General features: G+C 42.7%; 2 protein-coding genes across 3 annotated transcripts; both read left to right on the forward strand.

The window, feature by feature from the left end:
* The first annotated feature begins 21821 nt into the window (after positions 1 to 21821).
* Positions 21822 to 30761, forward strand: LOC147906115 (polarity axis stabilization protein). The gene is made up of 3 exons (XM_087376566.1): positions 21822 to 24299; positions 24418 to 24610; positions 30376 to 30761. Exons 1-3 carry the CDS (start codon positions 22327 to 22329, stop codon positions 30670 to 30672), a joined length of 2463 nt encoding a protein of 820 aa, XP_087232692.1. The 5' UTR covers positions 21822 to 22326; the 3' UTR covers positions 30673 to 30761.
* A 28945-nt stretch (positions 30762 to 59706) lies between these two features.
* On the forward strand, positions 59707 to 105586 carry LOC147906116 (CDPK-related kinase 7-like). Of its 2 annotated transcripts, XM_087376572.1 has the most exons (11): positions 59715 to 60527; positions 60689 to 60819; positions 72811 to 72852; positions 72994 to 73102; positions 73326 to 73404; positions 73610 to 73906; positions 74021 to 74127; positions 86558 to 86665; positions 86878 to 86940; positions 104513 to 104680; positions 104899 to 105586. In XM_087376572.1, exons 1-11 carry the CDS (start codon positions 59967 to 59969, stop codon positions 105037 to 105039), a joined length of 1806 nt encoding a protein of 601 aa, XP_087232698.1. In that variant the 5' UTR covers positions 59715 to 59966; the 3' UTR covers positions 105040 to 105586. The 2 variants fall into 2 exon arrangements, 1 of the variants encoding a protein (XP_087232698.1); XR_015541278.1 differs by lacking the exon at positions 104899 to 105586 and having other exon boundaries at positions 59707 to 60527; positions 86864 to 86940; positions 104513 to 104537.
* The last annotated feature ends 14247 nt before the right edge of the window (positions 105587 to 119833 follow it).

The raw sequence follows: 119833 nt of genomic DNA on the forward strand, positions 1-119833 counted from the left end.
TGCTGTGGCACTTCACATGGTGGTTTGCACGTAGTTGCACTCACTCCAAAGGAGATTCGAGAGGAGATTGCTGCGGTGAGGAGACACATCCGTGGATTTCAAGATGAACTCCATCGGATGCGATCTGACCCCCAGTATCTTGCTTACGAGCGAGCGAGTGTGGAAATTCTAGTGAAGAACCTCATCTTGTGGTCGTGGCAGTGCATTTTGTGATTGCTGGCTTCCCAGTGGGCATCCATGCGCACACACTCAAAAGGACCTCCTGATCCCTTGACGCTGACGATGCGACTGTAGCGGCACAACAATGATCCTGAGCATGGGGCCGACAGTTCGCAAGAAGCTCGGGGAGGGGTCAATCGGCGTCCAAGTCCACCTACACAGTCAGTTTCATCGCCAAAGCTGCGGGTACAGGTCTCGATTGATGCACACCGGGTGCTAAGTGTATGTTCGTCTCCAAGTGCAGCTTCGGCAGCTTCTCGTAATCTCTTCGGTCAAGGAAGGCTAACTGGAGGAGCACCAAATGTTGGCGGCACGGTGATGGCTACGGCGGATAATGTCAAGTATGCCAAGTTTTCGAGGAAAAAGTTGAAGGACCCCGATGCGTATGTTCAGATGTTCGAAAAGGTGTATGGAATCAAGAATCGAGAGTTGTGGTACCGCTTCAACAAGAGCCGGTTTTTGAGTCAACTTTATCAGGTAAGGCAGCACGCTGGTTGGCAAACTACGCAGTGAACCATTTCACCACATATGATGCGGCCCAAGATGCATTCTTGAGGCAGTTTCATCAAGAAAAATGATTCCGCAAACTCTAGAGAGATTGCGTAGCTTGGAGCAAGGCAATCAGGATGTGGAAGGTTATGCATCCAAATAAAATTTACTCTTGCAATGTGTACCTACAGCCCAAAGCCCTGCTCAGGAGGTACTCAATGACTACTTCATTTCAAGACTATCATGGGATCCGCGGACAACGTTGGCCATAATGGATCGGACACAAACAACGCTCGTTGGCGATCATGGCGATAGCAGTACGAGCAGGGGAATCACTGCATGGGAGGACATCCAAAAATCGCAAATCCAAGAAGAAAATGTCCAAATCTAAGAAGTCGGATGACAGTGAGGATAATTCGGATGCGACCAGTTCGGACAGTCGGCCTAAAGGTACCAGTTCGGAGGATTCCGACTCAAAAGCAAAGATGAAGACCCAGAGAGCCTCTAAAGGAGGTAAGGGCATGCTAGTGGCTTCTGGAGAAGGATCCATACCTAAAGGCTTGAAGGGGATATGGTGGACTCACTGCCGCAATCCTGGTCACTCCGCAATCAAGTGTGCTCTCAACGCGAATTGGTGCACAATTTGCTTGACTAATACACATAACACGATGGCATGCCATTATAATGGGCACAGCCAGAGTGCGGTTGGTCATCAGTAGGCAAGATGCGACTGTGTCTTTTGTGCGAGAAGAGCCACAATAGCAAGCATTCCAGCCATAGCAACAGACGTTCCAACGAGGTGGAGGTGGTCGTGGTCATGGATGCAAACGTGGAGGCGAAGGGCATGGTCAGAATCATCCAAAGACCTATCTGTTTTGTTTGGGCGAAGGCCATTGGTGGAATGAATGCCTGGAGGCTCAAGAATGGGATCGGCAACGCGCGGAGCGACAAAAGATGGCCAGGAAAATGTCTAGCACTTCGGTGGTACACATTGTTGATGATGATCTGCTTGGTGTGCCCAAAGATTAGCATGATCACCCATGCTGGTACCAAGCTGTGAGGACCCACTCCCCAGAACGACGACAAGATGTTGAATTGGTCAGCTCTAGAACACGTGCATCGCCAATTTGCGAGTTGGTGATGAAGGAGCCCCCATTGATGTCCTTGCTAGAGTCCGCAGCACTGCCCAGTGAAGTGCGAAAGGTGCAGTTTGCAGAACCAATTGTTCAATCCGAGGCGATGACTCAAGCCAAATTCAAATTACTCTTACCAGGAAATGGTCCAACAGCGGTCGAAGCAACTCCATTGTTGGTTGCTAACCAAGCCAAGAGGTAGGCCAATTCTCTGCAAAGGGAGCCGGGGTTGGAGTGCATTTTGGAGGCTCCTATCCAAATTTCATTGGGCTGATTGCTTAATCTGGTTTCAGGATTTCATCAACAATTGTTGCATTCCTTGCACACGGGGTCTAAACCAGAAGAGGTGGAGCTATGTCAAGCTGATTCATGCCTAGTTCTAGCAGTCCCTTTGACCAACATGAGAATTCTGGTAATTTTCGCAAAGGCACAAGTTCAGACTTTTGCTCAGGTGCTAGTAGATGGAGGTTCGGGGGTCAATATTGTCACTTTGAAGACTTGCCAAGAAATGGACTGGATGTCTTCGGAGCCAATGCCATTCTTAGTCCACATGGCTGATCAACACCGGGTTCGACCACTTGGAATCTTGTGGGCCATCATTCTGGAGGTGGCGGGCATATCATTCATAGTGTCCTTTGTGGTGCTCAATATGGAAGCCGCAACACCAGAGTATAGTGTCCTTTTGGGAAGGCCTTGGTTGCAGCAAGCAAAAGTCAAGCAAAATTGGGAGCAGAACGTCATTTCAATGCAAAGAGGGAAGAAGAAAGTGCGGGTCACCATGGGAGTGGCAGCACCATTGGCGGATGCAAACCAACCTATGTTGGTCAAGACAGTGAACATGGCGGATGGATTGGAGGATGATGAGGTGGAAGCCTTTCTCAAGGCAAATCCAGAGTTGGCTACATGCATCACAACTGTCTAGCAGACGCGGCTAGCCCTACTGTTCCGAAGGAGTCCGAGCCCCACAGCAAGTAGCAGTAGAACTGGATATATGGGATCTCCTACAGTAGGAGCGGGAATTCGAAGGACGAATGAGCAGAGTCATGCATGTTTAGGAGGATGCTCTTGATATGGTTTTTCTCAAAGCGGATGGCGCATCTAAACCTCAATCAAAGTCAACATTTTGTTGACAAATTTCACAGCAAATTGATTGCCCGATTGCGGGAATTTTCTAATGTGTTTGCCTGGGACTATGCGGATATGAAGGGTCTGGATCCAAAGTTTTACCAACACCGGCTGAGCACCGGCTTAACCTCAAACCAGATGTCACTCCGATGAAGATACAGAGGTATCGTATGAATCCGCACGTGGCTAAGCAAGTGCGTGAAGAACTGGAGCGCTTGTTGCATGTGGGATTCATCGCATCGATTGAAAACGATTGAAAATCCAAAGTGGATTTTCCCCGATTGTCATTGTGCCAAAGAAAAACAAGAAATTGCATATTTGTGTCGACTACTGCAAGCTGAATGTGGCCACAGTTCTTGATCCATTTCCCTTGCCCTATATGGATTCAATGCTCAATCAAGTGGCACGGCATGAGGTGTACTCTTTCTTGGATGGATATAGTGGGTACAACGAAATCCGAATGGCTCCAAAAGACCAACCTAAAATAGCATTTATCATGTCTCTATGTCTGCACAGTTATGTGGTTCAGATTGCAGAATGCCCCCTTGACCCAATGCAGGAGATCTTCGGGTCCTATTTGACAGATTTCATGAGGATTTTCCTAGATGACCTTAGTGTGTTCGGCACATTCGATGAGCACCTGGAGCACTTGCGAAAATGCTTCCAATGCTACAAGGAAGTCTCCTTCAGTTTCCGATGAAATGTCCCTTCGCAATCCGTAGTGGGGCCGACTCCTAGGGCATGTGATCTCAGTAGAAGGCATTGCGGTGGATCCAGATAAAGTCACAATAAGCAAGCCCTGGCACCAACAACGCCTAAGGAATGCTTGCGGTTCTTAGGCCAAATTTGATGGCATGGCAGACATCTAAGCATACCAGCAGCTGAAGATTCAGCTTTCTAGAGCGCAGATTTCATGGGTTGAGGTTGAGGCGGCCGAGCCATCGCATGACACACGGCAGAAGGATTTGCAGCATGATGACAGTAGTCTTTTGCGAGGTCTCAGCCTAGCTGCCATACAACTCACTGTCACCAGGGCGGGATATTGGTAATCTAAATTACACCTCTTGATTCATTGTTTGCATGTACCAGTTGTTGCTTGCTACTTGCTCGTCATCACACTTGCAGTTCTCTTGAGTGCATTCGCCTTCCAGCTCTCATCAGCATTCACTGTTATCTCATTTCTTCTCCTTTGCCTCGCCATGGGGATGGCTCATGCTCAATTTCTCCCTCTTCTTCCGTTGGTGTACATAGATTCTTAGTCAATTGATGCTCGTCTTTAGCGGTTATGGATTCGTAGTTTCAGCAGTATTGATTGGCAGAGGGTGGCTGTTCATCCGTCTACATCGGTGCTTTGCCAGTAGTTGGCGGTAGGAACTATTGTGGAGTTTTTGGATGAGCATCAGGAGCTGACTATGCAATTGATTCATCAATGTCTCTTTTTGCCTATGGATGGAGCGAGAATCGTGCACACCGGCGGCAATGGAGGCTGAATTTGGAGCTCCTACGAGGGGTGAATACAAGCTGAGTGGATGTTCGGATGCTTAGATGAGGGACTTGTATCGTTGGATTCTTGAGTCGTTCTTCTTACAAGCCAAGACATATACCATCACTCCTCAGACTCGAGGGATGATAAAAGGGAGACTTATCATTGGGCCAGCAAATAGGAAGTGATGAAAATGTAATGATTCTGCTTATATATTGAAGATGAAAGGGTGGTGCCATGGGCGTGAATCCTAAAGGAGCAGATTCATGCAGAAGCTTTGTGGGTGGCAACTCATGTGGACAAGAAGGAGGCACTCAATTCCAAGATTGGGCAAGTTCTAGAGATTTTGTTTCCCATTCATTTGGAGTCACCTCGACGGTCGATTGCCTTGGTGCTTACTCTTGCACCTGAGGGGCTTGCACAGAATGAGGTGGAGGGATCTCCTGGTGGATGGCTATGAAACAACGATGGAAGAAGCCTCGCCTTAGCCAGGGGGTGGTGTCTCCCCTTGCACCTTCAACTCCAGTACATACTGGTGTTGTGGGAGGTGTTTCCACTACTGGGAGCAGGATCGACGACTAAGGATGTTCATACGAAAGTGGTAGTTAGAAACAACTGCGGATGTTGGTTTGAGTGGAGTGGCAACACATTTGTTGACAAAGTTACCTGAGAGTAGTGATGCAGGAATGAGCAAGAGGGGTGGTATTGTTGCACCTTAGTTCGGAAGAAGAGTAGAACTAGAGCAATGGCTACGGAAGGGCCTCACAGAATAAAGTGTCCTTGTGCAGCAAAGCGCATACGTCACTATAGTGGTTGCTTTTGGACAGGCAACATCGAAGATGTCCGAAATGCAGAGATGCTTTTGGACAGGGAGGAGAAATAAAAAAAGGACATTCAGACAGACATTGTGATTATAGAGAGTGGATGCTTTTCTGATTGTTTTTTCGGAATGAGATGCTTGGTCATTCTTGTGTACTGAGTGAAGAGAGAGATTTAACTTACTGCACCTGGTTCTCTACCGAGGTTTTGCCTAAAATGATTGTTGCACATACACTTTGCACTCTTTCTTTGGTATCTGACTTCCACTCAGGGGATATTTATGCATGTGTGGTTTGCACAATCCATCGTGAGTGCCATGTGTTAGGGCCTAAGTGGGGATGCCAAGAGGTGGGTGCACATGGGGATACCAAGAGACATGTGTGTGGGCAGGGGCATAGACCTCTCTCTCTATATGTATGCATACAAGGCAACACGGTTATCAAGGCAGTTACCATTCATCTTCTTTCTTGTCTCGTCTCGCTGTTTTGAGAGTCTCTTATGAATTGAAAACCCCATTGGGTCCTTTGGCCGCAACAAGAAGCAACTCATCAAGCATTCATTTTGCCAATAGCTCACATATTCTAGGGTTCTTGATGGAGAACAGAGAGTGGGCAACCAAGAAAAATTAGATTCAAGATGAAATGTTACAGTTTGGGTAAAATGGAGCAGTAAGGCGGTGCCCATCAAGTGGATGTTAGAGCTTCAAAAATGGAGCAAGGTGGTGTTCAAGGGGAGGTTAGGAATTAGAAATGGGAAAAGGTGGTGCTGAAGGGGAAGACAAGGTTGGGGTAAGGTGGATCTTAGAATGAGAACATGCCTATAAGAGGACAAGCCCCAATGGCTGCACCACCATCCTAGTGGTTGCTCTATTGTTGAGGTGTCTATGTGTAGTATCTTTTGTGAAATTTGAAGGACTCCAAAAAACTATAAAGTGAAGTGTATCATATTGATAGATGGCAATGTTAAGTGTAACCAATATATACAATGCAATTCAGATGAGTAGTAGCACCCTCTTTCTACTCCAACATGCAACATCCAAGGACAACAGGAGCAAAAGCACAATGGATGTGGTCTTGTAATGATAATATCGCTCATAAATTCCACCTAGATTGTAATATCATGCATGTTCTTGAACTTCCATCTATGTGGATGGTGGACATGAAAAAAACATCACATTTGAGGATATAGGCAATGTCATCAACATTGTTGCAAACAATTGATCAAGCCCATGTGAACTCTAGGGGACACCAAATGCACCTCAAGGATCAGCACCAATGCCAACCATTTTCTATGAAGCATATGGAGGATTGGCATCAACACCAATCAATTTTCAACCTCACTACACGTTTATTAGAGAATCAAAATTGAGCCATGGCATATCCAAAGGATGCTATGAAAAGAATTGCTAGTGCAGAATCTATGCAGGGTGTTGTCATGGGGAAAATGAGAGTGCATCCTCTTAAGACAGCATAGTATTTTCCATTTGGGAAGAGCGGCACTTGAAACGACTTGGATGGCTTACAATGTACAAGTCAAGACTAAAGCCATGTGCATATGTCTAGATTTTTAATAAGAGATTTGGGTGGAAGACCTTACCTTGCATGCAAACATCTATATTTCTTTTTCATTCGTGTAATGGGATTGCATCAAAATCAGCATATCCTTATTTATGAACCAACCCTTACCATTCCTATCTAGATTATCATTCCCTTGCCCATGCTAGCCTAGACCTAGAAAGAGGTCCCTATCCCACATTCTAGTATCACTATTCTTGATTATGTCTCTCAATCGGACCTAGTTCTCTACCCCAAATCTAGATCATACAATTTTATACTTTATCTTGGATATCCCAATCCTAAGGCATTGTTGCTTCCCAAACCAAATTCTATAATATTGTTCCAGTGCCTAGTTACCCTAACTTCACCTGGGTCACTCTCGGATCCATACTTTTCCATTCTCATGGTCTCAGCCCAGTGTCCCTTCCTAAACTTGGGTCCACTGGGATATTGTTCCATTGTCCAAACCTCTGACCTACCTTGACTTTAACAAATCATCTTGGGTCTACACGTTCAATTATCTAAGTCCCAAGCCATTTTCCTTCCTTTCATTCTAGAACCAAATGATATTCCTAATTTTTTGTATAGGTCTCATACCCTTGCCCCATATCTAGATCCTTTCCCCAAGCCTAAATCAATACAACCTTAGTCCCAAATCATTGTCCCTACAGAGAATTGTATCACTCTAGAACTATATCATTACCCTTGTCAGCTAGCCTAGATTGCAACATGAGATCTCAACACTTGTTCCAAACCTGAAGCATTGACCCAAGTGACCTTCTTGAATCCCGATTGGCTAAGAATCTGATCACAGTACCAAACCCAAAAATCCTCCTTTACTGCACAAGCTCATTAGCATTTTCTTGAACAAATACACCAATTCCAAGTAAGTTGCCATGCATCAATGAAGTTAGAGTTGTATAGCATTCATCCTTTCCTGGACAAATCCTATTTTGATCATAATTGAGCTCTACCCTACTTTTGATTGTTGACAAGTCATGAAAAGCTCTAGTAACTCCTCTACCCTATTGCCATAATAAAAGGGCTTTTTATGGGTGACACCCTCTTAGAAAAGATCATTAAGTTACATAAAGTTCAAAAAAATCTTGATTTAAATGCTCACAATAGAACTTTGCCCCTCTTGAGAGATTGCCAAGGTTAGAAAGGTGTTTGGAATGGTTGATACCCATGATAATTAGACCAGTTCAATCTTTTCTTGGTTTTATGGCATTTTTTTCAAAAACATTTTCACGATAATGCAAAGATGTCTCTCCCATTGACCAAACTTCGTAAGGGGGTGACAAAGAAGTCTCTCCCATTGACCAAACTTTGTAAGGGGGTGACAAAGAAGAGCAAGAAGCCTATAAAGTTGGATGATGACTCTATATGCGTATCATAATATACTCATTAATGAAAGGGGATTTGGGGGACTTTCAGGCTATTTGTGGGTAGGAGGGGGTTTTTTAAGTACTTATCTAATATATTTATGGTAATGTACATGTACATGGGGAAATTAAAAATTACAACATGTATATATATAGAAGAGGGGGGGAAATTATACCCAAAAAAAAGGAAATTTCAAATACAAGGGTATTCTAAATGTGTGCTTGCATGGGTTACATCGTTTTTTATTGAATGGCCCACCCCAAGTCTATAAGTTGGAATAATTATCTAAATGATAGTCTTGAGACTTTGATACAATAGCTGATTGCTTCATCATGCTAGCTATTATAAATCCTAACAAGCCATTCATGATTCTAGCTAGTGATTTTGCAATAGGTGCAGCTTTATTCCAAGATAGTAGTTTTTTTTTTTTAAAGGAAAAAAGTTAAATGATACTCTAAACTAAAGCGCTACTACCAAAAAAAAAAAAAAAGGTATGCTATGATACGCACCAAATTATGGAGACATGACCTATATGGATTGGATTTGGAGGGTTTAGTTGATCATTAGCCCCTTGAGTATTTTTGTAATCACCTTGACTTGAGAGGAGGAAAAGCTAGGTGGGCAGGACCTATGCAAGAATTTCAAGATCAGATAATGTAAGGGTAGTTTGAATAAAGTAGATAATGCATTCAACAAGATTAGTGAAGTTAAAACATTAATGAAGACAATGTTCTCTGACAGGCGTATGTAAGACCAATAGATATTATGGTTAGATTTGGTAGAGTGTCTTTTGAAGTTATCTCTATAGCAAATAAGGATTCTCAAGATGTTGAAATTTTAATTTTGAGACTAAGATTAGAAATCACTATACAACCCAAAATGGATTGTTATTTCACAAGAGTAATGTATGCATAACTGATAGGGATGAAAAAAAGAAAAATATTTGATATGAATGTCATGTGACAATCCTAGTGGGGGTCATCCTAGTATACATAGGACCAATGACTTTGTAAAATGGAATTCTTATTGGATGAAAATGAGACTGTATGTCCAAGCCAATGTGGAAAAGTATCAAGAAGGGTAGATTAATAAAGTAGAATTCTTTAAGATTGGTGGCATGTTGCATCCTCTATAGATTCCTGATGCTAAACTGCATCTATGGATCTTGTGACAAGGTTACCTCAGTCAAGCAGAGGACATGACATGTAAATTAGTGATTCCTTACTATTTCACCTCAAATACAATCATTCTATTTGCATTAATCATACTATCTCACCTTAGATATAATCATTCTATTTGCATTAATTGTTCTATATGCATTAATCGTACTTTTACACCTTAGATATAATAATTCTATTTGCATTAATAACTTGATTTGACATTATCTCCTCAAGAAATTTCAATCAAATACATATTCTAACGTAGCCCAATGATCTTCTAACCTTAGAGACCAATCTGGTTAATTCCTCTACAGTAAGTGGTTAATGCCACTAAATTTATCACTTGTGAATCACAACGATCTTGTGAAGCATAATAATGTCATATCCCTCGATAAACAAGCAACCCACAAATAAAATTGCATCAAATGATAGCTATGTGTCCCAAGGAAATGAATGACGAGAGACAATTAAAGGACAAACATATGTCCCAAGGAAGTGCATGACCAAATCCACTCATATTTCCAAAAAGCATGTATGTGTCAAAGGAATTGTCAAAACATCAAACGGTTAAGGCCAAATATAGGTCATATGCAAGTGCTAATAATGGCAATCACATGTCAAGGAGCTAGCTCAAAGGAAGGTACATATTATTATACAAGTGGCTAATGGACTAAAACAATATGATCCATCCATGGGACCAATAAAACATGACTGTTTTATGTGAGGCCTAGATTTGCAATGCATTATAAAATCAAGTGGAGAGCAAATTAATTTTGTGTGGGCTGTGACTACACTTTATGTAACTCGTACTCTCAATAAAAAGCATAATTCACATACTTTAGTTTTGAGGGAGTTGATGGCCATAACTAGCCATAAGGGATGTAGATCAAAAAGCATTTTGTGTTTGAGTAAAATGGACTCCAATATATTCTAATCTGGTTCTAAAGAATCTTAAAGAATGCTTCACTAGGTTCCAATAAGTATGGATGTACGTTATGCAACAAAAGCACCAAAGAACAATAAAGTAAATTTTCTTACATATATAGCAAAATATAGAAGTACACATCATGATATTCCTTTTGTTCATAAAAAATAAAGTAGTCCAAATTCCTAGGAATGCAAAGTCAAAATACAACAAAACGTGAAGTGCAAAAGATTGTTTTTAAAAATCTCAAAAAGAGAACCTTTTGATGTGTAAACAAAGAGAGGATGATTTTAAAGAGGCCTAGTGCCATTTTCCTCAAATCTATTTGAGTATATTCCATCCATACTATCAGAATGCTTGAGAATGTTTTCACAACCCTATTTTGAACTCAAAGATACATAAAACAAAATGATAGTTTGAATGATACAAAGCAACACAAAAGACCCCTATAAATGTAAAGAAGAAAAGCACAAAATATCCAAGCATTTGCATGCAAATTGGGCTTGGAAAGTGTAAACACGAACCTTAATAACAAATGCCTATAATGTTGAAATTTGTAACTTCAAATAGCTATCCAAAATGGTATGTGACCAACTGTTTGATACCATAATTTTATGTAGGAACAAAAAAGTGTGCAATGACGATCACATGTGTACACGGATATCCCATGATTTTTTAAATCATGGATGCCTATACACACCAAACATACTCACAACTAATTCTTCTAACAACACAAGTCCCCCCCCCCCTCTCTCTTTCTCTCTCTTCACTCATTAATCAAGCTTTTTTATATTTTTTAAGGCTTGCAACATATTGTATTATCTAATTTATCATGAAGATTTTGTTTAAAGACCTTTCTACTACAAATGATTAATATTGATGACCATGACAAAGGAATTACAAACAAACAAATATCACATGCTGCATTTTTCATGGCAAAAAAAAAAGCCAACATAAATTTAGGTTTCAAGTGGAAGGACTTAAGGTGACATAGTTCTTTTGCACTAAGAATGACATGCTTGATTTCATATATAATAAGTGATAAGCATCTTGTGAGCATTCCATACGTAAATTACATATACAAGATATAATAAAACAATACTTGCATTACCACTACGAACGTGTTCATGTGGGAGATTTCAATTCATTCAATTAGATACACAATGATCAATGCATTTCCAAATGAAAGATGGGATCTCACGATATTTAAGGATTAAAAAGCATGCTAGAGAGAATCTTGGCAATATGGGACTAAAATGGGCTTATTAGTATACATTGTTGTTCTTGGTGGGGTAAAGAGGGGTTAACGAGGAAGGGAGGTTGTGATCATGGAAAGGATGAGGACATATTCATGGGGCATCAATGAGTTGGCTATGTGGATGCTAGTCTTGTTAGGGGAACGGTTAAAGTAATGGAAATAAGGTGATAGTTATGAAGGGATAACTTATTCAAAAGCAAACACTTTTTTGACTCTTGTAAGAATTGGTTGCATGTCCTCATGCCACCATCTTAATGAGTGTCAACAAGGTGACTCAAACCCACTTCATTTGTGACAACAACAAGAGACACAATAGCAAAGAGTGGCAAAGGGAGCCCCTTGGTGTCAAACCCATGTGTGCCTACATGGTCAATTGCCCTTCTTGATCAATACGTTTGTGTGTAAAGCTGCCTTTGCGATGATCAATCCACTAGGAATTTGGAGAGGCAAAGGCCTACACTAGCTTTCCAGGTGCCAAAGGTCCCCCAATTGAAAAGATGTGTTGGTTGGTAAAGGCGGCGGGGGGGGGGAGCATGAATAATGAGGACATCTCTCTATTTATCAAGGGAAGAGCCCCCCTTCCTCTTATTTATGAAGGTTAGAATTTAAAACCCTTTTACAATAAATTTGTCACAGCATCTCATGTAGCTTACTAGAAAGAGCATATGAGTAGGTAAAAGGTCTATTGAGTTCAAATCCCCCCCTTTGCATGAAATTCCTTTGACCTTAGCGGAATTGGGCTATCTCGAACTTTTCACCTAAGAAAATAATTAAATTTCTCCATTAAAAAACAAGTGAGTACAAGTACTCGTGACCACTGCCTTAAGTTTAGCCAGATGCAAATGATTGTCAAGATGAATGGATGAAGCAACAACTTGCAAATGCAAAGAGATTTGCAAAGTCTATGTGTGTGTGTGTGTGTGTGTGTGTGTGTGAGAGAGAGAGAGAGAGAGAGAGAGAGAGAGAACCAAAATAGAAGGGGGCCACTTGGCAACAAAGTGTGTGGGATACTTTTTAACAAAAATGTAACTAGAGCGCTTCTTCGAAGGCAGTGCTAATAAAGGCCTTTTCAACTAGGTTTCACCTTAGGTCAAGTTATATGTATGTTCATATTACCTTTAGAAGAGCTAGAGGAGAAGTATATCCTAAGAAGAGGAATTAGTGAGAGCCATTAAGGTTGTGGGTATGTTTTAAAATTATAACTCCACCCTTAAAAAGACATTGTGGGTTTGTTTTAAATTACAACGCCATCCTTAAATGACATTATGTTACACACCATACCTTCCTCCCTTGTTGCTAAACTCAGAGCATGCATAACTGAGATGCTCCCAAGCCACGAATCGGTTGGTTGAGGAAGAGGAGTTGTCTCAACAATCTCACCATTACGAAAGCCCTAATAACATCGAGGGAAAAGGGGTCTTATGAGAAAACTAATTCTCAATGATACATATCATAATGTTTTGGCAAAAATGTAGATTTTATATCATTTTCAACCTGCAAATGCTTCAGAAAGTCCCTTTACCCACAAAACCACTGAACTCGTTTCCAGAGCCAACACAAGCAAGAGCCATACCTAGCAAGAGGTTGTCTCAAAACACGTTGACTTGTTACTTGGCCAGCACTAGGACGATTTTCAGAAATCTCAAATCCTAGGCAGCCAAGTGGCTTCAAAGGAACCGTGAGATGTAGGAAGCCTTTAATAGATGTGCTTTTCTTAATTTGTTGGAGCCATTAATAGTTATTTATACAGTCGCCACTATACTCATAAAAGAGGCTTGGGTACCTTCGTTTTTCATAGCTCCCTCTTATCCATCGCGTTACGTACCTCCCCGCCCCTCTTGTTCTGAGGATACATGAGGTTCGCCATGCCTACCTTGCTCGATGTTATCTTCTCCACCGTTGGCCACAGGCATGAAGTCCCCCTTTTTTGTTCTCTACCATCAAATCCTTCATTGCGGCTCCTTTGCATTCCTTTCTTTCTACTCCTCAATTCTCTGTTGTTAGTCTCCGATTCTGCATAATTCCTGATAGTCACGTTTGGTCTTGTAGCTTGGTCTTTCCTCTGGTTGCGGTACACTTCTATGTTTCAACGGTAATAGGTGTGGCTCATCTCCCGAATTGATCCACGACTGAAGCGCTCCTTTGCTTTAACTTTCTTTACCTTCTCCTTGCCTTAAGTTTGCAGGTCGTAGCAGTTCTACGTGACTGTGCTTTTGAAGGGAACGTGTTTCCTTGCTCGATGTTATCTTCTGCACCGTTGGCCACAGGCATGAAGTCCCCCTTTTTTGTTCTCTACCATCAAATCCTTCATTGCGGCTCCTTTGCATTCCTTTCTTTCTACTCCTCAATTCTCTGTTGTTAGTCTCCGATTCTGCATAATTCCTGATAGTCACGTTTGGTCTTGTAGCTTGGTCTTTCCTCTGGTTGCGGTACACTTCTATGTTTCAACGGTAATAGGTGTGGCTCATCTCCCGAATTGATCCACGACTGAAGCGCTCCTTTGCTTTAACTTTCTTTACCTTCTCCTTGCCTTAAGTTTGCAGGTCGTAGCAGTTCTACGTGACTGTGCTTTTGAAGGGAACGTGTTTCCTGCTTGCTTTCTTTCTAAAGTGATTGAGAAAGATGTCTTATGGCCTCGAACGTTTCCGCCACCTTGAAGCTTGCCATCCGCATAGCATTTTCTCCTCTTACGACTCATTTATCCTCTAGTCCTGTACTTGCTTGATCTTCTTGCGCCTATGCTTCATTCCGAGACCGCTTTATTCACTTCTATACTGCAAGCTCTTCTACTGATAGGTAGGTGTGTCGCGGTTCCTTTCTTTTTGCCAAAGCTTGCGGCTAAATATGAATTAAAACGAACGCTCCATAAAGCCATTTGTTAAGATATAATTCCTTCTGGTCGGGTGCGAAACAAAACTCTAAACAAGTCGTCTAAGTTGCCAAGAAATAGTTCATTTACATGAGTAAGAAACTGACGTATTTCCACCGGTCGCTTTCGTTTCGTGTATTAGTTATCTTGTATGTCTCGTATAGTTTCCTTCGAATTAGCATGAAAAGGTGCATACTAATAAAGTAGCTACATGTGATCAATAGACTATCCAAGAACCAATTATGCATGCATAGCATCACTGACAGAGAGAGGATTTGCAAGAACGTCGAGTTGTGTAAATTGTTGTCCTAAGCTCCATAGGTCGTCGCAAAGACACATGTCGCAGCTTTTTCTTGCATGTCCTTTATTTTGTTATGTACTGAAACTTGTCCTTGAAATTTTTAACTCTATCCAATCGCTCCCGTCCATTGGAATTGTTCGATCGCTTTCGTCTTGCGGATGAGCTGCAAAAGAACCACAAACAAATCTTTTTTTTTCCCTCGGATTCCTATTGCGAGATGTACTTCATCTGAATGAATTAATATTGACTAATCATGACTGTTTTTCAGATTCCAACATTCCAGCAAAGAAATAGGTGACTTCTCCTCGAGTTGTTGACGTCAGAAAGGATACTCCACGTAAGTAGCATGTACGGTCATTTCAATTCTTAAACATATCTGCACCATTTGTTGCTATGGTCCGCATTAATGCGCTACACCTCCAACACTGGAGGTGACTATTCGAAACGGGGGGATGGCACGTTCCCCTATGATATAAAATTTTTGGAGAGACATGTGCCGGCTCTCCACCATACATTGCGTATGGTTTTTTTTTTTTTTACTCCTCATCTTGAGCACGCACACTTCTTCGCACATTCTGTTTCCGCAAGGGAACATTACATTTGCTTGGTTCGACCAACATACTAATCATGTCTGCAACACTTCTGTTTTCGAGATGTTTGCAGCCTCCAAACGAGTCTCTTCTCCTAAAGGTACGCACAACAAAAAGTATTTGCTTCATTCGATTTATTTTATCAATTCTTTCACCTTCTAAACATAGAGGTTCAGTCCATTTTGTTTTTCCTGTTGCATTTAGACAAAACCACGTGAGTGAAATTGTAGCATGCTTGATTCGATTTATTTTATCAATTCTTTCACCTTCTAAAGATAGATGTTCAGTCCATTTTGTTTTTCCTGTTGCGTTTAGACAAAACCACGTGAGTGAAATTGTAGCAAAGTTTCGAATGGTTTTTATTATTAATCCATATAGGTGTTTAAACCCGAACATAAGACATCGATTCATGTCACGATGTAGAAATGACCACCGGAAACTCCTTCGAACATGACCATTCGTCAACGCTCAGAGCAGCCAGAGATCGAGCTATTCAACTTGATATAACATCAAGAAAGATGTCCTTGAGGCCAGCTACGTCATCGTGGTTGACCATCGCAGATAGATACAAGCAATGGGTTAGTAATTGCGCGGCTATTTTCTCAAGCCTTCAAATCTGCGGTGTCTGTGGCATAACCACGCTAGTGTCTGCAAACCAAAGGATCGTTTCTTCGCAAGGCATAGGGATCTCAAGCCACACCGCCGCACTCGGAAACATGATACTTTTGGATGCCTGCGAGAATATGGGCATGCAAGTGACTTACTGGAAATGCCAAAGCTGCACACGAGATGCCCAGCGGAGCAGATACATTGTGCGGTTGATGCCACAATACTCTCGGCAGTTGCTTAAAACAAACCACCTCCACACGCAACTGCTAAGCATCATAGATGTATCCATTTCAGTTACCACGACTGCAAATGCGATTGCTCGTGGCACACTCGATCGAAGGTCACTTCTAGACAATCCCCTGATATCTTGGCGAAACGTCCCACTAAGCTCGGCTAAAGAAATCGTGACGAACGAGCTGTCAAGTGTGCTCGCATACAACATCGAGAACAATCCAATATTGCGCAAGTACAATTCTTTAGCAGAGCGTGCGGACATCAAGATGGGTATGTGCATCTTGAGTCCTCAAACCATTGCAGGTATCTTGGAACTACACGATGAGACAGCTCCCTTCGAGTTAATGTCAATAGCGGAATCTCAGCCTGAGCTCCTGCTTTTGCAAAACATGGTGGACCCCGCGAACCGTCGCGCCTTTGATGCAAGGGACAAGCATGAGTTTGCCTCCATACAGCTACGGGGTACAGAAATGCTTTCAGAGAGGGTCGCTTTATTCCACGTCGACGGAATAGCAGCAGCTGGCAGTGCGTGCGTTGACATAACCATGGAGTCAGCAGTGTTCCCATTCCTGTTCCCTTTCGGACGGGGCTACTATGATGGCTGCATACAGTTCAGCAACTATGTGAAAATGAGAATATGCACCTTATTCTCTATCTACACGCTCTACAAGCCGTACCTGTTGATCATGTTCCAGTTAAAACAGGCAGTGATGATTGCCAATTCAAGCAACTCTACATGCTTGCAACGAGACATCGACCAATATAGGAAAGCCAACCCTGCCACGACCGATGAAGACGCAATGAGACACGTGCTTCGCTACAGCATGCCATCAACAATGCCGGGGTCCCCATCGTGGCATCGACGGCAACTGAAGGACCTCATAACGATGGTCGATGCTTGGGGCCTCCCAGATTTCTTTCTGACATTCACTGCAGACGAGGTCACCGATACACGGTGGCAAGAAATTAATGTGATCGAGAGCATCGCAACGCATTATAATGTGCAATTCACTTGGAAGGACTGTCCTGTTGAATGCGTGGCACTTTTCCACGCACGCTTCCACATGTTCATGCGCAAGCATTTGCTTTCATCCGACGGTCTGCTTGGCCGAATACAACACCATGTCGTACGTTATGAGATACAAAACAGGGGCTCCCTACACGCCCATGTCATATTGTGGGTCCACCATGATGATCGTCAGCGAATTGCAAATGAGATTGCAGCTTACGTCCCCAGGGACGAGACCCTGGATCCTCGAAACACAAGGCTGCGAGAACTAGTTCTCAGAAAGCAATCGCACGTATGCAGGAAAGCGTGCTATGTCGGACCGTCACACCACAGTTGCAAGCACGGCTTCCCTTTCGCAACACAGCCAGAATATGAACCCATCCTCGACCCTCTGACGCAACGTTGGTTGTATTACCGGCCGGGACATGCGCACCGAAACGTCGTCCCCTACCACCCTTCCGTGTTACTGTTGTGGGGTGCGCACATGAACATACAGCGGGTGACAAACTCTTCAATCTCTCACTACCTCCTCAAGTACGCGATGAAATCTGAACCAATGGGCAAACTTAACATCCGTTCAGAAGACGCCTCACGTTTGGGATTGCAACATCTCGACGAAGTAAAGCTGAAACTCATCGCCGCGAGCCTCCTATCAAAACCAACCTCTCCAACAGAGGCCGCGCTAAACTGCATGCAGATACCAATAATCACAAGGAGCGAGACCGTTCACTATGTCGACTCCTCGCCACCATCTCTAAGACAGCGCATCGTCTCGCGAAACAACAGCGTCACCCTGCACCCAGTCGACATATACTGCGGGAGACCGAGCGTCATCGAGGAGAGCACGTTCTACGATTACCATAGGCAGTATGTGATACGAAAGCCCAAGGAAACGCAACGTGGAACGGTCGGTCTTGACCTCTTCGGCAACAGGATCGCAAAATGTGAGCGAGTAGTCAGATTCACTGACTACCACCCTGGACATCAACCAGAGGGGTACTTTTACAACGTGCTCTTGCGAAAACTCACCTTCAGGAATGAAACGGAGCTCATATCACCTGCCAACACAGCTGGATCCTACTTTGTCGAATGCCAAATGCGCGGCCTCATATTGAGCAACGAGGACCTCGAGATGTATGTGACCGAATACACGCAAAGAAACTTGCTAGCGACTGACCACACGGACCAGTTGATCAACATGATATTGCAAAAGGTTGCGATCATCCGAGACTGCCCGATGGAAGCGCCTAACATCGACCAGCAAACCGTCGAAGGGCCAACACGCGCGAGGATGTTGGAAAAAATGGCCGAGTTTCGCACCGTCGCCAATGCCGCATTGACAGTAGAACAACAAAGAGTCTTCGAAAGCTTGGCTTCAACAAGCTCGGGGCTACACGTTGTCTGTGGAACACCAGGTAGCGGCAAAAGCTTCTTGATACGATACTATGTTTCGCATCTGGTAGCGCAAAACAAAACGGCAATACTCTGTGCATCAACAGGGGCGGCTGCGACGCGGCTAAGCGGGATTGCAACCACTGTACACTACCAATTCAAGATCCCTGTGCGCAGCAGTCAATACCCACTGAACATCCATGAGACGGATGAACGACACCTCGCAATCAAGGAAGCCAACGCGATCATCATTGACGAGATGTCCATGCTAACAAGGATGACTTTCGATCTCGTGGTAAGACAAATCGTCAATGTCACGAATGGCACATTGCATGAGCCATTCAAACACAAAATGCTGATAATTTTTGGAGACCTGGCACAATTACCCCCAGTCTGCAAACACCGCGAGGATCTCTGCGAGCCGTGCCACATCACGTCCTCCGCGCACTGGCCTGCAGCGAAAATGTACCACATGCAATTCTCGGTGCGACATGCACGAGACATGCCGTTCCTAGCATTCTTGCATACCATAAGACTCAGGACGCCCACAACTGACGAGATTTCCGACTGTTTGGGACAGTGCATTGTCGACAAGGAAGGTGCATGCCACTTCATCGATGCCGAAACAACCATCATTTGCACACACAGAGTTGATGTCGCTACCTTCAACGATGAGCTTGTGGAGAAATTCAACACTCCCGAGACGATTGTGCATGTTCAAATACACAGTAACGCCGCAAGCGAACCAGCTCTCAAAGAATGGTTGGAGGACAAAAGCTTCAACGAGATAGGAAAAATTTGCGTAGGGGCGAAGGCAATGATAACGGAAAACATCGACCTCGCAATAGGTGCCGCAAATGGAGCAATGTGCAAAATCAAGAGCATCAATGCAACTAGCAGGGGAGAAATCAACGGTATCACTGTCGTCGTGGACACAACAGCGGCCGTGCTCACATTACGACGCTCGAAGCATCAGCGAAAGGCAATAAATGGAAAATGGTTCCACAAGTCCACATTTCCACTGACCCTAGCATACGCTATCACGGGACACAAATCCCAAGGCGCAACCATATCCAACAAAGCGCTGCTCATATTCCGAGGAGTGTTTGCCCCTGGCCTGGCATACGTGATGTTGTCCAGAGTGACTGAGAGAACGAGGCTGCGCATACTACATTGCCCACATCCAGACATATTTAGACCAATTCCACGAGAGTTCTCACAGCCGACAACACAACCACGCACATAAAGGTATTCACTACCAGAGATTGAAAAAGGCAAAGGCAAGTCATGAATATGTTGCGTCAAACATGCGTGCAAGGAAAATGGTTTTAATATCTTGTCTGTTGTCGAGAACAGGTGCAGAGAATCATAAAGCTCGGGACATTGCAGCATAAGACATGGACGCAGACAAGGTAAATTCCACCAGCGTGAAAGAATCTTTTTTTCTTGAAGATTTAAAAAGACGGCTCATTTGAAAAGACGGTGTAATAAGTCGTGCCTGCAAGCAGCTATTTGCGCTATACAAAAGCAACGCGAAGGCAACAAAACCTCCACCAGCAAAGAGGAGGTTCTTCCTAACCACAAAGCAATTCCGGCTAGCAAACAATGCAGGAGAACGTCCGGGAGCTTACATCAACGGCTTCAACACGTATGCAGAACTACGCGACTTCATTGACAATTGCAATAGGCGTTTGCCAGCTAAAAGAGAGCCTGGAGGCTTGAGATTCGCAAATGGTGCGTAAAGCTTCCGGATATTTAAAAAAAACCCAACAATTGAGAAAAAGAATTAACGAGTTGCAAGAACAACAAAACTCATCATCGATTGCACTCCTTTTGCAGGACTGCTAAAAGAGATCCTTGTCGAGCTTGACATTGAGTTCGATGAGACCGATAGGATGATGGAAAGTTTGGAGGGGCAGAAGCTACTAGACACGAAGACGAAAGGGATCACAGCGTATGCGTGCGAGCTGCTGCATTACGGGTACAACGTATCCTTGGAGTTGCTGAGGGACACGACGCGCGATCAAGCAACGGCTATACTCGAACAATTCATGGAACAATTTGGAGGGACGCATGACGCGACGCACCCGGTGACGACAATGGAGAAGCTAACGTATATTTTCGACAGGGACTTGTACGAGGAGCGTTTCGGGATTGGAAACGATCCTTTCACGGCAACAGAGAAAAACCAGGGCAAGTAAATAAATGCATTCTATTATGGACATCAAATGAAAAAAAAAAAACCGAAAACCTCGATGAGTAACGTAATTGTCAATGTTTTCGCAGGTACGACATTGAAAGACGCGAGCCTCGAGATGAAGGAGGAGCCTCCACTGAAGCGCCCGCGCAAGGGAATCGCGCGAGCCTCGTCGTCTACTGCATCACGTGCAAGCCCAACAACAGAAAGTACATAGGGAGCACGACGGACCTGCCGCAGAGGATCAAACAGCACAATAAAAAACCACCGGCGAAAATGAAAGAGGACTTGCAACGTTACAAGCCCTTTGAAGAAAATTTCGAAATCAAAGTTTTGGAAACAACAGACACCGTAGACAAAGCACGAACTTTAGAGCAGTACTACATAAGGAGCCACAACACAGTAGGTCCATTAGGTTACAACACGCTCGAGGGCCATCCGGCCAGAGCGCGGAAGTACTATTTCCTAAAGCGTAGGAACATAATTTGACCCAAAAAATATACATTTGTGCCTTCGAAAAAAGGGATCCAATGAAGTTGCAAATGGTCTTGCAACTTTTGTCGTACATGCAATGCAGCTTTGGGTTTGGATTTTTCCTGTCACACTTGCATGCTTCTGGCTCAATTTCGTTTAGATTTATTATTTACACATTTCTGAAATACATCTCCTCGTCGTTCGCTCGAAGTGGAATGACAATAGATTTGCTTACAATGCAAAGAATAGGAATTTGTCTTTCTCCGAAGAACATCTCCAAAAAAGGTTACATGCAATTGAACAAGATAGCAAAAAACAAGATAGCCCAGCTGGACAAGCACTCTAGTTCTTAATCCCAAGCTAATTAAGGTGGAGGAGGACATGACAATCTACAAAAACTATCAAAATCTCATAAGCCTTAGTAAGAAGTCGTAACGGGCGATAAAACTGTTGCTTAAGATGTGATTAAGAACGTGTCTTTGTGCGAGAGAACAAAGTAAGTGTGATTAAGAACAAAGTATTGATTAAGAACAAAGAGTTGTTTAAGAAGTGATTAAGACTCTCTCTGCGAGAGAGTGGCTTTTTGGCTTTGTGCCGGCTCTGCAAAAAGCTCTGGTTTTTTCTCCACCTACTGTTACTGTGTTCATCGCCATCGCCATCGCCATTGCTTGCCATTTCCTTCTCCATAGCCATATACTTCCTCCTTCCTCTCCTTCTCCTCCCATTTTCTTGCATCAATCGCACGCTTCCCCATTTGTTTCCTCCCTCTTTTCGTTTCAACCCACCCCCTCAGCCCCGCCCAATTTTGTGCCTCTCTTGCACCCTTTCACCCTTTCCTGTCGAAGGATCTCTTTGTCATGGGCCGGCGCCAGAAGCGAACTGTACAAATTCTCCCTTGCACTATTGCTGGAGGGGATGAGGAGGGTGTTTCTTAGCAGACAATGCGGTCTAATGGAGCGGCGGAGACCTTTGCGTCAGGCATCGAGCAAGCTGCGGCTGTTTGAAGCTGAAGGTAGAGTGCCCTACGATGGAATGAAGGTAGAGTAGATCAAATCTCGAGTGTTTACCCAGTCACATGAGCTCAGGGTGGGCGATATCATGATACGCAGTGTTTCGCTTTCCGCACCGAGGCCAGAACCGAGCGCCAGGCCAGATGCTGTGGCCTTGCGGCGTTGGGTGCTGGCCCTATGTGCCATCAGATTTGATTTGGAACAGGGTCAGGTGGTGGAAGAGTGTTATCCGGCTGGAGCTATCAGTGCAGAGGAGGAAGTCGATGTCGCCTTCAGTTCATTTCCGGACTCTATGTCACAAGCCCACAATCGGACCAGTGTCTACGATTGTATGTTTTTCTTTCGTATTCGGAGGCGTGGAACAATTTCAGCTAATTCTCAAACGGTGAGTGTGCGGCGGACAACTTCTGCTTCCATCCCAGAACGTGTTAGTGACCTCACAGAGAGGAACTCAGGAGAAGGAACTGGAAGTACACCTCCATCGGCAGAAGCAGGAGTGGCTGTTCCCTCAGAAGATAGGAGTGCGGTTTCTCCTCCGATCCCTGATCGGTTTCTAGGGGAGGTTAACATCCGCCCTCGAAGGATATCCAGGGAATCTTCGGCTTCTTTTGACACAGGTTTGGATGGGTTTTTTGATGAACAAGGTGGACGAAGGTGGTCTTTACCAGGGTTTTTCTCAAACATGGTCTCTCCAACCACTATAAGGCCAAGAAGCTCCGAAGCTTCGGCCCAGTCTGACACTGTTCGTCGCAAAAACTCTGATCCAATCTTGCAGGGGGTCACGAATGGAACTGGTAATGCTGGAAATGGTGGTCCAGGAAGTGGGGGGCCTAGATATCTATATGGTTTTGTCTTCAACAGACAGAGGAAAGATGAGCGACTCAAGAGAGGAGGGGAACAAAAATCAGTCGTGATTCTGTCCGAACGTCCTTACTCCAACGTCTTTAGATCCCTCTTGCAGATATTGGGTCCTCTTTATTTTGACATTGGTGTGCAAGGTTTGGAGCAGGTAGCTGCATATGTTTCTAGATGGCCCAGCCCACTTCATGGTGCATTGATGGAACTGCCTGTTGGAAATGTTGCTCTTAGAGCACATCTACCACCAGCTCACACTCTCCCCCCTGGTTGTGGAACTCCCATGGATGACTTCACCTCTGCCATGGCTCCCACTACTCCTTTGAACCCCTCCATTCCACAGGGGGTCTTTCATGAGGCTGATGTATTTGGTATATTTCGGGGTGTATTGATGCAGCTGTGGGAGCTGTGGGAGCTTGTTTTGATTGGTGAGCCGTTACTAGTGATTGCACCAACTCCTTCCCAGTGCTGCGAAGCCGTGGCAGCCTTAGTAGGTTTAGTGGCTCCTCTACCCTGTAGTGTTGATTTTCGTCCCTATTTCACCATTCACGACCCTGATTTTTGTCTTCTAAATGCTTTAAAGGAAGGGGAGCAAGTCCCCCACATGATCTTAGGGGTCACAAATCTTTATTTTCTGAAGGCTTTTCGAAGCCTACCTCACGTTATTTCAGTGGGTCCTTCAATGGCCACCTCTAGCAGGCTCAGGGTTGTTACTAGGTCAAGTACACCGAATAACGGAGGCAATAACCAAGGGCGGCTGCAGTTGCAGTTACAGTTCTCTCCACTTAAAAAATTTTCCCCAACAAATCTGCTAAAGAATGCACGGGTAAAGCGAGATGGACCTCTTTGTCTCATGACTGAGCATAGGGAAGCTCTTTGGACAACTTACATTCCTACAACAAAGCCAGATACGGCAGTTCTGAATCGCCTTGTGGATGCTGGCATGTCTCCGCGAATTGAGGAATCAATGTCACTAGTGAACAATGAAATCTTGCATCGTCACTTTTTGGAGTTGACTACAAATTTCCTTGCTCCCTTTGGCCCTTACTTGAGGGCCACCATTCCGCAAGAAGGGACATCACCATTTGTAGATCCCCCACCTCTGACTCCATTTGATGCGCATGCATTTATTGAGGGCCTTGCTGCCAGGGGTCCAGGAAAGTTTCTAGCAAAGCGCTTACGTGCAAACTGGCTTGACCTTTACAGGTATATTCAATGCAGATTGTGAGTTCTTTATGCACTTTTTTGTTGTTTTGTTCAGCTTGTCACTTGCCATTATCTCCACTGCTTTTATACGCCGAAACAATGAATTCTTGTGATGCAGGAGGTTCCTGAAAGGACCCAACTTCATGCCATGGTTCCAAAGAAGGCGTGCTGTGGCTGAACATGAGCATCATCGCATATGGAAACAAGCCAGGGTTAAGGCTGATATACGGGCATTTATCTCAAAAATGTCAGAGGTTGAGGTGATTGATTCATTCAATGCTGTGGAGCGCCATTTGCTTGCTGAAATACAGGTGTGTAAATATGAAATAACATATGGAGGTTTCTTGCTTGCTTAAAACTTACACATCACCACACAGAATTTAATTTAGAATTGCTGAAGTCGTTTTAGAACTAGGATGCTGTTTGTATTTAAGGCCAAAGTTATTGAGGTTCAACACTTGAGAGTTGCTGATATCACTAGGTAGGGGGCTAAAATGCATTTGATGCAACCTTTGATCCCCTTAAAGTATTTACAAGTAGTTGGAGCTTGAATGACGAGAATGTGGAGTACTTTTTGATTAGCCTTCTCCTTTAGTGCTAGGCTTTGTCAAGACTGAGTCTGCCCTTCACCTCCGGAGTGCCAACTGGAACCCAATACGAAGAATGGATGCTCAAGTACGTGTGGGTGTGTGGGTGTGTGTGTGAGAGCATACGTGCTTCGTGGTCTTCTCCCACTGTTGGGCGATGGTGACGTTAATGGGGATGTCATTGTAGCTAGCCCCGTTATGCATGATGGTGTTTATGGTTTTCAACCTTATGAGTGACTATCAGAGATTGAAACTGCACCATGTTTTGTGTTTATCGAGGATGAGTTTGGGCATGTTCCTAGATTTATCTAGATATATGTCTTCGGAACCAAGCTCTTGATGAGTCTTCTCAGGTTTGAGCCGTGAGCCTTCTAGCTACCAAATTGCTCTCCTTTGCTAATGGCAAATCCCTCTAGTATACCTTTGCATCCATGGAATTACCTCCTTGACTACTATCTATATCAGAGGCACCACAATAGCAAACATCGCTGTGAAATTCAGCAGGCAAGAGCTGATCTGGAAAGGATTGCACTATGTGTTTTGTTTTTAGAGGATGAGTTTGGGCATGTTCCTAGATTCATCTAGATATGCGAATGAGACCAGGAGGTAAGAAGGGGATTTCACGCACTCAACTCCACAAGAACATATATGCCGCCTTGAAGGGTAACAGTAACACCAAGCGGGCCCAGGAGGTATTATGGCCTTTACAGGATCATTTGGAGAGTTGGGGAAATGGCATATTACCATCCATTTCAAAAATCCATGATGTGTTTCATGTCTTACTATTGTAAACACATGTGCGTCTGAATGTGCAAGTTTTCTCTAAGCTGCCACCTATGGATGAGGAGGGCCACATGTTAGAAAATAACCCAACAGAGGGTACACGCAGCGGAAGACTTATAGTAATGCTCAGGAGCTCACACAGTGTGGTGTGGGTGTGGAATCACAAACTTCTTTACTTATGTGCATTCAATAGATGTGCAGACTCATCAATAGACAATGAACCAGCCAGATAGAGAAACCACCAAAATATATATTTCCGTCCACAACTATGGACACAATACAAAAGAGACAGATCCAGAGTCCCACCAATGATGTGGTCCTCTGATCTTACCACAAGGTCCTTCTCCTATCTGCTGGCTATCTCTAGACTCGAGCCCGCGTGCTCCACCTCGAGCTTCTGTAGACTTTCCGTCCAGATCCCTTCCACCTTGCTGTCTTTGCACCAGCCTAGGTGGGCAGCACTCTGAGCTAGGTCTGCAGCTCTACAGCTCTCTTGTCTCCTTCTGGATAGAGACCCACAAGTGGCTGATCTGCTGCTCCTTCTGCTCCCTGAACTGCTGCTCCAAGTGATGATTAGTGAGGCCTCAAGGACCTCCTTTTATAGGGCCCCAAGGGCTGGCAAAAATACCGACCAGCCTGCAGCAAACTGGCCAACCAGTCTGTGGCTGGTCCAGCCCTATAAGGGCTCACAACCCAGGGCTTTTGGCCCCACACTTCTAGGGCCTTTGGCCCTCCAATCTAGGCAAGGGCCCAGCCCTATATAAAGCATGCCACTGGCCCCTAGCAGCCCTATTTGCTGCTCCACATCTGCGCCTGCACATCCTGCCATAACTGCGCCTCTGCCAGGCCCTTTTCCAGTTCCGTACAGAGCCGTACACCCTGTAGATGTCAGCGTCCTGTGATTGCTTTTTATTCCGGGTTCCTTGTGCTGGCTACTGCTTCGCCTTTTGCTGCTGCAGATCCATCCTAGCTCCAGGTACCCTCCATCTCTTTGATTCTTGCCCACAGCTCTAGATGTGCTGCCCACATGACAGCCAAGATGCTGTCCATGTGGCAGCCCCATCTTATCACTCAATCCCTTCTGGCTCTTGTCCACATGGCATCCAATGAGATGCCCATGTGACAAACACTCAAACCCTAGGTTCACCCCCCCCATGCTCTCCTCATATGGGGGCTAGATGGGGAGGTGACCTTTCTAACACCCCCTCTCACCGACACATCTCGGCCCAATGCCAACACGTCGATGACGATGCTCCAGTAACTCCCTGGTCGTAGTTCTCTTGAACCTTTCGGTGTCAAAATCTTTTCCTGGCTTTTCATCCAGTGGCTCATGCTCCACCAGGTCTAGTTCCACCTCCACACACCATCCTGATACACAAGTCCATCTTTGGTAGCACCTCCTAGCACCACCTCCTTCAGTCACGTTCCCGCCTTCGAACTCGAGCAATCCAGCCGTCACGATCTTCCAGTCTTCCCCCTCATAATGAGTGAACAACCTGGAGTCTTCCAGGCACCATGCTCTGAGGGTCTGTTTCAATAGCCGTCACGATCTTCCAGTTGTCCCCCTCATAATGAGTGAACAACATGGAGTCTTCCAGGCACCATGCTCTGAGGGTCTGTTTCAACCCGTCCTTCCTGTGGCAAGGTCTGCAACCAATGAATATTTCCAGATAACCTGGACCATGAACTCTCGTTGAGTTCTCAAGCAGGTACTCTTCTGGCTTCAGTACTCTTTGTCCATCACCTTCTAGCAATCTGCGTCCGAGATTTGAAGAAGCACCAATACTTCCCCTTCTGCCTTCGAAGAAGGCCAATTCCTTCCAATCTCGTATCACCTGAGACAAATGAAGAGCAGAGTCTCTCCACAGCATGCTATAAAGGCTCAAATGCAAAATATCAAATACATACCAGACTGTTGTACTGCTTGAATGTTTGCCTTGAAAGCAAACTCCCAAGCGCCTGTGTAATCCTGTATTGTCCCCTTCTAAACTCCAGCATCCATCTGACCATGAGACCCCAGGGCCTTCCATGGAATCCACCCTCGTGTCAGTGTCGACAGCCACACACCTGGAAGGTACCAAGCGCTCCATGCTGTCCTTCACCTTCACAAAGGCATCTGACTCCTCGTCGACCCACATCTCTATGTCAGACATCCTCACCATGATTTCTGGATCAACATATCTGACCTCGGTAACATTCTCTATCTGGCTGGTTCATTGTCTATTGATGAGTCTGCACATCTATTGAATGCACATAAGTAAAGAAGTTTGTGATTCCACACCCACACCACACTGTGTGAGCTCCTGGGCATTACTATAAGTCTTCCGCTGCGTGTACCCTCTGTTGGGTTATTTTCTAACATGGTATCAGAGCGGTACACCCTGTAGATGTCAGCGCCATGTGATCGCTTTTTATTCCGGGTTCCTTGTGCTGGCTACTGCTTCGCCTTTTGCTGCTGCAGATCCATCCTAGCTCCAGGTACCCTCCATCTCTTTGATTCTTGCCCACAACAGCTCTAGATGTGCTGCCCACATGACAGCCAAGATGCTGTCCATGTGGCAGCCCCATCTTATCACTCAATCCCTTCTAGCTCTTGTCCACATGGCATCCAATCAGATGCCCATGTGACAGACACTCAAACCCTAGGGTCAACCCCCCCATGCTCTCCTCATATGGGGGCTTACAGATGGGGAGGTGACCTTTCTAACACCACATCCTTCATATTCCATGCAGACCATGTGTGTCAAATATCGGGTCTTACATAATAAAGTCTACATAGAGTATCTCATCAAATGGAAGGGCATACTTGAATATGAGAATCATGGCATCTTGAGAGCATTGTGCAGGAGCACCCCCACCTCTTGGCAGATTGATGAGCAGCATTTGCTGCCTTAGTGGAACATCCACCGTCTATGAATTTCCAAGGCAAAATTCTTTGGTAAGGAATGGCTGTATTGAAGGGGGAAAATAAGCTAAGTTGGGGGGTTCATTTAGGCTACAAAGGAGGACGTGGGGGAGCACTACAGGATGTGGGGGAGCACTATAAAAGCCTCACAAATCTATTGCTTCCTCCTTTCAGCCTCCATGTCCATCTCTCTCTCTCTCTCTCTCTCTCTCTCTCTTTCTCCTAGCTGTCTCTCTCCTTTCCTGCCTTCGCTCCTACTACTCTATCGTCTCACTTCACCTCTGTGATCTATTCTTCCTTACTGATATGCCCCATTAGCTACCATAGACTTGAAGCCTAGCAAGCCCTCAATAAGCTTTGTATTGTCTCTCTAAGGTGGGACAGGGGGAAGTAGCAAGTTAAGGAATTGGTCGAGGAGAATTTCAGTTCTCACAGCACTTTCATTTGCCTCATCAGTGCTTCGGGTTAAAAAGGATGATGGTTTTGACCAAGGTTGACCAAAGCTGAAGTTCATCATTGGAGAATTTCGACACGAGTTTCCGAAGAGATGCAGCCCTACAGGTGGTTGTGAAGTTCTACATTTTTCCCCTTGGGGTGCTTTGAGGCTGGAGAAGCGGGGCAAAAGAATTGTTGTTGCACAGGGCATACATTTTCCCATCTGATGAAAAGGGGGGTGGTTGTGGGTGCTTCTGGTTAAAAAGGATGATGGTTTTGACCAAGGTTGACCGAAGCTGAAATTCGTCATTGGAGAATTTCGACATGAGTTTGTGAAGAGACGCAGCCCTACAGGTGGTTGTGAAGTTCTACAGTTTTCCCTTTGGGTGCTTTGAGGCTGGAGAAGCAGGGCAAAAGAATTGTTGTTGCACAGCATACCACCTGATGAAAAGGGGGGTGGTTGTGGGTGCTGTTGCATATCTGAAGGAAATATTGTTCACACATTTTATTATTATTAAATTGAACATCCTTCTTGTTTGAGGTACTTGCATTTGGAATGCTATGCATAATGAAGTTGATGGGCTACAGCTCTATTTGTTGGGTACTACGGCATATCTGAAGGAAATATTGTTTTATGAAATTTTATTTTTAAAATTTATTGTTTGATTTGTAATGCTGTGCATCATGAAGTTTATTGGCTACAAATCTGGGGACTCCTGCAATGCTGAGATTGCTTAGGAAGACTTCAGATCCTTAGATACAATCTAGGCATAGTCAAAGCGAGAACAGGGCCCTTTTTAATAGGATGAGAAGAAAGGCAGAATTGGGAGGGTTTTTCTCTCCATATGATAAGTTTAGAACCAGAAATTTGTATCGTGTCCTTTCCACTGGCATGTTTCTTTGAGGGCCAAGGTACTTCCTGATGATTATGTTGCCTGGAGCATATGTTTACTTTGGCTTGCAGTTCGATTCTGATCATACCCATAAAGATAGCAGAATGGTGTTTACCAATGTGGTGCCAACACCTATTTCTACCTGGTTTTATATTCTACTAGTTCAGGAGCTGAAGCTATTAAGAACCTTTATTTTCCTTCTTTGACTTGAGCATAGGACATTACAGAAATGTCCCCTCTGTTTTTGCTCTTTGATTTTTGGGAAGAGTGGAAGGCACAAGGGGATAACGAGATTATGTGGAGGAGCTTACTTTTGATATAAAAGTGATACCAATGCTGAGACTAGCTTCAGCTGTTCATATCACGGGCTGCTCACAAGAGGGTTGTTATTTGCAGTTGAGGGGACTGACACGTATTTGTTTATCTTCCCATGGTTTAGAAAACTGATTATCTGCTTCTGTGTTTTGGTTCAGTCCTTGCAACGAGCAGGCATGGGAAGCACAGATTCACCCATCTGCCAGAAGCTGCGTGGTGACCTAAGGACTATTTACAATGTGCTACCAATGGACATGCAGCAGCTGTTACTCTTCAATCCTCAGAAAGCAGCTTTGCTTCAAGGGAGCAGAGAGTTTACTAAGCTTCCAGGAAGGCTTTCTGTGCTTCTGTCGAAGGGCACAGAGTCTCCAGGTTCTAGTGCAAACACAGACCAGGGAAAGCTTAGCCAAGTGCAAGAGCCTCCTCATGATTCGCTTGATATCAAAAGGACCTGATTTTTCTCGTGTGGTGGTGAAGGAATGTGACTGTAATTCTGGCCCCATGCTTGATGGCTTTCAATGTATACGAGTTTCATTTTTCTGTCTTTTGGCTTATCTGAAAAGCTTTTCTTATGTCCCCCAAATTATAAGTTTTTTGCACATTAATGTTTGTAAGCGCCCAGCAAATCTGTTCATTTATTACTCTTCCTTAAATATGTGGAATGTGTATTTGAGCTCAGTGGCAGATGTGTTGTGCATGATTTACTAGGCAGTAGATTGGCTGCTAAGTAACTCTTGTTCTTATCATCTGTTCATATCATCACCATCCTCCAAATCTTTCTGCATGCGGATTTTGATGGTTACTTCGCATGATAATAATAACAATAGGGAAGTAAGAGTGAAGAACTGAGTGATAGCAGCAAGGTACTTTAGTGGAGAATTAACGCAAAGAATTCTCTACCAACTTTCTCTTTGACCAGCCCTAATAATATAGCTTGCTTTTGTACTACTTTTTGATTTTGGAGACCCTATGATGGTTTCATTTCTGTGCGAAAAATATTTGATGGTTTCGTAAGCCATGTTTTTAGTGTCCATGGATTGGGGGGTATATATTTTCAGACGTGTCATGCTGAGTGACTATGGCCACTACTTTTTGGGATCTTGCAGAAAAAGAAACTTCTTATTTCCCTCATGGTTACTTCTTTGCTCGTTGCTGTGCCACCACCTTCCTTCAAAGCATATCCACGTGTTTGGGTTTCACTTTTCTTTTAAATTTTAATGAAAATGTTCCTCAAAAGAGACCACAGTTGCAAAAATGTTTCCTTGCAAAACCTTGAGTTTATTATTTAATTGTCTAAGCCTAGGCCATAGATGACCTTTTAAAGGCATTTCCCCACAATGATTCAAACGTGTCATTGTTGATGAAAAGGTTTGTGAATTTGGGTCACAATTACTAATGTTTTCTTGCAAACCTTCGGTTTATTATCTCATTGTCTAAAGCCCAAGCCATGGGTGAATAGGGTGAATACCTTTCAAAGGCATTTCCCACCACAATGATCAAAGGTGTCATTGGTCCAATAGCACATTCTTTGATAGTGTGTTGATGAAAAGTTTCTTGAATTTGGGTCACAATTATGGGGCATACTACTTGCCTTAAAGCTTTTACTAGAAAAGCTAAAATATGAACAAAGAAGAATAATCTATGTATCTTAGATTCTCTATTCAAAATGAAGTTTCCTTATTTGTCTTGAGGATACTAAAGTTGAAAGTCCTTGGCTTCTAAGCATGGCAATTTCAGGATGTCTTCAAACAAAATTTTCAAAAGGATTTAAATAAAGGGGATCCAAAAAAAGACTTCATAGGAGATAGGCTAAACCCTCCTAAAAGGAAGTTGCCAGGCAAGCTAGAGGAGACTTCACCAAGATGAGATGATCACTCAACTCTTTTGTTGTTTGATGGTGGTGCACTCTTTTCTTATTTGGTGCTTCTTCCCACAACCTTCTAAGTCATGAATTAGCAAAAGAGCTTTGAATTGTGCCAAAAGATAAATAGTAGGCTCAAGAACCAATTGGAGCTTTCCAAAAAGTTTATGCTCTCATAGGTATATGGAGGGTGCATGTGATGTTCCAATTTGTAAATTGACTACCAGAAATAAGTGCTTAGCATCTAGCACAATGGTGAGATATTAGCATTGCAACAAGAGTTTTAGGAAATTTTATGCTAATGGTAAGCCACATGTAAGTTGTCACAAAGTTGTAAGAAAGGAATATGTGCATCTTTTGTTTGTCTTCATGACAAAGATTCTTGTGCGGGAACATCTTTTGAGCAACACCATAATGCAGATCTAGTCCTAAAAGTTTTCTCACTAGATACACCTCCTATAGAGTCAATCAATCTCAATGAAGAAACCTAAAAGCAAGTTTAAGAACTTTGTGAAAAGAAGGGATTCGTAAAACCTAACAGTTCCCCATTCTACTCTTCTATGCTATTGTCCTAAAGGAGAATGATTTTTAGGATGTATGTAGAATATAGAGCCTTTTTTTTGTGAAAATTGCGGGTTTATATTAATATATCAGAAAGTTTTGTAATAGAATGGATCCCTTCATTTTTTGTTTGTTTTGGATGTATGGACCATATCCCTTCTAGATGTTTTGAAACACTATTTGTATCTCCCCATTTGTGCCTTAGTGGCACAGAGATATACCTCTCAAGTATAGAGCTTTAAATAAGCATCTTAGTTAAAATCCCTCGACTAGATGATATACTTGGGGGTCAACATTTTTAATGCATAGATGTTAAAAGTACTACCATCAAGTTCAAGTAGTACATGAAGACATTCACAAAACATCTTAAGGACTACATTCAAATAAATGGGGTTTGAACGATAACAAATTTAGAGACTCTCTTGCAGAGTAGGAAGGAGCAACAACATACATCAAAGAGTCGGGAGAAAAATTAGATGGAGATGGAACCACATAGGGCATCCTATGTATCCGCAATAAAGAAAAACAATGTGGCATAGGCTAGTTTAGGGGAGAGAGAGAGAGAGAGAGAGACTCATTAAACTAAGGGAAAAACCAAAAAGATAGAGACAAGGTGGAAGGAGGAGGGAAACAGGACAACACATAGGAGGGGATGGGACAAGAGAGAGAAGGAAAGAAAGAAAAAGCCTATGAGACTAAAAAACTAGAATCAATGCGAGAGTAAAGCCTCTATGAGGGGACTAGAGGTGTCTATCACATCTCCAAATAGCTGCCAACAAATCAACTCCATGCATCAGGATTAGTCCCTAACATACGATGTGTGTCATGTATCATGTGTCAGCCATAATTAGCTAAGTTTGCCTCTAGAACATATATGAGATTTGTTGTTGGCATCCTCGGTTCCACTTTGTAGGATGCATTTGTGGGCAATGTGAGGTGACGTGATGCCGAGATATGGCAATGATTGATTATTACCTTGAATGGGGCGGGTACTCATGGGACCTTAGTCTAATATCCTTCTAATTTGGTGTGTCTAGAAGTCAGGGACATGGTCACAATCTCTCCTAGCTATCCGAGGCAATTTCCCATGGTGGGCACTAGGTCTCATGAGTTTGGACTTGAGTCAGTAGAGTGCGCGCATGTTTGGTCTAAGAAATAATGATTGCCCATATCCATGTATCCATGGCTAAAAGACAATGATCTCTCCCCTGGATTGCATCATATTAGAGCATCTCAATAAGACATCCTTGTCTGTCTCCATCTCTCGTATATCACAATGGTGTGGATCCTCAAAATCTATGGTGTCGTGTGGGTGCAACAATCTCAAGTCCAACTTGATCTAGAGTTGATAAGATGTAGTGCTTGGATGACGCCATCCTCACTGATGTCGATTAATCCCTATCATTCAAAGGAGAAGAAAGTCCATGGGATTGGAAGAATCCTCGCCACCTCCAGTGGAAGAAGTATTATACAGCTTTTAGGCACCAATCAGTTGATAAAGGGAAGGATTGGGTGGGTAAACGGAACTCGAGAGAGCGATTTTTTGGTTACAAATCTTTCTTAATAGTTCCATCTTTTGACTTAGGATTTGATTCTTGTGACTCCAGCTACAACTTATATAAGGGAATCCATGGAGGGTCATTTAATTCCCACAAATCATCAGATTACGATCATGATATTTGACAAGTACTCGGGCCACCTCCTAGAGTAGCAAAAACTGTTCCCATGGTATAATCATATGATACCCCAATCGAACCTATAGAATTTGTTACGAAAATTAAAATTAAACATGATCACAAATTCATGAATGACCAAAACCATAGAAACCAAGAACAAGGAAACAAGTGGGGGAGAGAAGAGAAAGAGAGTGCATGGGGTTCAATCTACCTCCCCTAGATGGTGGCTCTTGCTTCCCATATAGAGTATTTATAAATGTAATTCCAAAAAGCAAAGAGCCAATAATAGTACATCCAAAAGAATCCCTTGTCCACAATTAGAGGAATTGCTCAACATAGCTCCATGAGCTTAAAATATCACAAGGCTTATGTGCCCTCATCTACAATTAATAAAATAAACTAGCCCATGGTTTGATATTCATCACTTTACAATATGGCCCATGGCCTTTGGCAACCATTCAATACTTCTAAGTTCGATCAATCCAAATCACCTTCAGCATCTCTGTTCCTCATTATCCAACTCATCATCTGTACTCAAGCCGTCAATTGTGTTAGTTGTTACAATCAATTAATGAATCATCACAACAGCTTATCCCAAAACAATTGTACGCTTGATGTACAGACATCAAAATATACACCTTGTGACCAATTGCAATAACACCAATAATATTGACGACATTAGTATTAACATGGAATCACCCACAATACTAAGCATCTAGCCTGGCAAAACATAGGTAATTAGGCATCCCCACCTAAACCCCACATAGCATCCACTAGGACCCCCGCCACGTCCGGTGTGCTCCTATGGAATACTTTGCCATAGTCACACGACTAAAATAAAATAATTTCCAAAGCAAGAAATATAAAAAATACAAATCCGTAACATCCTCTTGCTTGGATTGCAACTGACCTCAGTTGTGTATTTTACTTTTCGAGTCAACGAGTAGAGATGTGAAGAGTACTCTCTTGGATATTCATCAAGTATCATCATGGTCAAAAATTTTCTTCAAGAGACCTTAAGCTCTCGTTAACCAAGAGATAATGAATTTAGCCAATTCAAAACTTATGAAAGTATATTTTTATTCTTATCCTATACCAAGAGAAAGTACTATACCACATCCATTCATTGCTTATGTTATTTTGGTACAAGTCCAAGCATTATATTTGTCATATTTCTCAATATCTATATCGGCCCATACCAGTATGATATTGAGAAATAATAACAAATACAAAACATAATTCTCTTTCCTTATGATGCGAGTAGCAATAAGTGACATATACTGGTGTATGTACGTCATTGCCTATCAAAGTTTTGGATTTAACTTAGTAGTTAGTAATAATCCAATATGTATTTTCTTTAGCTGCTAGAAAATACATAGAAGATACTATCTGAATACCAATTATTTTTCATTATCTATAAAAGCAATTTCGTAAAGAAATTACCAGAACAAAAGGCTTGCCAGTGAACAATCATGCCTTCCCTCTTGCTTAGCAAAAATGTCTAGGCTTTTTCTTCTCTTTAATTTTCTCCAATTCAATTCATTTTAGCAGAACACTTTATCGAAACATACCATATGCATCACATAATAATAATTTTGTTATCTACAATTAAGCTAGGATTGGCATCTACTCAAGCAGGCTATGAGGATACAAGCCCTCTAAGTAATTGTATTTCTTATTTCCAACATACCACATGATATACGTCTTCTCGTCCTTATCAATGCATATAATCATGCTTTTTTAATCATAAAAAACTCTTAGCTCACATAGATTATCTTAGATCCTATATAGGCTATCATATTTTATTCTCCTTTTCATGATATTTTAATATGATCTATCACTCTTCTTCATATTCAATTATTCCCTTTCGTCGCCATAGCATTCTTTCTTGTCTCTATATGAGTACTTCTATGAGAGTAAGAAAAATGAAAATATGGGAATAGATACGTATCTCCTTTGTCCTTCCAAATCTTAACTTGCTTGGTTGAGCCCCAATCAAATTTCTTTTGCTTCCTATTCAATCGTCGGTCTAATAACTTTGTGGTACAAAAGAGATTCCTCACAGAGCCTCTCTTTCATAGTGACCTCATCATATGCAACTTAAGAAAAGCAATTAAGTAAAAAGAAAGAAGAAGGATAAAAGATGTATCTAGAGATGCCTTGGTCGTCTCGTCACAACGCTTGTATGCTTGATTGTGTCTACTAAGCTAACAAGAGAAATTGCCAATTGTTGTCGAAGCAATAACATCCATATAGTGCATGTATTTGTCCTTGTTTCATCTGCAGCTCTCGATTCTTGATTTATTCCTATTTCTTTCTTCTAAATTAAATAGCCGTGGTCTTTCACTTAAGAGAGCGACATCCCTGTTGCGATTTTCATATGACTTCCATTCTTAAAATCACATGATCCTACTATTCCTTCAAATGTCATTCATTCTATAAGAATATGAATCTTTTCTATCATCATGCCCTAAGATTAAGTCATCTTTGGTCGTGGTTGTTCATCTTTCTATCCAAATAATGCTTCTACCAATTCATTGTGACAGTAGGCAATGAAAAAAAACAACCATAAATTTCTTACCTCAAGTCGAAATATAGTGATCTAGCCACTAAAAAGAACTGACGCATACCCTTTGAACAAGCCAATGTGGGATGTTTTTGTCAGTTGCAATTGTAGCGTTCATTTTCAAAGCATCTTTGATAACTTTTGTATACAAACTCAAAACCTAGCAATCAAGTAGTCGAAAGGATCAAAAAGAACATTTTGAGAACTACTGTGTCATCAGATTGTGTCATCAGATTCGGGGAAATCGTCTTGTTTTCCTCCCAAAGTCAAGCTAGAGTGTAGCCAGGTTCTGATAGCACTGTTACAAAAATTAAAGTTAAACATGATCAAAATTCATGATTTACCAAAACCATAGAAACCAAGAACAAGGAAACAAGTGGGGCAGAGAAGAGAGAGAAGAGTGACACTGCATGGGGTCCAATTTGCCCCCCTTAGATGGTGGCTCTTGCTTCCCATCTAGAGTATTTATAATTGTTATTCCAAAAAGCAAAGAGCCAATAATAGTACATCCAAAAGCATCCCTTGTCCACAATTAGAGGAATTGCCCAACATAGCTCCACGAGCTTAAAATATCACAAGGCTTATGCGCCCTCATCCAAAACTAATAAAATAAACTAGCCCACGGCTTAAAATTCATTACTTTACAACATGGCCCCTGGCCTTTGGCAACCATTCGATACTTCAATCAATCCAAATCACCTTCACCATCTCCGTTCCTCATTATCCAACTCATCATCTGTACTCAAGCCACCAATTGTGTTAGTTTTGTTACAATCAATTGATGAATGATCACACCAACTAATCCCAACACAATTATACGCTTGATATATAGACATCAAGATACACACCTTGCAACGAATTGCAATAGCAGTAGTAATACTAGAGACATTAGTATTAACATGGAATCACCCACAATACTAAACATCTAGCCTGGCAAAACATAGGTAGTTAGGCATCCCCAACTAAACCTCACAAAGCATCCACTAATACCCGCACCATGTCCGATGCGCTTTTATGGAATACTTTGCCATAGTCACACTTGACTAAAATAAAATAATTTCCATAGCAAGAAATATAAAAAATACAATTCCGTAACATAGTATCGAATAATCAGCTTAGGGTTTTCTCTCCCGACTGTCGGTATTCCCTCTGGAGCAATGTGGCTAATGAAGTGTGGGGATATGATCGTTTAGTTACCACAATAAGTCTATCTCCGTCGTTTCATCAATGTGGATCACCTCTAGAATTGCCAATAGAGCCTTTCCAAGCCTTCGTAATTCATAACTTAATTGGGCAACACTTCCCCCAAGTTAACATACTAAGTACTAATAAGCTCAATTGACCTGTCAACTCTATGTTCAGCCTTGAGGAATCATAATGGGTGGAAGAAATGCTCTCTATAGAAGTCCATCTTGGTTGCATGTGGCTATGGGGGGGAAACTTGGATGTACTTCTACCATAGGTCATCTTAGATGACTTGATGAATCTCCAACTGTTAAACAACACGAGGAGGGAACACTAATGAGTGTTCATACAACGGTAAATGGTTGAAAGACATGCATTGAATTTGAAACCATATGGAGATTCACGCATATAAGCACTACTCATCTCCCTCATATGTATAGATGAAGTTACATAAATGATGAGAGTGACCTCCATGGTACTCTTTACTGACTTGCATCTATCCAACCTAATTGTCCAACTTGGTTTAGATAGGTAATGATCTAGAATGAGGCATTTGTGTGGAGGGGTCTCATTACAAACGTTACTAGGATAATGTCTTGTGGGCACATCTTTTCCCTTGAATCATGCGAGACAACATCATGACTTGAAGCCTCTCAGAACTTGTAGCCACTTGAAATCATTCCACTCATCCTCTATGAGGTCTACTGTGCAAAAATGATGCCATGAGTCAAACTAAAGGATCAAAGAGGAGTAATTTTGTGTTCACATGCTAAAAATGGGCCTGGAAACACTCTTTGTCCAATTTGACAAGTAAGCATGCCCTCTAGTAAAGCATACATGTGCTATCACTCTCATGGGAAACATGTGGCATGTGAAAATGCACCCATTGTATATGTAGGATTTGATTATCCCAACTGACTCCCTTACTAAAGTGAAAGCCTAGAATTGAAGCTCAGCATCATTAATATTGAATATCATTAGCAGTTTTACACAAGTTGACCTCCATGTCTCTACTTTGACAAAAGGCCTACATAGCTCATTTGTAGTCCCTCTACTATGTCTAAAGTCAATAGTACATCATTAGCATATAGCATAGGTATGAGGAATCTATGCCAAAATTGATCCTCGGCCTCCTAGTATGTCCACAAAAGAGGCTAGCTCATCGATGCAAAGATCAAAATAGGGAGAAGAAGAGGAGGGGCACACCTACTTTACCCCATTAGTGTTGCTTATCTCCTTTGACAAGGTAGAGGAGAGGGGGCACTCCTCTTTCACCCTAGCAGTGCTACTCATCTCCTTTGACAAACCTTGTGTGGTATGCACATTGCTTGTAACTGCCTCATACAAAGCCATGACTGCCCATATCATGTCATGTTACCCAAGGCTTGAAGTCATGCAATGAAGAGAGAGAGAGAGGTGAAGAAAGGGGAGGGGAAGGGGAAGCAAGAAAGAAGCAAAGGGGGAGAACTCCATAAAGGCATGGAGTGTAGCACAGTGATGCATAAGAGAAATGCCCATATGGCTAATTATCGTTGAATATGCAATCATCATGATGCATAGAGCCATGCAACTGTCAATCCCCAAATAGCAATCACATATTGGCAACAATCTCAAAGGAATCTTGTAATTTGAGGGGAAACTCTCAAGAACTACTCTCATTTGTACACATCAATAAACAAGACATAGGGGGTGATTATTGGCTTTAAGAGTATTCACTTATTCCTTTAAAGTTTTTGTGCAATGACATCTTGATTTTTAGCAAAAATGACATTGTACACCAAGAGCATGTACGAATGGTATCCAAAAGGCTTATCGGATCATATCCTTTTTTATATTGAAAAGAAAAGTGGGTTCTTTCTTGAACAAATCTAACACTACATACATACATATGTAAAGATAGAATTAAAATGGATCCAAAACAAGTAAAGAAAAGAGTCGAATGGATCAATTTAAATATATCCATGATCTTCTTGGACTTTGGTAATGTTACTAAAGGTTTATTAAATACTTTGCCCTAGTGACAAGATGAGCAATGAACCAAAACAAAAGAAAATGATGGTTATTGGAGTAACCTCATCCCAAAATGCCATGTTGAAGCCCTTGAGAGTTAGAGACTTAACGATGAATAAGTAAAAGATGATATTTATGAGAAATAGCTTCTAGCTATTACACATGCCTTACAAATTTGTAAACATACTTGTTAGGCATTGACTTCTTGGTGAAAATGGACTACCAAAGCCTTCAATGTGTTATGAACCAACCCCTTTTAAGAGATAGGCCTATAAGAACATCTATCTTTTATGTAGTCCAACCAATTCTAAATCAATCGTGCATAGACTAAGAGATAGGCTTATGAGAAGGTCTATCTTTTATGTAGTCTTTCCATTTCTAATCAAATGTGAACAACCTAAAGAGAATGCTATAGTTGATGCACTTTTATAAAGATCTAGAGCTTAATAGATCTCCATATGATATCATGATAAATTAGCTCTATTGAGAAAGATATGTATTTAGTGATCATGATTTTTTACAAGTTTATAAAAGTTTATGTTAGGGGTTATCCACAAAGACTATATAGTCTAAATTCTAGATATACATGGGGGATTGTGTTATACTATGATCTCTATAAAAAGTTATTAGGAGAGTGTCACTAAGCTTGTTTTGATTATTAGAAATCACAACAGATGTTATTCACACAATCCCACCAAACCATGGTCCTCTATCTTGACTAAAAGGATGCTATCCTACTACCTCCGTGGCAATTCTATATACCTAAGCCTACGTGCTCCTCGTTAATCTTCGCTAGACTTTATCACTATGCCTTGATCGTTAATCATTGTTGCCATGGGAGACAGCCAAGGATTGATCCCTTTCCTGAGCTTTGTCTATAGCACCCAACTGCCTCTAGGTCCTCTTGGAAGTAGTCCCAAATCTTGCTGGTTTGCTCCTCCAGACTACTTTGTGTTGGCTACTATAGTGGATGATGAATGAGTACCCAAGGGAACCCTTTTATAAGGGCTGGAAGCCCCCAAAATACTGGGCCGACCTTGTGAATTGATCCACAGCCCTATGCTTGGGTCTATGGGGACCCTTTTCGGGTCTATGTGCTAGCCGACCTAGTTGGTCAACCAACCAGCCAATCCAGACTCTATACAAGGGCAAGGAGACTACCCCATCGAAACCTCTTTCCTTGCTATACCTGGCCTGCAAACTTCCCTACCTCGGTCCCCTCTTGGCTGACATGATTGGGCCCTAGAAACCCTACTAAAACTCTATCTAGTTGCTGAGCTACTAATGTTGCTTGCCATGCTATCCAGCCTAGACGTATCTGCCCCGTATAGTTGCAGATGCTAGCACCATTGTTCCATACAATTTCAAGCCTCCAAAGGAACTCTAACCTACCATGTATGTACTAAAGTGCACTATCCACAATATGTTGCCTATGTGGTGCCCTAACCCTAAGTCTACCTCCCTCACACTCTCCTCGCATGGGGGCTTACAGATGTAGAGGTGAATTTTCCAACATTGATGGACACAATGAAGGAATGTTACAAACTCCCTATGATAGACACAAAGATGTTATGGCTACATTTGTAACCTTAGATAGACCACTTATTTTGACTTAATGGCATCAGCTATGTGTTGCAAAACGACTTCTTTGCGAAAAATACTCATTTAATACCCACACAGGAAATACAAGAGGATCCTTTTGGCCTTTGCCTATACTAAAAAAGCCTTAAAAGCACAATCTTGATTGACCTTTTAATCACTATTATTATCTCATTCCACAAAACATTTGACCCCATGGTTGCAAGGAACTACTAGACTATCAAGGTAGGTCACATGATAACCAAGGTTAGATTGATCAACTCTAGAGGTGCATGTCAGCAATTATGCTAAAATAAGAGGGTATGCAAGCATCGGGACAAGTAGGCTTCAGATGAATCCACTTTATCTTGGACTAATTCTTCGTGCTATGGGCTACCATAGAGGAGGCAAACTATTTGCATTAGAGATTATTTTGCTGCTTTCTTGCCTAATGGAAGGCTAATATCCATGCAGCCTTGGATGACTTCCTCTGTATTCTATTCCAAACTATCTTGTACCTCTGATGTATCTCAAGACATTTTTGGCTGCATTCCAATGAGATTGCTTTGGATTTGCCATAAACTGTGCTAGTGAACTTACTACATAACAAATATCTAGCAATGTGATAGTTAGACATATATAAGAGATCCGATGAGCTGCCTATAGTACCTATCATTGACTATAAGCTTTTATGAATCTTTTGTAAGTTTCAAACTTTGTTCCATGGGAGTGGTTGCAATCTTGCAATCTACCATATGAAACTTCTTCAGGAGACTGTTAACATATTTTAGCTGACTCATGAAGGTGCTGTCTGAATCTCTCCAGAACTCAATACCAAGACAATAGTGCATAAGTCCAAGATCTTTCATGTCGAACTTTGCAGATAATTCTTGTTTCAATTTCTTGATAAAGCTATCCTTGCTTTTGGTCACAATCAGATAATTGAAATAGAAAAGTGCAATAGTAATGTCTTCCCCTTGAACTTTGTAGTAGAAAGTATGATCTGCATTGGATTTCATGTATCCTAGATCAGCAAAATACTTGTCGATTCTGCTATACCAACTTCTGTTTGCTTGCTTTAAGCCATAGATACTTTTCTTGAGATGGCAGACCTGATTCTCCCTTCTTGGTTCAACATAACTTGTTGGTTGTTGCATGTAGACTTCCTCGTCCAAGAAACCATTGAGAAATGCATCGAGCTGGTACACATTCCATCTACTGAGTGTCGCTAGTGATATCAAGAACCGTATGGATCCATCTTTGCTCTACTGCAGCATAAGTCTCATCATAGTCCTGACCATACTGCTGTGCAAATCCTTTTGCAACTAGTCTGGCTTTGTATCTTTCAATACTTCCATCTGGATTGTACTTCACTTTGTATAGCCATTTGTTTGCTATGGCCTTCTTGACAAAATATGAAGAGGGGAGAGAAGAGTGGAGATGAGGAGAGAGGGCACAGCTAGAGAGCACGCCACAAATGACTAACTGTACACTAGATTTAGTTTAAAATGTAGAATATATACAAACCCATTTAGGGTTAGGGTTAGGGTTTGGGTATCTAACCCTTTCCTTTATAGCAATCTATATGTGTTAGTGCTATGCACATGTAATAACATGTTGTTGAGCATGGTCTCACAACACCTTCCCTCAAGATCAACATCATGAAGTAGGCCTTCCCTCAAGATGATGATTCTATGGAATCAAAGGACTGAACATTACATTCCATCACACCCCTTTAATGGGAATGTCCTTCCTCTGATTCAAACCAAGAGCTTGTTGGTGTTTCTCAAAAAGCTCTTTATCGAGTGGTTTGGTAAAGATGTCTGCAACATTCTCTTTGCTATCACAATGCTGCAGTGTTATGTCACCAAGTAACCCTCTTTCTCTAATGAAGTCCTGTGTGACATCAATGTGCTTTGTCATTTTGATTCTTGGCCGATGCTTGAGCCGATTGATTATCACAGTATATTGTTGGCTTTGATTCATCAAAGTAATTTCTTTTAGACAATAGTCTTCTCAGCCATATAGCCTCGCATGCACCTATAGTGAGTGCCCTATATTTTGCTTCAATCAAAGATAAAGAAATAGTTGGATGTTTGTTTGACAACCATGATATAGCACCTTGACCAAGGAAAAATGCATATCCTTATCTCGATTTCCTGGTCTCACGATCTCTGCCATAGTCACTATCATAGTATCCATGCAACCATGGATGACTTCCTTTGTATTCTATTCCAAAATGTCTTGTACCTCTATTGTATCTCAAGACTCTTTTGGCGGCATTCCAGTGAAATTGTTTTGGATTTGCCATAAACTATGCTAGTGAACTTACTGCATAACAAATATCTGGCCGTGTAATTGTTAGATATATAAGAAATCTGATGAGTTGCCTATAGTACTTATCATTGATAGTAGGCTTGTCTAAATCTTTTGTAAGTTTCAAACTCTGTTCCATGGGAGTGGCTACAATCTTGCAATCTGCCATATGAAACTTCTTCAAGAGACTATCAACATATTTCAGCTAACTCATAAAGGTGCTACATGAATCTCTCTAGAACTCAATTCCAAGACAATAGTGCATAAGCCCAAGATCTTTTATGTCGAACTCTGCAGATTAGTCTTGTTTCAACTTTTTTATGAAGGTATCCTTGCTTCCATTCACAATCAGATCATCTATGTACAAAAGTGCAATAGTAATGTCTTCCCCTTGAACTTTGTAGCATTGAATTTCATGTATCCCAGATCAGCAAAATACTTGTCGATTCTGCTGTACCAACTTCTGGGTGCTTGCTTTAAGCTGTAGAGACTCTTCTTAATATGGCAAAGCTAATTCTCTCTTCCTGGTTCAACATAACTAGATGGTTGTTGCATGTAGACTTCCTCGTATATGTAACCATTGAGAAAAGCATTCTTGACATCGAGGTGATACGCATTCCATCTACTAAGTGTCGCCAATGATATCAAGAACTGTATGGAATCCATCTCTGCTATTGGAGCATAAGTCTCATCATAGTCCTGACCATATTGCTATGCAAATCCTTTTGCAAACTAGTCTAGCTTTGTATCTTTAAATACTTCCATCTAGATTATACTTCACTTTGTATACCCATTTGCTCGCTATGGCCTTCTTTCCTAGTGGAAGGTCGCATAATTCCCAAGTATTATTCTTGTACAAGGCATCCATTTCTTCATTTATAGTAGTTTACCATTCTGGCTTGTCTACTACATCTTCGAAGTACAGTGACTCTTCTGTAGCCATGATAGTAGTCATAAGAGCACCGTTGATCGATGAAAGAACAACAAATAATTTCTTTTTCTTTTGTTCTTTTTATGTGCTAGGTTAGATGCATCGATGTAGAGGCTGATGTGCATGTAGGAAGTGGATTTTTTAGCAAGGCTCAAAAGTGAGTGCTACTTGCGTCATAATGTGCATGTGATGTGACAAGCGTGTAGAGCACAAAAAATCGAGCGATTTTTCCTTTCAGAGCGTCCTCAAATTCTTCCTGGATCAAGAGATACAACTTGATCTAGGTGGAGGGGCAAAAAGGAGTGCTAGTGATGAAGTGGCACTCAGGCTCACATGCAAGGGTGTGCCTGCCAAGGGATGTGCTAGTGGAGTAGTGATGATGTGACAACTAGGTGCAGTGGCTCTATGTGCCTTGCAGGAGGTAACTATGCTTGACAGGGGATTGCCATGTGGTAGTGCTGAGGTGGCACTAACTAACTTAACCCAGGGTTATGTTGATCCAACCATGGTTAAGTTGACTAATCCAGGATCAGGTTGACCTAACTAGAGTCAGGATGACCTAATCAGGGTTTGACTCGTCAATGATGATGTGGCATAGTGATGTGGATGCTGATGTGGTTGGTGGCGTGGCACTGACAGTTGGACTACTGATGTGGCAAGCGATTGCATATAAGCTGAGCTAACATGGCACTTGGAGAGGATAAGGTGCACATGGCACACTATAGACCAAACCTAGGAGTGGTAACCCACGTGACACGTGTCGACTTGAGGACCAACCAAGATAGATGATGAAATTTGTGGAGATTCACCGAAATCTTTAGAAGATTCCGTTTGATGGAATCAATGACGGAATTCTCGCTTGCGTGTGGTCTAGGCTATGGAAGGCATTCTAGAGAGATTTCGACGCTAGGCTACTCAACAAAGAACCTGGAATCGCTACTAAAAGATCATCTATTTCGAGATGGAAGGGCGCTGACTCTGAAACATACGTTGAAGCCAGTGTTGAAAGATACGTTAAAGGAGTCTTTGCTCATCTACATGCGGGTCTATTGTCAGAGGGTCGCCTGTAGCTCATCTGGATGGTGCTTGGCGTTTGTTGGAGATCCACAGCTATGGCAGAAGGAATAAGGTCGAGCTAGCTGTTGTGGGCTTATGCACAGAGGCAGTGAGGCAGCTTTGTGGCTATGAAGAAGTTAATGTCATTTAGAGCACTGGTAGATGGCAGGCTACATTGGAGCTTGTTATGTGCTAGGAGTGGTTGTTGACGCTACTTCACAGAGAAGTGCGGCGCTCGACTTAGTTGTGGTTGGCTATGTTGTTGATGAGCTGTTATAGAGGTGACCCATGGAGCCGCTACTACAAGCTGACTGTGTGATGCTTCAGTGCCTTTTGAAGACGCTCATAGGCCTAGATTGCCTTGTGGGATGCTATTTTTTATGGACGCTTTGCACATGGATGCTATTTTATGTTGAGGGACAACTTTGACACATTGCAGTTAATGCATTGATAGTGTTATGCTCTCTTGGATGAGATATTGTTGATGCATATGCCCATGGATGGTGTTTATGCTTGAGCCATTTAGCACTTATTGGCATTTTGGATTGCCATTGCAGTTGGCATTTTCTTTTGGGCCAGATTTGCTCATATGGATGCATAGTACATGCACATGAGTCAACTGTATCTTTTGATGCTTTGAGCTTTGAGTTTTGGTGATATTTCACTCTATTGTGGCATACACATTTGGGTGCACTTGGTATTTTGTGTGATTCTCTCTTGCAAGCACTAGCATTTGGGATTTTGCTTTATTTGCATCATGGCATCCTCTTCCATGTCTGAAAAGGAGTTTTTCAGCATTAAAAAGTTTGATGGGACAAACTTTTCTTTGTGGAAAGAATAGATAAGGGATCTGCTTATTCAAAAGAAGCAGATAAAGCCCTTGCAAGGTATTGCAGCTAAGCCTGTAGCTATGTCCACAAATGAATGGAATGAGTTGGATGCATTGGCAAAGTCTACCATTAGACTTCATCTTGGGGAGACAGTTTATTTCACAGTAGTCACTGAAAAGACTACAGAAACTTTATGGAAAAAGCTATGCTACATATGAGAAAGAGACTACCTCAAACAAAGCCTATCTCATGAAGAGATTGTTTAAGCTGCACATGAAGAAGGGAGTATCTATAGCTTTGCACTTGAATGAATTTAATATCATTTTCAGTCAGCTTCAAGCTCAAAAAGCTAAATTTCGATGTGAAAATGAGGGCAATATTTCTCTTATGCTCATTACCGTCCTCATGGGATACTTTCCGTACTGCTATCAGCAACTCTGCACCTAGTGGAGTATTGAACTTTGATGATGTGGTTGGTAGCTTGTTGGCTGAGAAGATTAGACGGAAGTCAATGGAAGGCAACAAGCAGGATGCAGCCTTAAATGTACAAAGGGGCAGCAGATCACAGTCCAGGGGGAAGTTTCAAGAAAGAGGAAAATCCCGTAGCAAGTCCAGGGCATGGAACATTGAGTGTCACTATTGTGGCAAGAAAGGCCACATGAAAAAGGATTGCTACAAGCTTAAAAGAGAGCAAAAGGATAAGAAAAAGAATGCAAATTGGGGTGCAAATTAGAAGGAAGAGAGTCCAAGGGAGGACAAAGGAAAAGTGAAGATCGAGGAGATCAATGCAGTCACACATGATAGTGACAATGACGTTCTCTTCATGTCTAGTTTATTTGCAAAGTTGCTTACCACTTCAGATGATGCATATTCCCATGATTGGATTTTGGATTCTGGTGCTTCATTCCATGTTACTCCCCATAGGGAATGGTTCTCCACTTATGACAGTGGAAAGATAGCTTGTGTGCATCTTGTAAATGACTATGTATGTGACATAGTGGGAGTAGGTGACATAAAGTTTTATTTTGCAAATGGGTCTACATTTATTTTGAAAAATGTGAGATATGTGCCTAAGTTGACCAAGAGTCTCATTTCAACGAGTCAGCTAGATGATGCTGGTTTTCAGACCACTTTGGTTCTGGGAGTTGGAAAATTCAGAAGGGCTCTATGCTTTTGGCCAGGGGTGCCAAGTGTGGAACTTTGTATCCCTTACATGTATTAGGGGTGTTTGATCATGTTGTTGCAATAACCAAGTAGCCAAGCACTTCTTTCTGGCATTGCCGGTTGGGCCATATGAGCCAAAATGGGATGAAACTCTTATGCCGTTTGGGTTATGTACCACATTTAAGTTTCTCTAATTTTGAATTTTGTGAGCACTGTCTCTATGGGAAGCAGACTAAATCAGCCCATAAAAGAAAGGGAAAGAAAGAGTTTGAAAAGCTTGATTTGGTGCATTCAGACGTATGTGGTCCCATGCCTACACGGTCATTAGGCGGGGCTAAATACTATGTGACATTCATTGATGATGCAACTAGGAAAGTGTGGGCTTATGCTATAAGTCGGAAGAGTGATGTGTTCTAGGTATTTCAAAAATGGCTGGCCTTGGTTGAGAATCAGTTAGGTAGAACGCTTAAATGCCTATGGACTGACAATGGTAGAGAGTATCTCTCCCATGACTTTTAGCATTTTTGTGATACACGTGGGATTAAGAGGGAGCTCACATCCCCTCGTACTCCAGAGCGAAATCCAATTACAAAAAAGGTAAACCGTACCATTCAAGAAAGCTTGCAATGCATGCTTTCCAATGCAAGTCTTTCTGGTGGTTTTTGGACTGAGGCAATGAAGACTGCAGTGCATGTGATCAATAGATCACCTAGTAAGAGTTTGGATGGTGGTATTCCTGAAGAGGCATGGAGTGGCAAGAAGCCCTCTTACTCTCATCTGCGTATATTTGGGTGTGAGGCATATGCACATGTGCCAAAAGAGCTTCGAAAGAAGCTAGATCCTAAGTCTAGGAAATGCATCTTTCTGGGTTATGGTGAAAGTGGAGAGATGGGCTATCGTCTCTGGGATCTAGAAGCAAAGAAGACATATGCAGCCATGATGTAGCCTTCAATGAGAAGAAGATGCATAAGGCACCCATGAGGGATGTGGAAATGAGGAGAATCACTTTCCAGGATGTGAATCCACCTGCATATGTTGATAGACAGCAAGCTGTCCATGCACCAAATGTGCAAGAAATGGTACCACCAAGTACTCCCACAAGTATACAATGAAGGGTAGATGATGGATCATCTATTGGTGGAAATGATGAGCCAAATGTGGTTGATATGCAAGTGGGATAGCAAGCTGAAATGCCCTTGAGAAGATCATCTAGAGTGTCGAGACCGCCTGATAGGTTTGTTCCAGGGGTAGACTATGTGATGCTTACTGATTGCGGGGAGCCTTCTTGCTACAGAGAGGCTATGATGCGCGAGGATCAACGCAAGTGAAAGTATGCTATGCAATCAGAGATGAGTTCACTTATAAAGAATAAGACGTGGGACTTAGTTTCATTGCCACATGGAAGGAAAGCATTGCCATGTAAATGGGTCTACAAGATGTAGGTCACAGGTGATGATGTGCCTAGGTACAAGGCCCGTTTGGTCGCTAAAGGATTCAAGCAAAAGAAGGGTGTAGACTTTGATGAGATATTCTCTCCGGTTGTGAATATGACCACACTTAGATGCATGCTTGGCCTAGTGGCAGCAGAGGATATGAAGCTTATGCAGATGGATGTCAAGACAGCTTTCTTGCATGGGGATCTGCATGAGGAAATTTACATGGTGCAGCCAGATGGCTTTAAGAAAAGGGCAAAGAGCATTTAGTTTGCAAGCTGAAGAAGAGTCTCTATGGTCTTAAGCAAGCACCTAAATAATGGTATCAAAAGTTTGATGCTTTCATTCGGTCCCAGGGTTTTAGAAGGAGTGAAATTGATCACTACCTCTACACTAAAAGGGCTAAGGATAATAGCCTGATACTCCTGGCACTATATGTGGATGATATGCCATTAGCTAGCAAGAATACTTATGAGCTAGATGCATTAAAGGCCAAGTTGCATGAGGCCTTCGATATGAAGGATTTGGGACTTGCAGGTCATATTCTTGGTATGCACATCACACGTGATCGGAGTAGGAAACTTCTTTGGCTTTCATAGAAGGAGTATGTTACAAAATTATTGCAGCATTTCAATATGGAGGGGGGGAAGGCGGTGAGTACTCCATTGCCTCCATATGTGAAACCAAGTCATATAGATAGTCCCAAATCAAATGAGGAGAGGGGCATGATGGCCAAGGTTCCTTATGCATCAGCGGTTAAGAGTCTTATGTATGCTATGATAGCTACTAGACCAAACATTGCATTTGCAGTGGGAGTTGTTAGCCGGTATATGGCTAATCCAGGAAAGAGGCATTGGGAGGCAGTTAAGTGCATCATGAGGTACATGAAGGGTACAAAGGAGATGTGCATCTGCTTTGGTAAAAGAGACATGCGTGTACTTGGATACATAGATTCAGACTATGCAGGGCATGTGGATAGTAGGAGATCCACTTTTGGTTATGTCTTCATCTTTGCAGGTGGTGCAGTGTCATGGATGTCTCGTGCACAGAAGTGCATTGCTTTGTCTACCACAGAGGCTGAGTATGTTTTGCAGCCACAGAGGGTTGCAAGGAGGCTATATGGCTTGATCGACTAGTGGGAGATTTGGGGATTCATACAAGTGCACCGATATTGCATAGTGATTCCATGAGTGCTATTCAGCTAGCACAAAATCCGGTCTTTCATGCAAAGACCAAACACATTGAGGTTAGGTACCATTTCATCAGGGAGGTACTTGAGGACAAGCGCATAGAGCTTGTCAAGTTCATACAGATGATAACCCTGCAGATATGCTGACGAAGAGTCTACCTAGTCAGCGGTTTGAGTATTGTCGTGTATTGATGGGCATTGGATAGTATGCTCACTGGTTGTTCTTCCTTAAAGGCACATTGTCCTTTAAGTGGGAGGTTGTGGGGGTTAAAGGTCACTGTGCCTTTACCCCGGTTATGTACAATACTCAAATACATATATAAATGAATGAAAAAGAAGATGAGGGTGTTCTGCACCCACCAAAACCTTGTGTGGCTCTCTGTTTCTCTCTCTCCCTCTTCTGTTTTGCTTCCGTTGAGAGCACTCTCAATAGAGAAAGGCTCATAAGACATGTGACTAGGTAGGAGTCCTAAAAATTGAGGATCACATGCTTCTTCGAAATAGATACCACAAAGATAAGACATTGCAGAGATTGAGAGAAAGAGCTAGATGATCTTATTTATAGGGACACATACTTAAGGCTAGAGCCTCAATCTCTTATTTGTAGGGACACATGCTTAAGGCTAGAGCCTCAATCTCTTATTTCATAGAAGCACCATGACACCATATGACTTCTTGACATCTCGAGTTAAGTTGATCAGTTGCCTTCATGGATCGCCAGTGCATAGGCAATTCAAATGCACGTCTAAGCAAATGAATCAACAAGCTAGTAGCAAAAAATTATAGCTAATATTTGGTTATCCTACCTAGCAGCACCATGACACCATATACCTCCCGAGTCAAGTTAATCAGTTGCCATGGATCCCCAGTGCGCATAGGCAATTCAAATGCACATCTAAGAAAATGAATTAACAAGCTAGTAGCAAAAAATTATAGCTAATATTTGTTGATCCTCCCTAGGGAGTGTCTACGGTGAATGTACCAATGTGAACAAATATGGTGGTCATTTGTGATGAAGAAGCAAGATGGGTGGAAGTAAGGGAAGAGGTGTAATTTTTTAAATGCAAGAATTGTTCAAAGCCAATGTGGAAGTTTCATAAGCGAAATATCATTTACAAAGTCAATCTAGCTGAAGTTGCTCTTCAACTAGAAAAGCTATCATCGCTACTCTTCCACTACACCCTACACATAGGAAAGATCAAGTTCTAGGCCTACATCAAAATTTGGAAGGGAAGTTACTTGCATCCCAATGAATTCATCAATTAGGAACTAATGTAATTGCCAAATGATCTATGGGGTAAGGACATGAAGTAAATTACAAAAGGTTAAAGCACCCATTGTGAAGCAATGTGAAATGAATGTTAGGTATCTAGAGTAGGATGCAAGAGATCCTTGAAGGCAAAGATATCAACAAAGAAGAGAAGAGTGGATGGAAAAATGAATAACCAAACTCGTAAAAGCTTGCCACTAAATCATGAGGAAGCCCAAGCTAGGAGAGAAAGTTGGCAACTTGAGCAATTTGACACCAAATACAATGTTAAGGACAATAATCAGGGAGGAGTAGAAGAAAGACAAGAGACTCAAGGCTTTGCCTCTAAATGGAATCCAGATGTATAACAACACAACAGACAAACAAGTAGTACCCTAGTGAATCCACAAAGGCAAGGGAGGGATCCAAGTTCAATAGTGGGCTTTGCGAGAATGGGAGATTCATTAGAGAGTCCACTAGCAACTCCATGAGCTTTGAATCCTCCAACAATGGTGGAAGGACAAAAGGTGAGGATCAAGTTTCAAGTATATACAGGACAAGATGGGTGAAAATCCTTGTTTTAGTTTGCAGGGTTTCTTGCAGACAATGACAATATTGTCATGCAATATAAAGGAGTACTTATTGTATTTCTTAATGATGTTTATAGAAAAATCCATTGAATGGCTCAACCAATATTTGGACAATCATTTCAGACATGTAATGCATTGAGGGACACATTCTTGAAAAGGTACATGGTTCAACAAGAAAGATGTGATGCTGAAGCTCAACAATATCAAGCAAAAAGTTAAAGCTATGGTGTAGGACTTTGTGAGGGTGCTCATCAATCAGCTGCCCATCATTTAAAGACAAAATAACCCTTTGTTTTTTGTTGCTGAGTAGCCTCATTAACATTGTAGAGTTAAGAAACATGGAGATCACAAATCCGACAAGGATGTGAGACAAATTGTTGCACAAGGCAATTGTGATTGAGAAGGGAGTCATCACTGAGCTCAAAAGAAAGAAAAGGCCAGTCTTATGGAAAATGAAGACAAAGAAGAAGATGCTGAGCTGGTTGTCAAAAAGATATCAATAAAAATAGAAAGGAAGGATCATAAAAGCTTCTCAAAGGGAGGGAATAAGAGAATCTCTTAAAAAAGGAGAAGTTTGGCACACTGAATGGAAAGTGGATGGGCATACCAGCAACAACGAATGCCGCACAATGACAAAGTGCCAATTCAACAAAAGCAAAAGGGTAGTAGAGCTCCACTAGGTAGACAGGGAGGGTAGAAAATCCTATCAAAGAAATAGATGCAAGAATGCCACACATGTTTCTTTTGTGAGAAGGAAGGTCACCAAAAGAAGGATTGTAGATTGCGGTAAGTAGCTAGATATGATGCAAAGGGCATGTGATCAAGATGAGCAAGCACCAACTACAGGCCTAGATTCGGCATGCATTGAAGCAAATGTGGTCACAAGGTCACAACAAACCTAGAAGGACCAAATGAATTAAAAAACCCAAAGAACCTAGGGATTTGGTGGAAAAAAGAAAAGAAGATGGCAACTAAGATTTCTAAGGCATCAAAGCAGAAAGAGCCTTTGATAAACGAAGGATTTGAATGCAGCCACATGATGAATTAGACTATAGAAGAGCCGGTACATAGTTTGAGAACATAGTCAAGGAAAAGGACAAAAGGAAAGGCAATCTAGAAAGTGATGATGAAATGGAAGGCACCCAAGTGTAAACAAAATCAATATAACTTGGGTAAAATTCATTGAATTGAATGTGATAATTTCAATATGTCAACTACTCTTCCATTGCTACTCTAATAAGATGGATGATGATTTTCTACTTTTCCATTATAACTCGGAATACAATTTTTGAAAATAATAATTTTACATGCAACATCTTCATTCCATCTCAAGGTTAGACACTTTGGAAGGTATGCCATTTGTGAATATTGGAGAGAACACAATGTAAACAAATAAAATACAACTAACAACATGATATTACATATGAAGTTCAATCATTTTGGAAGACGTGCTATTTGTGGATATTTTAGACAAAAGATACATCTTTTATGAACATTCTAGAATTCTCGCAAGCTAGAAAGCTTTTCCCTTGATTGCCCTAGGACTTAATGTAAGTATTCACTACCTTGCACGTAAAATTAAAGGCTTGGTTACCTTTCACATGCTAATAGATATCGGCAAGTTGCTACTAGGAATACTTTAAGAATCATGCCATTGAACAATTTTTCTTCACCAAGTGGTAAATGCTATTGAATTCAATAACTTTTTATTGAAGGATGGTTGGGAAGTTTTGAGACTAGTATGTAAGCAATGGCCCAATAGACTTCATTGGTCTCTCTTGCCAAAGGATTTCCAATAAGGATACAAATCCGATGCCACACTTGCTGTACATTTCTTCACTCCATACATGGTGCATGGATAGTATTAATTGCATGCTCCTTGTGGAGATTTGAAAAAGCAAGATTCTGAAGCCTTTCTTGGAAGTTGGTACATAATAGTAAGTGGGTTAAGGATCTTTTGTAGGTAGCCCTACCCATTAGATCATGCAAATACTTATGCCAAGGAACGACGAGGCTTTATTCTATTGATATTAATAGCTTCTTGACATTAATTGAGAGTTTTGTGCTTTAATATGAGTTGATTCATGCCAATACCTGCAATGATATCTTCAACAACTAGCACTCATTATTTATGATATGCACCCTTCCGATGCATCGTGGGCAAAGAGGGGGATGGTAATCTACTGGTATGACTTTTAACGTCCATATACATTCTATGGTATAAATATTTCTAAGACCTTAAAATGCCTTACCACTTGGGCAACAAAAGCATGAACACTTCATCTAAGTGGGTTACCACTTGATGTGATCACCATTGAGATTGAACTCGTCTCCCAATTGTTAAGACATCACTAAATTAGTGAATGAGGTTTGTTGATGCCCTTGCTCCAAGATTTGGATAACTTGCATGATAATTTTACACACTAGCATTAAATATTTATCAAAATTTGCTAGTGCTTAATCTATGTGCTAGTACACATGATGCTTTGGGCTTACTACACGACAGTTCAATTATTGATCAGGTGTAGTAAAGATTCTTGAACTCTTGGAAATTGTATTATTATTGAAATTTGACTAAGAACATAAGAAACTGTAACCTCCTTACCCAAGTGCTTGACACATAAGAGGTGCTCTTTCCCATGATAAGGTTGGATACAATGTTGATGCCTTGGGATTGCCATGTGGTGGTTTGATTAATCTAATGTAATGTTTGTTTCAAGATGCTTTACCTCTAATGTATTGTAATGGGATTGCCATATGGTGGTTTGATTAATCTATGCAATGGTTGTTTCAAGATGCTTTACCTCTTGTAATAACAACCTTTCTTGTTAAGCATAATAAAGAGCATGAAAAGTCATGTATAGCCTCTCTTGTCCCAATGTATAAGAGAAAGCGATGATCATCTCCACGTTTCAAAATTTGTGAAGTGCAAGGGCCTCAACCTCACAATCAAAGCAAATTTTCCTAGACAAGACCCTTTGATATGGGAAGGGGCCACCTTATAATCTAAAGGGTACGAAGGGATTAGATCTAGAATTGATAAAGATAGTTTTATTTTTTGAATATAATAATTAAGAAGATCTGAAGAGGATTTGACTAAGGAGGCTAACAATCAAGGCAAAAGAGTGACCAAATTCTCCATGAATCATTGAGAGATTGCCTCTAGGGTGATGCAATACTACATGTTTGGTTTTCTTGAAGCCATTGTCCTATTTTTACTATCTAACTTGATAGAGTACTAGTACTCTAAAATCATGAACCATTTTCTAAAACCATGATAGAGTACTCTCTAAATATTTTCTTGAAACTGTGGTCCTACTTTTACTATGTAACTTGATAGAATTCTCTTTAAAATCACAAACATAAGAAAGAAAGATCAGAATAGTCCCATATGAAAGGATAGAATAAGTAGACATTACTATTATCCTATGCACTTAAAAAAATGCTCTTTGTTGCAAAGACAAAAATAAAAAATGAACAATCTCAAAACAACACAATCCATTGGTGAGTGAGAAGGCATAGATGTGGGCATTAATGGGTTTCTTATGCACCTTATGCGCTTATGTTCTATAATTCTATTATTAAGATAACAAGTTTTCCCCTTGCCCTTGTTGGGTGATGCTTAAGGAACCGATATATACAAGGAAAGATTGGGCAATGTCCAAGGGTAGTTTTTTAGATGCTCAAATGTAGTTCATTGCATTATGTTAGTCACCAAGTCTTTGTTGTCCTTAGAAACAACAATGTTGAGACTTCTTCAACAAATTTTGGATTCTATCTTTTTATTTTTTGGATATTTTCCCTTAGGAAGGGAGTTCATTCTGCGAGGGGGCCCTTTGCCATAGATATCCAATATTGTAGTTTTTTAGATGCTCAAATGTAGTTCATTGCATTATGTTACTCACCAAGTCTTTGTTGTCCTTAGAAACAACAATGTTGAGACTTCTTCAACAAATTTTGGATTCTATCTTTTTATTTTTTGGATATTTTCCCTTAGGAAGGGAGTTCATTCTGCGAGGGGGCCCTTTGCCATAGATATCCAATATTGTAGATTTCCTTATCATGGACTTGTAGTAGTAAGAAACATAAAAGAGAGAGGTTCACTTGAAGTAGATCTGCATATAGCTCTCCCTCTACTCCATGAATGTAGGCCTAGGGCCCTACCCATTTGTTTGGCCACCTTTTGTAGGGGTTTTTTCAGGGCCTTCCCCCCTGTTAATATGATATGGCCGTTTTATTTAAAAATAAAATAAAAATAAAATATTGTTGTATCTGTCAATAACTGGACTAGTTGAAGGACCTCACAATTGTAATGGGAAGGGCTCGAACCCTCGTTTTGTTAGTTTTTCTCGTTGATAATGGAATGCTAGGCTAGATTTGTGATTTTGGGCAATGTTGCTACAATAATCTGGCTTCCACAATAGCGATAGCATGCAAGGGTAGTTGCACTTGCTGTGAAGAGCATTTCCTTAGTTTGAAGTTTGTGCGGGCGTCCTCCTAGAGGGCAAGAGTTGGTGTGTGTGGGTTCACAGCACTTGTGCGGCCATGTCCCAAAATCGCTTGTGGTTGTCCTCACCTATTCACACCAGAGTGGCTACAGACCTGTCATAAATGTAAGGACGGATCATTATTGGAGGGTGGTGTGAACTCCACGCCCGCGAACCGCTTTGATTCATGGATGGTGCTGAACTTTTAGTTTGGGCTGGGTTGGAAGATCCTCAGGGGGCGGGGGGTGGCAACTTTTCCAGGAGGATAACTCAAACGAGCAAAGTTTCTATCGTTGGCCATTGAACCCAGACACATGAGTCAATGCTTGCTTGAGGTGTGGTTTTAGCGAGCGCAAGACCATGACATGGATGCACACACGCACGCACGTACACGCGCACTTGCGTGCAAACACAATGTGAGATTGTCTCGCACACATGCACGCACTCACACGATCACACAATTCTGAGTGTCCAGTACACGTGTGCAGAAAGAGACACGTGTGCACGCTCATGCAGCTTGCACACTCTCGATTCGACTCGGATGAACAGTCTTGGAGAAGTTTGCCCAGGAAATCTTGGAAAATCAATTCTATCTCATCGCATCAGCCTCACAAAATTTGCGATGATCATCTGTATAGTTGCGGAATTTTTTGTAGTTGCTCGCAGCATTACTTCTCAGTGGAAGAATCCGGCCATGACGTTTACGAAATTTGCAGTTGCCGTGGAAAATTCAAGAGTCTATGGACGCAATCCTCGCATTCCCTGCACGCGGCAATCGCTTTCAGGGATCAGTTTCGGCAAAAAGATGGCAGGCTTTTGGGCGAGTGGAAGTGGAGATCGCAAGGAACAACCGCGTTGTTGATGTGGGTGCGATGTAGAAATCGGTGAGGCTCGCAAAGCCTGAGGGTAGATGTCTGTCTCACTCACAGAAGAGGCGCAGGTCGCATCGTTGTGCCAGATCGAAGGATTTATTTTTCCGTAATGGATCCGCCAGGATAATTGCGAGGCTTCACGAGGCACAATCCCACTTCCTGCGCAGGACATGCAGCTCAGACGATAGCTGTTCCCTCGGGAAGTGGTGGAGAACTGAAGGGAGCACACGGAATGCTGATGTAGGAGTGAAAAGGCTCTGCAGCATGTCTCGATTGGCTCCGGTGGAGTTTCTCAATTCCGAAGCTGCGCTAGGCCATCGTGACATTTTGGCGGGCTTCCTCAGGTTTTGATTGAAAGGAAGAGCAACAGGAAAGAAATGGCAACGAAGCGTGCATGCCGCATGGGGCAAATTTGACAACTGCCGATCGGTGGGACGCGTTGCATTGAAGCGGTCATTTCTGGCAGAGCCGCTCAAAGTTGAGTGAGGGAACGCAGCGCACAACCACCGTTGCGAAGGGACATATACGAAGGATGGACTGGAGGCTGGACCATTGACTGGAGAGGGGGCAGGGCGAGAGGGGACCAGAATCGTGATGCTTGAGGGCTCTGGGGGCCACGCCCACTCGCGCAGGGCAGGGGGCTACTGGTAGTGCGTGTGCTGCTGCCAGGGTGGTGGGAGGCCGACGTAAGTAGATGCAGCTGGACACGAGAGCGCGAGTGGGGGAGAGAGAGAGAGAGAGAGGGGGGGGAGGGCAGAAGGGGAAGGAGCTTGGTTGGGAGGGCAGGGCAGTGCCACAAGCAGACAGCGCCAGACAGGAGAGAGATGTTTCCTGGTAGGATGCTGCGGGAGGGCGACGGGTGTACGGTGCGGGGCGCGATGATGATGGAGTGGTAGGGGTAGATGGGAGGTAAATGGAAGGGGGGTGAGATGATGAGAGAGAGGAGGAGGATGAAGATTTGTCCGAGGTTTGGGCTCACTCGCGAGCTGCTGCATCGCGACCTGAAATATATGGGTTAGCGGGAGCGAGAGAGAGAGAGAGCACAGTGCAGGTTTTGCTACAGAGAGATTTGATTGGGACGGTGAGGCAGGACGACGCAGAGTTGGCGTTGGAAGCAGGAAGCTCGCCATAGCGAGAGAGAGAGAGAGAGAGAGAAGGAGAAGAAGAAGAAGGAGAAGAGTTTTTTACGTCGTAGCGAGAGAGAGAGAGAGAGAGAGAGAGCTCGCCATAGCCAGATAGAGAGCCATCGAGAGAAAGAAAGAGAGACAGAGAGAGAGAGAGAGGAAGCTCGCCATAGCCAGATAGAGAGCCATCGAGAGAAAGAGAGAGCGAGGAGGATTGCGGAGCTCTCGTATCCCGCCATAGCCAGATAGGGCGCTACCCAGCTTGCGGAGCTCTCTCTCGCCATAGCCAGATAGGGAGGCTTCCACCAGCTTACGGAGCTCCATCACACATCCCACAGCCAGGTAGAGAGCCAGCCATCGAGGGATCAGAGCAAGGAGGATTGCCGAGGTTGGAGGTAGAGAGAGCTCGCGGGGAGGTCGATGGCGCCATAGCCAGGGAGGGAAGGATTGCAGAGGTTGAACGAGAGGGAGAGAGCTTGCGGAGCTCAATCTCGCCATAGCCATAGTCAGCGAGAGAGACGAGGGCGTAGCTGGAGAGAGAGGGGGGAGAGCTGGAGCTGGCCATAGCCACAAACAGAGAGACAAAGGAGATTGAAGAGGGGGAGCTCGCCATCGCCATAGCTCACTTTCTGCAAAAAGTGGTTTTCGTGCACCATTTTCTTCTTCTTCTTCCTCATTGCTTCCTTCCCGTTTGACCATCCATCTCTCCGTCCATCCTCCTCTCTCTCTGTGTCCGCGAATTCCTCTTCCCTGTTGACTCCCCATGCACCCCCCCCCCCCCCCCCCCCTTTGAATCCACCATGGGTCTCCATTCCCTCGGCTCCCCCTCCCTCACCAACTTCCTTTCCTCCCTCCCCCCCCCCGCGCTGATTCTTAGCTTCCCACATTCTTCCATTTTGCTCAATTCTTCCTGGCTGCGTGCCTTCCCCCACCGGAATCAATGGAGCAACGTCGTTCCGCGCTTTGCAGCTCCTTGATGTCGGATTAGCAATCAGACAGCTGTATCGGAGAGATGGTTCCGCGGTTTGCTCAGTGATGTCGGATTAGAAAGCAGAAAGCTCTATCGGAGAGATGGGTCAGTGCTATGGCAGGCCTCCATCAGTGAAAGACTCACGTAAGGACTCACGGCAAGGTGACAAGGTACGCAATAGCCGGAGCTCGGGCACACGCAGAGAGAATGGAACATCTGGGAATCGGGCTTCAAAGTCTTCTTTTACGGTATCGCCATTACCCTCAGCCAGCCCACTTCCTACCTTCTACAGTCCTTTGCCTAGCACAAGCTCAGCTCCTAGCCCAAGCCCTTCCACGCAGTTTGGCACCTCCCCTGCTCGCTCTACGCCCAGACGCTTCTTCAAACTACCCTTCCCCCCCCCTTCTCCAGCCAAGCACATCCAAGCTTCTCTTCTCAAAAGACACGGTGCCGCAAAGCCCAAGGAAGGACCTATTCCCGAAGGAGTTGAGCAAGAGACGCCCCTCGAGAAGCATTTCGGGTACTCCAGGAGCTTCTCCACCAAATATGAGCTGGGACAGGAGGTGGGTCGTGGCCACTTCGGTCACACATGTTTCGCAAGGGTCAAGAAAGGCGCACTCAAGGGGCAGGCTGTGGCTGTCAAAATTATAGCGAAAGCTAAGGTGATTGCTTAGTTACATTAATCGCAATTTATTGCAATCTATGGAGCGATAAAACTTCATCAAAAAGTCTCCGCATGCTGGTTAAAGTTGGTCTTTTCTGAATGCTTTATGCAATTGTGTGCGACGAATGGAGAGCTCTGATATGTTGGCATCTATCGCAGATGACAACAGCCATTGCAATAGAGGATGTAAAGAGAGAGGTGAAAATACTGAGGGCATTGTCAGGACATGAGAACCTAGTACAATTCTATGATGCTTGCGAGGATAACCACAACGTTTATATCGTTATGGAGTATGTACTTCTTCTCAATTATCGAGTATTAGTTGAACCTTGCAGCTGGTTTGCTAGTTTTTCAGTTTGCATTCTTACGAAGAAGCTACCAGAGTTTATAACTTTAGACAAAAATTCATGAACATCAATTTTCTGCGAAATGTCTTCTCCTTCCGAACCTAAAGCAGCAGATAAATAATGCTTGGAAGATACAAGAACAAATAATCTCGAGAAACTGAGGTGGGATGGAACATACTTATTTGATTATTCAAAAGACCGACCATCTCGAATGCGGGCACAACATCTTCACGTCAAACGGGAAGAACTGCATATGCGATCAACGAGTAGGGAAAAGAATTGAGGTTGTTAATCTCATACAAAGATTCGTTTGGCTCTCTAAACAGGCCTCTTGTGCTTTTTAAATCTCTTGATAAATGCACTTCCTAGGGTTGACCCTTGATTTTCAAATTATCTCACTCATGAGCATCCTGAGTCATGCCTCTCGTTAATGCCTATTTTTCCACATGTTGCCCCCTTCAGCCTTTGTTGTTGCCTAGAGTATCTCGTATGATTCCATAGCTTGTGTCGGGTTGGGCCCAGCTAGAATGCTCACGAGTTTGAGCACATACCTAGCAATTCTCAATTGCTTCAATCTGGATCGTCACACATGGAATGATTGTAAGAAATCCTAGATTTACTATATTTAGAAATGTGCTAAGGAATAGAAAGGAGACTGAAATAGCAGAGAACAAGGAATAATTGTATTGCTTGAGTGTCTATAGTGTATCTGTAGTGTCATCCAGACAATTGGGCCTCTCTTATATAGAGAGTGAAGAGTCACACATGAAAAGGTGTGTACTCCAAAGTGTATGTGCATGAAGAGGTGTGTATCCCTTGTGAAGGGTGTGACCCTTGATGAGAGGGTACATTACAATAGGAATGTCTCTTCAATAGAATGTCTCTTGTGAAGGGTTGTGCCTCATAGGAAGTGTCCCGTCGAAAGGGCATACCCTTCCACAAGTGTCCATCCATCAAACCATCCATAAGTCTAGATATAGAGAAAGGAATACGTCACAGATGGTGACATCCCCTCCCACTCAAAATAAGACCCTGGTGCAGATAATGAACTGATGTAGAAAATATCACGTAAATTCTGAAAATACTGCTGTAAAATGTCAGGGTACTGCTGTAAGTCTTCATCAGATTGCCAAGTAGCGTCGGAGTCGTCCAGATCTCGCCAAAGAACAAGGAATTCTGTGATAAGTCGATGTCGTGTCTCTCGCTGTCGATGGTCCAGAATACGCTTAGGAATAAGGAGAACATAATCGTCTTCGATTTCTGGGACATAATCACTTGCAGGAGGAACTGCTTCATCGCTTGGAATGTATGTCTTTAGCCAAAAAATATGAAATGTCGGATGGATTTTACCCCATGATGGTGGTAATTCCAATTTGTAACTTAAAGGTGAATTTTTCTTGGCGATCCGGAAAGGTCCATAGTATCTTGGGCGCAACTTAGGAAACACAGACTTAACCGTCTTAAAGCGATGTGGGGCTACAAATAATAGAACCATGTCACTAGTGTCAAATTCCAAGTGACGTCGATGTTTGTTGACAGACCATTGATACCGCTCTTCTTGCATTTCTTGAACCAGTTGATCGGCTAGGGCCACTCGATGTTGAAGTACAAAATTCGTTGGTACAATTGGAGTGTGTCCATAAGCTACTTGGAATGGAGTCATGCTGATGGCACTATGGAAAGAGTTATTATAAGCAAACTCAAGGAGTGGTAGATACTCTTCCCAAGCTACCAGGCGTGACTAAATATAATGTCGAAGCATTTCTTCCAGAACTTGGTTGACTCTTTCAGTCTGACCATCTGATTCTGAGTGGTAGGCTGATCTGAACAGTAGAGTTGTACCCAAAGATTCGAACAGTGAAATCCAAAAGTAACTGGTAAACTTAGGATCTCTGTCGGATATGATATTCTTGGGCAATCCATGGTGTCGGAAGATGTGTTGTATGAAGAGTTTGGTGATGTCCGGAGCCTGTGCACTGCTTTTGCAAGCAACAAAGTGTGCCATTTTGGACAATCGATCAACAATTACCATAATCTGAGTGTTACCTCTGGAGGATCGTGGTAGTGTTGTAATGAAATCCATGGAAATACTTTCCCATCTTTCAGTTGGAACTGGAAGAGGCTGAAGAAGTCATGCTGGAAGTCGTCGGCTTGCTTTCATTTGCTGACAAGATAAGCAACATGTAACCATTTTGATGACGTCGCTTTTCATCTGAGGCCAATAGTATGTTGCACTGAGTAACCTATAAGTCTTGTTGATGCCTGGATGGGCAGCATAAGGAACTACATGATGCTCTTTTAACAAAAGACGTCGAACATCCTTGTCATGTGGTACACAGACGCAATCTTGATAATACAGAAGGTCATCCGTATAAGAAATCTTCTGTTCGGAAGTCGAAGGTTGATCTTTTGAAAGAACTTGTACTGCAGTGCCGAAGTCTTTATCATTGAAATATTTTCCTTTGAATGAATTCGGAACATCCACAGATAATGTAGAGATTACCATAGCTGATGCTAGAGTCAACCTGTTGAGAGCATCTGCAACTACATTGCGTAGTCCTGGAATGTACTCAATGGTCATGTGAAAGTTGGCCAGAAACTCAACCCAGCGTGCTTGTCGAGCGTTCATGACTGGCTGAGTAAAGATATACTTTAGAGAGTGATGGTCTGTCTTGACCACCGAGTTGGCTCCCATGAGATAATGTTTCCAAGAGCGATAAGCATGTACAACAGCAAGAAACTCCTTATCATAAACCGGGTATCGGGTTTGGATATCATGTTTATGGTTGTCAAAAGCAATAACTCTGCCTTCTTGCATCAACACTGCTCTCTGTTTCGGGAAGCTACTGAAAAACTGCTGTGCTTTTCAATAATTCGGACACAGGAGCTGCGATTTCGGAAAATTGATAGACCTTTGTATGGTAGAAGTTTGCCAATCTGAGAAAAGAGCGGACATCATGAACATTCTTAGGAGTAGGCCAGTTTTGGATTACCTCGACCTTCTTGGGATCCACAAAGATGCCTTGAGCTGAAATAACATGTCCTAAATATTCGAGTTGGGTCTTGAAGAACTCACTCTTCTCAATGTTGATGTAGAGAGAATTTGCACGGAGAACTTCAAAAACTTGGTGAAGGTGTTATTTGTGCTCATGTAGGGATTTGCTGAAAACGAGGATGTCATCGAGGTAAACGATGACGAACTTATCGAGGAAAGGCCTGAAGATGTCGTTCATTTGTTTCATGAATGTGGCCAGGGCAATGTTTAATCCAAAAGGCATGACCAGACATTCATAGTGTCCATACTTTGTTCGAAAAGCTGTCTTGTACTCATCGCCTTCTCGTATGCGAATTTGATGATAACCTGAACGAAGATCAATCTTTGAGAATTGTGTTGCGTGTAGAAGTTGATCGAAGAGGTCATCGATGCGAGGCAATGGATACTTGTATTTATAGTGAGCTTGTTAAGGGCTCGATAGTCGATGCGGAGGCGCATTGACTTATTCTTTTTTTCCACAAGTAGTACAGGAGATCCGAAAGGGCTGTGACTGGGCCGAATGTGACCTTTGTCGAGGATATCGGTGACCTGTCTTTGGATTTCTTCATTTTGAGTGTAAGAAACCCGATAAGGAGGTTTCGACGGTGGATTACTGTCGGGAATAAGTTCGATTGGGTGATCCACTGGTCGTTGAGGTGGTAACTGCTTTGGCAATTCCCGTGGAAAAATATCCAGGTAGGGCTGGAAAAAAGGTTGGTTGAGGTATTCAGGAGGATCCTTTGTTAGTGTCTCCTCTACTGCCGTAACCAACAGAAGTGAAGTCTTTACTTGACGTTTACGAACCCACTTCTTTACTTGTAGGACAGAGGCAATTGGGGTTGAAGGAGAGTCCCTAGAACCAGTTAGCTCAATAAGTTTTCCCTGGTGGACAAATTGGATAGTATGGCTGCGAAAACTGATCGATGGATCATAGTCGTAGAGCCACTGTTGTCCAAGTATGACATCGTACCGAGAAAGAGGCACGATGTCGAAGTTCAACTTGTCCGTATAATGTTGGATGCGAAAAGTCAAGTTTTTGATCCTGGTGTTGCACAAGAAGGTAGTTCCATCTGCGAGTTCAATCTGATAGTCCATGAGACTAGGACTGGTGGTCAGTTGAAGTTTGTCGACCATTGAACTAGCTAGGAAGTTATGAGAGTAGCCACTGTTGATGAGGATAGTGACCGTTGTTCCACGAATCGATCCTTGAACACAAAGTACTTGAGTGGCCAGGGAAGGTTCGGGGTTGCTAGCAAGGCTCAAGCGGATGGTATTTGCCATTGGAACAGCTTTGCCTTTCTTGTCTTGTGCTGGGGTAGCATCTTCTGTTTAGGAAGTGCTAGGTTCCATATTGGAATTTTGCTTTGGTCGCTTGGGAGAATTGAACCATCTATGGTCGCCTGTACAGATGGTACAAAGTCCTTTTGTGCTGGAGTTGTTCTTCTTGTCAGTGGCCACAACGGTGATGACTTTGTGAAGAAGAAGAGGCGCGATCCTTGGAGGAGTGCTTCTGTTGGAATCTAGCATATGATTTTTGAGACTTGTGGGGATCTTGAGACTGTCGCTGACCTTGATTACCCGAGGCTTTTCTAAACCTGGGGTTATCTTGAGGGCGAGCACCTTTGGCCATAGTAGAGTCCTGTGTTCGATTAGCACTCTGCTTCCCTGTGTTTTGAAAATCTGTTATGCGCTCTGCGTAAGTAATAGCGCCAGCTGTGGTGGTGATGTTTGCTTTAAGGACATCAATGCATAACGAGGGATTTAGGCCTAAGATGAAAGCATGAAGGCGATCATCATCAGTTCCCATCAATCTCCAGCACCAATGTGGTGAACTGAGAGATGTAGGAAGACAGGGAGCCTGTTTGCTCCAACTATCGGAGTTTTGAACGTGCTTGGAAGTCCGCATTGGCAGATATGAACTGCTTACGGAGCATGTGTTCAAAACGTTCCGAGGTTAACACACTTTTGCCATCCTTTAAGCATCTTTGCCACCATAGGAAAGCTGTATCCTTGAGGAGGGAGGCTGCCAAGGCAATCTTTTTGCCTTCAGTGAGGTCAACAGTATCAAAGTACATGCATAATTTTGCGAGCCATTGGTCAACTGTTCGGCAATTTCGTTGACCATTGTAGGCTTCCGAAAGTTTGATGTCAAGTCTTTTAGTTTTGGAAGCTTGGAGTAAACGGTAGAGGGCATGGAGTTCAATGTTTTCTACCTCTGATGGGAATGAGTCCACATAGTCGTCTGGTTGCATCACATCATCCTTTGTATGTGTGTAACTGCGAGAATCTTGGAGTTGTTGGACTTTCTGGACCAAGGCGGAGATGCTGTCTTGAAGCTAGGAAATTTGAAGCTGCAGTAGTGTTTTGCCTTGTACGTTGACTTCAGGGATCTTTTTTGGACTTGAATCGCTGATCTCTGGAGAGGCTGCACGCGAGCGTTGCAACATATTTGAGGTCCCCGTGAGAAAAGCACGAGCCTGCGCTCTAGTTTGTACCATTCCTGGAAGAAGATTCGGGGTGCTCCCTGACGTTGCTCATGTTGGAGGAGGTAGGAGAAGCAGGATGGAACTAGGCGTGGAAATCTGTTAAAGGAGGTCCTGTCTGAGGTAACATTGGTGATGCCGAAATGGGTGTTACTGCTCGTGAAAGTATAGGGGTAGGTTGCAGAGTCCACAGATCTGAGAAGGGATAAGGAGCTGCTGTCGGAAGTGGAGGATATCTAGTAGGAGGAGTGCCTTCAGAGTGTAAATACTGTCTTGGGGAAGGTACAACCTGTATAGGAGGATATCTGGGAGCTGAAGGAGATGGAGAGTACCCTGGAGATGCTGAAGCTGAGGGGTAAAAATCTCTCCAAAGATGGACAGCAAACTCGTGAGGAATATCGGGTTCTGGGTATCTTCGTGTCTCGTGGAACACAACCTGGACTGTGCTGAGGAAGTAATGTAAGTGAGGTGCCTCACGCAGAAGGTATAGGATGTGGTCCAAATCACTAGGAGGGCACGTGACACAGAAGACCCACGATGCCAAAGCTCCGAAATGGGCTGGTTGTGCAATCTGAACACAATACTGTGTGGTAGATGATGCCTGAGGTGTCCTTGAAGGGGCGGGTGAATTAGCAAGGGTTTCCATGCTTTAAGGAAGCGCCTTTCATTTGCTGTAATTTGATAATAAGTGTCAAATGACAATGTGAAAGAGAATCCTTAGAAGTAGAATGGAAAGAATCCACCTGGCATAGATTTAATCTGCCAATTTGTCGCGTAGAGAAGGCTTGTAGATCTCTGTCCGGAGGTCCATGTTGCTGTCCTTGCAAATCCACGTGGCTGTGTGAGCTAGAAATAGGTGCCGGGTAGGCTTTCGAGGTAGACAGAGGCATTGGCAGAGGCTGGGTGCAGAAAGGGCAGATTTCCTGCGTTGATTTCAGAGGCAAATACCAGTGGGTTGCGAGGAGCAGATCTGGGCCTGGCTGGTCCGGATTGGAAGGTAGCAACAGCATGCGTTTCACAGGCTATTTGAAATCGCATTAGAGGGCTGAACCGCTGCTGGTCAAAGGCAGGTAAGGTGGCGAAAAAAAGGGCGGCAGGCTGCATATGGCGAAACAGGCTGCTGGCTACCAAGGGCTGATTCGCGGCAGCCTAGGCAGGGATTTTGGTGCTGATCTAGCGCTGCAGAGCTGGCAGGAAACCAGGGCAGCAAACTGGCGGGGGAGGGGCTGCATGATGTCGTGGAGACACGGCGGATCCCGCGTGACCAGAATCCGTACGGTCAAGGGAGGCAAGCCTGCGTGACCGAATTCTGTACAGGTGTCAAAATGGATCGTCCCTTTTTCATTTGTGGCTGCCTAGGTTGGGTGGTTGCCAAAAATTAATGTGTGGGTTTAATTAACCTGTGGGTAGTCTAGGGTAAGACCTAAGGTATGGGGCTGGGTTTTTCTTTTTAGCCCCTCTAGGTACCCTTTTATAAGGTGCTTGGTGCCAAAAGGTGTGCCTATTCGAAGGGGTGTGACCCTTGGAATAGGTGTACCTTTTCATGAAGGGGTGTGACCTTGTTTTTAAAAGGGGTGTCCCCACATGAAGAGGTGTGTCCTTTTTTCCACGATGGGGTGTGTCCCTTGGGTGAGTCAAAACTCTTCATCAAAAGGTGTGTCCGATGGTGGAAGAGGTGCGTCCCTTGGTTTTGGGACAGCCCAAGCACATGAAAAGACACGATTTTTGTCGTGTCCATTCACATCAACTCGTGATGTGTGGGAGATGGAGAGGCCATTGATGACTTTAGGCAGGGTGGGCGCTAAAAATTTTTATGCTCATTCTCTCCATCTCTTCCATGCACAATGTGCACGGATATCCTTCTAGCGGAAAGGGATGTATCTGATCGGCGCTAGAAGGTGGGGGGCATTTCCTATAGGTAGGAGTGAAATTTGCTCTGATACCACTGTAAGAAATCCTAGATTTACTATATTTAGAAATGTGCTAAGGAACAGAAAGGAGACTGAAATAGCAGAGAACAAGGAATAATTGTATTGCTTGAGTGTCTATAGTGTATTTGTAGTGTCATCCATACAATTGGGCCTCTCTTATATAGAGAGTGAAGAGTCACACATGAAAAGGTGTGTACTCCAAAGTGTATGTGCATGAAGAGGTGTGTACCCCTTGTGAAGGGTGTGACCCTTGATGAGAGGGTACATTACAATAGGAATGTCTCTTCAATAGAATGTCTCTTGTGAAGGGTTGTGCCTCATAGGAAGTGTCCTGTCGAAAGGGCATACCCTTCCACAAGTGTCCATTCATCAAACCATCCATAAGTCTAGATATAGAGAAAGGAATACGTCACAGATCGTGACAATGATGGTCTGGTTTGCAAGTGCTGGCTTTCGGATCATGTGTCCTCCTTTGACAAGTCATACATTTTAACTCTAGGGTCCTGTATTTTTTTCTGGTATTCTGAGTCAGTGAACTCTGTATTGAAATGACCAGTGATCCTTTCTGAAGTACTTCTGGTGTTCCATCTGTTTTATTCTTTGCACGTGTCTCTTTTACTCGGTGTAGACTCAATCCCTGAAAGTGGGCCTTTCAATACTACTCGACAAGCTAACTGTAGAATGAAATTGAGTGGGTGTTTCCACTAGTCACACAAATAGAATCTCCCTTTTGTATCGTCTGTCGTTTTTATTTTGTGCGTCACATGAGTTTAGGAACTGCATAGCTCATTTGCTTTGTATGACTACCTTAGTATAGAAAATGGGTAGGGGGAGATCAGAGATATTGCTTTGCATGACTACCTTAGTATAGAAAATGGGTTATGGGCTTGTTTTGTCAGTCACTAGTACATAGATATTGTCCCACCTCTATCTGTAGAAGGCAATCTCGTGATGGAATCCATCTTGTTGTGTGCCCATTTGCCCTCGGGAATGGGTAATGGCTGCAAAAAACCAGCTGGTAGTTTGCTGTCCACTTTATTCAGCAACATGTTTGACTACATCTCTCCACAGTCCTTCCCACAAGAAATGCTGCCTTACTGTCTCATACATCTTTGTGACACCTGCATGTCCTGCAGTAGGCGAAGAATGCATTTCCCTCAACACTAGCTTCCTATACTGTGAATCTTAAACCAAGTAACCATAGCCACCTTTCATGCAATTTAAAGTTAGGATGATTTTGGCATGAGGGCTCCTGCAATGCAAGCCCACATCTTGGACAAGGCTGCACATCTCTTTTGCTTGGCAAACAAGTTGGGCTACACAAGGAAAAATCTGAGTATCCTATGATCAGTTTTGACTTTGATTTTGCTTCCGTACAAGTACTTTTTGAAGGCATGTAGGATGGCCAATATTTCTTGATCATAAACATTGTAGTTGAGCCCTTTGGCATCAAATTCTCTCGTCATAGAAGCCAGCATCTGCCTCCACAATGAATGGTTGCGAGAAATCAAGGCATACCAATGCAGGTGCAGAGTGGAGGCAAATTTAAGGTCTTAAAACTGAGCTGAACTTCTTTTGACCACAAAAAGGCATCCTTCTTCACCAGGTCTGGAACAAGAGCTGCCCTCTTGGCAAATTTTTTACTAAAACATTTGTAGAAGGAAGCAAGGCCCAAAAACCCTCTCAACTTGGTGGGATTTAGTGGCTGCGGCCATTCCCTCACGCATTTCACAGTCCACCCTTTGCTCACACTGTGCCCCAAGTATTCAACCTCTTTTGTCATAAAGGTACATTTTCTGGCTTTTGCATAAAGCTGATTCGACCTTAAGAATTTCGGCCACTTGTTTGACATGCTCAATGTGCTCCTGTTTGCTCTCGCTATGAAGGAGGATGTCATCAAAGAAAACAGCACATATGGGAAGACAAATGGCTCCAATATTTTGTTCATGAGTGCGTGAAAGGTGGCTGGTGCATTAGTCAACCCCAAATGGCATCACCTTGAACTTATACAAAGTCCTTTTTGTTTCCATATCGTTCAATTGGGGAATGCTCCCCGTATAAGTCACAGTCTACAGACACATTTTAGTGCATAAATGGCACTTTCTTTCGTGATTATTGGGTTAGCTGCATTGCTGGAATGATCTGCATTTTTAGGGCTGTCAAACCTTACAATAGCACTGTTTTGCCCATATGTGCAAAGCGGAGTGTCACACCATTCAAGTCAATACTAAACTCCCCTAGGGATTTCATTATCTCCCAAGACAATGTTAATTGGACCCATGTCCTATGCAAAGGATCACTTGCAAAATCATAACTCGCATCTTGGCAACACAGCCGGTCATATGCTGTCCATTAGCAACGCCAACTTTCAGCCCATGGTCCTCTTTGTGGCAACAAGCTCCACTTTCTACAAGGTCCTACTGTAAATGAAACTATGTGTGCTCCTGCTGTACACAAGCATATGAACAGTCTTTTCCTTAAGGTCACCTTTTATTCTGAGTGTGTTGGCACTCCTAGCACCCTTAAATGCAAAAGATATTGAGTAAAGTGTCAGCTGAGCATTCGAATATGCTCCTCGGCATTCCCATTAGCATCATTCTGTGCGTGGAATGGCACAGCAGCACGATGCTCAACAAAAGAGACTCTAGGCATAAGACATAAATACCCTTACTGGGCTGAGCCTCGTGTGTGTCATGGATTTGCCCTCCAAGCGGAGTAGTATCGCTTGGATCAAAGGGAAACTCAGAACCACTCCCAACTTTGGCATCTGGAGTATGTCCTCCATCTGTCTCCTCATGAGTCACATCAAGGATCTCAGGAGCATCCACCTACTCATCATCATTAGAGAGCTCAATGATCATGCTCAGTTTGGCTACCCGAATATTTCATATTTTGCATACCTCCTTGTGCTTGGGAGTCCGTTTCTCGCCACACCTAAAGCATCTATTTGCCCTCTTCCTGGTGTCCATGATGGCTGTGGTATACTGTTACTATGTGATTTTTCTGCTGCAGCATTTGGCTTCCCTCCTGGTTCCGCATCCTGCGTGCTTATATGGCCTTGATTATGGCATTTTGCTGCCCAACATCCCAGGGAACCAAGGAAATGGGGCTGCTACAGCCTTCCGGTCATGCCATTAAGCATCATTTTCAGCTTGAAATGCAGTCCCATAGCATTCTTGTACTTGTTGGCATAATTGGGCTCGAATATCTGTACGAGCTTGGCAGATTGGTCAATGGTTTGCGGTCTGTGTCTGAGGCTAGGGAGGAATGCAAGCCCTGAGTAAAACATAGCAACTTTCCCTTCTCAAATATGTCATGTACTAATACAAATGTAGTAGTGATCAACTTTTTAAAATTTGCCCATGTGGTTGGCCTTTGTGAGAGTCCCTCGTGTACCGTTGTAAATGCATCTTGGCAAATCCTTGTCAACCCTTAGTTAAGAGGGGGTAGCTCCACCTCTAGGGTGGCTGAGACCACCTGCCTAGTGGCAGCGTTGGCTTTCACACGGGTGGTGTATACTGCAGGTTGACAGCATCCATGCCATTGTGGTGCTGCCGCCCTTTGCATTTCTGCACTCCGGAATTTTCGAGCTCCGTCATTGTCAAGGGTTGGGTCTATTGCAAGGCGTATGATGCTAGCTGCATGATAGTCGAGCTTCTTGGTTGCTGGAGCGAAAGTCATGATTTTGAGTTAGAAACAGGCCTATAGACAAAATATTAATAAAAAAGAAAGGTCATGTGAGTTGCGTGCACAATTAGATGTTGGAGCTGAAGACCTTGCGACACTTAATTTACATGAAAACATCAAATATATCGTTAAAACCCAGAAACACAATATGTGCAGCCTCTGATTGTACAACCTGTTGACGAGCTCGTTACACGTCAAATATATCTTCAAAATCCAGAAAGACAATATTTGTAGCCTCTTTGATTGTACAACATATTTGACAAGCTGGCTAGGGTAGCTGGTAAAGTATCTCTAAGGAACTTTTGGGGGTACTAAACAATACTCAATAGTATAGTACTACTAACATGTATCAAATAGTAGTAAGTAGTGGTACTGGTTCTAGGAGCAGCAAGGGGTTAATATCTTGGCACTTCTAATCCATTTTCAGTAGACGATTTTAATTATGACTGTGGTTTGGAAGAAAACAGCATTTTTAGGCTTGGGAGGAAATCTGAAGCTGGCTCAAGCGATATACTCTTCTTAAATATCTAGGATACAATTTGGTCAACTTCTATGTTTATCTTGAATGTTGAGGGTCTATTCGATTCATGTGTACAACTTCCATTCCCAAAGGCAGTTATTTTGACTGTGATTGTTTTGCTAGACTATTATGAGGATATTGAAGAGAGCAGATAAAAGTTATAGTTTCAGTGTCCCTCTTCAAGCAGATTAACTTATAACACTACCGATTTGATGTTTGTGCCATTCTTTATCTTTAAGACGATTTAAGAATCCAGTCTGAAGCATGTTCAATTTTCAGGTTATGTGAGGGAGGAGAGCTTCTAGATCGAATTCTGTCGAGGTATAAGAATGCAGGGAGTCTGACTGCAATTATGCTTTTCCTAAGCATAGCTACTTTTCTCGGAACTTGACTTGCCATTTGGATATTTTTTACCATGGCTTGGAGTTTTGTTTTACTGATTCTGAAGGTTCACCTTGGCAGGGGAGGGAGGTACTCTGAGGAAGATGCAAAAGTCATCGTAATACAGATTTTGAACATAGTCTCCTTCTGCCATTTACAGGGCGTTGTTCATCGAGACTTGAAGCCAGAGGTTGATTGCTCGATATCAGCTTTGTTTGAGTGTTAGAAACAAAAGTGTTAGAAGCAAACCAGACAATGATAGTTGATTTTGACTCATGTTGAAGGTTGCTGTCAGAAACATTGGTGCTCCTAGCATGCCTTTTATCGAATGAATTTTCAAGGCCCTGTAGTTTGATAGTTCTTCACAGCACTTTAAAGTTCTAAGTCTTATAGCTGTCTCTCTTTTGAAACAGAATTTCCTTTTCACAACCAAGGGCGAGGGTGCCCCAATGAAGGCCATAGACTTCGGTCTGTCAGATTTTGTCATGCCAGGTTATGGTGCCTTTAGATTATATAGTAATAGTGTTCTCTGACATGGAAATTGTACTACCATAATGGCTTGTGCAGCATTATTGTTTTAGTCGTCTCAGCAACAAATTTGAGTCGTGTATGTTTGTTGCAACACTTTCGCAAAGGCAAGGAGACATTATTAACCCTTCTGTACTGAAGCTTTATTTTGAATTGGAATATTGTACAGAGGAAAGACTCAATGACATTGTTGGAAGCGCCTACTACGTGGCACCAGAAGTTCTCCATCGATCATATAGCATGGAGGCTGATGTTTGGAGCGTAGGGGTCATTACCTACATTCTTCTTTGTGGGAGTCGTCCTTTCTGGGCTCGAACAGAATCTGGAATTTTCCGGGCAGTGATACGAGCTGATCCTAGTTTTGATGAAATGCCATGGCCTTCTGTCTCTCCAGAAGCTAAGGATTTTGTAAAGCGCCTCCTGAGCAAAGACTTGCGGAAAAGAATGACAGCTGCTCAGGCTCTAAGTACGTTGTATAGCTCATGTATATTTAGGAAGTAGTGCTACAAATCTCAGGATAGGAAATTTTTTATTGTCTTCTTCTTTTTAAATGTCTTACTCTACTCTCTTGCTTATGCAGCACATCCATGGCTTCGTGGAGACCATGCAATTCCTTTAGATATACTGGTCTATAAATTAGTAAAAGCATATCTCCGATCTTCGTCTTTGAAGCGAGCAGCCCTAAAGGTTAATATCTCATGGTGGTTGTTGTTGGATGATTGATACTATTCAAACCTATGTATTTTAAATAGTCAAGAATTTTTCTGTCTTTGTAAACAGGCATGTAAATCTATGGAGTCAATTTATGAATAGGAATGCAATGACTGAGGTGTACAAAGGAATCAGATACACATAGCAGGGCTGAAATTAAGCTGATCTCTGTTCTGATGATGTGTTAGCTTTGGAGGCCTGTTATGCTGACCTCAGTCTAGCAATAGACAAAATGACACTTTAACCCGTACCTTGCAATGACTAAGTTTATCTGCAAGCTTTTTGTAATCTGAGCTAGTGAAGTAAGGTTGAGGATGTCGTTGTGACTACTCCAATATGGAGTTGATGGTTTGTAACCTGGCGGGTGAATTACCATATACTTCAAAGCTGTTTTGTGACAATGAAATCCTAGATTATGTAGACATATTCATGGTGGAGGGTCTGTGTGTAACGTATATATGTAAATACATATACATACATACATTATATATATATATATATATATATATATATATATATATATATATATATATATATATGCATACGGTGCGCACACACAGACACATATATAGGAATGTAGCATCTTGGAAAAAGTTTTCGTGCAAACAGATTTTTTTGCAATGCTGGTCGAGCATGCAAAGTATTGCTTTGCTTATGACACGCATTTATGTTACTAAGAAGCATGCACTGAAATCAATTTCCATCTTAGATTGCCTGAATTGCTACCCAAATAGGTCTAAATTGTGGAGAGATTTGCTCCATTGAGCTATTCCGGGTCTACCTGTAGATGGGTGGAGTGAAGGAGGTCGATTGTGTCTTGCGCAAATGGTGACCTCTGAAATAGCAGCTAGATCTTTATTTGGCTCTTGCTCCTTGGTGTGGACTAGCTGCTTGGTTGGGCTTCTTGCCTGTTGTTCATTGTATGTGCCTTCAAGCTGGTCTTTTGGCAGATTATGATAATCTTCCTGTGGTATATGGATATCCTAATTGGGTAGTAGCTGATCCCATGGGCTGGTGTTGAGGTAACTAAAATGCAATGCATAATGTGGCCTCTTTCCTCCCTTGGCTGACATGGCTCATATAATGGGCCTCGTCTTCTATCGATGCATGCATGGGAGTAACCTGAATCTGGGAATGGATGCGTTCAACATTTACTTCCACTTAATTGTCATTATGATCCCCCCCCCCCCACTCCAACGTGTGAGCCCCCATATGGGGAGGACATGGGGGAGGATGACAAGCAGCATGGGTTGGGAAGTAGGGGGATGGAATGGAGCTGCCATGTGGGCACCAAGCTGGCTGCCTTAAGGACAGCATGGATCTGTCCTTCTTGGATTAGTTTTAGGATAGCAATGTGGGCCACCCAGGCCAGCATTGATGGCTGGCTGTATGCCCAGATTGAAGGCAGGCTATCGAGCTGGAATTAGCCCAGTTGTGAGCCCTTATAGAGGGCCAAAGGGCTGCAAAAGGGCTAGCACATATGATCAGCAAACAAAAGGAGGGCTGGGCCATTTATAGGCCTGGCTCCAGGTCGACCAGAATGGGCTGGTCAACTAGGCGTTGGAGGTTGGTGGACCAGTTGACCTGCCACATGGCAGTTTGGCAGTGGCCAGAGCTGGTTGGGGGTTTAACAGGGCGTTGGCCTCACATTTGGGTCAGGTAACCCCTGGTTCAGTCGGCCCATTTCCGGGGGGCCGCAGCCCTATAAAACAGGCCAAATGGAGCCTCAAAGGAATTCAGTCTGCAGGAGACAAAAGGCCTCCCAGGGCAAAACAGATGTGCAGATCTACATAGTTTAGACAAGGACATGTGATGTGAATGGAAGGTGAGCAGAGGAGATCATCCTTGATAGCTACTGAAGCCTACCTGAAGCAGATAGGAGGAGTCTACATCATTGGTACTGCATATAGAGCCACTTTTGGTACCCTACCTCAGCGATTGTATGCTGCAGGTGTTTGTACATGTATTGGCAGGCTTTGCCCTTGGTTTCTGTATCTGTATATTCTTTTTGGCTGTACATCAGAGTGTATTCAATCCAGATCTGAAGTGTTTTCTATTCACATGCATGAAAATGGAATGAGTTGTCTCTTGTTAAGTTCCTGGGTTCATCTAGGTATATGAGTTTGGGAATGTTCCTGGATTCATCTAGGTATATGAGTTGTCTCTTGTTAAGTCGTGTGATCTTGGGAAAGTCATCCATTTGTGGGGAGTTGGCTCTAGCAAGCAAGCTCTCTTTGCTTTTGACATGGTATCCGGACCTTGTGTGGTAGTGGATACATGATCTGATATTCTCTGACAGAGTGTCAGAGTCCAATTGTCAATAGGAATAGCCGTGGTTCATGAGTCAAGCTCAAGAGTGAGAGCCTAGGAGATCTACAACCTAGACCTTCTTTGAATTGAAGGGCGGTGTCCTGGACTAACTATCCAATTTGGAAAGTTAAGATTCTTAGTTGTTTGGTGGCTAGGAAAATTTGGGAGGTGACATAAAAAGTAGCGACGAGACCCACCCATGGGATGTATTCCACAAGGAAGGTTTCAATCTGGCAGAGTTAGACAATGTGAGGGAGTGGAAAGTAAAGGACGTACTCGCACTTTCTATGATTATCGGGACGATTGCGGATGCAGTGATAACTCCATATCAAGTTAGGGGAGAGAGCACTCGAGACTTACTGTGAGACTTATCTATTGCGCTGTGCGGAAGCGTACTGAATGTGTGTACATGAAGGTGTGCGAGATAACTCAATCATGTAGGACACCATAGCTCTGTCTAATTATTTTACACATGCTTTATTTATTATTTTACACCTTGTGAAGTTTTCGTCCATGTTGTGGCTTGCTGGTATTGGGATAATTCTTTCTATCTTAAGTGGTGCCTTGCCCTATCAGCTAGATTTAGATGCTCGTTTGGGAGAGACTAAAATGAAATCGTTTAGTCTTCACAGCTAGTTATAGCTAAATGAAGAGATTTTGGACTACTTTTTGGTTAGCCTTCTCCTTTAGTGCTAGCCTTTGTCATGGTTGAGCCTGCCCTCCACATTCGGAGTGCCGACAGAAAGTGAGTATGAAGGCTGTGTATAAATGGATGCTCAAGTATGTGTGGGTTTGTGGATTTGTATGTGTGAAAGCATATGCTTATACTATGGTCTAATTAGGGATCTATTGTTGTACATACAACACTTGATGATGAGCTTAGTGATTGCACCCTAATGGAGTGGTGCATGTGACACTTATCCACTCACCCAATTTCTACCTAATATAGCCATACACGCAATACCACTCTTTGGCACCAATGGCTTGTACATACAATAATATCCCTTGCATCAAGGACCATGTGCTCAATAGAAGAATTTTCAGATACATTGAAAAGGCCTATTTGGTCAAATGCAATCTTGGTAAAAGTAAGCTCTACAAAAAAAAGCATGTCAAGGATTCGTCTAAAGTTCATGGGGATTCTTCAAACGAGGAAAGCGAGAAGAAGAAGAAGAAGAAGAAGAAGAAGAAGAAGAAGAAATGCATTTATTGTGACAAGCTTGGACTTTGCTTAAGACAAGATTGCAACAAGAGGGCCGACCTAGCGAAGGAGGACTAATCAAAGAGTGGTGCACAAATCTTGACTTTGTGGTAGAGGATGGTAGGTGTTGCTTAGTCTTGGGACCCAAGATGGAGGTGCTTATTCAAAGTCAGAACACAATCAACTGGAGTTCACCAAAGGAAGCATATTTATACAGTTAATTAGGGACATTGAAGAGGATGGTACTTTTGGAGATACTGGCCTTTTTCGATGGCAAGCAACATCAGGCTGTGTTTTTAGGGTACACTCTATTTAAATTGGAAATTTCAGTAGATCTCTTGGAGTGGTTATTTGTATAGGAGCTCTCAGCTCGTTGGAGAATGGAGGGTGGAGGCTTTCAGTGCCTATTGCAAAATTGTCTTGAAAGGTGGCTAAAATCTTTGGTGAGTTTGAGTCGTTGACTAATGGAGGTGATTAGGAGGCTTCTCTAGGTTGGCCCAAATGCAAAATGGTGGAAGGACTAGGTGGTGATCTTGATGAAACCTTTCGAGTTGGAGACTAGGGATCGAGAGGACTAGAGGAGTCTGATCTTGCCTATGGAGGATCGAATGGTGAAAATATTACTCATAGCACAGCTGGAGGCATTTTGCTAGCGGGGATCTAGGTGGCGCAGCAGAGGGATCTCATTGTGGAAGGGTTCATGCACTTGATTATGGGAAAAAATTGTTATGTGGTTGGGTTGAAACATCCTCAGTGGCAAGGTGCTTTCTAGGACAGCTGGATGGTCATGTGTTAGATGGGTGATCGCTTTGATATTTTACGGAGTTGACGAGATGGTGATAGAGTGTGAGGGAAATAGAGTAGGGAGTAGAGAGACTCACTGCACACACAATAGTGGGGATAATCACAATGAGTGAGTGGTACCTCCCCAAGTACACACATATATATATTATGGATAAGGTAGTAACCCTTAAGTACATCTAAGTACAAATGTGTACTTAGTGTACTTAAGTGTCCTACATTAAAGTACAACATAAAGTACTATTTACATAGGGTGGCCAGTGCCTTTACCCCAACAACCTCCCACTTAAAGGCAGTGTGCCCTCAAGGAGAGAAAGAATATTGGCCTCAACCAATACCCATAAGAGATCTGCAGTGTGCAAACCTCTCTGCAGCTAACCCTTTGGTTAACAGATCTGCCGGATTGTCATCTGTATGCACCTTAACAAGCTTAATTTGCTTGTTTTCAAGCACCTCCCTGATAAAGTGATATTTCACATCTATGTGCTTGGTCTTTGCATGAAAGACAGGATTACGTGCCAACTGTATGGCACTCTGACTGTCACAATGCAACAATGGAATCTCCAATGGATAACCCAAATCTGCCACTAACCGAGATAGCCATATAGCCTCCTTGCATGCCTCAGTGGCTGCAATGTATTCTGCTTCTGTGGTAGACAATGCAACGCATTGCTGCATTCTAGATACCCACGACACTGCACCTCCAGTGAAAGTGAAAACATAGCCGGTAGTAGACTTTCGGGTATCAGGGTGACCGGCATAATCAGAGTCTGTATAACCCTGCACTTTGGCATCTTGACTGCCGAAACATATACACAAGTCCTGTGTACCCTTTAGGTATCTCATGACACCTTTCACTGCATTCCAATGCTTCTTGCCAGGTTTAGCCATGTATCTGCTAACCACTCCCACTGCAAACGCAATATCGGGCCTGGTTGCAACCATAGCATACATGAGACTGCCACATGCTGATGCATACGGAATCTTTGACATCTCAGCTCTCTCAGCATCTGTCTGAGGGCTGTCCAAAGCACTGATTTTCACATAAGGAGGTAATGGAGTACCAATACTCTTCCCCCCCTCCATGTGAAATCTCTGCAAGACCTTGCCAATGTATCCCTTCTGAGACAAGTATAGCAATTGCTTTTCCCTATCCCGAAGTATGCGCATACCCAATATATGGTTGGCATCACCAAGATCCTTCATATCAAAGGTCTGGTGCAATCTCTTTTTCAAGGCATTCATCTCCTTATGAGATTTTCCAGCAATTAACATGTCATCCACATACAAAATGAGGATAAGTAAACTGCCATCTGAAGCTTTCTTGGTATATAAGCAGTGATCAATGTCACTTCTCCTGTAACCTTGGGTTCGCATGAATGTATCAAACTTATGATACCATTCCCTGGGTGCCTGTTTTAGACCATAAAGACTTTTCTTCAGTCTGCATACAAGCTTCTCTTTGCCCTTCACTGTAAAACCCTCTGGCTGCTGCATAAAAATTTCTTCATGTAAATCACCATGAAGAAATGCTGTTTTGACATCCATTTGGACCAAATCCATATCTGCATGTGCAACCAAAGCTAATACAGTTCTGAGTGTTGTCATCTTGACAACGGGAGAGAATATCTCCTCAAAGTCAACACCATATTCCTGCTTGAACCCTTTGGCAACCAGTCTGGCTTTATGCCTTGGCTTTTCACCAGGTGTGACTTTAAGTCTATAAACCCATTTGCATGGCAGTACCTTCTTACCAGTAGGCAAGGGTACCAATTCCCAAGTGCCATTCTTGTGAAGACTGTCCATTTCAGACTTCATAGCAAGATCCCATTGAACCTTGTCTGCCCTCTGCCTAGCCTCTCTGTAGCATGAAGGCTCTCCACAATCAGTGAGCATCAAATAATCAATGCCTGGAACAAATCTTTCTGGCTGCCGCGTCTGTCTGGTTGACCTTCTAACCCAAAGACCATCATCTTGAGCTGGCTGTCCAGCCTGTTCATCACCCAGATAAGGTGGCTGTTCCATGATTCCTGGCTGCATTTGCATGTCAGGAAGATCACCTAACTGTGCCTCATCCATTGGGATGTTTTCTGCCATAACTGGCTGTCCATTAGGATCTGCTGCAGCATCATTTAATGGCTGATTATGCTGCTGTTGTGGCTGATTTACAGCCTGTTTGTGTTGCCCATGATGCCTGTCATCATCAATAGTTACTTTTAAAGGTTCCTGCTGTACAACAGGTTCCTTGAACATGATGGTTTCATCAAACACGACATCATTGCTGCGTATAAGTTTTCTGTTCTTGGGATCCCAAATCCTGTAGCCCATCTCACCTTTGTCACCGTAACCTAGGAATATGCATTTAAGAGACTTTGGATCCAGTTTAGTTCTGTCCTCCCTGCGTACATGCACATACGCGACACAACCAAAGACCCGTAGGTGTTTGTAAGACGGAGGCTTGCCCGTCCATGCTTGTTCAGGCACACCACCACATAGTCTCTTGTTTGGTGACCTGTTAATAAGGTGCACAGCTGTCTTTACAGCTTCAGCCCAAAATGTGTGGGGCAATGCAGCATGTGACAACATGGATCTGACTTTCTCTTGAATGGTCCTGAACATTTTTTCAGCTGTACCATTCTGTGGAGGATCATATGGTGCAGACAACACCCTTTGGATACCCTTTGCCTCACAGAATTCTTGAAATTCTTTGGACAAGTACTCTCCACCATTGTCAGATCGTAAGGCTTTCAGTTTTGCCTGTCTCATTTTCAACTAGTGCAACAAACTTAGTGAAAGCCTTGAACGTATCACTCTTCTTTCTGAGAGTGTAAACCCACACTTTGCGGGTGGCGTCATCTATGAATGACAGTATGTACTTTGAACCTCCTAAAGAGAGTGTAGGCATCTCACACACATCTGTATGTACTAGCTCCAAGAGCTGTAATTTCTGATCTGACCTTCTCTTATGAGGTATTTGTACTTGACGACCGTAGAGACAAAATTCACATTTCTGTAAATCTGAATATTTTAGACTCGGCAAGTAACCAAAATGAGCCAATTGCTCCATTCCCTTAATACTCATATGGCCAAGCCGGCTATGCCACAATGAAATCTTTGGCAGCTCGGTGGCATTTACATCAGAATGCGGACAATGTCCAGCATGAAGTGAATACAAAGTATCAACCTTAGGACCCCTGGCAATAGCCATTGCCCCTTTGCTGATTTTCCATTTCTGATTACCAAAGGTGGTATGATAACCATCATCATCCAACAACCCTGTGGAAATCAAGTTTTTCTTCACCTCAGGAACATGCCTGACCCCTTTAAGCATTAACTGCTGGCCATTTTCAAGCACAAGCCTGACATCACCTATGCCAATGATAGAACATGCATGGTTATCACCAAGAAAGACCACTCCCTTTTGCCCTCCTGCATATCTGACAAACAGATTTCTGTAGGATGTCACATGAAAGGAAGCACCTGAATCTATAATCCAGGAAAACATATCTGATCCATCACCAGCATGAAGTGTATGAGCCTCCAGTGAAGAGGTGAAACATATCTCATGTCCACTGTCACTGTCACTAACATAAGTAACATTCAGCTCCTCTTTTTCTTTGCCCTTAGACTTGCCTTGAGCCTTGCCTTCTTTGGCTCTCTGGTCATTCTTCTTTTGAAAACACTTTTTCTCAATATGTCCCTTCTTGCCACAATAGTTGCATACAAGATCACTCTTAGAGCGGGACTTGCTCCTCTCTCTTTCTTTGTCTTTTCCACGTGTTTTGGACCTGCTGCGTGCATTCAAAGCATTTGACTTCCCAATAGCATTGTTCTTTCTGTTCATCTCTTCCTGTAGAAGAGCACTCTCCACATCTGCAAATACCAGAATGGTTTTTGAGTTGCTGGTAGAAGTCCTGAATGTGTCCCATGACTCAGGTAGAGAACATAGGATGAGTGTAGCTTTCAGCTCATCATCGAGCTTCAACCCCTGGTTGATCACCTGGCTGAATATGCTGTTAAACTCAATAATATGAGTGGACATAGCTGTCCCCTCCTTCATTTGAAGACCAACAAGCTTTTTTAGCCAGTAAGCTTTTCCCGTGGCACTTTTCTTGGCATAAGTATCCTCAAGACGTTGCCACATCTCCCACGCAGTAGGTTCATCCCTGATGCCTACAACCAGTGAATCAACAACTGTAAGCATAATGGTCGACCTGGCCAAGCCGTCCATCTTCTCCCACTGCTCATCAGTAATGTTGGAGGGCTTAACACCCTTCTCCTTTATAGGCTTGTACTGGTCCTTCTGCATCAGCACATTGTAGCATTGTGTCCTCCATATGTCGTAATTTTTAGCTCCTTCGAGCTTCTTTATCTGAAACAAGGACGACACGTCGCTGCTGGAACTCATGGTAAAGAAAATAGAGTTTGACTCCCTGTAGTCGTGCAATTAAGCACTAGTTACTCCAAGAAAATTCCCCCGCAGCGGAAGTACGATCAGAAAATGAACTTGGTACTGTTTCAGTGGCATAAAACCAACTGAAAGTCTTTCTCCCACTTGCTGCAGAAATAGTACAGCAAGCTGTTGTTGTCTGGTCTGCTGGCGAAAGTGCGGTACAGCTGCTTCAAAGTGCTCCAGAAAAATCCCAGAACTGTTTTCTTAAAAGATAGCAGTACTTTTTGACTCTTTTTGACAGTCAAATCTGGTCAAACTTGCTGTGTGACAGTCCCGGACTGTCAAAAAACAGTGAATCTCTGATTGTGGATGAAGATCCCTGATTTTAGGCCTCCATATGCTTTAGAAACTTCCCCCCCAATTGAATTCACAGTTTGGAAGTGAGATTGCTCAAAAGCCCTTTGAATGCATGAAGAAAATCAGAGATTTGACCTCCAATTAAAAGATTGACCTTTGACCAAAAAAAAAAAAATTGTAAGTCAAATTTGCACTTTCAAAGCATAGTAGTGCTCCACGAGATAGGTTGATGCATGTAGAGTGCTTCCACTCGACAGATTGCCGGTCAGGCTACAAAAGCCCCAAATTTGACTAAAGTCAAACTTGGTCAAAATCGACCAAATCTGTACCAAAAGTGATTGTACTTTTAGCAACAAGCTAAAGCATTTGTCCCAAGCATAATAGCATCAAAAGCCCCTTGAATTGACAGCACATTCCGTGCATTAACACAGTAAATGGCATCAACTGCTACTGCTCACAAGGCATGTGACTGCAAATCCATTGAGGTGCATCCAACAAAGCATACACTGCAAGTTTCAAGTACAGATCTGTCCAATGCATACAATCAGTGCCACCACTGACATACAATCACTGGCTAAGTGATAGACCTGTCTCGACACTGTTTGCGGCATAAGCTAAGCCTCAGTGCGAGTGAAAGCCCTGCCCCAAATAGAACACAATGCGTACCTTTGCACGGTACCCTGCCTGCTGGCTGTATTTGTAAGGTGTACTTGCTGCTGTACTATGCACTCGATTTTAGTGCAAAACAGTACCTTCGAAATGCTTTGATTGGAGTGCACGCAGCTGTTGCAAGATATCTTCAGCACATTCGATTTCGATGCTGGATTCCACGTAGAGGAGGAGCCCTACAGCCTTGGCCACGCCGATGCAGCCACGCCTTGAAGTCCTGGCCACGCCGATGCAGTAGCACCTTGCAGCCCTTGGCTGCGACGTGCAGCCGCGCCCTGCGCGCTGCAGCCTTTGCCTCGCAGCCGCGCCCTGCGCGCTTGCAACAGTGCCCTGTGCGCTTGCCTTGCAGCCGCGCCGCAGCTACGCCGCCCGCGCCATCGCCTTGCAGCCGCGCCGCAGCTACGACGCCCGCGCCCTCGCCCTGCAGCCGCGCCGCAGTTTCCACGCCCGCGCCCTCGCTCTTGGCCTGGCTATCGCAATCCGTCCGTACGGCTATACGGACGATGTACGGCCGTACGGACTTGTCCGTACGGTAGGGGTAGGCTAGGGAGAGATGGGAGTGGAAGCGGAGGGAGAGAGCCCGTTGGCTCTGATACCAGTTGATAGAGTGTGAGGGAAATAGAGTAGGGAGTAGAGAGACTCACTGCACACACAATAGTGGGGATAATCACAATGAGTGAGTGGTACCTCCCCAAGTACACACATATATATATTATGGATAAGGTAGTAACCCTTAAGTACATCTAAGTACAAATGTGTACTTAGTGTACTTAAGTGTCCTACATTAAAGTACAACATAAAGTACTATTTACATAGGGTGGCCAGTGCCTTTACCCCAACAGATGGTGACTTCGTGGATGAACTTGTTTCTGGTACCTAGATTGCGCAATGAAGCTAGCATGTCTGTGATCAAGATTTGCGGCACCATAGGGAATCGGTATTACATTGACAGTTTAGGATAGTTTACCAGTACATGGAGCCAGATTTGGAGGAGCAAGGTTGCAATGTCAAGCACCAAAGATGGAGGATGCCTTGAATAGTTCCAGTTAGCTCCGATTGGGAGCTGATGGAGCATCTGGATCAACAAGTGGGTATTGGCCCACAGTGGGTTGCTGAGAGGGGGTGTTGGAATCAAGGGGTGACGTTGCCATGTGTGAGCCCTGGTATGAGGACATTGGAGAGGATCTCATCCTTGGTAGCTACTGAAAATAATGTGTGGCAGATAGCTGGAATTTACATCAGTTGATAAGCCAGGTTTGGTGCCCTAACTCAGCGATTGTATGCTGCAGGTGCTGGTAGGTTTTGTACTCAGTTTCTGTATCTATACGTATTCTTTTTGGCTGTCCATCAGACTTCCATCCAGAACTGAAGTGCTTTCATTTGTATGCATGCACATGGTGTGAGTTGTTGTCTCAAATTAATTTGTGTGATATTGGGGAAGTCTTTTGCTGCAGGGAGTTGGCTGTAGCAAGTTGTCCTCGTTTCTGACATGGAATCAGACCTTATATGGGTAGTGGATGCATGATCTTATTTTCTGTGACACATATTTTCTGGACACTCTCAAGATGCAGGCATGCCTTCACTTTGTTTAACTGCATGGGGGTTAAGTAATGGCTTGTTTGGATTGCGTTGCATTTATGCAACTTCTTTTTAGAATCCTTCAGGATATTTTGCCTATCAAAGAATAATGTTGCCGTGAGGGCTGTGGATAGAGCGAATTAAGTTATTTTAATGGAAGCCATACATTTTTGTTTAGGAACATTGGAATCCATCAAGTCTATTATGCATGCGGATGCATGCATTGTTTTGTGTCTTTTCTTTGGATGCACTGGTTTTTAGGAGGAACTTGGAACTTTTAGTTTAATACACATTAGTGTATGTATTTTAAGATTTATTATCATCAATGCCATGCATGACAACAACTAACATGTCCATTGAATGGTTTGTTTGAACTTCTTGTCAAAGGCTCATGGGCTGCTCAATAATTATAAAACAGCTGACCTATCATTCGTTACTCTATTGCTAGGAGGTTAAGTCAGAGAATTTCTACCTTGGAGGTCTAGATTAACAAGCCTAGTACAAATTTCCATAGCATGTCTTGTTTGTACTCGTAGAAAGCATATGGATGTGTCTAATATACATTTTATATGCAGGGCAAACAAGCAAGAGTACTGGCAGTATACTGCTTCCCACTGGTTGATTCTTTAGCTGCATGTTGCTTTGGCCACCACCGGGGTCAATGTATGTTTGCACATGTTAGCTTGCTTGCGGAATAACAAGGATCTTTTATGCAAAAAATCATAGCAACATATTAACACTGCGATCATAACCTGAAAGTAAAATGTGGTCTTGCTATTTGTATGGGCTTAATACTGTTGAAATATAAGAATGGGCTCAATTTCAATTGTGAAGTTGGTCTGCTTTTATTTTGATAGGAAGAAGCAACATCATCTCCTCCTTCACGTTTAATGGATTTGACCTACTCTGCACTAAATAGATGAGCTGTGGATAAGAGAAACACAATTCCACTTTCTTTTGCAATTATGATTGATTTGGTACATCTCATGAATGTTCTAAAGAGAGAAAACAGTGTGGAGAACAATTAAAAAAAAGATACAGTTTTGTATTTTCATTATAACGGCAGCAACTGATGCAAAGTATGCTGCTGTCTGTAGGCCTTATCGAAGACACTTACAGAAGACGAGCTGGTCTATCTTCGAGCACAATATACATTATTAGAGCCTAATAAGGATGGGCGCATTACTTTGGAGAACTTTCGAATGGTGTGTTACATGTCCCACCAAACCTTGTTCTTTTTCTTTGGTCTAAGATGATGTTTGTCAAAGGATTATGGTAAGATGATGATCCCATCACAATGTTTGACTTTACATCAATCAGTAGGTAACTTTTGGCTGCTAGCTAAAACTATGGAGGCAGATGCTGCTATGCGATTGTGTATCTATGTTGAGCAGCATGTCCAGTTTTTGTTGTGCAGGCTTTGATGAAACATGCAACTGAAGCCATGAAAGAAGCCAGAGTTTTGGAAATAGTGAACTCGGTATGTTTGGCATTCTGTTTTGAATCATTTGCAAAGGGTTTATTGTACTGGTGTATAGGTTGTATAGATCAGAATGTCTGCTTGCAAGTTCGGCGTGATGGCATTGTATGCATAATTTACAATATTTTATAATGCCAAGAACCTTTTTTTTTTTAATTCGTTTAGTTGAGATCAGATAGATTCTGTTGCAGCCTGATCCGTGTTGATCTCTCTCTTTGGCATGGCTCTATGGGAAAATCATTGTGAGTGCTCTTCTTGGTTTTTCCAAAAGCTCCTCTAATATGGCATGAAAGAAAGAACTAAGAGCAACATATGCCTTGGTTGCACAATTGCCGGCAAGGAAGCAAAATAACGTAGTTAAGGAACTGTAATCAAAGACAGAATAGTTTTGATCTATTGACCATAGGAGCTTAAGGAGGTGGAAAATATTAAAGCAAAAACCAGGTTGGGGGAGAATAGTCTAAAAAAAATCCTTGAGTGCCTTGAGAAAAAAGGCAGTCATGCTTCGTGTCCCTATAGTGTTTGGATAAGGTCAAAACAGAAGGACTCTTCAAAATCAGATGTCACAAGGGCGTTGAAGAACATATGAAAAGCTAGACCTCCAGAATTGTCAGTTCTCAGGAGAGCAAATTAAGCTCTTAAACACTATCTGCTTTCTATGTTGAAAAATCTGTGTGAATTTTTATGTTGTGCAAATCAGGCTGCATGGTGATAACTTAAGGAAAAACTAAAGTCATGAATGCTGTATAACTTTAGTCCACAAACAATATAGACATGCCCGATTGCTAGGCCATTGTACAATATAAGTCTACTGAGGGTATCTGTGTTTCTCCTCCAATTTCCCAACCGATATCTTTGTTTTTATTTGAGGGTGGGCAGTTGAATGAACTCCTAAGCTTTTTTGTTTCTTAAGAGCTTTCTCAGCCTTTATACTTTTCAGCTATGTTGTACAACTTGCTGAAAGAAATATCAAAATGGTTTGGTAGTAACATGTAACTGTATCAAGGTTGTGCTGAGGGAAAAGGTGGAATCTATTCTGATCATGTATCATTTCAGATAAAATTGAATGCCTTTAGTCACCCAGGAATATATGTATTCTACAAGATGTCACCATCCTTGCTGCAAGGACGATTCCCCAATCATGTATAGTACCACTTGAAACACTTTCCAATATACTTTATTGGGCTACTTTACCATTTTGTTGTCATGACAAGAGAAATCACTAATCCATGATTAGCAGACATTGAAAACATTATTATATATTATATGCCAATGGTGTAACATGTATATGTATTTATGATGGACACCGACCGATTTGTTATGGCGGTGGATCATCTCAGTAGATAGGACTAGTCGAGCTGGAGCCACTGCTTTAGACGGCATTGAATTTGGACATGTGATACTTATTCTATTAATAAAAATGTGCACACACGTGTCCAGGTCCTAGGGGCAATATAGGAAGGGAAGGGTGCATTAAGGTGCATTGAATGGTAGATGCATGGGTCATAGGCTAAGGGTAGGTGTAAATGGGAAGATGGAACTTGATTGATCTCAAGGGACATTAATGACAGGGTATCACCCTTTCATTGTGAATCTCACGTAGCATTCTTCATTCGCATTGCATTCATCCGCCATCTCACACACACCTTGCATGTAGGTTGAAAATAGAAACAAGTACTCTCACGAGGGCGCTCTTACCCATTGGAGGGCCAATCGGCATTCAAATTCTGCATGCATTGTACACATTTGCATTCTTGAGAAGGCTGGTTTTTCACATTTGTAACAATTGGATCATTCTTATTCAAGATTTGTTCTTATTCAAGATTTGTTCTAGTTCTTGTACATGCCACTTGACGTAAGATGTCCTTAAATAGATCAGGTTTGACAGAAGCTTTAGAGAGGTCGTAGAATGGTAATTGTAAGCCCGGATTTGTGAACTTTCATACAAATGCAAATACAGTGTAAAATTGACATCTGCAGATCATGTAATTGGGCCTATAGTTATGAGGTTGATCATCTTCAGAAAATTGACGTGTAATGCCACAGGCTTTTAAATCTGGAATAATGAGAAGATGCTATTCTACCCTTAGGGCTAGTGCTGAACATTGACTTAAAGCCTCTATTTCATCATTGGTGAATCTTGCAGTGTTCTATTACAATCGTAACAAGGTACTGAATATGTTGACATAGAGCTTGCAATTCCAAATGGGATCCAGCCTGCTTTTGCTCCAAAATAGGTCAGGAATCTGCGCTTAGTCCCTATAATTCTGTTGTGCATCTCTCCAGTCTTTAGCAATATTCCTTGTGAGCCTTGGAGACCAAAGCTAGCCTCCATGTAGGAGCTCAGTTTGTACCAGCATACTCTATCGTTCCCTCTTGGTAATCCTCTTTCATGTTTGTTTTATTTAGGGTTTTTGAACCATCTTCAAATCCTTTCCCTCAAATGTGAACGTTTTTCATGCTAGAAACTCGTAGAAAGCCAAGGCATCCAGTTGTCTCATCCAGTTGTCTTTGCAAGCCACGTTTGTCTCTTTGCTAAATATGAAGCTATATGTAGGTAATTATGTCCTTCGGTGTCAACCATGCCAAGTCTAAAAGCAGAACACTTAAAAATGCTACATTTTTAATGACCTTAAGAATTCCTAGATCATGTGATGAATCAATTTGGGTAGTCATGAAAGATGTCAACATGTATGCCAAGTAGGCAAAGGTCTGTTTTTGGAAAAACTATGTAGCCTTTCTGGATTTCCAATGGAGATTGTCAATCATTGAGACTACAAATATATAGGAGTTTTGGTACGTGGTGTCACGAAGAGATTTGGTAAATTCCAGATCTTTGTGTTGTGGAATATAGGCATGCATGGGAGGTCTAGCAGAGAATCAAGCTCAATTAGGGAACATGCTAGATTCTCCAGCTTGGTATCAGGGTTGCTTGTCTGCTCCTAACTCTACCTCAAACTCTTGCTCTGCTGTGTGTCCTGTTGGAGTGTCAGTGGCTTTACGTGAGTCTTCTAGGCAATCGGCACAAATGCCCCTGTATATGGAGGGAGAAGACATCAGTCTGTGGGCCGACTGGTTGTTTCCATAGACTGTCCAGTCTCTAAAACAGCCAGGCAGAGTCTCTGGTCTGTGAAACAGCTGACTAGTCTATGGGCTGCCAGCCCCACAGACTGCTCATTTGGCTGAACAGGCCATGCCTTATGTAAGGCCACATCAGCCCCTTTACTAGGCCCATATGTTGGGCTCCCTACTTCCCCAGCCTGGCCTATAGTTTGTCTCTATTGCTAGCACAGACTATATGCTTCATCAGAACCCCGTCCTCTGTCTGCAGATTTCAAGGGTCCCCTCCCTCTACAAAGGGGCGAATTTGCCCATTGCCTACAAACTAACGCCTGTGTAGCTACTGACAATTCAACAGGAGCATGCAGCAGAGCAAGAGTTTGAGGCTGAGTTAGAAGCAGACAAGTAATTCTGGCTACTATGTTGGAGAATCTAGACATGTGATCTTTTCCCACGCAGTGGGAGATTCTTGAATTAAATAGAAACACAGGTCAAAGCCTTACAATCAGAAGCTCCCATAGAGTTCCTAACACCTGCAGGCTGATTTTCTAGAGGATTGTGATTGCAGATTGTCCTAGATGGGGTTGTAACAAACCTATGATGCTTGGTGCGTTGTCAAGGTCTGGTATGTTTTCAGCATAGGAGTGGGACAGGTGGATGTGCTTGTTGGTTGTACCTGGGTGCCTTATGTAATTGACAGGTTTGTGATGGATATTAGTGGTGTCATTGAAAGATGGTACTGTGATTGTAAGTTGTAACTGCTCTGGTTTGGATTGCACGTGGATAGGAGGTCTTGGCCCTGATCTTAGCGCAGATGTTCAATCATTCCGTATGCTACAGCTTGCCCCCTGTTTCGAGTACCACCAGCATCCTTTAGAGTTCAAGGATGATACAGAGCTGGACATGAAGGTGCAATTTATGTAGGCATTTGGACTGGCTTTCGATAACTTTTTCAATCTGTTGCTGAGAGTTTCTGAAAGGAAGCAGGTGGAGTGGATATGTCTTTGGGTCAATGTGAGCTCACGGTGTGACAAATAACAGTGAGAGGGGATGTTGCAGTAGAAGGCTCATGTCCCAACTATAAGCTCCTGAGCATTGAGACATGGTACCTGTATAGGATTGAGCGGTATGAGAGAGATCATGGGTATGAGGTATGCATGCCACATGGGAAGAGCATCATGGATCTGGCCCAACTGAAGAAGTGCCATGTGGATGGCATGGGCAAACTATTGCAGCAAGAAAGGCTGCCAAGGGGGCAGCGTAGGCTGCAGCAAAGAGAGAATGAAGAGGACCTCTGATCTGTGAAAACTGTCTACTAGTCTGTGGGCTTCTAATCTGACAGAAATGCTAGCAGTGTTCACCTTATGTGGAGAGTAAAATATGAGGATTTTAAGAGACGGGTCTAGGGAAGAAGGGAGAAAGAATTGCAGAAAGGGAGCATAGAAAGAAAGAAAGGAAGTTTATTAAAATATTTGACAGGCCAAAGGTTCTATGAGACTGAAAAAAGCAGGTACAATGAGCTGAATGGTGGAGCCTCTAAGTGGTCATCTACACCCAAGACAAATATGACGTAAACATGAATGCGAGTACAAAGTGTTTGAGCCCATGGAGAGGACACTTTGTACTAGAATGGGCAAGAGGGACCTAAATCGAGAGGACACTTTGTCGGGAGGAGACGTGTGGGGTCATTGTGATGGTCCTTTGTATGCTGTCTGAGAAACCAAGTCAACGTGGTGGCTGAGAATGGACAAAGGGTCTTAATGGTGTATGGGGCTGATGTGGCATTAAAACCTATGGTGTCGGTCAATATGCATGGTCCGTTGTGGTCTCCTAGCCATGGACTTGCGTGGGACAAGTGCCACTGTCACACCCGTCAGCTGTGCCTGTGGTTTGGTGAACATGGATGGAAAATTCCCAAGCCTAACCTGTGCATTGACACGCTGATAGGTTTGTCGTATCTCTCACTCTGCGGCTTGGAGTCTCCTCTATTGGTGCCTTTCCCTCGTCTTTGCAAGGAGGTTCTTGTGGTTCTACCTTTTTCAAGGTAGGTTCTTTTTTCTCTGCTTACCAATATATGGCTTGATTTTTCACAATGGTAGGCTTGAATCCAATGGTGGCCTCTCATTTTTTGATGATGATGGTTTTAGAGGCTTTGCTGCACCGTCTCCTTAGGACTCTGCTGGTCTGTGCTATCTGAATTAGAAACTCAGCGTGGGTTGTGGCTGAGCACCCTGATTTCCTCTGTATGGCCTGAGCAATTGGTCTAGTTGACATATGGCCTCATGAATGAAAGTCGCCAAATGCCTCTGATCTAGGTGAGACGAGACACAATGCAACCCTCTTTAGGTATGCCCACTTATGCCTGAGCAAGCCGACTCTTAATGCGTATTTGGTGTGGTGAAACATGGAATTGCCCGATCGATATCCTGAAAGAGTGGGGGAGTTGGATCCCTGTGTAGCCTGGCGGATTGATGAAGCCCTCCATTGATATTTGTAAGCAATGATCTCTGAACAAGCTGAGCTTCACAAGAAGCTTGCTAGAGGCTAACAAGGTCCTGAATGTGTGTAGTTGTATGAGATCCTCCCGGATAACTTGGTTAGCCTCATGATAGGTGAGCAAAACAGAGCGGGTCTCAAGGCTATACTGAGAGGGGGGTAACTCTGCCCATATGGAGTCCCTAGCTCTCACCATCTACATGTACGGGCATACTAACAGCACAGATTGTCCCTTGCCATGTCATGGATGCGGATAAGGCAAGCCATGGTAACTTGCGTTGGCCTGAGATCGAGGAACCATAATCCTTGGCTCAATGTGTGGGGGTTAAAGGTCACTATGCCTTTATCCCAGTTATGTACAATACTCAAACACATATATAAATGAATGAAAAAGAAGATTAGGGTGGTTCTGTACCCATCAAAACTTGTGTGGCTCTCTGTCTCTCTCTCTCCTTCTTCCGTTCTTGCTTCCGTTGAGAGCACTCTCAACTGGTATCAGAGCCCGGGTGATCTAGCTGAGCGTGCGTGAATGCTTGAAGCTCAGCAGCTCTGTGGGAGGAAGGAGAAGCTCTGTGGGAAGCTTTGTGGGCGACTTTACTTGCATCCGAGTGTGCAGAGACCTTGGAGGAACCTCTGTAAAAGTCACTTTGGTTTTACGAAGTGGTTTTGAGAGCCTGTTAAAGCTTTCAAAGAAAAAGTCGTTTTTTGAGCTTTTCCCTGTTCCGTTCGATGACAGAGACTCCGTATTGACTTGTAGAGGCAACTTTTGCTTGCTTTTGGTGTCCACTTCACTTCAGGAGCTTGGAAACACCTTCATTCTTGAATCTGGGATCATTTCATTGGATTTCTGACTCACTGTGTCAGTTTCTGCGTTTTTTGCTCGGGTGTTGGAACTCAAGTTTGGAGCAACCATTTGCAGATCTGTCAGTTCCGGTGGACTCAGGAGGTCCTAAAACTTTTATGTTGCTCATCATTCGCACTCCGGTGGAGTTTACAGATAGCTCTGTTTTCAAAAACGTTTTTCAATCCGTGTGTTGGACCCAGTGATTGAGACCACGGTTTTCAAAACCGTCCGTCCCATTGTGTTCCGGACGCCCAAAAACCCCTACCTATCAGTTCTTGCGTGATTCGGTGGAGGATTTTCAGAGTTATAAATCTCTGTGTATTCGATTTCGTCTCTCTGTTATGCATTTTTCATACTAAGATTTTGAAACCTTAGATTTATGCCACATGGCAGTGGATAAGTGTTGACTCCCATTTCTCACTCATCGGTTGGGATTTTGGAGTTCTGGCAGAAGAGAGATATTTGCAGATTTTCTTGCTGAGTCCGATTATGCAATGGCGCCCATGTTTTGAAGCATCTCAGGTTCTATTTTCAGTAGTGCTAATTACCGTGGGACTATGATTTCTTGAGCATACCTTATGCAAATCACTCTGGTTGCAGTTTGAGCAGTGTGCGCTCATTCGTGGTATGCATTGGGTTGCAATGGATGATTTATAGGCCATTTGGATGCATTGCGGTCCTTATTGGATGCGCTAATAGGTCCAAATTACCTTGTGGGATGCTATTTTTTATGGACGCTTTGCACATGGATGCTATTTTATGCTGAGGGAAAGCTTTGAAACATTGCAGGTGATGCACTGATAGTGCTATGCTCTCTTGGATGAGACATTATTGATGCATATGCCAGTGGACAGTGTTTATGCTTGAGTCATTTGGCACTTATTGGCATTTTCTTTTGGGCCAGATTTGCTCATATGGATGCATAGTATATGCACATGAGTCAGATGCATCTTTTGATGCTTTGAGCTTTGAGTTTTGGTGATATTTCACACTATTGTGGCATACACATTTGGGTGCACCTGGTATTTGGTGTGATTCTCTCTTGTAAGCACTAGCATTTGGGATTTTGTTTCATTTGTATCATGGCATCGTCTTCCATGTCTGAAAAGGAGTTTTTCAGCATTAAAAAGTTTGATGGGACAAACTTTTCTTTGTGGAAAGAACAAATAAGAGATGTGCTTATTCAAAAGAAGCAGATTAAACCCTTGGCAGGTATTGAAGCTAAGCCTGCGGATATGTCTGAGGATGATTGGAATGAGTTGGATGCATTAGTAAAGTCTACTATTAGACTTCATCTTGCAGAGTCAGTTTATTTCACAGTAGTAAATGAGCAGACTACGGAAGATTTGTGGAAGAAACTGTGTGCCACTTATGAGAAGGAAACTGCCTCTAATAAAGTTTACCTCATGAAGAGGTTGTTTGAGCTGCAGATGAAGGAAGGGGTCTCCATTGCTTCTCACTTGAATGAATTCAATATTATTTTCAGCCAGCTTCAGGCTCAGAAGAAGAATTTTGATGCCGAGACTAAGGCAATATTTCTCTTATGTTCATTGCCATCCTCATGGGATACCTTCCGTACAGCTGTCAGTAACTCTGCACCTGGTGGAGTACTGAAATTTGATGATGTTGTGAGTAGCTTGTTGGCCGAGGAGATTAGACGGAAGTCTATGGATGGCAACAAGCAGGATGCAGCCTTAAATGTGCAAAGGGGCAGATCACAGTTCAGGGGAAGTCCCAAGAAAGAGAGAAGTCTCGTAGCAAATCCAGGGCACGAAACATTGAGTGTTACCACTGTGGCAAGAAGGGCCATATGAAAAAGGATTGCTACAAGCTGAAAAGAGAGCAAAAGGATAAGAAAAAGAATGCAAATTGGGGTGCAAATCAAAAGGAAGAGAGTCCAAGGGAGGACAAAGGAAAAGTGAAGATCGAGGAGATCAATGCAGTCACACATGATAGTGACAATGACGTTCTCTTCATGTCTAGTTTATTTGCAGAGTTGCTTGCCACTTCAGATGATGCATATTCCCAGGATTGGATTTTGGATTCTGGTGCTTCATTCCATGTTACTCCCCATAGGGAATGGTTCTCCACTTATGACAGTGGAAAGACAGGTTGTGTGCATCTTGGAAATGACTATGCATGTGACATAGTGGGAGCAGGTGACATGAAGTTTTCTTTTGCAAATGGGTCTGCATTTGTTTTGAAACATGAGAGACATGTGTCTAAGCTGACCAAGAGTCTTATTTCAGTGGGTCAGCTAGATGATGCTGGTTTTCACACCACTTTTGGCTTTCAAAGTTGAAAAATTCAGAAGGGCTCTATGCTTTTGGCTAGGGGTGTTAAGTGTGGGACTTTGTATCCCTTACATGTATCAGGGGTATTTGATCATGTTGTTGCAATAACCGAGCAGCCAAGCACTTCTTTGTGGCATTGCAGGTTGGGGCACATGAGCCAGAATGGAATGAAACTCTTATGCCGTTTGGGTTATGTACTGCATTTGAGTTTCTCTGATTTTGAATTTTGTGAGCATTGTCTCTATGGGAAGCAAACTAAATCAGCCCATAAAAGAAGGGAAAAGAAAGAGTTTGAAAAGCTTGATTTGGTGCATTCAGACGTATGTGGTCCCATGCCTACACGGTCATTAGGCGGGGCTGAATACTATGTGACATTCATTGATGATGCAACTAGGAAAGTGTGGGCTTATGCTATAGCTCGGAAGAGTGATGTGTTCCAAGTATTTCAAAAATGGCTGGCCTTGGTTGAGAATCAGTCAGGTAGAACGCTTAAATGCCTACGGACTGACAATGGTGGAGAGTATCTCTCTCATGACTTTCAGCATTTTTGTGATACTCGCGGGATTAAGAGGGAGCTTACATCCCCTCGTACTCCAGAGCAAAATCCAGTTGCAGAAAAGATGAACCGTACCATTCAAGAAAGGTTGCAATGCATGCTTTCCAATGCAAGTCTTTCTGGTGGTTTTTGGGCTGAGGCAATGAAGACTGCAATGCATGTGATCAATAGATCACCTAGTAAGAGTTTGGATGGTGGTATTCCTGAAGAGGCATGGAGTGGAAAGAAGCCCTCTTACTCTTATTTGCGTATATTTGGGTGTGAGACATATGCACATGTGCCAAAAGAGCTTCGAAAGAAGCTAGATCCTAAGTCTAGGAAAGGCATCTTTCTAGGTTATGGTGAAAGTGGAGAGATGGGCTATCGTCTCTGGGATCCAGAAGCAAAGAAGATCATACTGTTAAACCATTTAGTGTTAAACCCTTCAGAACGTCAATTCCTACGCTAGTGCAGTCACGGGCGATGGCAACTCTTTAATCCACCCAGCCATACTCTCAAGATAGGATTCGTCATATTACGTACATTTCTTCGTTATTTTTCCTCATCCTTATCCTTGAGACCCACATCTCCCTAGATAGTTCCTGGCCACATGTTCACATTTTAGGCCCTTACTTAGATGCATCCTTTTTCACCCCTCTCTTGGAGTTCGTTTTAAAACAATTGCCCCTTGGCAATTTGCACATTTAGATGCACCTAGGCCCTAGCCCTATTAGAACTATCTAGTCAATGCCATTACGCCCTCACCTAGGACCTTGGCAGTTACTTCTCTTGACCATTTAATTACGCGCATTAATTATTACAAAAGTTGGTCATCTTAGAGAAAATGCCCACCGATCTATGCGAGGTCATGCTATCTCGGCTAGAGCATAACATTCCTTCCCTCTTCAAGCATCAGCGTCCTCGATGATAAAATCTGGGAATGCTCTCCGTAACTGGTATACGGATTCCCAGGTAGCTTCTGATAGAGGCTGACCATGCCATGCAACCAACACCGTGGGTATCTTTCGATTTCGTATTTGCATTGTTCCTCGGTCCAGGATCTTTGTTGGTTTGCGCCTTGCAATATCCTCTATCTCCTGAAACAAAACCACACCTTCGATTAGTGAGTCACCTGTATGCAAAAATTTCTTTAAGCGCGAAACATGAAAAACCGGGTGCACCTTACACCCCTGTGGCAATTCTAATTTATAGGCTACACTGCCTATTCTCTTTAGAATTAACCACGGCCCACAGTATCGAGGTGATAACTTAGCACACTCTCCTGAAGTCAACGACTTCGAGTGCGAAGGAATTCTGAGAAAAACTTTTTCTCCTTCTTCAAATACTCTTATAGACCGATTTTCATCCGCATAGACCTTGGCTCTATCCATAGCCTGGCGGATATTAGCTCTCGCAAGTGCTAGCATCTCCCGCATCTGAACTACAAAGTTCGCGGCACTAGGCACTTTCTGAGGTACTCCAACTATAGTCGGATTGGCTGGTCTATAACCATAGTTCAGTTCAAACGGACTGAACCCAGTAGATGAATGTTTCCTATCATTGTAGGCAAACTCCAACAATGGCAACCACTTGTCCCATGTATGTTGCCTCAATGACACATATGCCCTCAGCATATCCTCTAAAGTCTGGTTGACTCTCTCCGTCTGACCATCCGTCTCAGGATGATCCCCACTACTCATTCCCAACTCAGTCCTTAGTGTCTCAAATACCGCTGTCCAAAAATGACCGGTAAACCTGACATCTCTGTCTGACACTATGGATCTAGGCAATCCATGCAGACGAAATATATGTCTAATAAACAAATCCGCTACTTGCGGGGCACTAATAGACTCTCTAGTCGGAATGAAGTGAGCCATCTTGGTTAGACGATCAACCACCACAAGGATAGAATTATACCCTCCTTGTGTTGCAGGTAGCCCTACAATAAAATCCATGGAAATGCTCTCCCACTTGCTTAGTGGTATTTCCAAGGGCTGTAAAAGTCCGGGTGGCTTCACCCGCTCGGCCTTACTTACCTGACACGAGAAACACCGTGTCACATATTCATGAATATGCTTTTTCATCTTTGGCCAAAAGAAATCTCGCTTCACGAGATCATATGTCTTCTCGACTCCTGGATGTCCCGCACACGGGCTATCATGGCACTGTCGAATGACTCTCTGCCTGAGATCATTCTGACCAGGTACTACAACCTTGCCATTTCTAACTAGCATACCATCCCTTATGGTATATCTTGCATAAGTTTGGCCTTTTCTGGATGCCAGGTCATCCTTTTCACTTTCCCCGAGTTTTAACACATGAGCCTTAGGCCATAAGCTCTGGATAAACTCGTCCACCTTCTGAGTTTCTCTGATCTCGGTCATTAGAGCATTCTCTAATACCGTGAAACTCAGGTTATGCATAATGCGAGACAACGCATCAGCTACCTTATTGTCTTTTCCTCTTCGGTACCGAATCGTTAAATTAAACTCTTGCATGAGCTCTGTCCACCTAGCTTGGCGGCCCCTCAAGTCAGGTTGTTTACAAAAATGTTTCAGAGTATCATGATCTACATCCACATAAAACTCTGAACCATACAGATAATGCCTCCATGTTTTCAAAGCATGGATAACAGCATACAACTCCAATTCATGAGTTGGCCAATTCCTTTGAGAGGGAGAAAGCTTCTTGCTTTCAAAGGCTACTGGCCTTCCCTCTTGAAGGAGGACTGCTCCTACCGCAATGCCACTTGCATCGGTTTCTAGGAACAACGGTTTCTGGGGATTAACTATTTTTAACACCGGTCCTGAGACCACAGCTTGTTTTATGGTGTTAAAACTTTCCTGTTGATTCTGTCCCCAAATAAAAGGTACTTTATCTGAGGTCAGATCAGTCAATGGCGATACTATTTCGGAATATCCTTTGATATGCCTTTTATAAAACTGGACAAATCCCAAGAATGATCGCAACGCGGTCAGACTCTGAGGGATTGGCCAAGTTAGTATCGCAGCCACCTGCTTCGGATCCATTTCTACCCCCTGTGGAGTAATTATGAACCCTAAGTACTCAAGCCTAACCATACACAGTATAGTTTTCTTTTTATTCACATAAAGACTGGCTTTCCTCAAAGTACTGAACACTATCCTTAAGTGTTCACAATGCTCAGTAACACTTTTACTGAATATCAAGATATCGTCAATAAAGTGTACTACGAACTTTTCGATATACGGACGTAGTAATTCATTCATAAGCATGACGAAGGTCGCTGGAGCATTGGTAAGTCCGAAGGGCATTACCAAAAACTCATAATGACCAAACCTGCTTCTAAAAGCGGTTTTATGCACATCCTCAGCTCTAATCCGGATCTGATGATAGCCGCACTTAAGATCTATCTTGCTGAAAATCACGGCTCCATGCAATGCGTCTAGCAAATCATCAATCCGAGCCATCGGATACCTGTGCTTAACAGTGATATTATTCAATGCTCTGTAATCTATACAGAGGCGAAACGTATCATCCTTTTTCCTCTTTAATATCACTGGTGAAGCAAAAGGTGAGAAACTTGGTTGAATCTGCCCCAGCTTGAGGTATTCTTCCAATTGCCTACGCACCTCCGCTTCTTCAGTAAAACTCATTCTATAGGGAGGTCTATTTACAGGTTCTGCCCCCGGGATCAGTTCAATCTTATGCTGAACATTCCGCTCTGGAGGTAACCCATAAGGTAGTTCATCCCTGAAACATTCAGAGAACTCCTCTGTTATAAGATTAGCCAGCTTGGCCATCTCATCACTTTGCGTAACATCAGTGCTAGTCGAAGAATCATCCACCGACTCTACCGATGCTGTGCAAAGGTATAAAAACTCAACTTGAGCCTTTCTGATTTCCATCACGGAAACCAACGGTCCCTGAGGTATATCTTTTTCACCTCGCAAGACATAAAGCACATCATTCATCTTGAATTGATATACGTGCTTTTTCCAATCAATGGCTGGATTCTTACTAGAATGCCACGCCATTCCCAGGGCTATATCTGCATGAGCAAGCTTGGTCATTTCAAAATCAAGCTTCTCAGTATAGTCCTGAATCCAAAGCTCCAACTGGGTAACCCTTTGGTCCCATACTTCAGTTGAACTTCCGTCTGCCATCCTGACTGTGTACGCATAGTCAGATGGACTTGTCTTTAATTTCAGCCTCTTCACGAGCTTGGAGTTAATCACATTGTGAGTTGACGCTGAGTCAAACAACACAATGACATCATGACTGGCCACTTGTCCTTTCATTTTGATTAGCTCCGTATCATTGAAGACTGTATACCCCGTTGCTGCGGGCTTAGATAGGATGTTATCAGGTGCACTAGTCACTAACTTAGCAACAGATACACATAACAAACAAGGTACTAACCTCTGAGAAGGTCCCGCCAGTTGCATCTGCATATGTTCCGCACTGGGACTCTCCTGCATTTCTACGTCGCATTCAATATTATCATATTAGCCGTGCGACGGTCTTTATTCAGTGGACAATCCTTCCACTGATGTCGCTGAAGGCAGCCGAAGCACAATCCTTCTTTCCTAGCTTTCTCTTTTTGTTCAGGGGTCAATGAGGACTTTGACTAAGCCCGGGCTGCCATTGGAGTTATTTTCCTTCAAAAACTTTACACGCCAACCTCCAAAGTAAAATATATATACAGTTTTTTTGATTTCCACTCTGCGAAAAACGATAAACTCAAGCGAACGGAAAAGATGCTCCCGAGGCTTTTCGTCAGTTTCGATTTTATCAGATATCTCGGAATTACAGTAGGTCCTGCTACCGATTATCCCATGTCTTCATCTGATTCGCCGTAGATCGTGCACGCCGCTCAATTCCGTATCACGTTCCTACGCTGGTCTATTCTAGAAGCTGCGCCTGGTTATTTCCCATCGCTCCAGTCTGTCACCCATTGTCCAATACACAGCGTGATCTATACCCTTCAGGAACCGCGCTCTAAATTCCAGGCTCAACGACTTCCTTTCCCGCACAGCCTTGGTCTAGGTGAGGATGAGCCCGTCAGTTTTTTTTCGTCGATCAATTTCTTGCTGCCCGTCGACTCTCCCTTGCTGCGCTCTGATACCAAGTGTTAAACCATTTAGTGTTAAACCCTTCAGAACGTCAATTCCTACGCTAGTGCAGTCACGGGCGATGGCAACTCTTTAATCCACCCAGCCATACTCTCAAGATAGGATTCGTCATATTACGTACATTTCTTCGTTATTTTTCCTCATCCTTATCCTTGAGACCCACATCTCCCTAGATAGTTCCTGGCCATATGTTCACATTTTAGGCCCTTACTTAGATGCATCCTTTTTCACCCCTCTCTTGGAGTTCCTTTTAAAACAATTGCCCCTTGGCAATTTGCACATTTAGATGCACCTAGGCCCTAGCCCTATTAGAACTATCTAGTCAATGCCATTACGCCCTCACCTAGGACCTTGGCAGTTACTTCTCTTGACCATTTAATTACGCGCATTAATTATTACAAAAGTTGGTCATCTTAGAGAAAATGCCCACCGATCTATCCGAGGTCATGCTATCTCGGCTAGAGCATAACACATACGCAGCCATGATGTGGTCTTCAATGAGAAGAAGATGCATAAGGCACCCATGAGGGATGTGGAAATAAGGAGAATCACTTTCCAGGATGTGAATCCACCTGCTTATGTTGATAGACAGCAAGCTGTCCATGCACCAAATGTGCAAGAAATGGTACCACCAAGTACTCCCACAGGTATACAATCAAGGGTAGATGATGGATCATCTATTGGTGGAAATGATGAGCCAAATGTGGCTGATATGCAAGTGGGACAGCAAGCTGAAATGCCTTTGAGAAGATCATCTAGAGTGTCTAGACCGCCTGATAGGTTTGTTCCAGGGGTAGACTATGTGATGCTTACTGATTGCGGGGAGCCTTCTTGCTACAAAGAGGCTATGATGCGTGAGGATCAACGCAAGTGGGAGTATGCTATGTAATCAGAGATGAGTTCACTTATGAAGAATAAGACTTGGGACTTGGTTTCTTTGCCACAAGGAAAGAAAGCATTGCCATGTAAATGGGTCTACAAAATGAAGGTCACAGGTGATGATGTGCTTAGGTACAAGGCCTGTTTGGTTGCTAAAGGGTTCAAGCAAGAGAAGGGTGTGGACTTTGATGAGATATTCTCTTCGGTTGTGAAGATGATCACACTTAGATGCATGCTTGGACTAGTGGCATCAGAGGATATGGAGCTTATGCAGATGGATGTCAAGACAGCTTTCTTGCATGGGGATTTGCATGAGGAAATTTACATGGTGCAGCCGGAAGGCTTTGAAGAAAAGGGCAAAGAGCATTTAGTTTGCAAGCTAAAGAAGAGTCTCTATGGTCTTAAGCAAGCGCTTAGAGAATGGTATCAGAAGTTTGATGCTTTCATTCGGTCCCAGGGTTTCAGAAGGAGTGAAATTGATCACTGCCTCTACACTAAAAGGGCTAAGGATAATAGCCTGATAATCTTGGCACTATATGTGAATGATATGCTATTGGCTAGTAAAAATACTTATGAGCTAGATGCTTTAAAGGCCAAGTTGCATGAGGCCTTTGATATGAAGGATTTGGGACTTGCAGGTCATATTCTTGGTATGCGCATCACGCGTGATCGGAGTAGGAAACTCCTTTGGCTTTCACAAAAAGAGTATGTTACAAAAGTATTGCAGCGTTTCAATATGGAGGGGGGAAAGGCAGTGAGTACTCCATTGCCTCCATATGTGAAACTGAGTCATACAGATAGTCCCAAATCAGAAGAGGAGAGGGCCATGATCTCCAAGGTTCCTTATGCATCAGCGGTTGGGAGTCTTATGTATGCTATGATAGCTACTAGACCAGACATTGCATTTGCAGTGGGAGTTGTTAGCCGGTATATGGCTAATCCAGGAAAGAGGCATTGGGAGGCAGTTAAGTGCATCATGAGGTACATGAAGGGTACCAAGGAGATGTGCATTTGCTTTGGTAAAGGAGACATGCGTGTACTTGGGTACACAGATTCAGACTATGCAGGGCATGTGGATAGTAGAAGATCCACTTCTGGTTATGTGTTCACCTTTGCAGGTGGTGCAGTGTCGTGGATGTCTCGTGCACAGAAGTGCGTGGCTTTGTCTAGCACAGAGGCTGAGTATGTTGCAGCCACAGAGGGTTGCAAGGAGGCTATATGGCTTGATCGGCTAGTGGGAGATTTGGGGATTCTTACAGGTGTACCGACGTTGCATAGTGATTCCATGAGTGCTATTCAGCTAGCACAGAATCCGGTCTTTTATGCAAAGACGAAACACATTGAGGTCAGGTACCATTTCATCAGGGAGGTACTTGAGGACAAGCGCATAGAGCTTGTCAAGGTTCATACAGATGATAACCTTGCAGATATGCTGACAAAGAGTCTACCTAGTCAGCGGTTTGAGTATTGTCGTGTATTAATGGGCATTGGATAGTATGCTCACTCGTTGTTCTCCCTTAAAGGCACATTGTCCTTGAAGTGGGAGGTTGTGGGGGTTAAAGGTCACTGTGCCTTTATCCCAGTTATGTACAATACTCAAACACATATATAAATGAATGAAAAAGAAGATTAGGGTGGTTCTGCACCCACCAAAACTTGTGTGGCTCTCTGTCTCTCTCTCTCCTTCTTCCGTTCTTGCTTCCGTTGAGAGCACTCTCACAATGAAGGTATATGATCATCTGGAATGCTATGCCAAATTGTATTGGGGCCCGGGGTACCTCAAACCCAGTCAAAATGATTAGGTGTTGGGCTGACAGCTTACTGCAGATCATTCGTGACAACAAGAGAACCTGGAGCCTCTCAACTTGAGCCCAGTCTACCTCTGATAGATTATGATCTAGCAAGGACTGCTAAACATTTGAAGTCAAAGAGAAGAGACTTGGACTAGGGGTCCTGTAAATGAGTGTGAAAGCAATGCCGCTCAAGCCTAGCTAGTCAGGCCTGCATCGTTGGTCTCCTCGTGAAAATCGGGTCAAAGAAATGAACTCCCAAATATTTGTAGGATGCGACAACCTCTACTGGTAATCCATTGGGGGTGTAGTAACTGATTTTAGCCAGGAAAACCTGCTTCTTTCACTTGAGAGAAGATCTATAATTCACTGCAAGCTTCAGATATTTGTTGTGACCTCGAACTGGTTTGATTCTCAATCTGTCACTCTTTAGAAGGACCTATTCTTTGGCTTGGAACTGCATGTCTTTGCTTCTTTCTTATAGTGAATTGGAGCCTTCTTAATCTATTCTTGATAGATGTCTGAAATAGCCTTTCATTCTTTGTTTCTTCACCAAACAGATGGAAGCCCTTGCCTTCAAGAAGTTGGACTTTCAGGAGTTCTGTGCAGCTGCTATCAGTGTTCATCAACTAGAAGCACTCGAGCATTGGGAACAGTATGCAAGAACTGCCTACGAATACTTTGAGAGGGATGGCAATCGAGTAGTTAATGTGGAAGAATTAGCTCGAGTAAGATTACCATTTCTCTGGCCTTTGAAGAGCAAAAGTAGCAATTCTGTTATGAGCTTTTTTGTGTGCACCTTATGTAAATATATGCGCAGGCTGGTTGCCAAGGGCATGCCGTGAGTCACGCTTATCAAAAAACACATGTTGCGGGGAGTATTTTTGTGGATTTAAGGATCCTGAATAGTAGCTTATGGTGTTGCTTTTGCATCTGTATCGAACAGGAGGTGGGCCTCTCTGCAACCGTTCCTGCCCATGTTGTTTTCCATGATTGGGTGAGACATACGGATGGAAAGCTGAGCTTTACTGGCTTCACGAAGTTGCTACATGGGGTAACCCCACGATCCAACACAAGGCCTCAATAGTCTTCCAAGTTTTTGTTGTATATGCATTTCCATCGTGTCCATTAAAACTGGCAGCTCTGGCCTCTGGCGTGATATCAGTAGGCATTACTTTCTTTTACATTGTCTCAAGTGAATAGAAGAAATGGAAGCAGGATGAGCATGCTTGCTCCAGTTCTCTTAGTAGAGAAGCTGTTATGAATAAGTTCAGAAGATCTTGTTTGCTATCTTGTCCATAGCACCATCTACTATAGTAAAGTGTTGCTCTTAAATCGTCTTCTGGAGAGGTGCAAAGTAACAGGCAGGCTGCCAAATTCTTTAATTGTAATTTTTATGGAGAGAATTTCCTCAGATGTCTTCTGCAGTTGCAGATCTTCTTGTATACCCCCTTCAATGAAACCGCCCTTGTCTTCGATGTGGTGCAGCCTTGATTTGTGGCATCATGTATGCCTTCCAAATGCTTAAAGCAATTTTTCTAAAGACAAACATGATAATTATGTTAATTACATTTGTAGATTCTTGTTTTGGCACATGTTCTGAAAAAACTTCTGCTATTCAGCCAAAAAAGTAATAGCTTTCATTTATGTCAGAGTACACAGTAAAGTAACTGGAGCATTTCCTTTTGTTGTATAGCAATGCTTGCATTACAAAGAAATTAGATACTGTGGGCGCCTCATATTTGTGCCAAATCTGTGGACTTCTAAAGTAGTGTACAGGCCCAAAAAAACTACCATCATGCATTCTCAGGGACACACAGATGCTTTCTTCCCTACAATTTTCTTTTTGCATCAACTTTAAGAGGTGCAAATCACCATGTTGGGTTTCAAGCATGGTCATGTGTAGCTTTGGTCCAGTATGCAGAGGCTGTGGGATGGCATGGCCAAGATCAACAACCTTTGCACTGGAATGGCACGGAGAAGATCAATCACCTTTGGCATGAAGTTTGTAATCAGCCTTCAAAAAGACTAGCAATATTTGGAACAAGCATAGTTCATCTTATGTCTGAAAGATCCTGACAAGGAGCTTTCCCTTCTATTGGATTGAGGTGTCTATCTTCAATAGTTTATTATTTGGTTGCTTTAGCATTTTGAGGCAGAGAGTATAATAATTTACTTTCTGAGTTTGAGAAATAAATTCTTCAATAGTCTACATCGAGAAAGAAGTTACTTCAGTGGCAGGGTTCTCAGAAGGTAACGGACCATCTATTTTTCAGATATGAAAAAGTAGTCTCTATATTTGAAATATATATGAAAAAATAGTCTCTATATTTGACATATTTCAGAAAGTAATATACCATGTAGGCGTCCACATAAGGGGGTGAGGCAGCTCAAATTATGAGGGTCTTGCTCCTCCAAAGTTTCCTCCATGCACATGAAAGTACGAGGGTCACAAGAATTTGGCCTAACATTTTTGACACGCAAACTTGCAAATTGGAGAAGTGCAAGTTAGAAATTTCTTAGTTTGTTCCTTCGGTGCGTGTTTTAATTTGCTAGGTGATGTTTCGGAAATGTGCAAATGAGAAGGCTGAAGTGCTCAATTATTATACGCAATGTTGGTAGCTTGGTGATTGCATCCAAGTGAAGTGAGGCCTAATTCTCGCGGGTGACAATGCAACGCTTACAAGAAGCGCAAAATTGAGTAGGAAACAGAAGTTAGATGCGTTGGAGAGGAAGATTTATTGCTTTTGGAGTCGGGAGTAGTAATTTTGGTCGATGGGTATTACAGATGTATGTTGTAAGTTGTTACTACGTTTGAATGGTTAATCCGTTTTAAGCTTCTGAAACATGCATTAATCCTCGACAAATGTCTTTCCATTGAATTATTTTGTTTGGATGCTTGATGGAGCATATCATTAGCTCTTGGAAGTTGGGCACTCAAACATTGACATGAAATGTTGATGTCAATTGTCAACTTACCTAATCCATTAATTTGACCCCCTTAATTCTCCATCCACCCCCTTAATTTGCCATTGACCTTACCTTACTTCGCTACCCATGTCTCCTCAACTAATACAAATGAGATTTTCATCATCGTGATGACATACTCTCTCAATTGTGACTTCCAAATGGTGGAGCTACTTTTACAATTATTAGCCAGTTTATCAATCTCAATGTAATGGAAAAAGAATTAACCTTTAAAAAAAGTATGGTAGTCCAAAGTAAGTTCTAGCTACCATATTCCTAATCCACATCTAAGCAGACAATAAATTAGTGGTTCTTGAGACATGAAACAATCACCCTTTGTAGTATTTGAGAAAGCACAAAATAGCAACAAAGAAAACATTAATCGTGAGGTAATCCAAAATACAACCCACTACATCTGGAACTCTAGGTCTTAAAGGTAGTTATTTGTATGACTAAGCTGAAGGTGTGAATGCTAAAGAATCTTGATCAAATTTCTACAAATCCCATTACAGTGCTTAAAAATCAAGAAAATAGAGATATAATGGGGGAAAGGGGCGGGGGGGGGGGGGGGAGGAATAATACAATGAAGATCAATCTTTCATTAAATTCAAAATGCATGTGGACCATCTTGTTTCCTTTTACAATATGGAATAGGCCCTCGAAAGCATGCTCAAAGGTGTCTCCGTTCATGGTGGTCATATATTGTTTTGCATGAATTGAAGGTAAATACTAGGATAGTATATCTCTTTACAATTTTAAAGGACATGCTTAATTTAGTATGTAATGAGGATGTTTTTTTCAAAATTCAATCCTTTGGGATGTCATTAACCAAAACTAAATCAAGAATTCATATTGGTCATGCCCAAGTTTTCCATGCCTATATTGGTCATGCCCAAGTTTTCCATGCCTTTTGTACAAAAAGTGTATTTATTTATTTGTATTTATAAGACCTAAGCTCATGCTTATAGTTACCCTACCAAGCACTATAGGGCATAAAAAATGAAGGGCTACCTGCCATCTATTTGTATGCTAAACTATGCAAACGAATTTTAGGTTATGGAAGACATATTCAAGATTCCTTTTGACAGACATTTGAGCTTCTACATGAATAACTAATTCTTGTAAGTAGGATGAGGGTTTTCCATTTCAATGTGTTATGCCTACATCATCCCTATGTTAAACTTTGATATATTTGGCTTTTTATATCAATAAGACTTTAGTTGTACATTATTGTATGCCGCGTCTATTTTCCTAGTATGTACCATAAGAACTAGGAGAGATCTCATCCTATTTTCTCCACTCTTTGAAAGGGGTCTTGTCTTATTTTCTTCCATCAGGAAAGAAAGGTGGAAGGCTTGGTTTGAGATGTTTGATTAAGCCACAAAGAGTGCTTGACGTAGTCTCTTGAGAAAAACCCGTTGCTAAATAAGCAACAAGTCAATAGAGCACGCACTCAAATTATAGCTAGTGCCTCATTCTAGGTATAATGGTCATCTAAGCCCATTGTTAAATTTTAGGGTTGTTTAGCTATTTTTTCCATATAAAAAAACACTAAAACCCCTTATGAATAATTCAATAACCGTGGCTACTTCTAGAGTTAGCTTGCCATTACTCTAACAAAGGCTCCTAGACTCTGTGTGAATAATTCTCCATGGTCAAGAGCATCCCATTAAGAAAATAGCCCTTGTATTGCAACTATTGCCTCGAGTTTGTACTTTTCTAATCAAATATTGACCGAGGTTTGATGGGACAAATTGATGTACTGGGGTCAATACCAAGGATTACAAGGTCTATGGTTGTGAGTGTGATCACATGAGTGAGTGTGTGAACACGTGTGTGTGTGTGTGTGTAGGTGTGCCTAAGTTAGGTGTGATTGATGATGTGTCAGTTAGTAGGTGTGAATGAGTGAAGCTAGGAGTGTGGTGTGTGATTGAGAGATTCATGGAGATGATTGTGGATCTAGATGCTAACTATTCAGCTCACATATGATGTAATTTATGGATGTACCCAGTGTCTATATAATGACACTCTCTCAATGAATAAACAAGCTTCATTGTTCATCTTGTTGCCTCTACCTTGTCACCATGCATTTTTAACATGTGGTGTCAGAGCCATACTTCCCTTGTTGAGGAGCCTCCTTGAGCCACGTCATCATCTTCCCCTTTACCCTCCACTTCTTCTTCCATTCTTCCCTCTTCTGCCCGTTTTTGCTTAAGCTCGATCTCCCAACATCATTTCACGAGCCGTTTTAGCTAGATATTTCCCTTGATAGGGCATACTTTGTGTTCAGAGGAATTAGGGAAATATGACCTACACAGCCTGTGCTGATACAATTAGGGAAATATGGCCTACACAACTCGTGCAGATACAATTAGGGAAATATGACCTACACAGCCTGTGCCGACACAATTGTTGTCCAATAAAATTTTGTTGCATACAACCTGTAGAAGTGAATTTTTGACCAGCCCTCCTAGGTCTAGTTGGGCAACCTTATGAGCTAGCTGTTGTTCAAGTTTGACCTCATTTGGTCCACTAAGAGAGGAGAAAACGTCAAAAAACCAATCAAATTTGTAGTAGCTCCACAACCGGTGACGTGATGTAGCATTGCACGATTTCTTACTGGAGGATCTTCTATGATATCTAGGGTTTATTTTGCCACCAAAATCCCCTTCATAGCTTCTGTAATCAGGGCAAATTCCACCCTCCAATCGATCTCTATCTCTGCAGGGAGATTTCTTCATATGTTGGTCAAAGATAGTTGACCAGACAGGCAAAATTCGGGGCTTTTATACTTGACTAAAAGTTTTGAATATGCTTACTGTGTTTCACCACAAGAACTCAGTCTCATGAAGCTTATATTCATCATTATACTCCTGCTTTTCTATGCGGATGATATGCTTGTGCTCTCGAAGAATATGTTCTCAAGTTCCAGTTGCTTGAGTCTATTTGTCAAACCTTGCAAGGCATTAGACACTGCCCCTATGGTAAGACCTTGCATAGAATTGGATACTTTGCTTCACATTGACAAAAAGATTATGCTTTGTTATACCAAGAAGATACACAAAAAAGGAAAGCTTTGCTTCATTGACACCAAGTACAATGCAATGGACAAGCAAGTTTATGAGTCTAATACAATGGTGGCTTGGAAATGACGCCAGAAAAAGATTGCCATCAAGGGGGGGAATTTCCCCACATCTTCAACTTAGAATTTTTGTGTGTGGTCAATAAGGGTTCTCTGCACTGGGATGTCCCCCTCAAATGATTGTTAGTCTTATGTGAGTTTTACCTTGTTAGACCCATGGGAATTTCCCATGCATAGTCATTGTCTAGTCTTCCAATTGTAACCCAAGAGACCAAAGTCAGAGTGAGATCATGTTGGGGTGAGAATGCCCAAACGAGTCTACTGTTGATGCAACTAGAGTGATTGCTAGGTTGGGATCATGAGTGTTGTCACTAGAGGTGGGCAAGCCGTGAAGTTTCCCATGGACTACTGCTAGGGTTGAGCTCATCAATTTGTGGGGGGTATGATGGGACAAATTGATGTATTGGGGTCAATACCAAGGATCTTGTCCATGGTGATCAACAAAAAAATATTTGTATTTTCCTCAAGTATGTACCAACCATGATCAATAGATTGCTCGATCATGACATGTTTATCCATTGCCATTTCTATAAATTTGATGCTAAAATTTGTAAGAAAAGAGTTTGTTACCTAATACATTAATTATATCCCTTCTTTTATTTATCTCTTGTACCTTCTTTGCCTTGAATTTTATATATATATATATATATCTTCTTCTTCTTCCTTTTATTAGGGTTTGTATTTTCCCATCATCAAAGAGACCTTTCTTTTTGTGGTGAATGCATGTGCCACCTCTACTCTCTCTGGACAAAGAGTTCTAGCAAGCAAGCACAATTGGTCTCTCCATGTCTTGAGCATTGGGAAATCAAAATCTTTGCATACAGAGGTTGCATGCATAGACACCCCAAATCCAAAAACATGCATAGGGTGGCCAGACTCAGGCCATTGGATTTGGCACTCATCGGTGCCCATGGCATATTGTACGCATACAACCCTACCTCATCTCGTAAGGGGATATTCCTCTGGTTTAACGATTACGACCATTAATATCATAGCATCACCTTATACATTTGAAAGTTTTTCTTAATTCCTTGGAGTACATACATTCTCCTTCAGCTCCTCCACTTGGTTCTCACTAATGGTGGCGACAATGCTATTCGATGCTACCAGCTACATTTACACCTCTAGAAATTCTTTAGCAGCTTCAACGTAGGCCTCTCTCAAGGCTGTCCAATAATTTGGGTGATGCTAACAGGACCAAATGGGAATTAAAGAGCTGGAAGTGTATTTTCTTGGGCTACAGTGAAGAGGCGAAGGGTTACCGTCTCTATACTTCAATTAGTATGAAATAGTATGTCAAAGGAGGAGAACAAATTTTGTGCGGTGTGTGCACACCACACATGCACATGTGCATGTGCACACATGCATGCAGAGATCTAGATTGACAAGATGGCACTCTCGGGGATTGTTTGCATGGTATGTCCCAATATTCCAAGGGTGAATCTTCTAAGTGAATCAAGCACGAGGATTCTGACGTAGAGATCCTTGACCTCGGGAAATGTTGAGCAACATGTTAAAGTGAAACACAACTTGTGCCTAAAACAATAAAATCTCTTAATTTGAGGAAGAGGTTATGTTGTACCCTAACCTTGCTTAAATAGAGATTTTGTTAGATGTAATACAATCGTCTACTCAAATCAAGATATTTTGCAAAGCATTGCTAGCCATTCAAGATTTAGGGTTTAGGGCTTATGATTTATTTTTGCAGTAAGAAATAATTTATTCCATTCAAAACATAATAAACTAGAGGTGGGAGAGCAAGACCTCTCCCTAGCCTATACAATATGAATAAATAACTATGAGGGTTGTGTATAATGCCACATCATCCCAAGTGGGGAGTAACCTGAAAAAACAAGGAACAGTCCCATGTCCTCATGAAGGCTAACAATCTCTTTCAAGCAGTTGTAGAAGTCCCAATGCATCTCTCCTACTGACTCTCGATAGCAAAAATGGGATTAGTCCAAGTGGAAGATATTATGTCAGAAATAGTGGATGTGTGTTTGCCAGTGAACTGAGCACAACTCAAACACAATATTTGCCATAAAGTAACCACAGAAACAACCTTCCAAGCTGAGCCCATGTATGAGGAAGGAAGTGGGTCTCGAGTTGGGCTAGGGAGTAAGAATAAATATTGAGGCTCCATGGTGCTCATATCTATAAGACTACATTTCTAACAGCCTAAAAGGTTTGGTGCCTTTTCTCTCCATTTGTCACAGGTAGGTGACAATGCTGTGATGCCCCAAAGAACTGTTAAAGGAATTAGGGTGATGCATGAGAATAATATGAAATGCCACGTTGGCAATATGGCAACACCACAAATAGTTCTTGGTAAATTCCTCTGTAGGATGCATCTCATACATAAGCAAGGCCTGGTTGTCTACTGAAGCTAAGAGCCAACTAGAATACCTCTATGAATAGTTAGCAAAAGAAAGTATCCCCTCAAACATGAAACCAAAACCTTGACAGATGATGCCCTACAATCTCATGTGCATGCCAATACTATTGAATAGTTGTGGGTAGATGATGGGTGGCTCTTTGTTGAATCATGTATCAACTCATGGAATATTAAAAGAATGGAATAGGAGAATCTATAGTAGTGATGCTAGGTCCACTCTTATAGATCCCAATCCAACTTAGCAAGAGGTCCCTTAAAAAAATACAAAGCCTCCACTTGGTCTCAGCTACAATTATAGTATGGAATGGGTCTAATGCCCAAAAACTCCCTAGGCATCCCATAACTCTGATCCTTTGCCAGTGTTAAACCTTCTCATCCAACGGCTGGGTAAATGTGAGTTTAGGAGTGTCTGAGGTAAAGTATGAAAAAGGTGTTGCTCCTTCTCTCACTCCTAAACATGTACCCTATTCGCTGAAACATCTACCCTACTCACTCCTAAACATGTACCCTACTCACTGAAACACCTAGACCATGTGAACTCCATCAAAGGGTAGTGAGGATCAACAAGGGTCTCTCTCCAAGTGCATCGGGAATGGCTCTTATGATAGCATCTAGTACCACCAACTTGGGTAAGTGGTCCATATCTGTGAGTGATGATCTCCTCTATGATTGAACATAGTAAATGCAAGCAAAGTATATAGAATGGTGAATAGTCCATTTATATCATGTGCATCATGCTAGAATGCTTTATGCTTATTGGAGGGAGCAATCTATTTTAACTATCAATAACTCCATGTGCATCACCATTAATGGCATGGATTAGAATACAACAACATTGCTAACGTACAGGTGCATCCCACCTCAAATGGAGGGTAAACATGGACTAAAAATTACATGTGTGGAGTATTCGTACATGGATATCCACTATTTTGTGATGTATGGGTTGATAGTTTTCATGAATATGATAGTAACCGAGTGGCAACATCCATTGTGAAGGCAATACAAAAAGCTTCTCATAAGCCTGATTTTTGTTTGTAATCTTCGTATTGCTTCTTTCAATAATCAGTAACTAGTCGTCTTGCTGGGCAAGATTTTAGCACCTTCCACGTTGGATAATGTGCATGATACTCCATGAATAATTTGGTGTGGTGATCCATGGAAAATCTGCATCCAAAATATAAAGAGAAACTATCATGATTAGATCATCTAAATCCAAACATTTATACCGAGAAAAGGCTAGTTGGTAGCCTCATAGAAGGCTCTTCATCAATAGGAACAAGAGCTGGTACTTTTTAGGTTGCCATGGTTTGCTCCTCCCTCTATTATTTGCATGCCTCATCATCCAAGATTTTGACCTTCAATGTAGAGAATGCAGATCCATTTTTCATAATATTTTTCCTGTTGACATTGCATTGACTAGTTGTAGCATACTCACGTGCAACTTCAATCTGTAAGGTGCTTTTTCACTTCTCGTTGATAAGATATTGAAATGGAACCATAAGAGGATTGGAAAATAGATTTGAGGTTTGGGAAAAGGTTTGAAGGGTTTCAAGCCATTTTTGGCACTTTTGGGAAAGTGGTATCTGTGCAAGAGTTTTTGGGAAGGGGACCACCTTGGTGGGTAAAGAGGGGCAACTTTTTACAAGTAGGGGGCCCCTCTAGGTAGAGAAAGGTGCACTGTGGACCACAAAATCCTAGGGATGCACTTTTTAGGGGGTGATGGGACCCTCTATAGGCTTTGTGATTTCTTAATTCATTTTCATAATCCACTCCTTATGAGGTCATTTTTGAGTGCACATCTCCCCTAATGCACGTAAAGCTTTCACATTGAGTCTAATATTAAAACTATGTGTGCTATATACGTCACAATATATGAAAACTCAAACCTCTAGAAACTAGACATGATTGAGTAAGTAGCTCATAAGATCTTCCATGGACCGTAAGCTTTTTCATAGACTCATAATGAGATAGGAAGAAGCAACATCAAAAACCAGAAATTTCTATACTCAATAAAATTGGTCTATTATAATTTCATAAGCTAGATAGGGACAGGCACTTCTATCAATCCAAACTACTTTGATGTTCATTTAATAAAGCAGTTTCTATTCTCATTCGGATAAAAGTTACATTTTAACTCTGATTCAAATTAGGGAAACTCAAAATTGAAGCCACCAATCAATCCTTAATGCCAAATCTTTTCAAAGATTAGAAATGTTGGGGGTGGATCAATTATTATTGACCTTCAAAGCACAAAACTAATCTACAATTGCCTTCATTATTTCTCGATGTTTGTAGCTTTTATGGAGTGAATTGATTTGGAGGGGAGGGGGCGGGGGGGGGGGGGGGGGAGAAATCAAACACGAGCATGTGGACCTCTAGTGAGGAGAGGCATGGGCATGGGATGAGACTTTTTTGGCCTGCCCTTACAGGGTAGCCTTAGCAATGGTTCTACTTTGGTAAAGCTAAAATAGGGGAGTCTTTAAATTTCATAAATTCTAGATTTTTTTCATTGGCCTTTGTTAAAGCTGTCAGCCCAAATAAATGGGCCAATTATGCACAACTAATGATTTTGGGTTTCTCTCTCTCTCTCTCTCTCTCTCTCTCTCTCTCTCTCTCTCTCTCTCTCTCTCTCTCTCTCTCTCTCCCCCCCCTTCCCTCACTCCACCACTAGTCCCTAGCCCACCCACACTTCACCCCCATTCTCTCTCTTAGCTTCCCTCACTCCACCATTAGTCTCTCTCTTTCTCTCTCTCTCTCTTAGCTTCCCTCACTCCACCACTAGTCTCTCTCTTTCTCTCTCTCTCTCTTAGCTTCCCTCACTCCACCACTCGTCCCTAGCCCCCCCCTTCACCTCCCCATTTATTTGGGCATTCATCTTTTTACGGTAGGCAGCCTAGGGGGAATTTTTGATTTCTTGAGCTCTCCTTGAGCCACATGTCCCAATTCTACGCCCCAATTTTGATTTATGTTTGGTCTAAAGGCCTATAACACTCCTTGTAAAATTGAAAAGCTTTTCAGATGAAAAGCGTAGATTGCTTTTTTAGGCCAATAATTGTATGAATTCTTAGACGTTGCTGAGATCCTTCCTTCCTTGCCTCGTCTCATCCACGACCATCAATACAGAGCCATCGATGCTTCTTCAAGGTATTTCTTCAACCTCAGTATTGATGTTGCTTCCATATAAGCTATTGGAGTTTTCCATCTCTACATTCGCTTTCCTTTAGCTCCACTTGATCGCATTACTTGGCCATAGCTTTAGCTTCCTTCGCATTGATTCTCCATTGCTGTAGTTATCGATATAACTCCTCAAGTGATTCACAACTTGCCACAATTTTTGTTTTCAAGTTACTGTACTCAGCTGCGATGAGGCGCTGCAACAAACAGTAGTGCAGGAAACTCACCTGGAGAGAGCTCGTGAAGAACCAAAGTAGAAGACAACCTATGATGTAGAAGAATATCATAGACGATCAAGTCTATAAAACCTCGAAAGGGGGAGCAAAACCAGTAGGAAAAGGAATCTCAAAGTGAGAAACAGAATTTTCCTTCAACAATTTGCCTAGCGCACAACCTTCACCACCCACGGCAGCCTTCATCGTGGGGGTCGTCTTTTGGTTGTGATATTAAATTTAGTAGAAGGCTGCTCTGCTTGAAACAATCATGATCCATGGGCAGCAGCTTCTTCACCTTCATCTCCCTAAGTTACATATGATCTGCTTCTTGTATCTGATGTCGAATACGAAGCCATCGACTTATGTTTGATGTAATTAGTTGAACTAGCAGGCATTTTCTTCCGATGCCTTAATTTGGAACAAAAATGAAAGTGAAAACTATTTTTCGGCCCTCATCAATGGCGGGGCCTTTTCTCACGGATTGCGCTTGTACCTGCAATACACAGAAACGCAAGTCTCATGAGATGAATCTAAACCTTACAATCAAAATACCAGTTAATTTGCAGTATCGCAGCAGTGCACTCTCATTGTGTCTATCTCTAGAACAAATCGAAGAAAGCGTATGTTAAGCAGGATGTATGATCTCCGAAGTCTGAGAGACCACACTTTAAAAACGGAGACTGACTAATTGCTCTCATGTCTTGCATCGTCTTGGATGAGCATCCCGATTTGATCATTGTAACTGATGCACGAACTAGTGATGGCCTTAGTAAATTTATCTCACAGAGCGAGGTGGGAAACATTGTCTTTACCGAGTTGGGTATCACAATGTCATCAACAAAGGGATCAAGCTGAACAATGTTTGTACGGAAACTCACTTAATGATAGAGACTTCAGCACATGGAGCGATCAAGGAAAATTACTTCCTAGGGATGTTCTTGCCTTTAGAGATTTGTTTGTGAATCAAGGCAGGAACGTGACCACGTAAATTTCTACCAATTATGATTTATTTGAAATACTCGCACAGATGCCTCACCTTGCTGCAATTAGTTTTTTGTATTCAAACCTTCTTTGATCAATCAAGAAGCTTCTCGATTGAAGTTCTGTGTCGATTTTGTTCCCTGAATCTCCAATCAATCAATTAAGCTTCCTCTGACCAGAGAACTTCAACAGGAGAAGCTTGATTTATCTCTTTTGCGATCATGCATTGCGATCATGCAGCGGATGTCGAACAGTTTTTCGACACGGGGATTGATTTGGAATCGTAGTGTATATGATGCCTTTTTGGGGTTTATTGTGGATGAGATGAAGAATGGCTATACAACATTCATTATCCTTGATACTGCTAGGTTGTTGTTTATGAAGAACCCGCTTTTCAGGTGATCTCCGCTATCTTGTTTGAGATACCCATTTGTAATGGGAACTTTGGCTTTTGGCATGAGCCATGATCTTGTAGAAAAGATTAAACAAAAGAGAAAGTAGATACGTAGAGAAAAACAAGGCCCTTTTCTCCTCTTGTAAATTTCAAGGAGCATCGAACACTTGCATAGTTTGGAGTGTTGCACATGTACATCAAATTATGGTTCATAGTGGAGACTCGAGAGAGATTAGTTCATATCCAAATTGGTGATTTTGATTGAGAGACATATGTTTATGACGTTGCCTCGAAAATTTTGTTTACATTCCAACACTACATTTAGCAATTTATATATAAAATTATGATAAAAGCTAGACTAATGATTTGCTATTCAACAATATCGTATTTTAATATTGTTTCGATTTCAGACGTGTTTTTTGCATCTTTTCAGAAACTGAAGCAGCCATACATAGTTGGTGCGTACACGAATTGGATTAAGGGTAAAAGTAAATGAAAAGTGGAAATGAAAGATATCTATTGAGGGGGTAAAGCAAGGGATTAAAATAAGTTTGGATGTTCGACTTGGAATTCAAACACACCCATTGAGATTTAGGTAATGTGTCAGTTTCTTACATATTCGAGATACTCAATCTCGGCACTAATATTCTTGGCGATTCTAATCTCGGTGCACGGGGAAGGGCCCATTCCCTTGGATTATAACTCTTTGGGGAAGGAAGTGTGCCGCCTCCCCACCCATACTATGTGTGGTTATATAGAGTATATTATATATATGTATATATATGTTTTGAATTTCACCTTGTTTGTTCACTCTTGCTTTTGCATATTCTAAATTCTTATCTGTTTCTCTTGTTGAGGTACTCACAAGAAGGGAACGCTTAAACACACACGACATTTGCACGGACCTACTATTCCCTGGCTAGTTTATAGTCAGGTATTCCCTCTCTAGTGACAACGATGGAATGAGGATTCCGATTCGTGAAAGGATTCCTTAGGATTTCATTGGGGAATCCAATTCTATGCCGATGCGCGGTTTCCTCAACGTATGTCGAAGGTGAATCCGCTAGTTTGAATCAATCCTTCGTGTTTCCATGGCGTAGAAGTCGACTGGTGAATCAGATTCGTTGGATCACCTCAAGGCATCGGACGAATTGGCCCTCGAAATTCCCATCAGCTATGGTGAATCGACACCCCAATATGCTTCGCAGCCACAGGAACGTAGCCCCATCTACTCTTCACCTCGAGCTTTCACGCCCTTGTCTCAGACAATCCCTATGAAGCATGGACTTTGCGATGTCGCTTGGGCCACAATCCTGGCTTAGATGTCCTGCCTCTCCCCTTGCACGGTAGCGACTAAGGTGGATCTTGCCGTATACCGAGTGCCGTAAACGGTGTTGTGGGTTGTAAGCCTACACATGGTTTAGTTCATCGATGGTTGTATGGCGCCGTAGATCATGCAGGACCTATTACTCAAACTGTGGAAGACAATGCGTTGATGTTGGGAGTGCTTGCTGGTTGGGACCGCATCGATAATAGAGCAAACGCCATCGCAAGAAAGATGGAAAAAAAGATAGACTATGTTTCTGAATTGAAGAGAGGCGTACAAGGCATGCAGATAGGAATTGTCAAGGAAGGGTTTACAGCGCCCATGATGGAGGTTGATGTGGTAGCGGTGACAAACGAAGCGGCAAAGCTCCTGGAGCAGATGGGTGCGGTGGTGGAGAGCGTGTCGGTGCCTTTGTATAGCGCTGGCTGCAGTATTTGGGTTTGGTACGTGCTGGAAAGATTTGTGGAGAGTCTCTTCTATTCAGGCGAATCGATTGAGGTGTTGGGGGTGGACGAGAATGGCAGAGTACAACCGAGGAGCGTTTATTGCGAGAGCGCCTTCTAAGTGTAGGTGGCTGTCCAGCACAACCTATATATGAAGCTCGGGAAGCACACGCTCAAGCTAAGCATTAGCAAAACTTACAAGCTAGGTTTTGGAAAAAAAAAAACTTACAAGCTAGGAAGCTGTTCGCTCAATGCATCGTTGACATGGACGAGGTAAGTACTAAGCATGCATTGTACAGCATAAGCCAGCACGCTAGCCAGATTGTTTCTGCAAGGAGAGGTGCGATATCATCATCGTAGTTAAGCAATCCACAAAAAATAGGTGAGCAAGCAGCTTAAGCATAAGCGGCTGTGCACTCATTGCATCATGGTGACTAGAAAATGGAGATGTTCTGATTACCAAATCCATTGGAAAGAGTTAAAAGCAAGCATATTCAACGAGTTAAGCATTTGAATATGATTGCATCATTTTGATCTGTGCAGCACAGGGCACTGTGTCATGAGCGAGAGAGAGAGAGAGAGAAAGATTTAGATGACTATGCATCACAAACTGGTAATTCACCCCATTGCATTACTGTGCATCAAAGGAGGTACTTTGAAGGTACAATTTGAGGTAAGCTATGCAGCAGCCATGCACACTCTGTATCTTTAGTACATGGCGAGTCTTACTGAACAAATTGTGGGCTATGGGCACCATTCATTTGTCAAGTATAGATTTGAAGATCATAAACACGAAATTCGATTTGCCTTTCATGTATATATTTTGTCTGTAGTAGATCAATG

Source organism: Dipteris shenzhenensis, chromosome 1, assembly GCF_047967505.1.
Source record: "Dipteris shenzhenensis isolate YYH24624 ecotype China chromosome 1, Dip_SZ_1.0, whole genome shotgun sequence".
In the NCBI taxonomy this organism is placed as follows: Eukaryota; Viridiplantae; Streptophyta; class Polypodiopsida; order Gleicheniales; family Dipteridaceae; genus Dipteris; species Dipteris shenzhenensis.

What these genes read in the sequence shown, in the direction of transcription:
- LOC147906116 (XM_087376572.1), top strand. Translation starts at nt 59,967, where the DNA reads ATGGGTCAGTGCTATGGCAGGCCTCCATCAGTGAAAGACTCACGTAAG. An exon ending in AACGTTTATATCGTTATGGA is followed by an intron (nt 60,820 to 72,810) that starts GTATGTACTTCT and finishes TTCAATTTTCAG; the next exon opens with GTTATGTGAGGGAGGAGAGC. An exon ending in ATCGAGACTTGAAGCCAGAG is followed by an intron (nt 73,103 to 73,325) that starts GTTGATTGCTCG and finishes CTTTTGAAACAG; the next exon opens with AATTTCCTTTTCACAACCAA.
- LOC147906115 (XM_087376566.1), top strand. Translation starts at nt 22,327, where the DNA reads ATGATACGCAGTGTTTCGCTTTCCGCACCGAGGCCAGAACCGAGCGCC. An exon ending in AACTGGCTTGACCTTTACAG is followed by an intron (nt 24,300 to 24,417) that starts GTATATTCAATG and finishes CTTGTGATGCAG; the next exon opens with GAGGTTCCTGAAAGGACCCA. An exon ending in ATTTGCTTGCTGAAATACAG is followed by an intron (nt 24,611 to 30,375) that starts GTGTGTAAATAT and finishes GTTTTGGTTCAG; the next exon opens with TCCTTGCAACGAGCAGGCAT.